This window comes from Genypterus blacodes, unplaced genomic scaffold, assembly GCF_046128005.1.
Source record: "Genypterus blacodes isolate CSIRO-AG114 ecotype Tasmania unplaced genomic scaffold, CSIRO-AGI_Gbla_v1 ptg000111l_1, whole genome shotgun sequence".
NCBI classification, from domain to species: domain Eukaryota; kingdom Metazoa; phylum Chordata; class Actinopteri; order Ophidiiformes; family Ophidiidae; genus Genypterus; species Genypterus blacodes.
Genome location: NW_027466915.1, coordinates 1,425,803 through 1,547,414, shown reverse-complemented (window position 1 = coordinate 1,547,414; position 121,612 = coordinate 1,425,803). Strand labels below are relative to the sequence as shown.

Here is a 121,612-nt window from a genome sequence, read left to right as displayed (position 1 = left end):
TTTAAAATGACTTATTTGATTTCTGCTCATTGCTATGTAGGTAGTGTTGAGCACCTGGCATTTCTGTGATATTCTGCGTGACTTCACACAAAGAAATCGTGCAGTCAACATGACGTAATATGTTGCATTCATGGAGCTGTTTGATTTTAGTTGAGTTAATTGTATGTTGTTTTCTGCCTGTGTTACAATGTCTACAGCAAACGTGCAGAGTCCAAGCTCGCGGACATTAAATGCTTTTATTGTGAAAGTAAGATCGCTTATTTTCCTGGACTGTCGTTGCTTTATCTCGGTGAAGAGACGGACCGAGAGAGGAGAGTGACAGCAAAAGGGCCGCTCCCAAATAAATCCACACAACTCCTCTCACTCTCAACAAACGAGCAGCGATGTGCCGGAAATGACCCGAGAAGCAGAGTGGGTGTCAGAAATATTCACAGTACCATAACTAGGTATGAAGACAAAACGATCATCTCTATTATACATTGTATACACTGTGGTCAGTCTTTGGAGACTTTTCTCACATACAATAAATATACTAAACTCTGAAAGTGTTGATGTTGTAATAAACAACAATAACAAAGTGCCCTCTAACATAGGTTGAAACTGAGAGAACCGAAAAGTAATTGGCATCCACCATTCTTTATTTCATATTTACTAGAACAGACACTTTGCTTTTGATTTTCCATGTAAAATGGATGTGGCCTTGACAAAACGTTTTGAGATAATTGCTGCAATCAAGCACTTTCTATCCCTCTGAATGAGACGTCTACACTTCTCAACTGGTAGTTTTGGCCCACTCCTCTTAAGCAAACTGCCCCCAGTTCTCTCTCGAGTATTCGGGTTCCTTCAACCTACAGTGAGTTTCAGTAGTTTAGATGTTCAACATGTTCAAGGGATTCAGATCAGGACTCGTACAAAGACACATCAGAATGGTCCAACGTGTTTTGGGTCATTTTCTTTTTGAAGGAGAACTTGATCGAGAGACGGAGCTTTAGATTTGTTTTCCCCACCTTTCAAACATTCCTTCAGTTCAATCTGGGCTCAATTGTCCTGGAAGGTTGGCTACAGTTCCCTAGACCTTAAATTTCCTGATGATATTATACGTACATACATATATGTATATACTGTATATCTATATACAAAAACTGAAAACCAAAACCTGGAATTACAAGATGACATGTATGTCCTTATATCATTGATTTATATCGTATCCAATACCAATACTAATCATTTCACTATGCCCACATGCACTGAACGTAAATATGCATACATACCTATACTGTACGCAAATGTTTGAACGTGTCAGTGATCACATTGAGTGTGAATCAATCAATAATGTTCCACAGCCTCAGGTCTGTTTTCATCAAATACAGTCAGCAACCACAGAGCATCCTGACCGCTGACTGTTTTCCACTTTCTTTGGCTCAAAATACCTCTTGTTATAGTGGTTGAGTTGTAAATGTAACACTGGAAAGTATTAATTAAACGTTTACTTGACTGTACACTTACAGGTCAGCATCTTAAAGCAGCAGCTTTTTCACATCAGACTCCTGGGTTTATTTCTTGTAATATTGTTGAAGTTTGTTGCTGTCCAGTAGAGGGTGCTGTAAAGACATGGAAAAGAAAACTCAGAGTTATATACTGTACTTTAATAGATCAACAACAAACAAACAAGCACTTACATCTACCACATAAAGATAAAAGGTTTGCTTCACAGCCATAAAATAGATCTGCTTGGAGCAGTAGACTTCTAATGTCTTTCACGAAAAACAGATCAACGTCAATGTGGCTTCACTAATATCACTCTGGTACAGAACACTATTATTCATCATCAACAACGCTGTTATCAACCACCTATACAACCAGACTGTATAAAACATTAGCTCCTTATGCATTTTGTCTTCATGTGTATCGCATTCCCTGGCTCCCAATCAATATTTCCTTTTTTCTCTTTCTCATTACTTTTCTTCTCTCTGTATAAAAAAACTATCTCCAAAATTTCCCACAAGTGTATGCTCAAAGTCATGTCAAATGCTTTCTTCAATAAGAAAATATCCAACATAGAAAAATAGATCAACAATATCAAGTAAGGATGATTCAATGTTCTAAATGATACCCAGTACTTTATATTGTATCATTATGGTCTACATATTCATGAAAACCCTTAAAACTCCTCAAAAATAGCCATTTAATGCTCAAATGACCAAATAATATAATAACATTTTACCTTATTTACATCACCAAATAGGTAATTATTCATATAATACAGGACTGGAAAGTGTATGTGTCTGTCTGTTCATGTCTGATTATTGCAATGATGACATCATGAGAGCTGTGGGACACCCTGAACACTGAGCCAAACATGGACCACACTCTTATCAGAGCAGTCCAGACTCAAAGTGGCAAAGATGTTTTACCACCCAAACATAAACCTGCGTGCAATCATACAGATGCTCTTAGGGTGCCACATGTATCTGACCACTTAACGCAGCGGGCACTCAAAGTATGTTTTGAAAAGATATACAGTGACGCCAGAGCCAAATTATCTCATCTCATCTAAGTGTTTCACCTTAGCAGACCAGTGCTCTCGTATATCACATGCTTGCTAAGGTTCTATCTCTTTAATTGTATTTTCTGATATATGCCGATACATTTAACTCATAACAGACGGAGGCTGAGGTGAGAGAACTCCTATGTTCACATTTTCACATGTTCACATTGTAAAGAGTAAATATACTGTATGTTTTTATTGTTTTACTACTTTTTCCATTCTTTCAGGTTTGCACTTTTGAGGAACTTGTAATACAGAACCATGCCCAAACCAAAGGACTGTGGTAAGGTATTATTCATCAATCTAAATGATTGTGCTTGGGCACTGAACACAGACGTTATAGAAGTCGTACTATTTTCAGACAAAAATGGAATTGCATTATGTAAGCAAGGATGAGAGAGCAGTCAGTCTGTGTGTTAAAATGAAGGTTGTGGAGCTGGTGGAGCTATTCTTTAGTATTTGCTTCTCAAATAAGGTATGAGGTATTACATTAGGGATTAGTTCATTAAAACTATGCTACCGGGGCTCCGTTTTTCCTTTGAAATGTATGTAGATTGTGACTTTTCGCCTTTTTCACAAAATCTTCAGACTTTATTCTTAAACATCTCTATCTTGTGGCCCAATTATTCCATCTTAAAAGACTTAAAATGCTGTTGTTATTATTTGCCTGATTATTGCAAGAGTTTAAATCTAAATTAATGCTATAATTTACATTTTATATTGTGTAGTATTTAATTTAATAGTTAAGGCTATTGCAAACTCTAATTTAAATTGATTTTCAGTGGACACCTTCCTGGGGGAATTCAGAGAGCAAATCATAGCCGGAGTGAGATCGAGTGGAGCCATTGCTTCTGCCTGGATCTCACTTCAGCACAACTCACAGGAGGAAGCAGCCTCCATTACTCAAGCACCAACACCACAAGAACAAATGAGGGCGCTGTTTCAAACTGTAGACAAAGGAACGTCACAAACTAAGGCAGACTTCTACTTGTTACTGTCACAGAGAGAACCTGAACTTATAGCTGCTTTAGGTAAGACACAGTTAACACATTTAACACATATATAATATGTCTGTACGTGAAGACTTCACTCCCTACCCTTTCTTCCTTTTTTCTTGTCCTTGTGACTTCTCTTTTGGTGAAATCCGTGTCTGATTATTTAAGATGGGTTTGTACTCTTTGCAATACTTTTTTTCCGGACCTGGGTGAACAGAATGGACTGCAGTGTAGAGAGGTGTGTGGCGGAGTATCGTACTAATATGACCCTAACCAATCCTAACACAATAAGAGGATAAGAGAGACTCGGGGGTTGTTTGCTGGTCACCTTTCCAGTTTAAGAGGTTTTTCATTGTACTTCAGTTGAACTAAAATAGAGATGGATTAAAAGAATCATCAGTTAAGGCATTCTCTGGGATCTATTTTTCAATGTAAGATCAGTAAATTAAATATTATGTTAATTTTCTTACCAACAGAGAAAAGACATCAGAACAGCAAGGTGACTCAAACAGAGCAGAGTTGGACAATGGAAAGCCTTGTGCAATCTGAAGACAAAGGAGCACACAGTGACATTATCACAAAGAGGGAAATGATTCAAAGACAAAGACAACTCACAAAAGAAACAATGGAGGAGATTGAACAACTTTGGAAGGAGACACAAAAAGAAAAAAATGAAATAGAAGATCTGAAGGCAACAGTAGAGCAGCAAGAGGAGGACATTAACAGGCTGAGGACAGAAAAATACAAGCAATGGTTACTGATGGAAGAATTGAGATTAGGGACTGAGAACGTGATCGTAAAACTTAAGAAACATAAAGAAAAAGCTTATCAAGAAAGAATGCAGTTTCAGGAATTGTGGGCTGAAATGTCCAAAGAGAGGGACATTTTGGAGAACAGACAAAATGAGGTCTTCAATGAACGTCACAATTTGAAGGTGATTTTGTATGATAGGGGGAAATCACAAGAAAAGCAGAACCAAGAGAGAATAGTTCTATTGATGAGTGAGATTCAAAGCCTACTTCAAGAAAATAAGAAAATGACGAGTGAAGCAAAGAAGGCCAAAGACCAAATGGAAAAAAACATGACAGACATAAAAAAGGAGTTGGTGAAAGAAAAAGAGAATATTTCACAACAGAAAGTGGAAATTGCGCAGTTGAAAGACATTTTACACACAAAGGTCAAGAAGATGGAGGAAAAAAGGTGGACGGACATTAAGACAGATGATCAAATGCACAAAGCCAGGGGGGAAGATGGAAGTGGAAGTCTGCATGAGATGCAGAGAACTACAGAGAGAGTCCACGTTGGCAGGACAGAGGCAAAGAAAGGCGAAGAAAGGCGGAAAGAAGTAACAGACAACACATCGACAAATATTAGAGATTCTTATGAAAAGGTGAAGATTAAAATAAACACACTTCAGGGAGAGATGGAAAGATTTTGGGATGTCTTGGAAGAAGGGGAAGAAGGAAGACTGAAGGAAAAAAAGGAAGGTTTTAAAACGGAGACGGATCAAATAGAAAACACCAAAAGTGATTCTGAAAATCAAAGAGAAATGAAGAAGGAATTGAGGGCTGATATGCAGAGACAAAAAGTCAACATGGAGAGAAAGATGGCAAAGGCGAAATCTGAAAGGGATGAGTTTGAGCAAATGAAAATGAAAATACTGACAGACAGAGAAGAAATAGAAAGAGAGAGACAGTTGGCAAAATCAGAGATGGAGGAAATGAAAAGCATGAAGGAGAGTATTGAAAGGCAGAAACAGGAGCTTGATGACAAGTTACGTGTAACAAAGAAAGAGATTAGAGAGATGGAAGTCATAAATGCGGAGATCGAACTAAGGAAAAGGGATTTGGCAAGAAGGACAAGAATGAACAGAAGGGCAAAGGAAGAACTTGACAAGATGAAGGCAGACATTGAACACGATAAACAAGAGAAGATTAACATGCAACAACAAAGTGAGGAGCTTCAGCGCATAATGGAAGAGACAAGGACCGAGATTCAGAATATAAGTAAGATGAAAATGGACACAGAAAAAGCATGTGCAGAGGTAAACCAGACCCACAAGGCCATGCAACATGCCAAGAGGAAGATAGAGGAGGACAAGAAGCAAGTAAAACAACACATGGTAAGAACAATATTTATACATTTCAGTTATCTTTAATCTGAGGAAATGGATATGTAACATCAATATCAAACAATGAAAAAATAATGTATTTGACTTGTTTGATTGTCTTGTTTATCTGTCACTGAACTCTCATCTAACCTTGACTGTTAATTATTGTTTAATAATGTCAATAGGAAGACAGCAACAAGCATTTGATTGTCAACTTTACGTCTAGCATCCAGCCCTTTCCTCAACACTGTTCAACCTCATTTCCACAGCACAAATACAGTATACATACTGTGCAGAACAAGTTTGTTTGCAACAACACAACTTGCGTAATTTATCCTAACATTTTTGAAGCCCTTTTGTTTATTGTGCATTCAAGGTAAAATCAGTCAAACTGACTTTTACCAGCGTTACGCAGTAGTGGGCACGTTTATTGTATGATGTGAAGTTTTTTTGTGCGTTTGTCGTTCCCAGCAATAACTCAGTGGTAATCTGAGTTTTTCGTCAGATTGAGATCAAACTTGGTAGGTTGGTTGGGGTTAGAGCAACGACCTTCACTCTCAATTTTTTGTTCGGATCATTCACATTACCGAGTAAAACATAGAAAACAAAAAGTCTAGGGAATTCTTGAGATGGAAATGTAATTATTGTTGACATTGCTAAGTTTAATGACCTCACATGCACATGATAACCAACCTAAATTAAAATTACTGTAATTTATTGTCATTTAGTATAATATATACAGTGTATATATAAAGCGTATATACTGCATTCATTCAATATTCAACAATTTTTCTTCTTTGAAAAGGATCAACTAAAAGCAAGGATCCAAAGATGGACACTGGCAGGAACTACAATCAAAAACACAATTTCAGAGGTTGAAATGACAAAAGAAGCCATTTCTGTGCAAGAAACTATCATGGACAATGAAGCACTAAAGATCAGTTTAAGAGAAATGGAAAAACTGGAAAATGAAATTTTCAGACTCAAGGACGCAGAGGACAATATGAAGGAACAAATACACAAATCCATTCACAACATGAAAGAAATCAATCAAGAGATTAAAACAATTGTTATGGAAATAAATCACTTACAGAGCCAGAGACAAGAGTCAAACAATGAACCTGGATATCCAGCGGGAGGAAACATTCACCCAGAACAAAGAGAAATGATGAGGGAAAATTTGATTGTTAGAGATGAGGAGAAGATATTTAAATATGAACAACAAAAGGAGAGAGAGGAGAATGCCAGCAGAGGGAAACAGACAGAAACGTGTTCAATGGGATTGGATGGATTGGATGTGAAGAACAAAAAACAACAGCCCGCAGGAAAAGAGCTTAGATCTGATGTGCCAAAGACAACAAAGGCAAATGAGCAGACAGGGGAAAAGAAGATGACAAGCTCTGAAGAAACAAACCCAATATATGTACAGACTGCAAATTCTGAAATAATTGAGAAGTCAGACAGCAAGAGGTATACAAAAATGAACAGACAGGAATTAAGAAAACCAAGACAAGCCCTACATATGAATATTAAGGAGTCTGATGGAAATTCAGATCAGGAAGAGACCAGGACTGCTGATATGCAAAAACTTAGCGAAGGCATTTACAGAAGCCATGGACTCGTAAGATCAATAAAATCAGAGATTGAAAACCGAGCTCAAGAAAGTAACGATCATAACTTTGGAGGAAGTACTGACATTCAAGGATTGATTGAAGAGGTGGAACAAATCCATGAGATTTTAAAATGGATAAAAGCTGAAATGAGACCAAGTGAAATACATCTGAATGAAGAAAGAAATAATCTAAAATGGATGAAGACTGCTGCAAAAAAGCAGAGGAGAGACTTGGACCAGAGGTTAGAGAGAACATTAAGACAAAGAGATGAATTAGAGATCTTTACAATAAAATTGCAGAGGCAAAAGGAGGAGATTGAACAGGCATTACTGAACATGGGAGAAGTAAAAAGCAACATAGAGAAAATGGCTAGTGAGACCAAAAACAAAACCAAAGACACAGAGATTGTCATAAAGCAAATGAAAGTAAAACTGAGACAGCTAGAAGATCTGAACTATAAGATTGAAGCCAAAACACAAAATGTGAAAAACTGCCAAGAATTAATTTCTCAAGAAAGGGCAAAGCTTGAAGTTTTGCGGAATCAAATCAAGCAGCAACATGAAAAGGAATTGTCCATGGAAAACGTTGTCAAAAGAGATATTGAGAGAAATAAAACAGCTAGAGAAAGAGTGGGAATGGAAAAAGAAATCGTCCAACTGAAATTAGAAAAGCAGAAATTTGCAGATGATGTTAAACTGCTAAGGGATCATTTGGATCAGAAAAACTGTGAAATTGAAAAAATGAACATGGCAATAGGTGCCCAACAGAAACAACTATCTGAGACAGGTGAGATGCAGACAAAAGGAGACACGAGAAATTCTCAAGAAACTGGATCGCAAATACAAAGAGAGGCCACCAAATCACTGAGAGTTTCCACAAAGGCTGAGATAATGAAACACTCCATTCAAAAAGAGAAAGAAAACATCACATTAACAGGACAGCAAACTATTGCAGAAATAACTGAGCTGAAAAGTATCAAAGGTAAAAAACAGGAGCTTGACGATCAAATGGAGAAGATGAAAAGACAAATGAAAGAAATGGAGATACTGAAGTCAGAGTTGGAAATGGAGAGGAGAGAATGCAAAGCGGTGGTAAGGAAAAGCGCAAGGAAAAAAGAGGAGATGGAAAGGATGTATGACAAGCTACAAAGAGAAAGACAATTGCTGAGGAGAGAGACAAATAAAAGGACAGTAGAATTAGATCAAAGACTGGAAAGGACCAGGAGAGAGAGGGATGAGATAGAAATCCTAAAGATAAAACTGCAACATCAGAAGGTGGAGCTGGTTACAGAGATGGAGCTGATCCAAAGAGAGAAGGAGAGCTTAAATGAGAAGAATCTAATCCAAAAACAGACGGAAGAATTTAAAATACCTGAAAAGTCAGAAAAAGAAACACAAACAAGTAAAGTGGAGTACTGGAATGAAAACAGGGTCAGAGGTAATGAGTGGCAGAGGAGAGATTCAAAATCTGTCATGAGGAGTGTTCAAGAAACACAATATTGGCACCGATGGATGATAGATGTTGACAAAGACAAAGCAATGATGGATGTTGACATAGATTGGGATGGACAAACTGTTGACCTTAGTGACCTTGAAAGCACGAGACAAAAGACTCAAACATGCTTGGAAATAATAAAGAGGGAAATGGAGACTCTGGAAAATGCAATGGTTCATTTGGGGAAGCAGAGCAAAGGGCTCGACAACATGAACACAATAAAATCTCAGTTGGAAGTAGTCAAGGTGTGTATGCAAAAAATGATAACGCAAGCAAAAGGCAAATTAGACAAGATGAATCACATGAGCGAGAACATCAGAAAACAAAGGAAGGAGCTAGATATCTGCTTTGAGAAGATCAAACGAGGACTAACAGAGAAAGAAGTGTTGAACTCGGAGCTGGAGGTGAAGAGAAAAGAAAAAGCACGGATGATAAGAAGAGAGCAGCAAGTCAAACAGATGTGGACTGAACTTGAAGACGAAAAAGAAGCCCTCAAGAAGCAGACACAAAGGCATAAGAAAGAGCTAGACCGAAGGCTTGAGAGGATCATTAGAGAGAGGGATGAATTAGAAATCATGAAACTAAAGCTACAACGAGAAAAAGAGAGCAACAGAGAAGAGGGAACAGAAGAAATTAAGGTGTCAGCGTCCGGCACAGTGTCCTATCAAATTAAAAAACAATTGGAAAAAATCAGGGCTTGTATGGGGAAGGATGAACTTAAGACAAAAGAAATTCAAGATTTAAATGGGGCACTTGAGAATGAAAAGAAAGACATAATGGAAAGTCAGAAAATTGTAGTAGGAGCAAGAGTTGAAGTAGAACATATGAAGACAGAGGACTTGGTGAAAGTGAAACAAGACCAAAGATCATTAGATGAGAAAAAGTCAGAAGAGTTGCCCGTGAAAGAAAAAGAAGTAGATGATGAAAAAGAGATGCTACAACTTGAACAACTGAAACGAGAAGATCAAAGACACAGACAAAAAGAGGATAAAAAACTAAAAACGGAAATGAAAAATGCAACAACGCAAACTCAGCAAAAAGAGCATGGGGGTGTCATGCTGATGAATAAAATGAAATTAATGGAAACTCTAAGAACAAAATTACAGCAACTGAATGAAAACAGTCAAGCTGACATCAAGAACAAATTGGACAGACTGGACCAAAACAAGGAAGACCAAATACAACTCTTCACCTCATTGGAGCACAAGCTTGCAGAACTTGACAAAGTGAAAGAAAATGTGACTTCTTATGCTGAGCAATTCGAGACAGAAAAAGAACATCTGATGAGTACACTGTCAGCCATGGATACCCAGAGAGAAGACATGGAAAATGAGATCATGCAAAAGCTTATGGTGGAAAAGCAAGATCTTGAAAAAGACAAGGAACAAGTCAAGCAACAAAGACAAGATCTTGAAAAAGACAAGGCACAAGTCAAGCAACAAAGGAAAGACTTTGACAGTCTGACAGAGAAGGATGAGGAGATCCGGCAACAATCACAGGAACTGCAACATATTCGAAGCCTTGTAGACAAAGAAAGACAACAACTGGGACGTATGAGGAACGACCTCAACAATGAGAAGCAAGACCTGGAAGCCTCTGTGAGCAGCATCATAAGTGAGAAAGAACAACTTCAACAACTGAAAATGGGCATTGAAAGGGAAAAAGAAAGCAGTTTCATTGAAAAGCAGGAAATGGAACAAAACCTCTCTCAACTGAACATGACAAAGGATGAGCTGATGAAGAAAATGAAATTAATGGAAACTCTAAGAACAAAATTACAACAACTGAATGAAAGCAATCAAGTGGGCATCACAAACAAATTGGAGAGACTGGACCAAAACAAGGAAGACCAAATACAACTCTTCACCTCATTGGAGCACAAGCTTGCAGAACTTGACAAAGTGAAAGAAAATGTGACTTCTTATGCTGAGCAATTCGAGACAGAAAAAGAACATCTGATGAGTACACTGTCAGCCATCGATACCCAGAGAGAAGACATGGAAAATGAGATCATGCAAAAGCTTATGGTGGAAAAGCAAGATCTTGAAAAAGACAAGGAACAAGTCAAGCAACAAAGACAAGATCTTGAAAAAGACAAGGCACAAGTCAAGCAACAAAGGAAAGACTTTGACAGTCTGACAGAGATGATGATGAGAGAAAATCTGGATTTGGAGATGAAGAGGTCTGACATACAGCAACAGATACAACTGTTACAAGATAATGAACAAGACATAAAAGAGGAAAAAGGCAGATTGGAAAAATACAAAACTGAAATACAAAACAAGAAGGAGAGCATTGACAGCCTTCTCAAGGAGATAACAAGTGAGAAAATCAAGGTGGGTAACATGGCCATTCAAGTTCAAACACAAAGAGAGCATGTACAGAATATCATGAACATGATTGTCTTGAGGGAAAAAGATCAGCAACTCAAGGATGAGGAGATCCGGCAACAATCACAGGAACTGCAACATATTCGAAGCCTTGTAGACGAAGAAAGACAACAACTGGGACGCATGAGGAACGACCTCAACAATGAGAAGCAAGACCTGGAAGCCTCCATGAGCAGCATCACAAGTGAGAAAGAACAACTTCAACAACTGAAAATGGGCATTGAAAGGGAAAAAGAAAGCAGTTTCATTGAAAAGCAGGAAATGGAACAAAACCTCTCTCAACTGAACATGACAAAGGATGAGCTGATGAAGAAAATGAAATTAATGGAAACTCTAAGAACAAAATTACAGCAACTGAATGAAAACAATCAAGCGGACATCAAGAACAAATTGGACCGACTGGACCAAAACAAGGAAGACCAAATACAACTCTTCACCTCATTGGAGCACAAGCTTGCAGAACTTGACAAAGTGAAAGAAAATGTGACTTCTTATGCTGAGCAATTCGAGACAGAAAAAGAACATCTGATGAGTACACTGTCAGCCATGGATACCCAGAGAGAAGACATGGAAAATGAGATCATGCAAAAGCTTATGGTGGAAAAGCAAGATCTTGAAAAAGACAAGGAACAAGTCAAGCAACAAAGACAAGATCTTGAAAAAGACAAGGCACAAGTCAAGCAACAAAGGAAAGACTTTGACAGTCTGACAGAGAAGGATGAGGAGATCCGGCAACAATCACAGGAACTGCAACATATTCGAAGCCTTGTAGACAAAGAAAGACAACAACTGGGACGTATGAGGAACGACCTCAACAGTGAGAAGCAAGACCTGGAAGCCTCCGTGAGCAGCATCATAAGTGAGAAAGAACAACTTCAACAACTGAAAATGGGCATTGAAAGGGAAAAAGAAATCCTTTTAATTGGACAACAGGAAGTGGAACAAAAACTCTTCCAACAGAACATGACAAAGGATGAGCTGATGAAGAAAATGAAATTAATGGAAACTCTAAGAACAAAATTACAACAACTGAATGAAAGCAATCAAGTGGGCATCACAAACAAATTGGAGAGACTGGACCAAAACAAGGAAGACCAAATACAACTCTTCACCTCATTGGAGCACAAGCTTGCAGAACTTGACAAAGTGAAAGAAAATGTGACTTCTTATGCTGAGCAATTCGAGACAGAAAAAGAACATCTGATGAGTACACTGTCAGCCATCGATACCCAGAGAGAAGACATGGAAAATGAGATCATGCAAAAGCTTATGGTGGAAAAGCAAGATCTTGAAAAAGACAAGGAACAAGTCAAGCAACAAAGACAAGATCTTGAAAAAGACAAGGCACAAGTCAAGCAACAAAGGAAAGACTTTGACAGTCTGACAGAGATGATGATGAGAGAAAATCTGGATTTGGAGATGAAGAGGTCTGACATACAGCAACAGATACAACTGTTACAAGACAATGAACAAGACATAAAAGAGGAAAAAGGCAGATTGGAAAAATACAAAACTGAAATACAAAACAAGAAGGAGAGCATTGACAGCCTTCTCAAGGAGATTACAAGTGAGAAAATCAAGGTGGGTAACATGGCCATTCAAGTTCAAACACAAAGAGAGCATGTACAGAATATCATGAACATGATTGTCTTGAGGGAAAAAGATCAGCAACTCAAGGATGAGGAGATCCGGCAACAATCACAGGAACTGCAACATATTCGAAGCCTTGTAGACGAAGAAAGACAACAACTGGGACGTATGAGGAACGACCTCAACAATGAGAAGCAAGACCTGGAAGCCTCCATGAGCAGCATCACAAGTGAGAAAGAACAACTTCAACAACTGAAAATGGGCATTGAAAGGGAAAAAGAAAGCAGTTTCATTGAAAAGCAGGAAATGGAACAAAACCTCTCTCAACTGAACATGACAAAGGATGAGCTGATGAAGAAAATGAAATTAATGGAAACTCTAAGAACAAAATTACAGCAACTGAATGAAAACAATCAAGCGGACATCAAGAACAAATTGGACAGACTGGACCAAAACAAGGAAGACCAAATACAACTCTTCACCTCATTGGAGCACAAGCTTGCAGAACTTGACAAAGTGAAAGAAAATGTGACTTCTTATGCTGAGCAATTCGAGACAGAAAAAGAACATCTGATGAGTACACTGTCAGCCATGGATACCCAGAGAGAAGACATGGAAAATGAGATCATGCAAAAGCTTATGGTGGAAAAGCAAGATCTTGAAAAAGACAAGGAACAAGTCAAGCAACAAAGACAAGATCTTGAAAAAGACAAGGCACAAGTCAAGCAACAAAGGAAAGACTTTGACAGTCTGACAGAGAAGGATGAGGAGATCCGGCAACAATCACAGGAACTGCAACATATTCGAAGCCTTGTAGACAAAGAAAGACAACAACTGGGACGTATGAGGAACGACCTCAACAATGAGAAGCAAGACCTGGAAGCCTCCGTGAGCAGCATCATAAGTGAGAAAGAACAACTTCAACAACTGAAAATGGGCATTGAAAGGGAAAAAGAAATCCTTTTAATTGGACAACAGGAAGTGGAACAAAAACTCTTCCAACAGAACATGACAAAGGATGAGCTGATGAAGAAAATGAAATTAATGGAAACTCTAAGAACAAAATTACAACAACTGAATGAAAGCAATCAAGTGGGCATCACAAACAAATTGGAGAGACTGGACCAAAACAAGGAAGACCAAATACAACTCTTCACCTCATTGGAGCACAAGCTTGCAGAACTTGACAAAGTGAAAGAAAATGTGACTTCTTATGCTGAGCAATTCGAGACAGAAAAAGAACATCTGATGAGTACACTGTCAGCCATGGATACCCAGAGAGAAGACATGGAAAATGAGATCATGCAAAAGCTTATGGTGGAAAAGCAAGATCTTGAAAAAGACAAGGAACAAGTCAAGCAACAAAGACAAGATCTTGAAAAAGACAAGGCACAAGTCAAGCAACAAAGGAAAGACTTTGACAGTCTGACAGAGAAGGATGAGGAGATCCGGCAACAATCACAGGAACTGCAACATATTCGAAGCCTTGTAGACGAAGAAAGACAACAACTGGGACGTATGAGGAACGACCTCAACAATGAGAAGCAAGACCTGGAAGCCTCCGTGAGCAGCATACTAAGTGAGAAAGAACAACTTCAACAACTGAAAATGGGCATTGAAAGGGAAAAAGAAATCCTTTTAATTGGACAACAGGAAGTGGAACAAAAACTCTTCCAACAGAACATGACAAAGGATGAGCTGATGAAGAAAATGAAATTAATGGAAACTCTAAGAACAAAATTACAACAACTGAATGAAAGCAATCAAGTGGGCATCAAGAACAAATTGGACAGACTGGACCAAAACAAGGAAGACCAAATACAACTCTTCACCTCATTGGAGCACAAGCTTGCAGAACTTGACAAAGTGAAAGAAAATGTGACTTCTTATGCTGAGCAATTCGAGACAGAAAAAGAACATCTGATGAGTACACTGTCAGCCATGGATACCCAGAGAGAAGACATGGAAAATGAGATCATGATAAAGCTTATGGTGGAAAAGCAAGATCTTGAAAAAGACAAGGAACAAGTCAAGCAACAAAGACAAGATCTTGAAAAAGACAAGGCACAAGTCAAGCAACAAAGGAAAGACTTTGACAGTCTGACAGAGAAGGATGAGGAGATCCGGCAACAATCACAGGAACTGCAACATATTCGAAGCCTTGTAGACAAAGAAAGACAACAACTGGGACGTATGAGGAACGACCTCAACAGTGAGAAGCAAGACCTGGAAGCCTCCGTGAGCAGCATCATAAGTGAGAAAGAACAACTTCAACAACTGAAAATGGGCATTGAAAGGGAAAAAGAAATCCTTTTAATTGGACAACAGGAAGTGGAACAAAAACTCTTCCAACAGAACATGACAAAGGATGAGCTGATGAAGAAAATGAAATTAATGGAAACTCTAAGAACAAAATTACAAACACTGAATGAAAGCAATCAAGTGGGCATCACAAACAAATTGGAGAGACTGGACCAAAACAAGGAAGACCAAATACAACTCTTCACCTCATTGGAGCACAAGCTTGCAGAACTTGAGAAAGTGAAAGAAAATGTGACTTCTTATGCTGAGCAATTCGAGACAGAAAAAGAACATCTGATGAGTACACTGTCAGCCATCGATACCCAGAGAGAAGACATGGAAAATGAGATCATGCAAAAGCTTATGGTGGAAAAGCAAGATCTTGAAAAAGACAAGGAACAAGTCAAGCAACAAAGACAAGATCTTGAAAAAGACAAGGCACAAGTCAAGCAACAAAGGAAAGACTTTGACAGTCTGACAGAGATGATGATGAGAGAAAATCTGGATTTGGAGATGAAGAGGTCTGACATACAGCAACAGATACAACTGTTACAAGATAATGAACAAGACATAAAAGAGGAAAAAGGCAGATTGGAAAAATACAAAACTGAAATACAAAACAAGAAGGAGAGCATTGACAGCCTTCTCAAGGAGATAACAAGTGAGAAAATCAAGGTGGGTAACATGGCCATTCAAGTTCAAACACAAAGAGAGCATGTACAGAATATCATGAACATGATTGTCTTGAGGGAAAAAGATCAGCAACTCAAGGATGAGGAGATCCGGCAACAATCACAGGAACTGCAACATATTCGAAGCCTTGTAGACGAAGAAAGACAACAACTGGGACGTATGAGGAACGACCTCAACAATGAGAAGCAAGACCTGGAAGCCTCCGTGAGCAGCATCATAAGTGAGAAAGAACAACTTCAACAACTGAAAATGGGCATTGAAAGGGAAAAAGAAAGCAGTTTCATTGAAAAGCAGGAAATGGAACAAAACCTCTCTCAACTGAACATGACAAAGGATGAGCTGATGAAGAAAATGAAATTAATGGAAACTCTAAGAACAAAATTACAGCAACTGAATGAAAACAATCAAGCGGACATCAAGAACAAATTGGACAGACTGGACCAAAACAAGGAAGACCAAATACAACTCTTCACCTCATTGGAGCACAAGCTTGCAGAACTTGACAAAGTGAAAGAAAATGTGACTTCTTATGCTGAGCAATTCGAGACAGAAAAAGAACATCTGATGAGTACACTGTCAGCCATGGATACCCAGAGAGAAGACATGGAAAATGAGATCATGCAAAAGCTTATGGTGGAAAAGCAAGATCTTGAAAAAGACAAGGAACAAGTCAAGCAACAAAGACAAGATCTTGAAAAAGACAAGGCACAAGTCAAGCAACAAAGGAAAGACTTTGACAGTCTGACAGAGAAGGATGAGGAGATCCGGCAACAATCACAGGAACTGCAACATATTCGAAGCCTTGTAGACGAAGAAAGACAACAACTGGGACGTATGAGGAACGACCTCAACAATGAGAAGCAAGACCTGGAAGCCTCCGTGAGCAGCATACTAAGTGAGAAAGAACAACTTCAACAACTGAAAATGGGCATTGAAAGGGAAAAAGAAATCCTTTTAATTGGACAACAGGAAGTGGAACAAAAACTCTTCCAACAGAACATGACAAAGGATGAGCTGATGAAGAAAATGAAATTAATGGAAACTCTAAGAACAAAATTACAACAACTGAATGAAAGCAATCAAGTGGGCATCACAAACAAATTGGAGAGACTGGACCAAAACAAGGAAGACCAAATACAACTCTTCACCTCATTGGAGCACAAGCTTGCAGAACTTGACAAAGTGAAAGAAAATGTGACTTCTTATGCTGAGCAATTCGAGACAGAAAAAGAACATCTGATGAGTACACTGTCAGCCATGGATACCCAGAGAGAAGACATGGAAAATGAGATCATGCAAAAGCTTATGGTGGAAAAGCAAGATCTTGAAAAAGACAAGGAACAAGTCAAGCAACAAAGACAAGATCTTGAAAAAGACAAGGCACAAGTCAAGCAACAAAGGAAAGACTTTGACAGTCTGACAGAGAAGGATGAGGAGATCCGGCAACAATCACAGGAACTGCAACATATTCGAAGCCTTGTAGACAAAGAAAGACAACAACTGGGACGTATGAGGAACGACCTCAACAGTGAGAAGCAAGACCTGGAAGCCTCCGTGAGCAGCATCATAAGTGAGAAAGAACAACTTCAACAACTGAAAATGGGCATTGAAAGGGAAAAAGAAATCCTTTTAATTGGACAACAGGAAGTGGAACAAAAACTCTTCCAACAGAACATGACAAAGGATGAGCTGATGAAGAAAATGAAATTAATGGAAACTCTAAGAACAAAATTACAACAACTGAATGAAAGCAATCAAGTGGGCATCACAAACAAATTGGAGAGACTGGACCAAAACAAGGAAGACCAAATACAACTCTTCACCTCATTGGAGCACAAGCTTGCAGAACTTGACAAAGTGAAAGAAAATGTGACTTCTTATGCTGAGCAATTCGAGACAGAAAAAGAACATCTGATGAGTACACTGTCAGCCATCGATACCCAGAGAGAAGACATGGAAAATGAGATCATGCAAAAGCTTATGGTGGAAAAGCAAGATCTTGAAAAAGACAAGGAACAAGTCAAGCAACAAAGACAAGATCTTGAAAAAGACAAGGCACAAGTCAAGCAACAAAGGAAAGACTTTGACAGTCTCACAGAGATGATGATGAGAGAAAATCTGGATTTGGAGATGAAGAGGTCTGACATACAGCAACAGATACAACTGTTACAAGATAATGAACAAGACATAAAAGAGGAAAAAGGCAGATTGGAAAAATACAAAACTGAAATACAAAACAAGAAGGAGAGCATTGACGGCCTTCTCAAGAAGATAAAAAGTGAGAAAATCAATGTGGGTAACATGGCCATTCAAGTTCAAACACAAAGAGAGCATGTACAGAATATCATGAACATGATTGTCTTGAGGGAAAAAGATCAGCAACTCAAGGATGAGGAGATCCGGCAACAATCACAGGAACTGCAACATATTCGAAGCCTTGTAGACGAAGAAAGACAACAACTGGGACGTATGAGGAACGACCTCAACAATGAGAAGCAAGACCTGGAAGCCTCCGTGAGCAGCATCATAAGTGAGAAAGAACAACTTCAACAACTGAAAATGGGCATTGAAAGGGAAAAAGAAAGCAGTTTCATTGAAAAGCAGGAAATGGAACAAAACCTCTCTCAACTGAACATGACAAAGGATGAGCTGATGAAGAAAATGAAATTAATGGAAACTCTAAGAACAAAATTACAGCAACTGAATGAAAACAATCAAGCGGACATCAAGAACAAATTGGACAGACTGGACCAAAACAAGGAAGACCAAATACAACTCTTCACCTCATTGGAGCACAAGCTTGCAGAACTTGACAAAGTGAAAGAAAATGTGACTTCTTATGCTGAGCAATTCGAGACAGAAAAAGAACATCTGATGAGTACACTGTCAGCCATCAATACCCAGAGAGAAGACATGGAAAATGAGATCATGCAAAAGCTTATGGTGGAAAAGCAAGATCTTGAAAAAGACAAGGAACAAGTCAAGCAACAAAGACAAGATCTTGAAAAAGACAAGGCACAAGTCAAGCAACAAAGGAAAGACTTTGACAGTCTGACAGAGATGATGATGAGAGAAAATCTGGATTTGGAGATGAAGAGGTCTGACATACAGCAACAGATACAACTGTTACAAGATAATGAACAAGACATAAAAGAGGAAAAAGGCAGATTGGAAAAATACAAAACTGAAATACAAAACAAGAAGGAGAGCATTGACAGCCTTCTCAAGGAGATAACAAGTGAGAAAATCAAGGTGGGTAACATGGCCATTCAAGTTCAAACACAAAGAGAGCATGTACAGAATATCATGAACATGATTGTCTTGAGGGAAAAAGATCAGCAACTCAAGGATGAGGAGATCCGGCAACAATCACAGGAACTGCAACATATTCGAAGCCTTGTAGACGAAGAAAGACAACAACTGGGACGTATGAGGAACGACCTCAACAATGAGAAGCAAGACCTGGAAGCCTCCATGAGCAGCATCACAAGTGAGAAAGAACAACTTCAACAACTGAAAATGGGCATTGAAAGGGAAAAAGAAAGCAGTTTCATTGAAAAGCAGGAAATGGAACAAAACCTCTCTCAACTGAACATGACAAAGGATGAGCTGATGAAGAAAATGAAATTAATGGAAACTCTAAGAACAAAATTACAGCAACTGAATGAAAACAATCAAGCGGACATCAAGAACAAATTGGACAGACTGGACCAAAACAAGGAAGACCAAATACAACTCTTCACCTCATTGGAGCACAAGCTTGCAGAACTTGACAAAGTGAAAGAAAATGTGACTTCTTATGCTGAGCAATTCGAGACAGAAAAAGAACATCTGATGAGTACACTGTCAGCCATGGATACCCAGAGAGAAGACATGGAAAATGAGATCATGCAAAAGCTTATGGTGGAAAAGCAAGATCTTGAAAAAGACAAGGAACAAGTCAAGCAACAAAGACAAGATCTTGAAAAAGACAAGGCACAAGTCAAGCAACAAAGGACAGACTTTGACAGTCTGACAGAGAAGGATGAGGAAATCCAGCAACAATCACAGGAACTGCAACATATTCGAAGCCTTGTAGACGAAGAAAGACAACAACTGGGACGTATGAGGAACGACCTCAACAATGAGAAGCAAGACCTGGAAGCCTCCGTGAGCAGCATACTAAGTGAGAAAGAACAACTTCAACAACTGAAAATGGGCATTGAAAGGGAAAAAGAAATCCTTTTAATTGGACAACAGGAAGTGGAACAAAAACTCTTCCAACAGAACATGACAAAGGATGAGCTGATGAAGAAAATGAAATTAATGGAAACTCTAAGAACAAAATTACAACAACTGAATGAAAGCAATCAAATGGGCATCACAAACAAATTGGAGAGACTGGACCAAAACAAGGAAGACCAAATACAACTCTTCACCTCATTGGAGCACAAGCTTGCAGAACTTGACAAAGTGAAAGAAAATGTGACTTCTTATGCTGAGCAATTCGAGACAGAAAAAGAACATCTGATGAGTACACTGTCAGCCATGGATACCCAGAGAGAAGACATGGAAAATGAGATCATGCAAAAGCTTATGGTGGAAAAGCAAGATCTTGAAAAAGACAAGGAACAAGTCAAGCAACAAAGACAAGATCTTGAAAAAGACAAGGCACAAGTCAAGCAACAAAGGAAAGACTTTGACAGTCTGACAGAGAAGGATGAGGAGATCCGGCAACAATCACAGGAACTGCAACATATTCGAAGCCTTGTAGACAAAGAAAGACAACAACTGGGACGTATGAGGAACGACCTCAACAATGAGAAGCAAGACCTGGAAGCCTCCGTGAGCAGCATCATAAGTGAGAAAGAACAACTTCAACAACTGAAAATGGGCATTGAAAGGGAAAAAGAAATCCTTTTAATTGGACAACAGGAAGTGGAACAAAAACTCTTCCAACAGAACATGACAAAGGATGAGCTGATGAAGAAAATGAAATTAATGGAAACTCTAAGAACAAAATTACAAACACTGAATGAAAGCAATCAAGTGGGCATCACAAACAAATTGGAGAGACTGGACCAAAACAAGGAAGACCAAATACAACTCTTCACCTCATTGGAGCACAAGCTTGCAGAACTTGACAAAGTGAAAGAAAATGTGACTTCTTATGCTGAGCAATTCGAGACAGAAAAAGAACATCTGATGAGTACACTGTCAGCCATCGATACCCAGAGAGAAGACATGGAAAATGAGATCATGCAAAAGCTTATGGTGGAAAAGCAAGATCTTGAAAAAGACAAGGAACAAGTCAAGCAACAAAGACAAGATCTTGAAAAAGACAAGGCACAAGTCAAGCAACAAAGGAAAGACTTTGACAGTCTGACAGAGATGATGATGAGAGAAAATCTGGATTTGGAGATGAAGAGGTCTGACATACAGCAACAGATACAACTGTTACAAGATAATGAACAAGACATAAAAGAGGAAAAAGGCAGATTGGAAAAATACAAAACTGAAATACAAAACAAGAAGGAGAGCATTGACGGCCTTCTCAAGGAGATAACAAGTGAGAAAATCAATGTGGGTAACATGGCCATTCAAGTTCAAACACAAAGAGAGCATGTACAGAATATCATGAACATGATTGTCTTGAGGGAAAAAGATCAGCAACTCAAGGATGAGGAGATCCGGCAACAATCACAGGAACTGCAACATATTCGAAGCCTTGTAGACGAAGAAAGACAACAACTGGGACGTATGAGGAACGACCTCAACAATGAGAAGCAAGACCTGGAAGCCTCCGTGAGCAGCATCATAAGTGAGAAAGAACAACTTCAACAACTGAAAATGGGCATTGAAAGGGAAAAAGAAAGCAGTTTCATTGAAAAGCAGGAAATGGAACAAAACCTCTCTCAACTGAACATGACAAAGGATGAGCTGATGAAGAAAATGAAATTAATGGAAACTCTAAGAACAAAATTACAGCAACTGAATGAAAACAATCAAGCGGACATCAAGAACAAATTGGACAGACTGGACCAAAACAAGGAAGACCAAATACAACTCTTCACCTCATTGGAGCACAAGCTTGCAGAACTTGACAAAGTGAAAGAAAATGTGACTTCTTATGCTGAGCAATTCGAGACAGAAAAAGAACATCTGATGAGTACACTGTCAGCCATGGATACCCAGAGAGAAGACATGGAAAATGAGATCATGCAAAAGCTTATGGTGGAAAAGCAAGATCTTGAAAAAGACAAGGAACAAGTCAAGCAACAAAGACAAGATCTTGAAAAAGACAAGGCACAAGTCAAGCAACAAAGGAAAGACTTTGACAGTCTGACAGAGAAGGATGAGGAGATCCGGCAACAATCACAGGAACTGCAACATATTCGAAGCCTTGTAGACGAAGAAAGACAACAACTGGGACGTATGAGGAACGACCTCAACAATGAGAAGCAAGACCTGGAAGCCTCCGTGAGCAGCATACTAAGTGAGAAAGAACAACTTCAACAACTGAAAATGGGCATTGAAAGGGAAAAAGAAATCCTTTTAATTGGACAACAGGAAGTGGAACAAAAACTCTTCCAACAGAACATGACAAAGGATGAGCTGATGAAGAAAATGAAATTAATGGAAACTCTAAGAACAAAATTACAACAACTGAATGAAAGCAATCAAGTGGGCATCACAAACAAATTGGAGAGACTGGACCAAAACAAGGAAGACCAAATACAACTCTTCACCTCATTGGAGCACAAGCTTGCAGAACTTGACAAAGTGAAAGAAAATGTGACTTATTATGCTGAGCAATTCGAGACAGAAAAAGAACATCTGATGAGTACACTGTCAGCCATCGATACCCAGAGAGAAGACATGGAAAATGAGATCATGCAAAAGCTTATGGTGGAAAAGCAAGATCTTGAAAAAGACAAGGAACAAGTCAAGCAACAAAGACAAGATCTTGAAAAAGACAAGGCACAAGTCAAGCAACAAAGGAAAGACTTTGACAGTCTGACAGAGAAGGATGAGGAGATCCGGCAACAATCACAGGAACTGCAACATATTCGAAGCCTTGTAGACAAAGAAAGACAACAACTGGGACGTATGAGGAACGACCTCAACAGTGAGAAGCAAGACCTGGAAGCCTCCGTGAGCAGCATCATAAGTGAGAAAGAACAACTTCAACAACTGAAAATGGGCATTGAAAGGGAAAAAGAAATCCTTTTAATTGGACAACAGGAAGTGGAACAAAAACTCTTCCAACAGAACATGACAAAGGATGAGCTGATGAAGAAAATGAAATTAATGGAAACTCTAAGAACAAAATTACAACAACTGAATGAAAGCAATCAAGTGGGCATCACAAACAAATTGGAGAGACTGGACCAAAACAAGGAAGACCAAATACAACTCTTCACCTCATTGGAGCACAAGCTTGCAGAACTTGACAAAGTGAAAGAAAATGTGACTTCTTATGCTGAGCAATTCGAGACAGAAAAAGAACATCTGATGAGTACACTGTCAGCCATCGATACCCAGAGAGAAGACATGGAAAATGAGATCATGCAAAAGCTTATGGTGGAAAAGCAAGATCTTGAAAAAGACAAGGAACAAGTCAAGCAACAAAGACAAGATCTTGAAAAAGACAAGGCACAAGTCAAGCAACAAAGGAAAGACTTTGACAGTCTGACAGAGATGATGATGAGAGAAAATCTGGATTTGGAGATGAAGAGGTCTGACATACAGCAACAGATACAACTGTTACAAGATAATGAACAAGACATAAAAGAGGAAAAAGGCAGATTGGAAAAATACAAAACTGAAATACAAAACAAGAAGGAGAGCATTGACGGCCTTCTCAAGGAGATAACAAGTGAGAAAATCAATGTGGGTAACATGGCCATTCAAGTTCAAACACAAAGAGAGCATGTACAGAATATCATGAACATGATTGTCTTGAGGGAAAAAGATCAGCAACTCAAGGATGAGGGGATCCGGCAACAATCACAGGAACTGCAACATATTCGAAGCCTTGTAGACGAAGAAAGACAACAACTGGGACGTATGAGGAACGACCTCAACAATGAGAAGCAAGACCTGGAAGCCTCCATGAGCAGCATCACAAGTGAGAAAGAACAACTTCAACAACTGAAAATGGGCATTGAAAGGGAAAAAGAAAGCAGTTTCATTGAAAAGCAGGAAATGGAACAAAACCTCTCTCAACTGAACATGACAAAGGATGAGCTGATGAAGAAAATGAAATTAATGGAAACTCTAAGAACAAAATTACAGCAACTGAATGAAAACAATCAAGCGGACATCAAGAACAAATTGGACGGACTGGACCAAAACAAGGAAGACCAAATACAACTCTTCACCTCATTGGAGCACAAGCTTGCAGAACTTGACAAAGTGAAAGAAAATGTGACTTCTTATGCTGAGCAATTCGAGACAGAAAAAGAACATCTGATGAGTACACTGTCAGCCATGGATACCCAGAGAGAAGACATGGAAAATGAGATCATGCAAAAGCTTATGGTGGAAAAGCAAGATCTTGAAAAAGACAAGGAACAAGTCAAGCAACAAAGACAAGATCTTGAAAAAGACAAGGCACAAGTCAAGCAACAAAGGAAAGACTTTGACAGTCTGACAGAGAAGGATGAGGAGATCCGGCAACAATCACAGGAACTGCAACATATTCGAAGCCTTGTAGACAAAGAAAGACAACAACTGGGACGTATGAGGAACGACCTCAACAATGAGAAGCAAGACCTGGAAGCCTCCGTGAGCAGCATCATAAGTGAGAAAGAACAACTTCAACAACTGAAAATGGGCATTGAAAGGGAAAAAGAAATCCTTTTAATTGGACAACAGGAAGTGGAACAAAAACTCTTCCAACAGAACGTGACAAAGGATGAGCTGATGAAGAAAATGAAATTAATGGAAACTCTAAGAACAAAATTACAACAACTGAATGAAAGCAATCAAGTGGGCATCACAAACAAATTGGAGAGACTGGACCAAAACAAGGAAGACCAAATACAACTCTTCACCTCATTGGAGCACAAGCTTGCAGAACTTGACAAAGTGAAAGAAAATGTGACTTCTTATGCTGAGCAATTCGAGACAGAAAAAGAACATCTGATGAGTACACTGTCAGCCATGGATACCCAGAGAGAAGACATGGAAAATGAGATCATGCAAAAGCTTATGGTGGAAAAGCAAGATCTTGAAAAAGACAAGGAACAAGTCAAGCAACAAAGACAAGATCTTGAAAAAGACAAGGCACAAGTCAAGCAACAAAGGAAAGACTTTGACAGTCTGACAGAGAAGGATGAGGAGATCCGGCAACAATCACAGGAACTGCAACATATTCGAAGCCTTGTAGACAAAGAAAGACAACAACTGGGACGTATGAGGAACGACCTCAACAATGAGAAGCAAGACCTGGAAGCCTCCGTGAGCAGCATCATAAGTGAGAAAGAACAACTTCAACAACTGAAAATGGGCATTGAAAGGGAAAAAGAAATCCTTTTAATTGGACAACAGGAAGTGGAACAAAAACTCTTCCAACAGAACATGACAAAGGATGAGCTGATGAAGAAAATGAAATTAATGGAAACTCTAAGAACAAAATTACAAACACTGAATGAAAGCAATCAAGTGGGCATCACAAACAAATTGGAGAGACTGGACCAAAACAAGGAAGACCAAATACAACTCTTCACCTCATTGGAGCACAAGCTTGCAGAACTTGACAAAGTGAAAGAAAATGTGACTTCTTATGCTGAGCAATTCGAGACAGAAAAAGAACATCTGATGAGTACACTGTCAGCCATGGATACCCAGAGAGAAGACATGGAAAATGAGATCATGCAAAAGCTTATGGTGGAAAAGCAAGATCTTGAAAAAGACAAGGAACAAGTCAAGCAACAAAGACAAGATCTTGAAAAAGACAAGGCACAAGTCAAGCAACAAAGGAAAGACTTTGACAGTCTGACAGAGATGATGATGAGAGAAAATCTGGATTTGGAGATGAAGAGGTCTGACATACAGCAACAGATACAACTGTTACAAGATAATGAACAAGACATAAAAGAGGAAAAAGGCAGATTGGAAAAATACAAAACTGAAATACAAAACAAGAAGGAGAGCATTGACGGCCTTCTCAAGGAGATAACAAGTGAGAAAATCAATGTGGGTAACATGGCCATTCAAGTTCAAACAGAAAGAGAGCATGTACAGAATATCATGAACATGATTGTCTTGAGGGAAAAAGATCAGCAACTCAAGGATGAGGAGATCCGGCAACAATCACAGGAACTGCAACATATTCGAAGCCTTGTAGACGAAGAAAGACAACAACTGGGACGTATGAGGAACGACCTCAACAATGAGAAGCAAGACCTGGAAGCCTCCGTGAGCAGCATCATAAGTGAGAAAGAACAACTTCAACAACTGAAAATGGGCATTGAAAGGGAAAAAGAAAGCAGTTTCATTGAAAAAGAGGAAATGGAACAAAACCTCTCTCAACTGAACATGACAAAGGATGAGCTGATGAAGAAAATGAAATTAATGGAAACTCTAAGAACAAAATTACAGCAACTGAATGAAAACAATCAAGCGGACATCAAGAACAAATTGGACAGACTGGACCAAAACAAGGAAGACCAAATACAACTCTTCACCTCATTGGAGCACAAGCTTGCAGAACTTGACAAAGTGAAAGAAAATGTGACTTCTTATGCTGAGCAATTCGAGACAGAAAAAGAACATCTGATGAGTACACTGTCAGCCATGGATACCCAGAGAGAAGACATGGAAAATGAGATCATGCAAAAGCTTATGGTGGAAAAGCAAGATCTTGAAAAAGACAAGGAACAAGTCAAGCAACAAAGACAAGATCTTGAAAAAGACAAGGCACAAGTCAAGCAACAAAGGAAAGACTTTGACAGTCTGACAGAGAAGGATGAGGAGATCCGGCAACAATCACAGGAACTGCAACATATTCGAAGCCTTGTAGACAAAGAAAGACAACAACTGGGACGTATGAGGAACGACCTCAACAATGAGAAGCAAGACCTGGAAGCCTCCGTGAGCAGCATCATAAATGAGAAAGAACAACTTCAACAACTGAAAATGGGCATTGAAAGGGAAAAAGAAATCCTTTTAATTGGACAACAGGAAGTGGAACAAAAACTCTTCCAACAGAACATGACAAAGGATGAGCTGATGAAGAAAATGAAATTAATGGAAACTCTAAGAACAAAATTACAAACACTGAATGAAAGCAATCAAGTGGGCATCACAAACAAATTGGAGAGACTGGACCAAAACAAGGAAGACCAAATACAACTCTTCACCTCATTGGAGCACAAGCTTGCAGAACTTGACAAAGTGAAAGAAAATGTGACTTCTTATGCTGAGCAATTCGAGACAGAAAAAGAACATCTGATGAGTACACTGTCAGCCATGGATACCCAGAGAGAAGACATGGAAAATGAGATCATGCAAAAGCTTATGGTGGAAAAGCAAGATCTTGAAAAAGACAAGGAACAAGTCAAGCAACAAAGACAAGATCTTGAAAAAGACAAGGCACAAGTCAAGCAACAAAGGAAAGACTTTGACAGTCTGACAGAGATGATGATGAGAGAAAATCTGGATTTGGAGATGAAGAGGTCTGACATACAGCAACAGATACAACTGTTACAAGATAATGAACAAGACATAAAAGAGGAAAAAGGCAGATTGGAAAAATACAAAACTGAAATACAAAACAAGAAGGAGAGCATTGACGGCCTTCTCAAGGAGATAACAAGTGAGAAAATCAATGTGGGTAACATGGCCATTCAAGTTCAAACACAAAGAGAGCATGTACAGAATATCATGAACATGATTGTCTTGAGGGAAAAAGATCAGCAACTCAAGGATGAGGAGATCCGGCAACAATCACAGGAACTGCAACATATTCGAAGCCTTGTAGACGAAGAAAGACAACAACTGGGACGTATGAGGAACGACCTCAACAATGAGAAGCAAGACCTGGAAGCCTCCGTGAGCAGCATCATAAGTGAGAAAGAACAACTTCAACAACTGAAAATGGGCATTGAAAGGGAAAAAGAAAGCAGTTTCATTGAAAAGCAGGAAATGGAACAAAACCTCTCTCAACTGAACATGACAAAGGATGAGCTGATGAAGAAAATGAAATTAATGGAAACTCTAAGAACAAAATTACAGCAACTGAATGAAAACAATCAAGCGGACATCAAGAACAAATTGGACAGACTGGACCAAAACAAGGAAGACCAAATACAACTCTTCACCTCATTGGAGCACAAGCTTGCAGAACTTGACAAAGTGAAAGAAAATGTGACTTCTTATGCTGAGCAATTCGAGACAGAAAAAGAACATCTGATGAGTACACTGTCAGCCATGGATACCCAGAGAGAAGACATGGAAAATGAGATCATGCAAAAGCTTATGGTGGAAAAGCAAGATCTTGAAAAAGACAAGGAACAAGTCAAGCAACAAAGACAAGATCTTGAAAAAGACAAGGCACAAGTCAAGCAACAAAGGAAAGACTTTGACAGTCTGACAGAGAAGGATGAGGAGATCCGGCAACAATCACAGGAACTGCAACATATTCGAAGCCTTGTAGACAAAGAAAGACAACAACTGGGACGTATGAGGAACGACCTCAACAATGAGAAGCAAGACCTGGAAGCCTCCGTGAGCAGCATCATAAGTGAGAAAGAACAACTTCAACAACTGAAAATGGGCATTGAAAGGGAAAAAGAAATCCTTTTAATTGGACAACAGGAAGTGGAACAAAAACTCTTCCAACAGAACATGACAAAGGATGAGCTGATGAAGAAAATGAAATTAATGGAAACTCTAAGAACAAAATTACAAACACTGAATGAAAGCAATCAAGTGGGCATCACAAACAAATTGGAGAGACTGGACCAAAACAAGGAAGACCAAATACAACTCTTCACCTCATTGGAGCACAAGCTTGCAGAACTTGACAAAGTGAAAGAAAATGTGACTTCTTATGCTGAGCAATTCGAGACAGAAAAAGAACATCTGATGAGTACACTGTCAGCCATTGATACCCAGAGAGAAGACATGGAAAATGAGATCATGCAAAAGCTTATGGTGGAAAAGCAAGATCTTGAAAAAGACAAGGAACAAGTCAAGCAACAAAGACAAGATCTTGAAAAAGACAAGGCACAAGTCAAGCAACAAAGGAAAGACTTTGACAGTCTGACAGAGATGATGATGAGAGAAAATCTGGATTTGGAGATGAAGAGGTCTGACATACAGCAACAGATACAACTGTTACAAGATAATGAACAAGACATAAAAGAGGAAAAAGGCAGATTGGAAAAATACAAAACTGAAATACAAAACAAGAAGGAGAGCATTGACGGCCTTCTCAAGGAGATAACAAGTGAGAAAATCAATGTGGGTAACATGGCCATTCAAGTTCAAACACAAAGAGAGCATGTACAGAATATCATGAACATGATTGTCTTGAGGGAAAAAGATCAGCAACTCAAGGATGAGGAGATCCGGCAACAATCACAGGAACTGCAACATATTCGAAGCCTTGTAGACGAAGAAAGACAACAACTGGGACGTATGAGGAACGACCTCAACAATGAGAAGCAAGACCTGGAAGCCTCCGTGAGCAGCATCATAAGTGAGAAAGAACAACTTCAACAACTGAAAATGGGCATTGAAAGGGAAAAAGAAAGCAGTTTCATTGAAAAGCAGGAAATGGAACAAAACCTCTCTCAACTGAACATGACAAAGGATGAGCTGATGAAGAAAATGAAATTAATGGAAACTCTAAGAACAAAATTACAGCAACTGAATGAAAACAATCAAGCGGACATCAAGAACAAATTGGACAGACTGGACCAAAACAAGGAAGACCAAATACAACTCTTCACCTCATTGGAGCACAAGCTTGCAGAACTTGACAAAGTGAAAGAAAATGTGACTTCTTATGCTGAGCAATTCGAGACAGAAAAAGAACATCTGATGAGTACACTGTCAGCCATGGATACCCAGAGAGAAGACATGGAAAATGAGATCATGCAAAAGCTTATGGTGGAAAAGCAAGATCTTGAAAAAGACAAGGAACAAGTCAAGCAACAAAGACAAGATCTTGAAAAAGACAAGGCACAAGTCAAGCAACAAAGGAAAGACTTTGACAGTCTGACAGAGAAGGATGAGGAGATCCGGCAACAATCACAGGAACTGCAACATATTCGAAGCCTTGTAGACAAAGAAAGACAACAACTGGGACGTATGAGGAACGACCTCAACAATGAGAAGCAAGACCTGGAAGCCTCCGTGAGCAGCATCATAAGTGAGAAAGAACAACTTCAACAACTGAAAATGGGCATTGAAAGGGAAAAAGAAATCCTTTTAATTGGACAACAGGAAGTGGAACAAAAACTCTTCCAACAGAACATGACAAAGGATGAGCTGATGAAGAAAATGAAATTAATGGAAACTCTAAGAACAAAATTACAAACACTGAATGAAAGCAATCAAGTGGGCATCACAAACAAATTGGAGAGACTGGACCAAAACAAGGAAGACCAAATACAACTCTTCACCTCATTGGAGCACAAGCTTGCAGAACTTGACAAAGTGAAAGAAAATGTGACTTCTTATGCTGAGCAATTCGAGACAGAAAAAGAACATCTGATGAGTACACTGTCAGCCATTGATACCCAGAGAGAAGACATGGAAAATGAGATCATGCAAAAGCTTATGGTGGAAAAGCAAGATCTTGAAAAAGACAAGGAACAAGTCAAGCAACAAAGACAAGATCTTGAAAAAGACAAGGCACAAGTCAAGCAACAAAGGAAAGACTTTGACAGTCTGACAGAGATGATGATGAGAGAAAATCTGGATTTGGAGATGAAGAGGTCTGACATACAGCAACAGATACAACTGTTACAAGATAATGAACAAGACATAAAAGAGGAAAAAGGCAGATTGGAAAAATACAAAACTGAAATACAAAACAAGAAGGAGAGCATTGACGGCCTTCTCAAGGAGATAACAAGTGAGAAAATCAATGTGGGTAACATGGCCATTCAAGTTCAAACACAAAGAGAGCATGTACAGAATATCATGAACATGATTGTCTTGAGGGAAAAAGATCAGCAACTCAAGGATGAGGAGATCCGGCAACAATCACAGGAACTGCAACATATTCGAAGCCTTGTAGACGAAGAAAGACAACAACTGGGACGTATGAGGAACGACCTCAACAATGAGAAGCAAGACCTGGAAGCCTCCGTGAGCAGCATCATAAGTGAGAAAGAACAACTTCAACAACTGAAAATGGGCATTGAAAGGGAAAAAGAAAGCAGTTTCATTGAAAAGCAGGAAATGGAACAAAACCTCTCTCAACTGAACATGACAAAGGATGAGCTGATGAAGAAAATGAAATTAATGGAAACTCTAAGAACAAAATTACAGCAACTGAATGAAAACAATCAAGCGGACATCAAGAACAAATTGGACAGACTGGACCAAAACAAGGAAGACCAAATACAACTCTTCACCTCATTGGAGCACAAGCTTGCAGAACTTGACAAAGTGAAAGAAAATGTGACTTCTTATGCTGAGCAATTCGAGACAGAAAAAGAACATCTGATGAGTACACTGTCAGCCATCGATACCCAGAGAGAAGACATGGAAAATGAGATCATGCAAAAGCTTATGGTGGAAAAGCAAGATCTTGAAAAAGACAAGGAACAAGTCAAGCAACAAAGACAAGATCTTGAAAAAGACAAGGCACAAGTCAAGCAACAAAGGAAAGACTTTGACAGTCTGACAGAGAAGGATGAGGAGATCCGGCAACAATCACAGGAACTGCAACATATTCGAAGCCTTGTAGACAAAGAAAGACAACAACTGGGACGTATGAGGAACGACCTCAACAATGAGAAGCAAGACCTGGAAGCCTCCGTGAGCAGCATCATAAGTGAGAAAGAACAACTTCAACAACTGAAAATGGGCATTGAAAGGGAAAAAGGAATCCTTTTAATTGGACAACAGGAAGTGGAACAAAAACTCTTCCAACAGAACATGACAAAGGATGAGCTGATGAAGAAAATGAAATTAATGGAAACTCTAAGAACAAACTTACAACAACTGAATGAAAGCAATCAAGTGGGCATCACAAACAAATTGGAGAGACTGGACCAAAACAAGGAAGACCAAATACAACTCTTCACCTCATTGGAGCACAAGCTTGCAGAACTTGACAAAGTGAAAGAAAATGTGACTTCTTATGCTGAGCAGTTCGAGACAGAAAAAGAACATCTGATGAGTACACTGTCAGCCATCGACACCCAGAGAGAAGACATGGAAAATGAGATCATGCAAAAGCTTATGGTGGAAAAGCAAGATCTTGAAAAAGACAAGGAACAAGTCAAGCAACAAAGACAAGATCTTGAAAAAGACAAGGCACAAGTCAAGCAACAAAGGAAAGACTTTGACAGTCTGACAGAGATGATGATGAGAGAAAATCTGGATTTGGAGATGAAGAGGTCTGACATACAGCAACAGATACAACTGTTACAAGATAATGAACAAGACATAAAAGAGGAAAAAGGCAGATTGGAAAAATACAAAACTGAAATACAAAACAAGAAGGAGAGCATTGACAGCCTTCTCAAGGAGATAACAAGTGAGAAAATCAAGGTGGGTAACATGGCCATTCAAGTTCAAACACAAAGAGAGCATGTACAGAATATCATGAACATGATTGTCTTGAGGGAAAAAGATCAGCAACTCAAGGATGAGGAGATCCGGCAACAATCACAGGAACTGCAACATATTCGAAGCCTTGTAGACGAAGAAAGACAACAACTGGGACGTATGAGGAACGACCTCAACAATGAGAAGCAAGACCTGGAAGCCTCCGTGAGCAGCATCATAAGTGAGAAAGAACAACTTCAACAACTGAAAATGGGCATTGAAAGGGAAAAAGAAAGCAGTTTCATTGAAAAGCAGGAAATGGAACAAAACCTCTCTCAACTGAACATGACAAAGGATGAGCTGATGAAGAAAATGAAATTAATGGAAACTCTAAGAACAAAATTACAGCAACTGAATGAAAACAATCAAGCGGACATCAAGAACAAATTGGACAGACTGGACCAAAACAAGGAAGACCAAATACAACTCTTCACCTCATTGGAGCACAAGCTTGCAGAACTTGACAAAGTGAAAGAAAATGTGACTTCTTATGCTGAGCAATTCGAGACAGAAAAAGAACATCTGATGAGTACACTGTCAGCCATCGACACCCAGAGAGAAGACATGGAAAATGAGATCATGCAAAAGCTTATGGTGGAAAAACAAGATCTTGAAAAAGACAAGGAACAAGTCAAGCAACAAAGACAAGATCTTGAAAAAGACAAGGCACAAGTCAAGCAACAAAGGAAAGACTTTGACAGTCTGACAGAGATGATGATGAGAGAAAATCTGGATTTGGAGATGAAGAGGTCTGACATACAGCAACAGATACAACTGTTACAAGATAATGAACAAGACATAAAAGAGGAAAAAGGCAGATTGGAAAAATACAAAACTGAAATACAAAACAAGAAGGAGAGCATTGACGGCCTTCTCAAGGAGATAACAAGTGAGAAAATCAATGTGGGTAACATGGCCATTCAAGTTCAAACAGAAAGAGAGCATGTACAGAATATCATGAACATGATTGTCTTGAGGGAAAAAGATCAGCAACTCAAGGATGAGGAGATCCGGCAACAATCACAGGAACTGCAACATATTCGAAGCCTTGTAGACGAAGAAAGACAACAACTGGGACGTATGAGGAACGACCTCAACAATGAGAAGCTAGACCTGGAAGCCTCCATGAGCAGCATCACAAGTGAGAAAGAACAACTTCAACAACTGAAAATGGGCATTGAAAGGGAAAAAGAAAGCAGTTTCATTGAAAAACAGGAAATGGAACAAAACCTCTCTCAACTGAACATGACAAAGGATGAGCTGATGAAGAAAATGAAATTAATGGAAACTCTAAGAACAAAATTACAGCAACTGAATGAAAACAATCAAGCGGACATCAAGAACAAATTGGACAGACTGGACCAAAACAAGGAAGACCAAATACAACTCTTCACCTCATTGGAGCACAAGCTTGCAGAACTTGACAAAGTGAAAGAAAATGTGACTTCTTATGCTGAGCAATTCGAGACAGAAAAAGAACATCTGATGAGTACACTGTCAGCCATGGATACCCAGAGAGAAGACATGGAAAATGAGATCATGCAAAAGCTTATGGTGGAAAAGCAAGATCTTGAAAAAGACAAGGAACAAGTCAAGCAACAAAGACAAGATCTTGAAAAAGACAAGGCACAAGTCAAGCAACAAAGGAAAGACTTTGACAGTCTGACAGAGAAGGATGAGGAGATCCGGCAACAATCACAGGAACTGCAACATATTCGAAGCCTTGTAGACAAAGAAAGACAACAACTGGGACGTATGAGGAACGACCTCAACAATGAGAAGCAAGACCTGGAAGCCTCCGTGAGCAGCATCATAAGTGAGAAAGAACAACTTCAACAACTGAAAATGGGCATTGAAAGGGAAAAAGAAATCCTTTTAATTGGACAACAGGAAGTGGAACAAAAACTCTTCCAACAGAACATGACAAAGGATGAGCTGATGAAGAAAATGAAATTAATGGAAACTCTAAGAACAAAATTACAACAACTGAATGAAAGCAATCAAGTGGGCATCACAAACAAATTGGAGAGACTGGACCAAAACAAGGAAGACCAAATACAACTCTTCACCTCATTGGAGCACAAGCTTGCAGAACTTGACAAAGTGAAAGAAAATGTGACTTCTTATGCTGAGCAATTCGAGACAGAAAAAGAACATCTGATGAGTACACTGTCAGCCATCGATACCCAGAGAGAAGACATGGAAAATGAGATCATGCAAAAGCTTATGGTGGAAAAGCAAGATCTTGAAAAAGACAAGGAACAAGTCAAGCAACAAAGACAAGATCTTGAAAAAGACAAGGCACAAGTCAAGCAACAAAGGAAAGACTTTGACAGTCTGACAGAGATGATGATGAGAGAAAATCTGGATTTGGAGATGAAGAGGTCTGACATACAGCAACAGATACAACTGTTACAAGATAATGAACAAGACATAAAAGAGGAAAAAGGCAGATTGGAAAAATACAAAACTGAAATACAAAACAAGAAGGAGAGCATTGACGGCCTTCTCAAGGAGATAACAAGTGAGAAAATCAATGTGGGTAACATGGCCATTCAAGTTCAAACAGAAAGAGAGCATGTACAGAATATCATGAACATGATTGTCTTGAGGGAAAAAGATCAGCAACTCAAGGATGAGGAGATCCGGCAACAATCACAGGAACTGCAACATATTCGAAGCCTTGTAGACGAAGAAAGACAACAACTGGGACGTATGAGGAACGACCTCAACAATGAGAAGCTAGACCTGGAAGCCTCCATGAGCAGCATCACAAGTGAGAAAGAACAACTTCAACAACTGAAAATGGGCATTGAAAGGGAAAAAGAAAGCAGTTTCATTGAAAAACAGGAAATGGAACAAAACCTCTCTCAACTGAACATGACAAAGGATGAGCTGATGAAGAAAATGAAATTAATGGAAACTCTAAGAACAAAATTACAGCAACTGAATGAAAACAATCAAGCGGACATCAAGAACAAATTGGACAGACTGGACCAAAACAAGGAAGACCAAATACAACTCTTCACCTCATTGGAGCACAAGCTTGCAGAACTTGACAAAGTGAAAGAAAATGTGACTTCTTATGCTGAGCAATTCGAGACAGAAAAAGAACATCTGATGAGTACACTGTCAGCCATGGATACCCAGAGAGAAGACATGGAAAATGAGATCATGCAAAAGCTTATGGTGGAAAAGCAAGATCTTGAAAAAGACAAGGAACAAGTCAAGCAACAAAGACAAGATCTTGAAAAAGACAAGGCACAAGTCAAGCAACAAAGGAAAGACTTTGACAGTCTGACAGAGAAGGATGAGGAGATCCGGCAACAATCACAGGAACTGCAACATATTCGAAGCCTTGTAGACGAAGAAAGACAACAACTGGGACGTATGAGGAACGACCTCAACAATGAGAAGCAAGACCTGGAAGCCTCCGTGAGCAGCATCATAAGTGAGAAAGAACAACTTCAACAACTGAAAATGGGCATTGAAAGGGAAAAAGAAATCCTTTTAATTGGACAACAGGAAGTGGAACAAAAACTCTTCCAACAGAACATGACAAAGGATGAGCTGATGAAGAAAATGAAATTAATGGAAACTCTAAGAACAAAATTACAACAACTGAATGAAAGCAATCAAGTGGGCATCACAAACAAATTGGAGAGACTGGACCAAAACAAGGAAGACCAAATACAACTCTTCACCTCATTGGAGCACAAGCTTGCAGAACTTGACAAAGTGAAAGAAAATGTGACTTCTTATGCTGAGCAATTCGAGACAGAAAAAGAACATCTGATGAGTACACTGTCAGCCATCGACACCCAGAGAGAAGACATGGAAAATGAGATCATGCAAAAGCTTATGGTGGAAAAGCAAGATCTTGAAAAAGACAAGGAACAAGTCAAGCAACAAAGACAAGATCTTGAAAAAGACAAGGCACAAGTCAAGCAACAAAGGAAAGACTTTGACAGTCTGACAGAGATGATGATGAGAGAAAATCTGGATTTGGAGATGAAGAGGTCTGACATACAGCAACAGATACAACTGTTACAAGATAATGAACAAGACATAAAAGAGGAAAAAGGCAGATTGGAAAAATACAAAACTGAAATACAAAACAAGAAGGAGAGCATTGACGGCCTTCTCAAGGAGATAACAAGTGAGAAAATCAATGTGGGTAACATGGCCATTCAAGTTCAAACACAAAGAGAGCATGTACAGAATATCATGAACATGATTGTCTTGAGGGAAAAAGATCAGCAACTCAAGGATGAGGAGATCCGGCAACAATCACAGGAACTGCAACATATTCGAAGCCTTGTAGACGAAGAAAGACAACAACTGGGACGTATGAGGAACGACCTCAACAATGAGAAGCTAGACCTGGAAGCCTCCATGAGCAGCATCACAAGTGAGAAAGAACAACTTCAACAACTGAAAATGGGCATTGAAAGGGAAAAAGAAAGCAGTTTCATTGAAAAACAGGAAATGGAACAAAACCTCTCTCAACTGAACATGACAAAGGATGAGCTGATGAAGAAAATGAAATTAATGGAAACTCTAAGAACAAAATTACAGCAACTGAATGAAAACAATCAAGCGGACATCAAGAACAAATTGGACAGACTGGACCAAAACAAGGAAGACCAAATACAACTCTTCACCTCATTGGAGCACAAGCTTGCAGAACTTGACAAAGTGAAAGAAAATGTGACTTCTTATGCTGAGCAATTCGAGACAGAAAAAGAACATCTGATGAGTACACTGTCAGCCATGGATACCCAGAGAGAAGACATGGAAAATGAGATCATGCAAAAGCTTATGGTGGAAAAGCAAGATCTTGAAAAAGACAAGGAACAAGTCAAGCAACAAAGACAAGATCTTGAGAAAGACAAGGCACAAGTCAAGCAACAAAGGAAAGACTTTGACAGTCTGACAGAGAAGGATGAGGAGATCCGGCAACAATCACAGGAACTGCAACATATTCGAAGCCTTGTAGACAAAGAAAGACAACAACTGGGACGTATGAGGAACGACCTCAACAATGAGAAGCAAGACCTGGAAGCCTCCGTGAGCAGCATCATAAGTGAGAAAGAACAACTTCAACAACTGAAAATCGGCATTGAAAGGGAAAAAGAAAGCAGTTTCATTGAAAAGCAGGAAATGGAACAAAACCTCTCTCAACTGAACATGACAAAGGATGAGCTGATGAAGAAAATGAAATTAATGGAAACTCTAAGAACAAAATTACAGCAACTGAATGAAAACAATCAAGCGGACATCAAGAACAAATTGGACAGACTGGACCAAAACAAGGAAGACCAAATACAACTCTTCACCTCATTGGAGCACAAGCTTGCAGAACTTGACAAAGTGAAAGAAAATGTGACTTCTTATGCTGAGCAATTCGAGACAGAAAAAGAACATCTGATGAGTACACTGTCAGCCATGGATACCCAGAGAGAAGACATGGAAAATGAGATCATGCAAAAGCTTATGGTGGAAAAGCAAGATCTTGAAAAAGACAAGGAACAAGTCAAGCAACAAAGACAAGATCTTGAAAAAGACAAGGCACAAGTCAAGCAACAAAGGAAAGACTTTGACAGTCTGACAGAGAAGGATGAGGAGATCCGGCAACAATCACAGGAACTGCAACATATTCGAAGCCTTGTAGACGAAGAAAGACAACAACTGGGACGTATGAGGAACGACCTCAACAATGAGAAGCAAGACCTGGAAGCCTCCGTGAGCAGCATCATAAGTGAGAAAGAACAACTTCAACAACTGAAAATGGGCATTGAAAGGGAAAAAGAAAGCAGTTTCATTGAAAAGCAGGAAATGGAACAAAACCTCTCTCAACTGAACATGACAAAGGATGAGCTGATGAAGAAAATGAAATTAATGGAAACTCTAAGAACAAAATTACAACAACTGAATGAAAGCAATCAAGTGGGCATCACAAACAAATTGGAGAGACTGGACCAAAACAAGGAAGACCAAATACAACTCTTCACCTCATTGGAGCACAAGCTTGCAGAACTTGACAAAGTGAAAGAAAATGTGACTACTTATGCTGAGCAATTCGAGACAGAAAAAGAACATCTGATGAGTACACTGTCAGCCATCGATACCCAGAGAGAAGACATGGAAAATGAGATCATGCAAAAGCTTATGGTGGAAAAGCAAGATCTTGAAAAAGACAAGGAACAAGTCAAGCAACAAAGACAAGATCTTGAAAAAGACAAGGCACAAGTCAAGCAACAAAGGAAAGACTTTGACAGTCTGACAGAGATGATGATGAGAGAAAATCTGGATTTGGAGATGAAGAGGTCTGACATACAGCAACAGATACAACTGTTACAAGATAATGAAGGAGACATAAAAGACGAAAAAGGCAGATTGGAAAAATACAAAACTGAAATACAAAACAAGAAGGAGAGCATTGACGGCCTTCTCAAGGAGATAAAAAGTGAGAAAATCAATGTGGGTAACATGGCCATTCAAGTTCAAACACAAAGAGAGCATGTACAGAATATCATGAACATGATTGTCTTGAGGGAAAAAGATCAGCAACTCAAGGATGAGGAGATCCGGCAACAATCACAGGAACTGCAACATATTCGAAGCCTTGTAGACGAAGAAAGACAACAACTGGGACGTATGAGGAACGACCTCAACAATGAGAAGCAAGACCTGGAAGCCTCCGTGAGCAGCATCATAAGTGAGAAAGAACAACTTCAACAACTGAAAATGGGCATTGAAAGGGAAAAAGAAAGCAGCTTCATTGAAAAGCAGGAAATGGAACAAAACCTCTCTCAACTGAACATGACAAAGGATGAGCTGATGAAGAAAATGAAATTAATGGAAACTCTAAGAACAAAATTACAGCAACTGAATGAAAACAATCAAGCGGACATCAAGAACAAATTGGACAGACTGGACCAAAACCAGGAAGACCAAATACAACTCTTCACCTCATTGGAGCACAAGCTTGCAGAACTTGACAAAGTGAAAGAAAATGTGACTTCTTATGCTGAGCAATTCGAGACAGAAAAAGAACGTCTGATGAGTACACTGTCAGCGATGGATACCCAGAGAGAAGACATGGAAAATGAGATCATGCAAAAGCTTATGGTGGAAAAGCAAGATCTTGAAAAAGACAAGGAACAAGTCAAGCAACAAAGACAAGATCTTGAAAAAGACAAGGCACAAGTCAAGCAACAAAGGAAAGACTTTGACAGTCTGACAGAGAAGGATGAGGAGATCCGGCAACAATCACAGGAACTGCAACATATTCGAAGCCTTGTAGACAAAGAAAGACAACAACTGGGACATATGAGGAACGACCTCAACAATGAGAAGCAAGACCTGGAAGCCTCCATGAGCAGCATCATAAGTGAGAAAGAACAACTTCAACAACTGAAAATGGGCATTGAAAGGGAAAAAGAAATCCTTTTAATTGGACAACAGGAAGTGGAACAAAAACTCTTCCAACAGAACATGACAAAGGATGAGCTGATGAAGAAAATGAAATTAATGGAAACTCTAAGAACAAAATTACAACAACTGAATGAAAGCAATCAAGTGGACATCACAAACAAATTGGAGAGACTGGACCAAAACCAGGAAGACCAAATACAACTCTTCACCTCATTGGAGCACAAGCTTTCAGAACTTGACAAAGTGAAAGAAAATGTGACTTCTTATGCTGAGCAATTTGAGAGAGAAAAAGAAAATCTTATGAATACACTGTCAGCCATGGATACCCAGAGAGAAGACGTGGAGAACCAGATCAAGCAAAAGCTCATGCTCCAAAATCAAGATCTTGATAAAGACAAGGCACAAGTCAAGCAACAAAAACAAGAGCTTGATAAAGACATGGCACAAGTGAAGCAACAAAAGATAGATCTTGAAAAAGACATTGCACAAGTGAAACAACAAAGGCAAGAGCTTGATAATGACAAGGCACAAGTGGAGCAACAAAGGAAAGAATTTGATAGATTGACTGAGATGATGATGAAGGAAAACCTGGATTTGGAGATGAAGAGGTCTGACATACAGCAACAGATACAACTGTTACAAGATAATGAACAAGACATAAAAGAGGAAAAAGGCAGATTGGAAAAATACAAAACTGAAATACAAAACAAGAAGAAGAGCATTGATGGCCTTCTCAAGGAGATAACAAGTGAGAAAATCAATGTGGGTAACATGGCCATTCAAGTTCAAACACAAAGAGAGCATGTACAGAATATCATGAACATGATTGTCTTGAGGGAAAAAGATCAGCAACTCAAGGATGAGGAGATCCGTCGACAATCACAGGAACTGCAACATATTCGAAGCCTTGTAGACGAAGAAAGACAACAACTGGAATATCTGAAGAATGATCTCAACAAACAGAAAGAAGATATCGGCACAGCTTTAGACAGCATCATTATACAGAGAAAACAACTTAAGGAAAGGGAAATGCTACTTGATGAAAGGGTTCAAATGAAAGAACTATCTGAACTGAACATGAGAGATGATCAGGTTCTAAGTCAAATTAAATGTAATGTCAAAATGCTGACTGAAAGGAAGCTGGAGAACATCAAAAACAAAATGGTCAAGTTAGAACAAACCAAGGGAAACCAAATAAACATTTTGGAGAAAACAGTTTCAGAACTTGACAAAAACAAAGAAGAACTGAAAAACTTTATGAACTCTGTAGAGTCAGAAATACAACAACTGGAACGCTTGAGGAAGGTTTTCCATAAGCAGAAAGAACACGTTCAAGCTGGTGTGGAGAGGATCAGAAGAGAGAAAGATCTCCATCAAGCAACAACCAGCAACCCCTGGGAAAGAGAAATGCTTTTGGATAAAAAGCCTAAAATGGAAGCCGAACTATCTGAATTGAACACAAGAGAAGATCTGCTCAACAGAAGAATGGAAGCCATTGAAACTATAGGAGCCAAACTGAAACAGCTGACTGAGAGAACTACCGAGGACATTAGAAACAAAATTGACCAAGTAGACCAGGAAAGCAGAAACACACACCAATTACACAAAATACTGAAACAGAAATGCACTGAACTTGTGAAACTTGAAACAAAAATCTATGTTTATCATGAACTAATTCGAAGAGAGAAATATTGTGTTAAGGTAATTAAGTGTGACAAGTTTGTACAAACAGAAGTAAACATTGAATCATCACAAGACCCTGCAGTCAAACATTTTGAATATGAGAAAGAACTTCTGCCTGCATTCAAGTCAAATAGGGCAACACAGACAGAAGAATTTGAAAATCTGTGGCAGCAACAAAAATTTGATCATGATCTTGACGAAAGAAACAAGGAAAAAATTTCCAAGACAAAATATTGGCGAAAGATATGGAAAGATACAAGAGGCGAAAGGAAGGAGATTGATCAAATGAAGCGTAGAGGTCATGAGCTGAGAAACAACATGGAGGAAAGACTAAAGGTGATCAATCAGTTTGTTAAGAGTCCTTGGTCACAGAGAGCAAAAGCGCCATTAGGGAAGGTGAAGATGGAAAAAGGACACCTAATGTCTCACAGTGAGTGTGAGAGAGATGAAAAAACACTCTTTGACAAATATAAAGAGCTCGACCTACTTAAAGCTCAGATGATTAGTGAGATTGAAAAACTTGATGTCAAAGGAAAACAGGCCAAGAAACTCAAAACTAGTGACAAAGCTATGCAAACAGTTCCAGTCGATACAACAAATCAGGATGTTGCAGTGCGGGTAACTAATGAATCTGAGTCCACAACTACCAAAATAAGTCAAATTCAGCAAAGGGTCAAAGAAAGTGAAGCAACTTCAGACAGATCTGATGGACTACTGTGGCAGCTTCAGCGTTACTGTTACCGCTGTTGCAACCCTTGCTGTAACTGCTACAGGCAAGAAGAGTCATAGATCCCAAGAAATGTTGTGTTGAACGTCAATATCTCAAAATTAACTATAAATAAATAATAAACAACAACTACATAAAATGTTTTGGAAGTTAAGTATTGTCTACAACATAATATTGTGTACTTGTCCTACCACTCTTGCTTGGCAGCCCAGAAGGTTGAAGTACAAACAAATGCCAGTGAACGCTGTAGAATGTTTTGAATTGTGTTTGAATGTGTAGATAACATAAGATAAGGTTTGTGTTTAAGGAATAATTTTGTTTTGTACAGTAATTACAATTACTATTAAATACATTATTCAGAATGTGTTTTACATGTAGTTCTCATACACAATGCACTGAAATGTTTTGTGGCAAATAAATTTAAAGTTTATATACCACATGAAGATTTTGTCTACTCCCTTTTCTCCCAAGAGCTACACAGGATACCTCTGACAACGTCGTAAAGTCACCTGGTCTTCGGTTCAACCAGTAGAGCCATAATGGACCTCAGGTTACAGCCTGGCATACAGCATGTTGGATTAGTAGTTCAGTGAAGTAGCCAGGTGCCAGAACATGAAGAGCTTTAAAAGATAACAATACAAGCTTAAATCATTTATTAATTTAACTGACAACCAGTGAAGTGCAGCTAAGACCTGAGAGATGTGCTCAAATCTCCTCGTGCCATTAATACGGTTTGCACCTGCTTTCTGTGTGTGTGATATTACTAAGCAAGCGAAGCTCAAAAACTGGAATTGTGTGTTCTCCTTATAACAATGGATTTGGTTGTTATGGTTATGAATGACATGACGTAGGGGAAGCATATGAATTGAAAACCATAAAGGGATGAGGACAGATCCTTGGGAATAGGCAGTGAGCTGGGCTGATGAAGAGGAGGCACTACCAACAACAACAACAGATTGCTCTCCTGTCAGCTGAAGCTGTATGTGGCTTTGTTTTGAAGGCTAATATCAATGTGCTTCTATGTACCAAGTACATCTTTAAGGGGCCTTACTGACTCAAGTGGCTCTACTAATTTGCAATTTGCAAACTTCTCAGCATTACAGTGATGAAATGATTGCATTTGATTCCTTATCCACTCTCTTTTTTAATTTACTGTTTACTTTTCAATTTTTTTTCTTTTCCGCCCTCCTTCTCTTCCTATCCTCTGCTTTCACTCTCCTGTCTACTAAAGCCACTGAGCGCCTCCTGGATAAATGGAGGTGCTCAGTGGTGAGGGGCTTCGCTTGTCTGCCTTAGGGGGGGCTGGTATGTGTCCCCTCCATACTACAACTAATTGTGTGACTTGAAGAAAGAAGGGACACCACCCTGAGCAGGCTCCACCCTAAAGAGTCTGGGAGCTGTGCTGGGTGTTTGAAATAGACAACAGTATCAGGACTATCAATGTGAGGCATGTGTGTCATATAGTCACACACTCCATCATCCAGTCTGCCTGACAACCAAACAGTATCGTCCACTTATATTTATGCTATTGACATTTTCTGTCATTCAAATCCTCTGTTATTCCCCTCATGTTCGCCTCGTGTATCATGTAGATTCTGTGACATGAAACACCAATATTGTTCTTATATATATTATTATCACACAAACATGCATGTGCACATGCATTGACATGTACTCATCCACAGACATACACACGCGCACACAGAGTCCCATCAATGTGACTGTTAGCTACTGTATTGCACAGCCCAGTGCATGCTGGGACAGGGTATGACTACCTCAAGCAAGTTCTTGCTCCCAGCTCCCAGCTCCCAAGTCAGCTCAGCCACTCTTGCAGCTGATCCTGCACACCAGCAGAACTGTTCCCAAGATTTGAAAAATATATCAAAATCATAAACATCAATGTTCTCATACAAATGGTTTTCAGTTAACAGCATTGAGAATGCTTTGTTCTGTTTTTCTGAAAAAGGAAAAGAAAAGCAACAGAGCAGCCACTGCAGCTTACCAGTGCTTTCACAACACAACACAAAAGAAAATAAGATCATAGGAGCCTTACGTCAATAAAACTCATGGATACTAGATTAAACAACAGCTTTCGTTTGCTATTGCCGATTGGCAAGTTCTCCTTTGGCAACATTGCCACCCACTGGGAGAAAGTGTGAACTGTAACAATGTTGTTTGTGTGCACGATGAATAAATATGGAAAATGAATGTCATAAGACACAGGACGGCGAAAATAACAGCATGGTATTTGTCATATCCTTAACGATGCAATAGTTCAAACTGCAATAGTTCAAATGCAAGCAAAAATGTTTCTTACAATTATTCTTTTTCTCCCCCCTTATTCGGCTTATTTTCTCTTTTGAAGCAGTTGTGTCTCTTGTCATTTACTCCCCAACTTTTCTATTTTACTTAAAATTGAATTGAGTTGCATGTCTTTATGAAGAGTTGTTCAAACAGTGTAGTGTAATCAGATTGGTCAATCTATTAGTTTGTTTTTGAAAATAATGGACGTCGCGCTGTCAGCAACAAAGAGGATTGAATGAGGGGACCATCGCGATTGTAGTTGAAGTTCAACAGCCAGCGTTTGTTGTGGTGTGGGAGTGTGTTGCAGTTCATTATCTTGTATTTGTATTCTTTCCAATTTATTGTAGTAAGGGCAAGAAAGAGATCATTTTCAAATCTGTTTTTATTTACATTTTACAGTCTCTTTTTTTTTTTTTTTGTTATTTGGGTTTGTATCTAGATGTATACAATAGTTGTTAAGGTTGCAAGTAAAACTGAATGAAAAAATAGATGGCTGTGGGTAAGTCAACTCTTTTTGTCTCATACTCACCTGGCATTAAGGCAAAATTGGTTGAGTTTGTTGAGTGACTACACGTCACCTCCCAGACATCTAAAGCTGCACAGACGGACTACCCAGAGTTCCTTCCTTTAGTTGATGGGGTGTTGAGTTAGTTTCCATGTGGTTTTAAAGGTCCGAGAAGTCTTGGTTCTTGTACACCCTGGGTCTGTCTCTGCTCCATCCAATAGCAATCAATTATGAATGGAACAGAGTAAAGCAGTGGTTCCCAACTTCCCGCAGTGGGGGGCGCGGCACGGGACCGGAAGAGGAGCGATATGAATAAGTACCGCCTCAGGTAAATGAATGAGGCGATACTTCTTCGTCTCGCTGCAGGAGAATGAGCGTCCAGAGCTAATCGGTCGGTCGGATGGCTGGGTGGGGCGTGAAAAACTTCTGATCTACAGAAGGGGGGACAAAAGTTTGGGAACCACTGGAGTAGCGTATCTCTTATTTGGGGTGGCAGAAACTTCAGTGTTAGCCTTAACTGCTGTTGTTGATGTTTTACCATATTAACCATGACACGTGTCATCATTGGTCTTGATTTGAGCTCTGCCCATCCTAATATTGCCATTGTGGATTAATTGACTTTGCTTCAGTGATGGCAGGTTAATCTTTTACTAGCTTGGTCCGCACAAGATTAATCATAGTATCATGAGTATAAATTGGGAAGCAAATACAAATTTTGAAATAGAATACAATCTTCTTATACTATAACATATTGGGCTATTGTGCCCTTAAATTCACAGGATAGGCTTTACAACTCAACAATGAATAACAAGCATTGGTTTAACTTGTATATTGTCTGTCCATTATTCTGTCTAAAGGCCTTATGATATACTTGAATCAGAAGTGAATTAATCTTTTATCAAATTAAATAAATGAATTGTGGGGGGGAAAGCCACCATGTACAGGGTCATACAGAGGAGGAAGAAGCGCAGTGAAGTGCATTTCAATAAAAAAAATTTTTTTTATAAAAGCATAATAAATTATCACAATTTCGGTGTAGTGAGTAAAAAGTCCTCAAATAATATATACAGTTCTTGACAGACAGGTTTTCCTTTCAGCATATTACTGGGAACTACACTATATTGTTAAATTGCTTAAATGTTTAAATGGATGACACAGCGTCACTAAGAGATTTGTTCTACAACCAGAGTGGATTTATTGTTCAGGTTGCGTTTAACAGCACGTGGAAATGTCCATTTATGTGTGATTACACCCAGTTAGACTGTAATGACAACCAGCGGCCCATATTTACAATCTACATAGAATTATATGTATATGATTAAATCTATGAAAGCAAATGCATGTTTACAAGCTCTGTACACACTATATGTGTGCATACACACACATAAACACGCACACTTTAGACTTCTCACACATGGCTAAAGGAGAAAAACCAAAATAAAACAAAATAAGTCGCAATAATAGCACACAGCATACAACTATTTGATTATTTAGCTGATTCATTCAGTTCTCTGTTGAGCAAATTACAATTCTGTGTGCACACCAAGATGTTGTAAATGAAAATATAAAGATCATCTGTAGTTGAGCGAGACAAACATTTCTACAAGCCAAGAGATAAGAGACAAAGATCCAATGCACAGGTCTAATAGGAGATTGGTTGTGTGCGTGTCATGTCTATATAACACACCAGCACACATACTGTTCAATTTTGCAAAGCCAGCTCACATCTACAGTATCTGTTATTGGTATCTAATAGTTAATGATCATATTGAAACTTGTAAATTTGTATGTTAGGTCAGAGTGTAAAAAAGCAATAACATTTAGAGCAAAAGAGAGTTGTTGGATGCTGGGAATCTACACAATTGACCTGAATGGGGATGGCAACAGTGGGAAACTCTGTATGGTCACTATAGAAATGATAGGCCTTCCCACTGTAACACAAAATGTAGAGGAAATGGAAACCTGAAAGTAGGAAATCCCTGCTTAAAACATAGTGAATCTGTCAAAAAATAGATGAAAATCAGTCTTATTTAGTGTTATATTAATAGTTTCCACAATTCCACTCGATTCCAGTATCACTAGGTCCATGAGTTACCCTGCCAGTCATTTCACATCCAACTAGAGTAGATAGTTATTATGTGTGAAGCTCTCTGGCAACATATTGAGATCATGTAGCTCCTTATACATGTCTGCCTGTCTTTGTCCTTCCTCAGAGACAGAACAGGGAAAAGAAATAGAGATGGAGGAGGACAGGAAGTCCAACAGGCCGTGCTCTGCTCCTTCTGTCTCTGGTGAGGGGGCAAACAGTGGAGAGGGCGGCAATGTTCCATCATCAATATTACATATAGAGACCAGGTTGGTTGTTGCTATGCTGTTATCCTTTTCTTTGTCCTCCTCACTTCTGTTCTTGTTCTGTTGGTGGTTGCTGCTGAGGGTTTTTAGATGATTTGAGTCGAGGTTGGGGTAGGAGCCTGATTTGTTCATGGCCTGGAGGAGTTTGTCCAGGTTGTCGGAGCCTACATTGCACCCCTGCTGGTTGGCCTGAGCTACCTGACACAGGAGATGGGTGTGCTGACGGAGCTGAGCTATCTCCCTCTCTGTGGCGGCGTTCTGCTCTTGCAGCTCCTTGGTGCGTAGAGTGATGGCAAGCAGGCCTGACTGGTTCAGGATATCTGCAGTATTGAGGAAACGGCGTTGCCTCTCCGACTGGGAGTCAGACAGTGAACTGTCCAATGATGTCTCAGGGGCCGGGTGGTAGGGACTGTGTGCCACGGAGGAGGAGGGAGAGGATGAGGTGGGAGATGAGGATGAGAGTGAGTCAGAGGATGATAGTGGCGATGGTGTCTGGGAGCTGGAGACAGAGGGTGAGCTCACACTATCAGCGCGGGAGCTTTGTTGACAATGGCGGGATTTTGATTGGGTGCCAGACGAGGCGTGGTCGGGTGTCAGGCAGTGATACGGGTTGGTGAATGAGCTGATGCCACCTCTGCCTATATACTGGGAATGGGAATAGACTCTAACATCTTTTTGGTGTTGTTGCTGGGGCTTGGTGGTGGATACAGCCTCCCTTTTCTCTTGTTCAGTGCACACTCTCTTGCTCTGACTCTGGCCCTCACTGCCACTCTCCTTGACCCCTTCCATCCATGTGCCACCTGTACTCACATGGCTCTCCTTCCTCGGGTGAGGAGCAATGCGCGGGAAAGAGTTCAGGATGGGTAGATATGAGTTCTTGCTGCTGTGATTCTTGTTGCTGCGACCGCCTCCTTTCTTAGTTTCTCCTTGTGCTTGGGCGAGGCTGGAGGAAGAGGCCGGGGCTGAAGATGAAGGGGCAGGTATGGCTGGCTGTTGGATCAGTAGGAGCTGGGTGGGTGCCTTGGTTCCAGTAAGGCTGTGCCAACCACCTCCCCATGCCAGCGGGCCATTGAAGAGCTGCTCTGTTCTGGACTGTACCACCAGGAGGTTGTGAGCAGGGGTTTTATGTAAAAAAAAAAAAAAAAACGGATGAGAGAAAGAGCAACAGATGGAGAGGAGGTTAAAGTCACAAAGAGATAAGTAGCAAGAAACATGAAAATGAAAACACATTTTTAATCCATCTTGATATTGATTTATCCTTACTACCCATAAGAATGAAAGGTTGTCGGTTCACAATAATCCTACATTCTCTTCATAGTTGCTCTGCAGCATTAGCAAACTTGAGTATTAGCATTATAAGAAATGGTGGAGTATAATCCTGATGGAAAAACAATTCCAACATCGGGTTGAAGATGAGGTTGGTTACAATCAAACGGTTTTTCTAGTATGAAATTCCCCCTTTGCCTCTGGTGGGAGGATGTTTGTCTGGCATCTTTTCATGTGTTATTGTAATTTTGTATAATCCTACTGGAAGTTCCCCCTCCAACAATGGGTGTTCGTGTAGGAGGGAATCTCTCTTGGAATTGCCTCTACTGAGGTTTCTTTAGTTTTTCCTCATCTTTCTCAAGCTTTGGGTGGGGACGGGTATTTTCCTAATGTTGTGGGCCACTAAAACCTACTTTCGTGGTTGGAGTAACTAATTACTACTATAACTAATGAAAGAATGTTTCATGGGGTCCTCTAATAATCATTTAATTACTAATGAAAGCGTATCTTTTTAAGAGTCAATTTCTTATTCATGGTACAAAGCCTGACAGAGCAGGTAATTCTCGGTAACTGAGTATCTCACCGGCTTCACCACCACGTTTTTGATGACGTAGAGGGGTGTGAGCTTCTCATAGGCAGGGTTGTTGTGACCAGTGGAATTCACGTTCTTGGAGTTTGAGCTTCTGTTGCTCCCCCTGTGAGGTTCGCTCACACTGCTACGCTGGTCATCTACGTCAGTGTGCACAGACTCCGAGCCAGCCTCTGTGGAAGAGGAGGGTGAAGAGGATAAGAAAGAAGTATGATGGATAAGAAGTGAATGGGAAATATTAAGATTCAATATCTTGTTATTGTCATTCTGATCGTTTTCTTGTAGCACAATGGAGCAACTATGCAGGGTAAAGAATGGTTAGCTGGTGATTATTATTATGATTATTACATGATAGGTGGATACTTGCTCACCTGAGTATCCTGAGTCCTTCTCTGAGTCACAGCGCGACATTCGGTCTCTCATGTTACCCATTCCCGACATCTCCCTGTGAGCGCCACCCTGGGATGCTCGCAGGGTGGCACTGTTACTCTTATCTTTGGCATTCTTTGAAGTGCTTCGGGAAACCCGCTCCCCGAAATGCCCGTGTTCCTTTGGCATCCCAGACCTTTGAAAAAGAGAGCAACAACTGAAAAGTCTTGGCTTCCTGAACCACAGATCTCAAACGAGACATGTATCAAAGGTCCAAACCTGCATCAAACTGCCAGTGATACAGGTTTTTTCGGTTGAAAGTTGAACTGAAATATACAGAACGTGTGCACACTGACCTGGAGTGTGCAGAGTATGCATTTACTGACGGATGAAGCACACCCATAGTCCCTGAAGCCGGTGCAAGCTGAACTCTAACCACTTCACCCCAGACGGAAAAACAGTACTGTTACATGTCTGTGTATTTCTACGGAGCATAGGCAGTGTTGAATATAATACATTTATCAGGAGACCTGCAGTAAGAATTATGGGACATTCAAAGAGAGTGAGACTGAACGCTTTCATATCAATATTTGTACAGACCTGACATCTGTTCTTGTTTCTAGCAGCCTCATCCAGAATATCAGGCTGTAAAGCTCTATATATGGCTAAGGGGGTGCTTGCTACTCTGCTAAAGGCTTTATGCACTGGTAAGAAGCTAACTTCATGCCAGTGGGGAAGCTCTTCTTCTGGATAAGGAAAGTAACTCCCCACCTTTTCCCAGTGCTACAGCACCACTCAGTGGGCAGTCTAGGTTATGGTCTGTATTTCAGGGAATGTTTGGCCTGTACTGCGGAATGAAGCTCAACAGACCTCAGCCTTGTCTCCGTGAACTGGCTACACAAAATCAAAACCCCGAAATCAGGCTCAATTCGTATCACAACACTGCTAATCAACACAAAATATGGACGCTTACTTTCTTAATGTGGCAACATGCACACTCCCATTAAAGGGGGAATCTCTGCAAAGATTAGTCTATGGGAAGAAGATAGAACGGTCGCATGCGGCATTTGTAGTTCACGTCAGAGGTGCTTGTGTTTGTGTGTGTGTATTGTCCTATTTTTGCATGTTTTTTACGAGTAATGAGCCATTCACGTCAAATGCACTTTAAATAAAGCTAGATTTGATTTGACTGATGGCGAGACCCCTAAATATGTGTCATAGGGATGCTGCACGAAAGGTGATGCCATTTTCCAAACGAGGTGATTTAGTCAAGAGGTGATACGATATACATCAGCCAGACGAAGCTCCAAACATATGCTGCTCTGGACCACATGTGCAATGGAGCTAGTTACTGTCAACAACACATCAATTAACTGTATGTCAACATAATCCTCATTTGGGTGTCAAATTCATACAGGGATGTTGGATGTAAGATGTGAGGATGTGGATGTTAGTAAGATGTTGATTCATATCAACTAATGCTTTGCGCTTCAAATGCCAAAACATCTCAAATTAAATGTGCCTCACAATGGACCAAACACGATCTGACTGATTGCCAAGCTGCTCCCCCCCTGCAACATCACAGGCTTACCTTCTTACCTCAACTGCTCCCCTAACTACTCGCATGACCTGCTGCTCCAGGAGAGAGACTCACACTAATATGACTGCACTGTAATGTGCTTTTATCATTCTCTCTGTCCGTCTCTTCCTCGTCTCTTTCCTACATTAATCCATGACAGTGTTTACTGCTTTTCATGCTTTTTGTACTTAAATATTTACATAAAACATGAACTTTAAGGACTGTAACCAGCTGATAAGGTTGTTACTATATCCAGTAAGTGACACCACTAGTAATGATTGCCAATTACAAAGTTGGGCCATTTCTATTGTTATGCCATGACAGGTTGCCAAGCATTAACGTTACTCTGTAATGATGGTACTGTCACCATTATGAAAATCAATAGCGGCTGATTGATGTCTGACATATACATTGAATATAGTACTCAGTATATAAATGACTGGCCTACTCTTCCAGCTGTCAGTGAGGACTGCGGTGATAAACTGCAAAGGTTCCTCATATTCAGAGCCCATTTAGGCATTCAAAGTGTATTTTCTGAATGTAAGAGTAAAAAAATGGAGCATCTTTAGTAAATCAGAGCACCACAGCACGTATTTAAGTTATTATTTAACATTAGCTTGCTGTATATATTGTATATTGAAAGTCATGTCACTGATACAGTAAATGTAACAGTTCTAGTGACTTTATCAGATTATACTGTGCTTTACATAGCTTCTAAAACATGAATAATTCTTACCTGGCTGTTTGAGGTAGAATAGGTTATTATATACGATACAAATATCAATCAGAGCTTGGGTTTATGTAGATGTCTTGACTTGAACTGAAAACTAGACAAAGAAAGTTTTGAAATAATCAAAAAATGTAAGTTGCATGTTGCTACAGTTTAGTTTATATAGATATAAATGTATTTTGCTGATGTATATATACACTCAATGATATGATTGTTCCCAAACTCAAGTAGGAAGATGAAGGCTGTCTTATTTTCAAGGAAATCCTAAAAAAAATAATCTGAAGGAGAGACATTGAGAATCTGATACTTTAATCCTTTGTGTTATGGAGTTGTAATAAACAAAGGAAGCTGATAGGAGGTCACCAAGACTCCAACTCATCAGACTGTCATGTGTTCTGTCTAAACCTCCCGTGTAAACAGCACACAGCCTGCACATGCGGATGAGACTGACGAAACTGATAACGAGACCGTCTGTGGCAGGACTGTCGAGTTCCACCCCCAGCACTGTTATGTAATACGCTCCTGCCCCTGATCCATGGAAATAATACGCCTGATGTAAATGCACATGGCAGCTCCCCTGTAAAACACTGCTAACTCTCACAACACAAGACACTGATGTGCGTTAAATAGTGAGATTGTACATAATTATGATTCTTCCTGTAGGGTCGTTGGGGTATATAACATCTTAAGGGTATAATTACAGTCGAAAATAACAGCTGATCATGGCATATTACTTAGATGCCTGTAAAGCAGGCACATGACTGTACTATAAGACAGAAGTTTAGACACTTTGAAAGTAAATGTAATAGCAGTTTCCTCACCTGTCAGTGTTTCACCCAAAGGACCGGGGAATTAAGCTCACTTTTGGCAGCAGCAAAACACAGCATCTCCACTTGTGGGGAGGCAAATAGCCTTTCTCCTGCCCTGACTTCTAGAGAACCATCCTAGACTGAATAAAGCTGTTATGTCGCTTTGATTGGAAAAAAATCTACAAAATAATGACAATTAAAAATAAGCGTGAGTTGCCTTATTACATAGTGAAGCTGTTGTTCACCTCACAGTCATAGAAGCGCGTCCAGTCCGATCATACACTGAAAGCGTCCATGATGTTCATTTACTTAGCCGCGCCTCCAAAAATACATATTAATGACCGTCTCAGACGCCGTGAACAGATCGGCTCTGACGTAACAGCACTGGGCTGGCCAATCGCTTATCGAGACACGTGTGTGGGCGGTGACGTCCTGTAGTACACGTGAGGGGTACAGTTGGTACTACTGTGGTGCTTTTAGCTGCTGTCGAAAATGTTAGAACTTCAAGTTGCGTCGTTTACATGGACAGCAGCAAGGTGATGAAGTTGACAGGGTGCGTTAGTATCTTCGGCCCAAACAGGAGGCACAGGAGAAAAGATAGATCTTCTGGTTGTATCGTCTCCTCACAGAAAGAGGGTTTGTAGTTCGAAGTGTCTTTGTGGGTTTCTCCTCAAATGCATGCCCAGTGGGCGATGGAATATGCGCTGGATGGATGGATATTTGACTTCACAAATTGAAATTTGAAATACACCAATGCAAATTCAAAGTAAAACTGCTTAATTTCAAAAGGGAAGAATAAATCAGAACATTCACGTGCAAACGTGTACAGTATATTATATCTATTAAATCCATATATTTGTTTCCAGTTATAATTTGAACATCACAATAATAGTTAACTTTACTGCGCGTTTCCTCAGCAAACCCCAAACTCTCCATCACCGACAAGTAAGAATACGAGAAGTACATGAAGGCACCACAGCCGCTTCTCTGATAAACAGTGAACAGGAGTGTGTGACAGAAGACGGAGGCGATTCAGGCGAATCACATTTAGCCGTGTTTGTGTTTTAATTACGACGATGTGACGCACAGCGGCAGAAGATAGATGTGATAGAGACTGCTCATTTAGAAAACACCGTTTTAGCACTAGCGGATCTGGATTGCATGAGTCACGGTACGTCATTAGTGAAGAATGTTGTCTACACCAGTCAAATCAGGGAGGTCGACACCGCACACCTGATACATAGTGATAACGCACACAGCATCTACAAACAATTGCTATGTAGAAAACTGGACTGATTTGTCTACACACTACTAAATACGTGTATTATTTAAAAAATACAAATCGAAAAAACATCAGAAAAAGTCATTTTTTTATTTTGTCTAGACTTCGATTCTAGATTCTTGGGTTAAATTTATGTAAACTGGTTAACGTTTTGGTATGTCCTTCAGAATAAACTCACCAGAGCTATCATATCCGCAAGTAATTGACATATTACCTCTTCGTTCCAATACTAAAAATGTTTTTATGGCTTACTAGAAGATGTAATATAACCCCTGTCCGATATTTACGACATAAAATGTTTACAAGTGTCACTGTTATCAGGACACAAACTTTTTTCTGTATATATCACTTGTGCTGACATTCGATTATATTTTCCTGTAAAATGTTATCGCCTCAATCACAAATTTGCACGAGTGTCAATTCGAGTAACAGCTGATCAAGATCGAGGGAGTGAACTCGGAGCGAACTACTCCTGAGACTCTCTCTCTTTGTTCTGTCGCGCCGTGTTCCCACGGGACGTGAACGCTGTGTCACACAGTGTCAATATAATGTGTGCGGCAACATGTGAGGCAGCCGGAGGGGGGCGGGGTCGCTCCCAGCCGGCACATGTTCACTGCCGGGGCGAGGCAACGGGGCAGCCGGGCAGGGCGGAGTGGCACCGTGAGGCTCCTCCCGTGTTGTGTGTGTGTGTGTACAGCTCCACTGGTTGTGACTAATACAAGCCAGAGAATCACGTACCATCAGCTGATTACATAATTCTACGATTCTTTCCTACGCTCAACATGTGTGAAACTTTCTCTCCTTGTATGAGCACTTATACACGTGTATACAACGATAGAGCTTTGTCCTGTTTAGCTGCTAAGAGGACAATGGAAAGGTCTGGTGCAAGAGTTATGAAATGTAAAAGTCGAAATAGTACAGATGATGAATATATCATGTATCTGCGGAAAAATATAAAAAACAATAATGACATCACTGTAATCCATGGCTTTGCTTCTGAAGCTCCAAGACAAAATAAATGTATCTCAGCAGGGCAAGATTAATCAAATCCGCATACAACCTCCTCAATATAAACACTTACACTCTCTATCTCTGTGTACTTGTGAACTCCGTCTACATTGAATATGTTTTGCTTAAATTGTGTTTCAAACCGTTTGCTGTTACTGCAGCTTAACCACATCTTTCGCCAAAGGTTTGCTTAAGTCATCAGCCTCCCCTACAATGCAACAAACTTACTGTCACACTAAGCTGCGCAATCTATGTAAGAGTTCATTTCTGCTTCTCCTGCACAAGCAGACAAAAGGCCCACAGGGCAGCACACACACCAGCCATGTGTTTAATTACAACCAGAGGAAGGTGTCTGAAGTAGAGAAGACCACATTTCTCTATGGGAGCCCTGCATAAAAAAATAAAGGAGGAGCCTGAATAACCTCCCAAGATATATAGACTAACCCTAACCCTTTGCCCTAAACTTTCTCCTTATGAAGTAGGCAGAGGAGTTCGTACATGAGAGGGAGGCTCAGGAACTAGTGGAACTGCTGTTAAATCACATTGAAAGGAATCACTTGAGGTGTTTTGGGCATTCAGTTAGGATGCCTCCAGGGAGGTACTGAGTTTCACCATGAGGCAGAGCCAGAACATGATTTGTGACGAGACGTAGAGGGAACTTGCATGAACGTCCGTCCTCGCTGTCTGGATGTCATCTAAATAATGAGGTCACGCGTTAATGAAATCCAGCCAAGAGTTGGAAACATCAGCCTTCTTCCCTTCTCAGCTCAGCTGTAATTTATGAAGTTATTAGAGTGGGAGTTGTGAATCACTGAATAGGGACCTGTTGCTGGAACATGGACAGCACAAGCTTCACAGTTATGGGTTATTTTATGAATGAATGATGATAGCAATACAGCAAAGAGGATGGAAAGAAGAGCACAATTGCCCACAAAGGGAAATTAAATCCCAATGCAGAAAGCATCCACATGACCAGGACACTTGGTGATGCAAGGCGTTTATGCAAGTCCTGTGATTGGATATCGGTGTATGGATAACATATCTAACATGCATAACATGCCGACATTTGGCTTGTGACCCTGAATATGAGAAGAGAAAAGTACAGAATTTGCAAATGTTCATGATGCCAATCCGTCTTTGAATTTATTCTCCCAAGGGTTTTTCCCTTATGAAGGTTTTGGGTCATTTTTCCCTCATCTTCCTTGAGGATGGTCAGGGACAGTCTGCTGGTGTGGGTCTGTAAAAGCCCTTTGAGACACCGTATGCGATATTGGGCTATACAAATACATTTGGTTTTATTTGATTTGACATTACCATACACAAACCCTTATTGCTAAAAAGCAAATTTGATGAAAATAGAAATGAGCTGGAGGGAGCCAAAATATATTTTTTCATGCATTTTCATTTGTCATCAACAAAAAAGTGCAAAAAGGTAGATAGAAACCTGGCTATTGTGGCTTTACGATAAGTTTCATCCATAGAATTTAGTGTTGAAAAAACCAATCATGTGGCGATATGTAGAATCGATACAAACAGACACACACTGCCATGTATTAAGACAGTTAAAAACATGTATTGGATCATTGTCTTTCAGAATTACATTCATAGACAAATAGAAATGGATCGAGTAGAATAATGTAATTGAATAACACATACATTTCTTTTAACCATTATGAATTTCCTCAATTTGAGAGCATCTCTGGAGCAGAGATGGAGGTAAGAGGGGGGATGGGGGGAGGGGTGGTGTACATGAAGGACGAGGGAGAACAGCAAGTCGAAAAACAGTAAAACCAGAGGAAGGATACAAGACGAAAAACAAAAATAACGGAAATTATTTCAAAACAGCACATAGGTAGAAGGCTCTGTGAGCAACAGGAAGTTGAGCAGGTCGGCTACATCGGCCCTTAATTTATTACCAGTGACTAACAGCATAGCACCAATGCAATGCAATGGTGGGTGCATTTTCCATTTCCACTCCCCAGCATTGCAAACAAAAAACGGTGTAAGCTTCTGAAGATGTTCCAATTGTTCAGCAATTTGTGAAAGTTGGGGAAAAATTTATAGAAATCAAATCAATAAAGAACCCAACATCATATATGCAAGTCACAATTGCACTGAAACAACAAAGGGGGTAATTCATAATACACAGCGGCAGATTTCAGAGGATGATGAGGGCAAATAGTGACACACAGCCACGTTCCCTCATTCACTAACAATGCAAAAATCCTGTTTCAATCTGATGATCAATATCAGCGGCAAGAGATCTGGGTGGTTATTTCTTTTTAAACTACATTAGCTCATGTGTTAGTGATCACAAATTGTGACCTAGGAGCCCACTCAGTTGATTAGTCAGTTTATTTAAATGAGCAAGTTTTGTTCATTCTGCCGCCTTCTCCTTGCACATCAACCTCTGCGTTCTGTCTCTCTCTCTCTCTCAAATAAAAAAATAGTTAATGTTTTTTTTTTTTTTTTTTTTTTTTATGAATTACCCCCATTGTCTTTGGCTACTTTGAAATTCTTAGATAACATGTCATCAGTTTGTGAAAAGGCTATGACGAAATATCCCAGAGTGCCCTCAGAAAGGGTTACTTACACTCAGAATACCAACAGCTCCCCTCAAAGTGCTATTCATTTACAAAAGCTTCAGTTTGGTGACAGAGTGGATTGGGGTGTTTGGTACTTCACTTTCTGAATGAAACCAACTGTAGAACATTTTGCGAAGAAAAGGCACAGACAACCATCCGGAAAGCTTTTTAGCTTCAACATGGACATTGTTCATCTGAGGATAAATGAGGTCTGTAACAAACTGCTTATTGACCCTTTTCATTAAATCACATTGGTGGTGCGCATTTTGGTGATCGAAATGTGTTCGAAAAAATTAAAAACCAGGTTGTTGTTTTTTTTAAATAACATATACACCTTGGGCATTTAGCTATTCCCAATACCCATCCATTGCTGTGTCACACATGAGATAGATCTACAGTATGAACCAAAAAAAAAAAAAAATCACATTCTAAGTTGAGAGCAAACTAATATACTGTACAAGAGAATTGTTTGATTGCATACAGTTGATAAAGGAAACCCCCTCTCTCTCCAACACTTCTCATGATTTGCACTGTAATAGGTGTTTTCACCCAAGACGCACAGTGTTTTGCAGTATTGCCAATTCATCTGATGTTTCCGAAAGCGTACTGGGCGAGCGTTCTACAAAAACACACGCACACACAAAACCTCATGCTCTCACACATTCTCTGCTGACATTCAGTTTGGATTTGATGCCCAAGTAAAAAAAAAAAAATCAGCCCATAAACTGCCACACTGCCGACATCCTCCCTCATTTTGAGAACCAGTTTGTTACTACCGGTAACAACTAGTTCTAGAGAAGAGCACTTGATGAAGAAACTGAATGGCTTATAAGACCATAAGAAAGACAGCAATTGATGGTTTTACAGTCTAAAAAAAGTAGCAGCAGTTATTTATAGGCCATCTGGAGGTGCTATAGACGGAATCCTGATTATGTTGTTGATTTGTGCTGGTGAGTATATGAGGTACTGGAGTCCAGTTTGATACAGTACAGCCAGTGCGGCCCGGCTCTGTCCGTAGTGTGGATGAAGGGGGTTTATAGAGAACAATATGGCTGCCAGCCTAGGCACTTAAATCCTGGAGATGCTGGTCATTAATAGCTGTAAGGGAACCGTCTGTGTTCACGCCTCGTGTGTTGGTGTTTGTGTGTGTGTGAATTTACGTGTGTGGTGGAGATGCAATCAGTCTCTTATGCTAGCAGAATAGGAGAACTGGGGGAAATGTGCTTGCTGGGTGACATCCTCAAAATCCATACTGTTATCTGGAAAAACCAACAAGACAAAGAAAAGTCAGTTTGCATGCTCCGGGTGAAATGTGAAAAGTGATGGTTTGAAATTGTACACATGCACTTTGATTTGCTGCATCCTGTGAGTGTAACCGATCCTCCAGGTTTGACCCATCAGCGGTTTCTCTGTTGCGAAAACGGATGCCATAATCAGTGCGTTGCGCCAAAGTGAAAGCAAGTAGGTATAAAAAGAGAAGTTCTGCCATTTAGTGAGCCAGAGGGGGGCAATTGCCGATAAACAACCAAATGTTACAAATGTGTGTTGTTGTACAACCATCTAAACATTATTTGTAGGTGTGGTCGTTGCTCAAATTGTGTTGGTCAGGGGAATGTGTTGACTTGCATTCATTTTAGAGCAGCACACTCCCAGGATAGTGTTCTCGCCACAATGAGGGAGGGTTGAGTCAAACCGGGCGGATCGATTACACTGATAAGATGCAGCAAATATGTAAAACTCTTTACTGTCGCTGTAAATCATCAGTGGAGGCCACGTCAGCGTACAAGGGAGAGCAGCGCTGCCTGGGCCTGCCTGCTCCACTCTAACTATACTTACACTTGTCTGGAGGTGTGAGTGTGATAGTCTGCGCTGTGAACTCCTCATCAAAGTACCGGGTGTCCGTCTCTGATGTTACTTGTGGTTTGAAGAGAGGGGTGAGCTGATGGGGGAACAAGCAACGTTTAATAACAGGGCCTAGGCTGCATTTGTCTTTTTATTCAACAAAAAACTATGTTTCACATCTAGGTGACAGGGAAGTCCTACAGAATGAATTGAGCTCCATAGCAGAAACAGTGCAACTTTTTTTTATTGCTCTTTCCAATTTCTATCTGTTTTTTCCAAATCCTCTCTGACATGCGCCAGAGGGACAGAGATAAGTTTGTAATAAAGGTTTTAACCAATCAAGGGCAGTGTATACTGTATGTGTGCATATACTCTTTTAATATAAAATCAAATAGAAGGGTGAAAATGAAACACTCTTTTGTTTGTTTGTTTGTTTGATACTGAATTTTAGAGTTTCCCCTCATCTTCCTTGAGAGCTTTGGGCTGGGTTGGGAATTTTTCCTGATGTTGTGGGTCTGTAAAGCCCTTTGAGACATTGTATGTGATATTTCGGCTCTACAAATAACCCCCGACTTGAATTGACAATTTAGCAGTTCATTTGTCATTGTTCATTTGGTGTGCAAAACAACATAATAGTAGAAATAAGATACGTATAAAATAGCCTTATACTGTGTGTTTACACTGACTTCTCAGCTGGCATCATGTGGACTGGCTGGTACACATGATGTCAGCTGAAAACCATCAAAGTGGCACATACAAAGACTGAGCAGTATGTCAGTCTGGCTTCCTCTGACTTACCTTCTTCTGTACCACATCCTGCCAGTTAATGGTGATGAAGAACTTGTGACTCATTACTTCTTTGGCATCATTGGGACTTCCACCTAACCTGTAAATGTAAACCAGACTTTGTGAGAATCTAGTAGAGATTTCCATTTCCAAACAAACACAGTAGCCATTCAGCATAAGCACCTCTGCTTGGGGTCCTTCTTGAGCAAGCCGGCCAGCAGGGACTTGGCTTCAGGTGACAGGTTCCTGGGGAAGCGGATCTCCTCCATGAGGATGAGCTCAAACAAACGCTCATGGTCCTGGTTGTAGAAGGGGAGGCGGCCGCACATCATCTCATACATGACCACACCCAGACCCCACCAGTCCACTGCCCGGCCGTAGTCATTGTCCTCTAGCACCTGTAAGAGAACAGAGGCATAGTTTATTTAATTAATTTTTAATTGTACAACAGTATTTCAGACCAACTAGTCTATTCAGTCAAAGGGACACGTCACTGAGTACTGTTTACATAGGGCACAATGAAATAAGGGGTATTCTTTCAATTCAATTCAATTCTCATGATAAAACGTGTGTGTAGTAAATCAAATGAATTTACAAAAGATACACAGCTTGATGACATTTGAATTGAAGTAAATGGCTTCACAGCATGAATGAAAAATACACATGCTACATGAATTCACAACAATGTAAGTGGCTACTTCCCCATAAAGCAAAAGTAGGTTCCTCTTTTTTTTTTACAGAATGGGATGTTGGACTGAACGCAGCTACAAAGTCCTCAACAAACTCACAACATGTACCTGATGATTTACTTGTAGTTTGATTAGGACCTTGGACTGGCAAACTCAAAGGACAGAACTTGTCCTTGTTACGCAGCCCCACACACAGGATTAATAATCGTCTACATCATGTTCACTGACTGCACATTTGAACCTTACATGTTCTGCATGGGCAAAGCTTTCTCTATCTCTTGACACGTGTATGCAAGCTCAACAAGTAAACCTGCTCTCCAAAGACTCTGTATACATTCTGTTCGCTGCCACATGACAATGATAATAGTGTCTGCCTGAAAAAGCAGGCCGCGGTATCTTGCACTGACGTGAGGAAATCAGACAGTTGAACTGCGTACACCCTGAACTTTCAGGCCCCCTAAATTGGTTTGAAACCGAGGTTTAACTCAAAATCATAATGAGGAAAGCTGTCTGTGCTTGTTGCTTTAATATCACACACGATGAAACACAAAAGACATTTACACTAACATAAACATGTTTTCATGTAACTCCAAAATCTCCCAAATTCAGCCTAATGCCACATTTAACGCTTGTATTTTTATGACTGGATTCAATGATTAAATTATAGTTGCTGCAATGGACATTAAAGCCTTACCTCCCACTTCAGCCATTCAATCAACTAACCCCCATTTACTCTCTATCTTGCAGTGAGCGCAACTTGAGACAACGCTTCTGCTTATAGAAACACAGTTACGCCACTACAAAAATTTGTTGACTTGCACTGAAGATGGTATTATTATATAAAGTTCCTTCACATCTGATTTTCAATCACGTTTCAGTAAAAACACAAACATATGGATTTTTAAAGTTAAAAACGGTCTGGTCTAAAACAAGCAAATACACAGATGCCTTACCTCAGGTGCCAGGTACTCAGGAGTTCCACAGAAGGTTTTCATGGTGGCATCAGGAGTGATGCCTTCCTTACAAAGGCCAAAGTCTGTGATTTTAATATGGCCGTCTTTGTCCAGCATCAGGTTCTCCAGCTAAGAGGACATAATGACATACAAAGCAGATGTGAGTCTGATGATAAATCATATGTACTTGAAGCAAATAACAACGATGGATCCGCTGAAGTTTGATAGGAATCTTGGTGGAGAATGTTACACTCATAAACATAAGAGAACCCTGACTGGCTTCAACAAAAAGCATCATCTTCATCATCCTCATAATAATGAGTAACGTGGTGGATAAAAGACAAAAGGTACCATATTTCAAAGACCAAAGACTTTCAAGTGACACATGGAGAGAATCCATTTCTAAATTCATAGTTTCTACTGGGCAACTGGAAATAAAGGAATCTAGAAAGCAGTGATGGTGGATGAGGCACAGACACTCAGTGCTGTTTAGGCTTAGTGCAGAGAGAGAAAGTGCACTGGAAATCGTCGAAGCAAACAAAAACACAGGAGTATACGCTCCAGTTTAATGAATATCAATCATATTGAAGGTTCTAAGTAACAGAACACATCAGCAAAAGAAAATGTTGCTTCCTTTATAAATCACTGCCTTGAAGCCATGGTCAGTGCGACCTTGGTGGAGAAGTATTACAAGCTTGACCTAAACGCTGTCTGAATACCAGAACATTCAATTGATATCACATACTCTGCAGTAAGTAACATTATCACAAGGTTTAAACTTTGGACAAATAGAAGAAAAAGGAAAGCTCATGAGATGTGATTCACTCTTTGTTGTCAACAGCCCACAGAGTATAAACTGGCTTAGTCTGTTTATGACAATAACATTGCAACCTGATTAGTGGTCACTTATTGGGGTCACTGATTACATAGATCACCTTGAAGAACCGCAAACTAACTTAAGCATGCTAATGTTTAAACATTGTTATTTGAACACTTATTATAGGTTACTTGGCCTGGGTTGTTTTTCAACTAAACATGACGCAACAAAGGCGCTTCAACTTTAGGTTGCCGCTCATTGTCGAGGCCATATAAGGAAAGTGCCAATTCCAGCCATACAATGTGCAAGTGGCGCATTTTCAGACTTAAATTCAATGGAGCATATCCTTTTAAAGCACAGCCAGATACTGACGAAGTAGGAGGTATAGTAGATTTAGAAGTGGCATTACCCTCATAACAAGCTCCATCTTTCAACTTGTACACACAAAACAAACTAATTTTCACCAATCAGCCCATTTTACAAAGAGAAAGATGACAGAACTTCTCTTATGGCCACTTAACTTGTGTTTGGATGATTTTATTTGGTCCAAAAATGACTTTTAATTCATTTAAAACTGAATGAAAGTCACTGGTCATTTCAACTTCGACCCTCAAGACTGTCAAGGGATTTCAGTTGTGTATAAGTGGATAAATGCTTATTCTTTCCAAATGAGTAAAGTCTTATCATGAATGTTGGTCTATCAAAATAACCTGGTGAAATCCAAAAATGGTTCTTTGTTATTCATGGGGTCAGAATCGGGCTTTGATTTCATGTGGCGAACACTGATTTTGTATTGAATTCACCTTCAGATCCCGGTAAACAACCTCGCGTGAATGGAGGTACTCGAGAGCCGACACAATCTCAGCTCCGTAGAAGCGAGCCCGGTCCTCTGTGAACACTCGCTCCCGTGACAGGTGGAAGAAGAGCTGAAGAGGGAGGGAGAGCAGATGGAGACAAAGCATAGCAGTTGGAGACGATCTAATTGAGTGTGCACGGCAAGCTGTTGACACCAAGTGACATTTGTGGATCTACATGTGACCGGGATGCGTGTATGTGATGTCTCACCTCGCCTCCGTTGGCATATTCCATTACAAAACACAGCCGATCGTTGGTTTGGAAAGCATATTTCAGCGTCTGTAAGGCAACGTTGATCAAGTAAGAAAGGCTACAAACTAACAGAAAATGATTTCATTGGCTCGCACAAAAACTGGTTTGATATCATGACGGATGTGTAGGCCACACCCCCTTTCCAACCTAAATAAATGCCATCCATTAACAGATCATTGTGATATTTTGGAAAGGTTTAAAATACTTTGTTCCAAAAACTCAGTGTGGCTACATTTAGACAAAATGAGATCACAGATAAGAACTTAAAACAAACAAAACAACGCACCCGAACTGTAAGTAGCTGCTGAAGAACACACAACACATGCTGAGAAGTGTTGTCAGTACTGTCGGACACTTTCCAGGCTGACAAGAGAACCACTTGGCTCATGGAGATGAAAATCTCAAGCAAGCTCTGTCTGTCTGTCTGTTACTGTCTGTATTTACTAGCATCTTCACTCTAGAGCCCCTCTGCCTATTAGCATCCATTCAAGTGTGGACAGGACAATGTACTCACTGTGAGGAAGGGGTGTCTTGTATTTTGTAACACTCTGCTTTCTGTAACTGTGTGGGCCACCTCATCCTGCAAATACAAACATTATTACACATTAGTGTCAGAAATATTCACATTGTATAAAATCTTATACAATCTTTACTTTGATGTTGTTATATGTGATGTTTTAACTCCATAATGAAATTTAAATTCACTTCAACTTTGTTTTGTTATTGCCCAGGTAGTTATGTAGTGCAATTGTAGAATTGCAGGTGGCAAGTCTGTGTGTGCACAGGTTTATTTGGATCAAATGTTTATCACACATGCATTCCTTCTGTACCCAACATTATATGGCTGGGATGAATTGGGCGCATACACACAAACAAAGGCTATTCTTATTTACCTTCGCAATGATGACCTCTTTGCGCAGTATTTTCATGGCATAATGTACTCCAGTGGACTTCTCTTTGACAAGGATCACCTTTCCAAACGTCCCCTTCCCAAGAAGCTTCAGGTACTCAAAGTCACTCATTGTCTAGAAAGAGCACAAGTGGATATATTGATTCATTTCCAATTAATTTGATCAAGATATGGTGACAGAAATGCAGTACATAAATGCCATTAATGTTCTTTATATCTGACCATAACTTTTTCAAATAGAAAGAAAATATGCAATAATCATAAATTTGCATTTTCTGTTACAGCAATTCAGCATTAACTTTCATTGTTCAATTTCAAAATGGTTTGCCTCAGTACATTTTCAGAGCCAAGTTTACGAGAAACATATTATCAGCTTCACACATACGGAGTATCACACTACAGAGTGTTAGTTCCTATCTTGAACATGTATTTTCATGCATTGCATGTGCAACTGGACTGGTAAGGGACTTTTCTCATATAGTATATTACCATTATTAATATATATCATAAATATATATGATATACCTCTACTCCTTTTGGAACCCCTACCCCCCATTTAGACCAAGTCACACGCGTGCTCCGTGCTTCTATGTGCCAAATGGATGTTCTTACCACTTTGGTGTGGCTTTTGGACATTGCCACCTCCATCTCTTCCAGGCTGCTTTCAGTGGGTGAGCCAAACATATCCATAGGTTCCTCCTCCTCCTCACGGCCTTTCCGACCGTTAGCCACGGCCTGGATCGCTCGCATCCACTCCTCTCTGAGAAGCAAAAATACAATGCACAGTCACACACCGTGCCGCACTCTGTTCTGGAAGTTTGAGACTCTGCTACAGAGAGAAGATGGGACGTGGATGGGATCAGGGACATCCACACTTGCATCTACAAGCTATGTAGTTCTCAAATATATATCTCATTCAACAAGTTTAATGCATTTGCAAGCTTATTTTCATAATGTACTACTATTAACCAACATGGGAGCTACTAACTTGCTTTAGAAAATGGTCCAATAGAGACAGTGTGTAAATAAAAAAGGGAAAATGTTCCATCTCTTTCCATTTACTTGTATTGTACAGCAGTGCCTCCTTGTCACATTGCTCAGGTAGTTAACAATAAAAAGTTGTTGTGCTGTGGGCTAACATATGTAGGAAACTGTGGGATCCTGTCGCTCGGTAACTCATGGATGTGCAGCAGGCATTTTGCTACACTTACGAAACACAAGTTACCCTCAGGATAACTGGGTTGCTGTAAATGACACTAACGCATGCAGATTGTTTTCACTTCCTATAGTATTCCCAGTTGTCACTTTTGCATTTCAGTGGGATAATGTCTTCAAGAGGTGGTGGAAGGCAGGGGAGATATTGAGGGAGCCGAAAAATTCTCAGCCTCTCCAGGTCTGTTCCTCACAGGGTAGCAAAGTCCTTCCAAATCTCTTTCTACAGGCATTTAGTTTAGTTGATCCATTGTTTGGTCACAATGATTCACGCTGGGTATAATCCTGTCCGTTGGGCGTGGATTTCAGAATATGATGTGATGCGCTCTCTCCATATATGACATCAAATGGTATCATCTAACACATCAAAAGACTGAGATACGGTTCTTTAAAGGCAGACCGTCACATTTGTAAGGTTTCCTCACCAGTTACCACATTGAAAATCTCATTGTTGGAGTTGTAATGCTCAAAAAAAAAAATTGAATTGTTACTTTTACAGTACAAAGCAGTGGATGTTGTTAGTTGAATGCTAGTTGAACTGATATGCATTCCTGGTTGTGAAAGGCGAATAATAAAGCTGAAAATCCCTTTGAGAAAATTGACAACAGCTCTATGGCAAAACCCAAGTGAAACGATTAATCCTGCACATTTTAGCTTCGAAAAAACACATTTTTTAACCTCTCTTCATTGGTGTCCACATGGAAGGTGCGTTCAATAACGGAGGTCCACTGCAGGCAACGGATGACAAATGTATTGGGCCGGGGTCTTTCTGTCTTCATTAACTGGCATTCTGTGAAAATAACAAATAATACTGAAGACTGCAGGCTGATAACCATTTAACCTTTCAGTGCCTGAGGAATTTACAGCCTGAAATGGAAGGAAAATCAGACAACTGAACTGACAATTGATAATTCTAAAAGTAAAAACAAAGAAAATGTTTGGTGTAGTGTTGATTTAGTATGGGGAACACTGACGTGCCACTGAGAAGTTGTTGAGTGGCGGCGAAGTCTGGTCGTTTAGACCGGGCTTGTCCTTGTAGCCGATGAAAGAACCGTCACTTTTCAAGATGAAGTACCTGGCTCTCCATGTCTTGATATATTCACCTGGATGAGACACAAGAGATGCCATTTGGATGCACTGCATGAATTACAAAACATTTTGCCCTCTCTTCCTGCTATTTACCTCTTTTTTGGAGCCAGCCCTCTCTGACTACACTGACTTCATTCATGGTGAGAGATGAGCTTCAGAGAGGGTCAGGAAAAGGAGATTGGGGAAGGGGACAGTGGATTTCTCTGTTGACCTGTTCAAGTCTCAATCGCAGTCAGAGAGAGAACAGCCCCTGCTGAACGGCTGAAAAATAAAGAACAGAAATTAAGACCGAGTCATCTTCAAACACAATCTGACTAGTTCACTAAAGTTAGAAAATGTTAAGATTAAACTGGTGAGTGATATTTAACTCCTTCTACTGCCAAATCAATGCATTGGGATTTTATGAAGGTCGGATTCCTCATCAAAATGACAGTTTTCATATTTTTTTAACTATTTTTATGTTATCCAAAGACACTAGTGTTAAGGTATTATACTATTACTATTATTATTATTATTACTATTAATTTTTATTATTATAAACTATCATTATTACACTGTCACTAAATGTATTGTGAAAATCCCAGTTGTTCTCATTATGTGAAGGGGAAGAATGTTGTTATTGTGATCTAAACTAAACTGTAAATGTTAACAGTTAACTGTCAGCTAACTTCAGCAAGGAAATCATTGGATTAGATGATGTGTGTTGCAATGCTATGGGAATAAGCCCCAACACAACAGATCAGTAATATTCACGATGAAAATAGGCGTTAAATTTTCACTGGATGCATAACAAAGAAGCTAAAACAGGGACAATCGCAAAATTAATATGAGATGGAAAATACTGAAGAAAAACACATTCAATCAAATGAAATATATTTTAATGTAACAAAAATGTTTTCCCACAACTTTGACGAGGTTGCAGTGACAACACTTGTGTTAAAAAGACGAAAACAAATGAGTAGGAAAAGCAGAGTCTATAACTAAAATGTTGTAAGCAAATATAATTTGCACAGATATGACAAAAAGGTACACTATTTTAATAAAATCTAAACTTTAGAGCATTGACTTAATTATTCGTGCCTTTATCAACTCAAGAACACACAACAGGAAGTAGAAGCCGACATTTAGTTGTAAACAATGTTGTTGTGGCAGAACTGCTACATGCCGAACATATCTATACAAAACGTTTTAATATTTCTCACACATTAACCGAAAAGCAATAAGAAATATAAAGAAAGTTTATATTTTTAGTTTCAAAGGAAATGTGTCGTGTGCTATCCGGTGAACAGCACCTGGGCTAAAATTGAAGATAAAGCTAAATTTAAAGGGTAACGTTATATTAACACTCACCGCAAAGTGTGTGGATAATTTCCCTAATAAGCTCATTTATTTGCAAGTATAAACTTACTACTCCGACTGGGAAGTACAACCTGAGCAGCGTTATTCGGCTGTAACCTTGTTGTTGGCGTTAGCTCGGCTGCCATTTAACGTTAGCCTGCATTTGACTTAAACATTGACAGCAGTTAGCCACACGCTAGCGAATAAGTTAACTTTCAACGAAGGAGTTTAACAAGATACGATTTCTGCATCTGAATGGAGAACCAGCGCATATCTGAAAGTATATTTCCAATACCATCTACCAATACTGTTACAGCGATAAACGAACGGCAGCTTTTCGAATAAACGTCACTTAAGTTTTAAGTAGCGGGTAGCGAGTAACTAAAGCTTACTTGCTGTTAGTTCTTAGACAAACACAATATGGCTCACTGATGTTTTACAGGTAGAAGTCCGACTTCTCTCCTATGCTCGGTACTTTTCAGGCCGCGTACTAGTGCAAAGTAGGAACGAGAGACACTTGATCCTACTGAAATCACTAAATTGTTTGTTTATTATTAGTAAACACAGGCTTAAAGTGGCGATCAAATGCCTTTTTCTGCTCCGGCACATGTAGCTGTGCTAGTTGCGAGTCATGCCAGTCAAATAGACATCCGATCAGTCCCGAGATAAAAAAGCAACTCCAACGAGTCTAACACAGAGATCGGATTTATATTAAAAGAAATAAGTTTAGCACCTAAACACACAATTGTCGAGTCTTTACCACACGTTGCTCTCGTCTTCGGGCAGTTTTGACAGGCTGGATCCAGAGCAGAGCAGGCCATCCACCCAGAAAAACACCGAGCACTTTCTTCTTCTTCTTCCACTCACACGCTGCTCCTCTCTGTAACCACACTGCCATCTACAGGCCATGGGACGCAAAGCACTCTGAAGTCTGGTTGGCATTTTGCAAAGGTTTGCTGTTCAGGACAGTATAAGCGGAAGTGTATATTTAATTACAAAAAGTAGTCTGAGATACGATATACGCTATTATTTTTCATAGCAATTTTAGAAGAAAAGGTACTTCTCTATGTGCAATTTAAGGTTCAAACTCACAGGCTTTAGCTGCCATTTTCTATGAAATACATTTGTAATACCTAAAATGACCGACTTCACACGAAAAGATGCATACACAAGACTATCCGAAAATGTCTTTTTAACGTTCATGGCTTATTTATTCATTTTGTGGTATCATTTAAGTGCAAAACACATTGCCAGTTAAAGCTTTCACCATGCTACCGATGTTTCGACGAAAAAATACCCACAGTCCACACACTTCTTCTTTGTAATTACATGGAAACATTTATATCTTAAAGCAGAAGTATGTGAGATTGTGGCGTCATACAGAAATAAACAATGGAGGTTGCAGTTCCCCTTGTTCACTCGATTGTTCTCCCCCTTAATCAGATTCAAATATTTAACACATATCTAAACTACTGATGATTCGTAAACCCAATGCAACACAAAAATGTTCCAATTACTGCTGTTGAAGAATCTGCACTCATTGTGCTCACAATCCTCACATCTCATTCTGTTTCCATCCTAGTCCTGTGAGTCTTTGCACTCTTGTCCCACACAATCCTGCCAAACAGAGGAGGGAATCCTGGGGGTTGAGTGGTCTTTTGTCGGTGTATTCTAATCTAAGGTGATTATCGTAGTTTGAGGTTCATAATATGTTTTTCTTATCTTGAGTTTGAAAAGGTGATAATGAATGTTCACTATACAGGACGGATGACAGGAGAAGAGATTGTGTTCAATACTCAGTTAGACTAAACAAAGGGCACACACTGAAATGAAGAACAAACCCAGGTTGATAGAACACAGGCTTTTACTGAATTGCCTCAGATGATGGTTGCATGGTGATGGTTGCCTTAGGCACTCGGTAAATTACCCATAAGTTCATTATACCTCCGCTTTTTTAACTACAGTAACACATTTCACACTTTGTGTATACTGTCACTGTTACTTTCCAGGTACAGTCAATTGCATTCAAGTCACATTCAACCAACATTATGATTGAGAATGAGTCGGGCTGCTCCTAATATTTATTGTTTTCCCTGTGATCGAGACACTTTTCAGTCAGGATTTTAAGTGATTATCAGCACATAAACATGATGTAAAAGAGCTAGACCTAAGATGTTTTATGATAAAGCACCATCCTCATTTTTTTTTGCATACAATTGTAGCAGTTTCTTTCAATAAAATGTTAACTCTTTAAATGACACTGCTCACTGCTGCCCTATATGGAGCAGAGGAAATCAAATATGGAGAAATAAGAAAGAAACTATTAAAAGCAAGTAAATGCCATATTCCATTCTGTGAAATATCCAAATTGCTCATGAAATAGAAAAAGGAGAGTCAAGTATCAATGCTTGCCTTTGCATGAACCAAATGGAAATTATGATAAAGACAGTATGAAACGTTGAGACAGATTTTGAAATATCATGTTTTGCAACAGAAACATTATTACGCAAAAAGCCTGAGCCTTCCCTGTTAGAGCCTCCGCACTCCTCCGGTCCTATTACTCTGTCTTTCTTCAGCCTTTCAGGAGTCTTCATTCATGAGCTGTGCACTTTGTAGCTGCTGGATCAATGCTGGAAAAATGACAATAAATATAAATAATGGGCAACTTAAATCCTTCTTCAAATATTATCATCAAAATGCTTTAAAATGCTTCATACTTAACTCACCTGTGATAATCTCATCCTTCACTTTATGAAGTTCTTTTTTCACTTCGTCAAGAATATCCTTTAAACACAGAGACACGTGCAACATGAACCAAGAAGCCCATTAACTGACAAGATTTGCATTCTGCCTTTGTATCATTAACCAGTTTCAATCTAATCAGTAATGTTGTGGGATATTGAGAGCTACAAATGAAGCAACCAACCTGCTTGATTTGCTCCATATCAATTCTCTCACTTCCTGCACCATCAGAGTTCTTTTTCACCGCTTTCATCCTAAATTGAAGAGTAAAAGACAAGGACAAACATTTAAGCTTTTGTCAACCAAGGTTTCTATTTCTTCTACAAAGTAAGAGAGCGCTGGCCAAGAGAGAAGCAGCAAACTTAGACAGCAAAAGTCCATTGGTGAAAAAAAAAAAAAAAAAAGTCCATTGGTGTCAAGAACAAAGCTGCTCATAAGCGGCCCACAGGTATGTACATGAGCCATAAAATGGAAAATGCACATGTCAGCTGAACAAGAGAGAGAGTGAGAGAAAGAGAGAGAGAGAGAGTGGGTCTAAGGTAGTAAAGCGCATTTCTCTGTGTCTTTCTGTCTTATTGTGTGTGTGACACAAAACAGGGCAGCAACAAAATGAAACAGCGGACATTTTCGATTCTCACCTCATTCATATATAACCATTTTCCATAAGCAGCTGAATGGTATTGACTGTAATGACTCATTGGCAGCCACACCACTGAAGTGGCTGCAGTGTTACAGGCGATACCAATGCACTGCTCATGTCATTGTGGCACAGGTAGCGTAGAAAACAGAGAATAGGGAAATAAAGCATCTCGGGGCATTGGCAGAAGTTGTAGCAGGGAGGAGTGGGGGGAGTCTGGTACCTGGATGCTGGGGAAGTAGTGGAGTTAATTGGGGCCGGAGTGGCAGTGGAGGGTTTAATCCTGTTTCAAAATATGCATATCCTTAAAGGCCTGTGATATTTTGGCATTTTAATGTGAATGTTTTCATCGAGAGCGTTATTCAGCATCAGATGTTAAATGTTAGTTATTTCAGTGAGTAGTTGTGAGGATGGTGGATGAGAGGTTGAGCTTCTCACCTTGGCATGGTGGCAGCTCTGTCCTTGAACTTTTCGTTGATTTCTGGTGAAATATTATTATGTATCATTAATAGAGGACACTGACAACAAATGTCGTATTTGAATTTTACAGTGAAAATGTACAGATTACCCTGGCTCTAATGTTACAATTTTTTTTTTACTTTCAAATATATGTATTGATAGTTTGTTAGTGTGATGGATGTTTGTTTATATCTGCTTTTTTCCAGCTCTGTATGCGGACAGAAAGTGACATTACACACCTCCTGGTCCTGACGACTTTGATAATTGGGAGTCAGAATCCTCCTGTACATAGGTAACACATACAAATCAAACTTTGCTGCTCATGCCACACACACATGCTGTGTATTGAAAGAAAGTTCACAATTAAAATTGTCAATCAAAATTATAATCAGGCTACTTACATTATGAGGTTCGTCACTTTTCGGAGCTGGATTGTCTGCAGCTTTTCTCCTATTTAAAAAAAGATAGTAAACACTTGCTTTGCCACACACACACACACACACACACACACACAAGGAATAATATAAGAGCTATACAGAGTCCAATAATAACTATTACCGTCTAGCAAGGATGGCACTCATTTCTCCCATTAGACCCCCTCCACCTCCTCCTCCACCAGATGAGGATGCAGGTTTGGGTGCCGGGGCTGCACCATCATCCTAGACACAACGGCAGCACCTTCAATCACTATGTTTATTGAAAATGTGTCTAATTTGGTCCCTTAAGTGATGAGAAACTGGTCAACATTATCACATAATGTGATAATGGAGTGTCCCATGCTCTGATAAAAACTTCACTCCAAGAAGGCTGGGTACAAAGCCGTTTAGGAATAAAACAATAAAATAATTTAGCAACTAAGTGACTGACAATGACAGACCAAATATGCATCACTGGGTATTAAATAAAAAAATGTAGATATTTGTGTTACCCTGGGAGTTTTACGCAGTTTGGCCCCAGCCAGTGCGGCAGCTAGACTGTCGCCTCCGCCTCCACCTCCTCCTCCACCTGGGGGCGGGGGTGGTCCAGGAGGTGGTGGTACCGATGAAGGTGGCGGGGGTGGCCCTGGGGGTGGTGGTGGCCCTGGGGGCGGTGGTGGCCCTGGGGGTGGCGGTGGGCCTGGTGCAGCAGGTGAGCATGGTGCAGCAGGTGGAGCAGCAGGTGGAGCAGCTGGTGGGGCAGGAGGAGCTGGTGAGGCAGGGGCTGATGCCTGCCTCTCTCTTTCCAGACGTTCCCTCTCCTGTTGCTCCTGCCTCTGAAGCTCAAGTCTGCAGGGAGATAGCAAGGAAACAAGAAAGAGAAGAAACTGTGTGACAGCTGCAGGCTTCCATTAAGCTTATATGCAAAATGTCACTGGCTTGTTTTATCAGCTGTAATCAATTAATGTTACGGTGGCCCAAAAAAATGATGGTGCTGTGTGAGCAATGCACTCATTGCATGGCTGTAATTTCAAAATGACTTATTCCAAGAGAAAGAAACACCATTTTGATGTTTCTGGGTCATATGAGAAGAAATCTGACACAAAGGGTGAAATCATTGAGATGCACGGACTTCAGAGCAGTTTGACCTCAAAAACATCACTGTGTGCAGCTTTATATGTCAGCACACACTGTGCTTATAGAATGTCACTTTGTTTAACTTCCCTTATTTTACTTCCTCTTGTAGGATTTCTCATCTCTTTGAATTGTTTTGTGTCGTCATAAAATGTTACAGTCTTCATACATGTTCCACAGATAATATGTAATAATCAGCAAAACTGGAATAGACGTGCTGAATGTGTCCCACATGTAGAGTATAAGGACTTTTACACTCAATAAATAACATACATACATCTCACATACATACATCTCTTTTCTGACACATCTCTCAGAAAACTGAATGTTGCAGTCATAAGATGCAGGAATCTCTCAAAGCCAATTAGAAAACACTTGCATTTGTTTATTTTTAGGTGTTTTCTGTTGTTTACGAAGTTACCTAAAGTCTACAACAGATAAAAGCTCCGTACCTTCTTTGGTGCTCTATCTCCTCTGCGGTGGGTCCATTCTGAACAGGACCTGAGAAAAACATATTGAAAAAAGTTGGTAGCTGTTTTACTTTGAATTTCTATCTAAAAATTACCCACACCATAGAATCCCATACAGTATGCTCTCACAGTTTTACCATCATAAGATGAATACAACCTGCCTCATCTGTCCTATGGCTTTGTTCTTTTTACCTGCTTCAGGTGGAGCATTGAGAGTCTCTAATGCATACGTCATGGAGGTGGCAAACATTGTAGCATCTTCCTTACTGCCGAAGTTCAATCCCCACACCTGCTTGGAGTCTCGCCACTGGTGGAAGCTTGGTGTGGCTTGGTTGTACTTCATCCCTTTGACAATCAGACAATTGATCACTACCTAGCAGATAAAGCATGTGAAGCGGGCAAAAACAGAAATATTGGAAAAAATGAAATTTAACACAAATGTAACAAGTACATTTTGAGATAGAATAATAATTAGTCTTTGTTATGTGTTAATGAAACCAATTTCATTTGTAAATAATTTGCCACAGCACAGATTTCTACAGTCAGCTGGCATACAAACAGCGGGCACTTCAAGTATCACCTATGGTACACATACCACAGTTTGAGAACCAAAAAACTGATGCAATCAATACTAAAGTCCGTGAGGTGAGAGATGACTTCAACACAGGTCCACTGTAATACTGATCAGATAAGATTTGAAATCTCCTATATGTTGGAGGAGCTGTCAAACAGAAGATAGATCTTAACAATCAGAGTAGGCACCACTGGGATTTGAACCCAGGATCGCCTCTTTACCAGACAGGCACTTTAACCAACTAAGCCACAGCGCCTTATACAACATGCAAAGGGATGGTTTTCAGATCTGCGCATGCATCACAATTTAGGCCTGATAGTTGTGAGAGCTTTGCCAGGAACATTGTCATTCTCTTGGATCCTCAATATATAAAAGGCTATAAAAGAGCTAAACAATTGAGATGAGGAAGTAGATGAGACGAGAAGTGGTGATCAAAGTAGGAGATACTAGGCTTCAACAATAATACATAGTAAAACTTTAAAGAGAACTTACGCAGAAGCCATGTGTTAAGCAAAATGTAAAATCTTTTTTTCTCTCAATACACTAAAATGTGAAATCATGAGATGTTTCGGACTTATGTACTTGAAACATGAGAAGGATTGCAGATGCATTTTTATTAACCTCCCCTCTCCAAGCAGTGAGAACGGATTTCTCCTGATTTGCTGCACATTTTTATGCTGCACTTTGTTGATATGGATTTGTTGTTAGACAAAGACACCGTCTAAAAAAGATGTGATTGAAAGCATTGAAATGTCTGTGAAGGTTCTCGGTCATCCATGTCATGGTATCTAAGGGAAGTTAATATTAGGCAACTGGACTTGCTGATAAAGACTTCAAGACATTTCCCCAACTGAATATATACAAACCTTAATGCTGGTTGGCTTTAAAAGTCAACCAAGCATTAAGGTTTGCAAAAGGTTTGCAGTAAGGCTGTATGCATAATAACCTAAAATCAGTACAGGGTTTGTGTGTGTGTACATAGACTTTGTATTGTACCTGCTGGTCGGCCTGCAGCTTGCGGCCCACAACTCTGAAGGTGCTGGCTGCAGGGCTGTGATAGATATGGACACGGCTGAAGGCTGGACTGTCGGAGCCCGCCGGCACCCAGCGTTTGCTGGTCTCATCATACAGCATAACTGTTGCCCTCACCTGGCAGATACTGGACTCACTGGTGGAGGGAAGGTGAGACAGAAGGAGTGTAGAGAGTATAAAGGAGGTGTATAGATTTGTGTTGCATGACTTTGACTCAAATTGGACTTAAGCCTCTTGACTCAGAAGACTTGATACCCGCCCCAAACCAAGATTAAACATCATACAATGGTCAGTTATCCGATACTTAAATAAATAAATTCAAATTAGATCAGTATCCATGATTTGAGTGAATCAATTATACAAATTATTACCCTGGCATTAAAATTGACATAGAGATGTCTTATCAGTTATTTGAGACATCAGAGTTTAGGATTTGTGACCAGCCTGTTATGACTTTGGGACTTGGTCACAGCTGTGATTACTCTATGTATCTTTGCAAGGCTTCCATTTTATATGTCATGTTAGATAAAGTGCCTAGGTGAATAGAACACAGTAACAACAAAACTGCTCATGATAATTTCAACAAGTTATTGTCAGCTTAGGTGTTGCATATAAAGCCTGTGGGAAATCTCTACTTCCTGCCCCAACGTTTTTAGACGTTGACCACTTCCTGTGCTCAGTGCTACACCGCCAAATATGGAGTGCTGTTGCTCACTTGACAAAACCTCAAAGAGGTTAGGTCAGTAACATTCTCTGTGCAAAGAAAATGAGCAGTAATCAACATCATCCAGGGCTTCAGACTATAGTGTGTTGAGTAGGAGAGAGCACCTGTTGTGAGCTGCAGATACAAACAGGAAGTGTATTCATGACACACATGTAAGACAATGTCAAAGCTAAAACGGCATGATATTATTTTTAGTTATCAATGCATTCGCCATTGCAAATGCAGAGGAAGAGAACAATAGCTCATACTTTCTTACTCTTGGTGGAATACAAAGCAACAGCGACTGTGTGAGCCCTTTGTCAATAGAAAACGACTCACCCCATGTTTCAGCTCTCTATCCAGAATCGCACTCGTTTTTTAAGATTCAGCCTTTTTTCATCACGTTGCTTCCTTCTCTCTCACACGTTCACATTTGTTGCCTGAGTCGACTGTGACTGTTTCCTCCACACCTCTGTCTCTCTCTGTCTCGACACTTCTGCCTTTGTGTTTTCATTTCCTAGACAGTTTTTTTTACTCTTCCTGTTCTTGACATCTTCACTTGCTCTTTCTATTTCTAAATTTTCACACCTCCCCTTTTCTTTCACCCTAATAGGTAATGTGATTTTTTAATTTCTTATTTGCTTAAGTAGCGGTTGCAAATTGTGCACAATTGTTTACAATAGAATAATTAGTTCATGAGCTCTTGCACGTTTTGGAAAATTGGTCATGCCCACTCGAATTTGGCAGCAAGTAGTGGCAAAATGGTAAGAAATGTCAAAAAATGGGTAGATTATAATATCTGACATTCTACATGTAGAGGTTTGTGAGAACTGAGGTAAAACTGTGGCTAAAAAATTCAAAATGGCATAAAATGTAGTTTGACGACAATGCATAGAAGTTGGAATAAATCCCAAATGGATCTCTGTGGATTTGAAGGATGTGGTTGTTGACCTGCACCACTCCAATGTTGAGTCAGGGGCCACACAAAGGTAGTTACTTTCTTCTAGAGCGACATTAACGAGGACCAGGCCTGATTATGGGAGATGTTCACTCTGCCTCACAGATCAACCTTCCATTAGGGTCATTTTCACTAATCAAAAATTCCACACAACCTCATCCAGCCAGTGTTTGCATCTGAATGTGACTTTGTCAGCTCTGATATGAGCTGAATACTCAACACAAACCACCAAGAAGTATATTCCAAGAAGAATTTAGCTAATATGGTGTTTCTTTTTTTAGATATCAGGACAGTGCAACACGTGTTTTCCCCTTGTGGGTGATGTTGTGGTTTTGTCTCTAGGTCAGAGGTGGTCTTGTTGTGTTTGTCTGACACAGCAGAGATCAGTGCTATATTATTAACTCGGGCCTGACTAGGTGATGGTGGCTGCTCTGGTGCGTTGGGTGGGATGAGAGGGAAGTGAAGAGGATCCCAATGGGGAAGAAGAAGAAACGGATGATAAAGCTTATCACAAAGCTGAAAACAGGGGCAGAAGAGAAAGGATGATGACAGAATGAGAATGTGGAGGAGCAAAAGAGCAGAATAAGATGAGTTCAAGACCCTCTACTGGAACCAGAAGCAAACCAATGACAGCACAGAGAAAGATGTGGAACTTCAATCCAAAGAGGTTTCAACACAGCCTATTCCCATTATTAGGCACTGTCCCCCTAATGCTGCACTGAAGAAACTTGAACTTCACGTATTACGTTTGCTTGGGACCTGTTGCTATGATGTTCTGTGGGATCCCTAGGTTGCTACAGTATAGGGTTGTTGCTAAACATTTCCTAGGTGGTTGTTAAGGCAGTTGTTAGGGTATTATGAGATGTAGCTAGGGGAGATAGTTTGGTGTTTGGGGCTGTGGCTTGGTTGGTCCTCTGGGTGTTCTGGGTGGTTACTAGTGTTTGGGCTTAAACACAGACACTTTCAGACATTTCATTTAGATAAGCAATCCAAACTTTTTGCATTTACACACTGCATTACGATGCATCCCTGTTATCCAGATTCTGCCTCCAAAACTCAGGAGGACCGCCATTATGCTATTAAAGGCCACCATAACATTAACTGAACACAGTGACAGAGAAGGAACACAGATATGAACGAGAGAGTTCAGGTTAGTAGGTGCTGTGCTTCTTTGTAGACAGTCATCAAGCCTGATTGAGCTTGATGTCAGCAGCAACAGGAAGCCAGCGGCGAGGAGTGCGGTGACATGCACCCTATTTTGTTGGTTGAAGACCAGACATAACATTGCATTCTGGGTCATCTTAAGAGGTTACAGTGTTCTGTACATGCTGGCAGACCTGCTAGTATTGCTGCAGCTCTGACGTTACATAGCAAATTGACATCTGATGTAATGTGTATTAGCTGAAGAGATAAGCATTTATTTACATGTTTGTAAACTTAACTTTGCCATAAGTAAATGCTATAGGTAATATGAAGAGGAAGAGTAGATGCGGACAAACAAAAAATTAGGAAACAGGTAAAATATGTGCTAATTTGATCCAGTTTTGGTTCACCAAAGTGCTAGATATCTTGAATCAACATGTTCTTCAATGGGAACTCATTCATTATTTGTGGTCATGTATTACTGGATGCCAATCCTCTAACAGTATATGTAGATATAGACTCTCAGTCAAAGCATTATCAAACAGAGCGTCAAAGTGTGAATTTCCCCATTGTGGGACGAATAAAGGATTATCTTATCTTAAAGCTAAGAAAGGTCCTGTTCTACTAATGCCGTGGCCAGAGTAAAACCAGAAGTGTGAACGAGGAACAATATTCTGTAAATCCTGCCTCTCATGTTGATAGCCATTGTATTGGAAAAGCATTTTCAGCTCACATAACAAAAGAATATAATAACAATACAATTATGCACTGGATGCAAACTAACTGTACCGTACATGCAGATTAAAATGGAGAGAGGTTGTGTTGTCTTTATGGTGTTGCAAAGTGCTCTTGTTTTAAAGCCTCACTTTTCTCAAGAAATCTTCCATGTGTTACTGATGTATGATGTGTGTATGTGTATCTGATGCATGTGATATAGTACACAATTTCACATTTTGTGTTTATTTTTTTAATTATTTCATTAATGTATATGCGTTTGGTCTCTAATCTGTATTTGTAGGCTTGTATGAGCTACTGGATACCTGAGAGCTACTGGGTACCTGAATTTCCCAACAAAGTATCTATCTATCTGTCAAGAATGAGAACATTTTTTTATTTTTCACCCCGTATACGGGTTTCCAGTGGGAATATCTTGTTTTATCATCATAATCATAAAGAAAATGAAGCATAACAATGTTGGTATGTGATCAAATCACATTTGCTAAGACCAGATGTCAAACTTTAATATATGATGATTTTTTTGTATTTCATGTCACTGTAAATTAAAGGAGTTGGGAACTTGTGACAGCCAATGTTTGTACACTTTTTAGGTTAAATATATTATAGACATTTTGAAATCTTGACAAATTGAAATAAAGTGTATTCAAATAATGGTTATGATTAAGCTCACAAATATCCAAGCGGTTAGCCTTTATTGTATATCAAGTATTGATATATATATAAAGATTGACATGCTGTATGAGAAAGGTGTATGTGCATGATAACACGCAACCTTCATGATGTGCGTGTGTATTTGTGTGTGTGTGTGTGTGGGAGTGAGACTGACGCCTTAGCTCCAAAGTGACTCACCACAGCCATGTCTCCGGTCACGGCTTTGTTTACTTCCTCCTTTCTGTCTCTATTTCTCTATTTTAGGCCGAACAAAAAGTAGACTTGAGCATAGTGTTTTTAAAGATACAGTACATTTCACACCATGCACTTCCAATCAGCACAGTGTTTGTCACAGCCTTTATTAAATACTAGGAAGTAAAATAAATAATCTAAGTTTCTAACCATCGACATCTTATTTGTTAAGACAGTTTGACAGATGTAAGTGTTACACAAGTGTAATGTTTTGAGAGTAATTTTCTATTTCATTGTGGAATTATTCAATCATAGATCTTTCTCCCTTTGAATGGCTTTGCATACACGTTCATTGTTCACAAATGCATGTTGCATGTTAATTTTGTTCAGACTAATTCATGCCTGCTGCCTCTTTCCATCCACAACCCACTTTGGTGCAATACCATACTACCTTACCATTACCATTCAGTGGTAAATTCCATTGTAAATGATATGTAGTAATGTATTGGAAATCAGTTTAAAATTGTTTTTTGATATTTGACACACAAACAAGATCAATAGTTGCCCAAATAAGGATATGCGATACTGAGCTGAATGTATAATCCAAGTTTAGACATACACACTAGCTATCTCTCTTCAGAAGTGTGGCTGTTTGAATCCAGAGCCAAAAATGTTTTACAAGTTTTAAAGTCGCTTTGTCTGAATCACAAATATTTTTGAAACTATCAATGTTATCAATTCCACTGCTTTCAGCTTTTTCACTAATTGAAAGACCATCAATTTATAGAGTACCGCCATACAGTAATTCTACAAGACCATCAGACACACAGGTTTGGTTTGACATGTCAGATGATATTCTGATATGGACCCTCAATATAAAGGTCAAGGACCAAATCAGGTCAGGTCCAAATTGGGTCGGGTCCAGCAACCATGTTTGTTATATGGATAGTGTCTATTACACACATATTATTGTACAATCAAATTTCAGCACTTATCAGTGTGTCAATTTAATTTCCCAGGTCTCGACCTCATAAGACGAAGCCTCATGTGCATTGTCCGATGTAACTGCATCCCTTTAAACACAAGGGAAGTATGAATAAACTTCCATGGCCTTTGGACAGAATTTTGGAGGCCATCCATCCATCCATCCATCCATCCATCTATCCATCCATCCAGCCATTCATCCATCCATCCATCCATCCATCCATCCATCCATCCATCCATCCATCCATGTAATCACAGTGTTTAAGTATTCTCATGAGCCTATATTAGATGCTACACATTCTTCTCCTGATGTGGAAATGGGATCTTGGTCGAATGATGTAATCACATCATTGTTGGGATGAGTGTTCATGAAATTTGACTCCAGTGGGCCACTTTGGGTGAGTCAACCGTTAATGTAAGGCGGTGCCTGCTTCCCTGTGAGAGGTGAGGGTCTCTGGTGGTCACTTTTTAGCTGCTCCACATGCACTTCAGTGCATCTTCAGTCTCACCAAAGGTTATTGTTATGAATTCAGTTAAGGATATAAGGTGCTACAACTACTTTTTTATAAATCGAAACAAAACAAAAACGACATACTCAATTTAGAGCTAAAATTCCAAAAGAAATCTATTCAATATATTCAAACAGCATAGTTTTAGTGCTGCAAACATGCAAACATGCAAACTATATTTGGGTGAGGAAAACGTATGTCACAGTTCTCTAATTAGCTGAAATGTTGATTCAGATGTCTAGAAAATGAGGAAAAATGCACTTTGGCTGCACAAAGGACAAAACACTGAACTTACTGTGGTACCTATAAAACTGTGCAAGAACCTGGAACGTCAGTTTATCTAAATGAGGAACTGTGTACGTCACAGCGAGACTGCAAAAGAAGTGAGCACAGTTTCAAAGCAGCCTGTGGTTTGTAAAGCTATGAATAATCGAACAAACCTTGGTCTATGTTTTGCATGAGAAGTCACAGTTTTGCTTGTGGGTACACGCATGACACAGAAGGGAAACTGTGACCGTCCTCGCAGAAAGGCACTACAGCAGATCCACATGCAAACAATTATAATGTGTGCAAAACTGTAACATGTGCATATGCCAGCAATTCTATTATGGACAGTGAAACTGACAAAAACCCGTGGCTCTGATATGAAAATTACAATAATTCTATCAACTGACATAATAATGAAATATCACAATATTTACCTCATCTTTGGTGTAGGTGACCTCCTTTTCCCCCAGAGATATCCGATGATAGCTACAGGCTTGAATAGCAAGTCATGAGGAAAGCATACATGAGATGATAATACATCATCACACACACTTTCTCTATCAAATCTGGCAGCAGAGTCAGGCCCCTCACAGAGTAGGACTGACCACAGAGGCTCGATTTCACTGTTGGAGGGGAGGGGAGGTGAAATATAAGGGCGTGGCTTCTCACTGCTTCTAATGCCCCTTACTCAGGTCCAATTCTGTCAATCTGTCTGAAACCTGTTTATATCATCTTGTAATCTATTGTTGCTTGAGGGGTTTTGTCTTCATCAGTTTGGTGACACCCTGTGGCGAGAAGTGGTGATGACGGTATCAACTCTTTTTCCTACTGAAGATACTGGAGTTTCATTTTAACTGTATTATGTTTCCAGACAAGGCAACATAAAATACAGCCATCATCTGCAGCAACCAATACAATCAAGAGCAGAGCAGCATGGTCCTGCAGCAGTGCAGCACTTAGACCAGCCTAACCTGCCCAAACCAGGCCAAGCCAGCATGGAAACGCTGTGCCCGCTGAGTCCACCCTTGTCACCTGGACCCATTAGCCTATAGGTCACCTGCCTGTCCCTCCAAGTGTGCCAAGAACACTGAGAGCATGGGAGAGTGTGCTTTATTCAGATGGGAATTAGCCTGCACAGGAATACACACCCTATCTTAGCTTCTGTACCTTAGCTTCAGGTACCAGATGGTCTTTGAAAGGTTGTTGGCAGGACTCCAGGACAAACCAGTTGTGTAAGGACATAGCCACGGAGCTTTTGACCAACCTGTAAGGCATTACTATTCTGAATATGAAAAAGAAAAGAGGGAAATAAGGATGAAAATCAACATTAATTGTCTTGCACATGCTGATCAATCATAGATAACAACCAGTGCTCAATAAAATCCTTGAAATTATCTCTCCAGTCACAGATTGTCACACAAGGTACACGAGTTGGTCCTGTGTTTTAATTAAAAGTGAGCTTCAGTCAAATAGAAATGGTCAGATAGAAATAGACAGTTTTCAAGAACAAGGCAACGTGTCTCTAATTATAGAAGTCAACATGGAATATCATACTTTCTCTATTGTTTTCCTGATATAATGAGATAATAATCTACTGTCAGGAATAAAACGACTCATTTAACAATTTTGTGATTCTAGTTGTGGGCCTAAGAAGTGATTGAGGTGATAAAGGATAAGTATATTTTCACAATGAGTGCTGCTTTGCATTGATCTTTTGTTGCTGTTGCATTATGGGTTAGGGTTAGGGTTATATCAATCAGAGGTTTGATGTTCTCTTTTTTTATAGTTCTAATAGACTAAGTTCTGATATATTTATATCGTTTGTAATGGGGGGAATTTGTTGATTATTTGTAAATAAAATGGGTAGTGATCAAATTACACAAATGTTGTGTGCCTGCACAAAAAGTACTTTATCATTTTTCATGTAGATTTCACATGAATGTGGAATATCCATATTAAGTGTTGGTGAGAAATCTCAGTTTTAAGGACAAAACCAATAAATCATCTTCAGATAACCAGATCCATTTCTTGTTATGTTGAGAAAACATCTTTTGCTTTGTTGTTATGTTGGAAAAGCAATAAAACATGGTAATTGCAGGAACCAAAGGAAGACTAATCTGTGGTCAAAATGCAAAAATATTTGTATATACACCTGCACATTTAACCCTGCTGTAAAAAGGTTATATTTCTGACTTGGTCTTTCCCTATATATATGGTCACATCACTGTACTGGTCACTGATCCACCATTACCACCAATTTCCTATGTTCATAAAGCCTACAAACACAACATTTTAAATATAATATGTCCTGATCTTCCAAATGAAATTAGAGAGAATTTGGTCAGTTTTTTCAGTATTTACACTCAAGGTGTAAAGCTAGCGGTTCCATTGAAGTCTTGCATCCTGGTTCCTCCTTAATCATACATTCAGTCCTTTTACATAGTTTCCATAGGCAGCAATGCTGTTGGATGATGTTAGCCGCACAGTAAACCAATGTCACCAGCAGGTGTCTCCGATCAGTCATGTTTATCAGAGCAGGGAGTTTGCTCTGGCTCTGGGTAGCTGCTGGAGTTACAAAACAATGCACTGGGTGAACAAACAGTGTATCTCCTTCATGGCATAACAGTTTGTTTCTTTTGGATATATAATGGATCAGACATTGATTTTTCATTAGTTCAGAGTATGTGTGATCCTCCGGAGTTTTTCTTCATAGTTTCCCAGACAGTTCTATTGTAATATGTGTGTGTATGAAGATGCCAAATATGTCACAAGGGCACAGGAAACTATTCCTTGAGATTTGAGCGTTTCCTGGTCAAATACTGCACACAATGTCATCAACACCTATGCAATCAGAAACAAAATTGGACGCCATGTTTACTTTCGTTCTGTAATCCACAGGTTCCTCTAGTTATTCTTCACATCTGAGCCAGGTGTGGTATAGGTGTGATATAAGGTCATATAGGATCTGAAGGAATGAGTGCATTTATTTTTTTCGAATAAAATGAAACAAGCAAACAAGAATAACAATGTTCAAAAGGAGTAGGAAGAAGCGTACAAGCTCCGATGCCTTTCTCACTATTCCTCCATTCCAATAACTTTATGAACAAAAGAAAAGCAGAGCTGGGTAGAGGAAACAGAGTGGTGATCACAACTTGTGGGAGGATTTCATGAATGCATGTGTCCCCACTGCATGCATAACGTGTTATAATCACAATATTGGATGTTTTTTTTATTAATAGTTTTGTGAATATCTATCCCCTTAATGGATAAATTCAATCCAATGTATCATCAATAGCTAAAGAGCTCCATTCTGTACAGTTCCACCCTCATCAAATCATAAATTTCCATTAAAGCTAACATGACTGATAAAGATAGAGATATCATTGAAGTTGCATTAGGTAGCTAGCTAGGTCAATGAATACAATGATTAATGATTTGCTAACTGCCACTTTTGTGTTTGTACTTGTACCCAACATATACTTAAACCTATATTTTCACATAAACCTATATAAGGCTTTACATGGAGTCAGATTAAAGCAGTCAAATGTATATACAAATGCACGTTTGGTGCTATGGTAAATTAGGGAGAAATGCTAAGCCCTGTTTGTTTTGTTTAAGTCGCTCTGCTGCTTTTGGTTCCTACAGCCTCAACATCCTTTTTTGAGTTTTGTTAAGCCCTCCAACGCAGTAGCGGATTCATCTGTAAGTGTGAGTTTATCTTCCATAAATGCTGCTTTGGTTAACCCTGTTCCTTTGAGTCTTAATACTGCATACTTTATGCAAACTGCGATAGGGTTATCGCAACCGGCTCAGCTTTACAGGTACTCGCCCTTGCGCCACCTGTGAGCCAGTGCCATTGCCATCTCCTTTTCCTCCCTCAAGGCACCTCCCTTCAAACTGGGAGTTGAGTGGCTCCAGCAGGATTTCAAATGGGCACCTCCCTTCTTAGATGCTTTGTCAATTTAAGCCCATGACATCTTGCGTTTGCTCGACGGCAGCACCGGCGTCCGAGCACTACCCCGACTGTCCACCACTCAAGTCTGTCACCAGGATGGCTCTGCCGCCTCTCTTCCTGCTCTAACATTCCACCATGGCAGACTCAGGATCAGCCAGTAACTTAACACACAGGCAGCGTAAATACTACTCTGTGTCACTGAAATAAAGCGGCCTAATAACTTTCTATGCAGACTCTAAAAAACTAAAACTGTTCTATAGGAACAGGAACCCCATCACTCAACACTGTGATGTTGTTAGCCCTTCAACAGGTTAGCTCCAGGCTGCCTCTATCCGGATCCTCCTAACATCACATCCTCTGATATGCTCGGTAATGTTGGCTAAAAGCAAGCCTTGAGTCCCAAACAGGCTCCAGAGCGACCTAATTCAATTAAATTCAACTTTATTTATATAGCACCAAATCACCACAAACATTTTCTCTCTTATACAATTAAAGAAGCCCAACATTCCCTCATGAGCAAGCACTTGGCAACAGTGGCAAGGAAAACTCCTCTTTAACAGGATGAAACCTCAGGTGGAACCGGGCTCTAGGTGGGAGGAAAAGAGAGAGAAAGTTAGAGAAAGTAGAGAGAGACACAGCAACAACAACGATAGCACGCAAGTGTAAATGACCTGCAAAGCTCCTGCAGCTGACTTCAACAGGCCGGTTCCAGGTCATCCAAGCTTTCTGTTGGCTCTGGAAGATGAGGGCCTGATATTTCTTTAGCTTGCACTCATGAGCCTCCTCCATCCTCTCTTCCCAGGATACTGTAAGCTTGATAAGAACCACCTGTTTGGTGCCTTTAGACCACAGAACAATGAGGCTACTGTGAGTTATCTACCACCCGCAGTTTTAGCTTTTGGTGAAAATGTTTGAATTCTCTATAGATGTACTAATGTGTAGTGTGTTGCTGGGCTGTTGTTTTGTTTTCTACACGAACAGCCATCATTTAAATCACAGTAGTTGTTATCCAGTTGATTATAGGATAGAGCATGGGAATGGTGAGGTACATATTTGTTATTTCTATGCCTTAAGAAAGACCACACACACAGACAGAGAGAGAGAGAGAGAGAGAGAAAGAGAGAGAGAGAGAGAGAGAGATAACACACACAAAGTATCTCTGTAACTGAAGAGCAGCAAGGGTGTGGCTGAAGCAACAGAAACAACAGTTAAACATGGCCTCTTGTTTGTTCATGTTCAGACTGGCCATTTACCTGAATTATAAAGACGTGCGAGCGGGTCGGCTATTCAGTCTGTCGTCACTCCCGGGCTGGTGTACAGGCCTCAGGCAAAATCAGTTTCAGTGTAAACATACACTTTATTTACAGAGTATACACGAAAAAAGACAAACCATTCTTTATAACCAAAGTAAGCCATTAAACTTGACTTTTCACTGACATGTTTCGCTCAAGTATTACTTTTAACGGATTACTGATGAGTGAAGTAAGTAAACTCATATTTGGAAGAAAAATATGTGACCTCTATGTTGTTCATCACTTCAGTCTGACGCCACTTGATGAATCACTGCATTAAGTCATCCTCCTCTCATGAAGTACTGCTTTAATTCTTTATCCAAGATGGTTTACAATGCGAGCATCTTTGATGACTTCCAAGAGATCATTTCCGACCATCTGTGCGTGTACAAAATAACAAGGAGTTGCCTTTTTGCCATTTGATTTCCATGCTGCAGCACACAGGCTGATACTTTGCATACAGTTAGAGCGCAGCTCCGGAGGGCAGCAGCACACAGTACAGTCAACAGTCTCCTACTCGCACTTTGGGAAATGCTAACACTACAAACCCAAGCATCGCGTACAATCAACAGATTATTAATTGAAGAAATAGATGTTAAGAACAGTGAATATAACTGGATGTGTGATTTTTAACTCTTGCCACACAGTTTAGTTGAGATATCTGCAGTATAGATAAGGTACACTTGATTTATCCAAAGCAAAGACCTCATCATTTTTGATATGTTAGACAGAGTTGTAACGATTTAATATTTAACACAAGGGCTAATGCACGATTACATGAATTGCAGCGATGTTACCTCATGAGCTTTGAAAGGAGGCTTGGCTGGATTTTGTAGCAACACAGTCTCCACTATTCCCATCCCACATAGTCACAGATTCAGCTCCATTCATTTAAATCTCATGTATAAACCACTTGCTTTGTTCTAAATACACTTCTAAGCACAATCACACATAACACAATGAATGGCAAAGTGTGGTAGAAATATATTTGTGCTGTTCATGGTTCTACCGATGAGCGGTAGAGTTCTTGGAATGACCTCTATTGGTATTTGCATGATGGGATTTAGTCTCTGGCTGCATCTGTATTTGCCATGCAGAATCCAGTGAAATAAGATACACGCAGTTCATTTCCTCTCAAGCACACACACTTTAGTTCTGTCAGTGCAGACTATTACAAAACATTGTGTAGGTTAGTTAAGTGTCCATGAATGTGTGTATAATATATACTCATAAATAACCTATAACTGCTTTTTCTGTTCAGGGTCATTGTGCTCCATCCTTTCCCATGATTGACTGAGTAATGGGCAAGGCAGCAGGATAGAAAGTGCCATCACGTATGTGGATTTATGTAAACCACTCAGTCAACGGACAGCAAATTCAATTCATCTTTTCAGTGTGTTTGAATGGCCTTTGTCTTCAGTTTTAGAAGTTGTGTAATCCCTGTAAACAATTGAGACAGAATGAGGCAAAAAAAAGAGAAAGGGCTGATTTACCTAGCAGTTAAGGCTGTGGCTCCTCTGTGCTTGCTCCTGTTACTCAGACCGTGCCCTTTGTCTAGGGCCGGGGCTTGGTCCGGGACCCAGATTTGCATGCCAAGGGCCACTTGAATGCGAAGCTCTCCGGATTCTCACTGCCTGACATGCAAAACCAGCGGGGGACCAGTTAAAATGGCGCACGCGCACATTCAACACAGGTGTACACCAGTCAAAACACCCCCCATCTACCCACCCCAACTATAAACCTTCACTACTCTTCCCACAGAGAGTTATGGAAATGAGAGCAGTGATTGTGCTGCGATACCAGTAGACTGTCGTAGGATTTAGGCTGGGATGTTGAGGTAAGGCGACTTCTAGATTACTCATTGCCTGATTTGAGTGCAGCCATTGGAGTGCGAGGATCAGATAAACGCCACAACAGCAGAAGGAGAAGCAAAAATAAATACAAGTTAGGGAAGAATTCAAGGATGCCGAGGTCTTTCCTTATTAAGAAGAAACATGGAGCATGTGGTGCATGGAGATGGAAAGAGCCGGAAGAGATTGACTGGAAAGAAAATGATATAGCAGGTAAGACGTTCCAGAATTCTCTTTACATTCATTGTCATTGTGAGAACTGAGAGGAAAGTAAAACTAAATACAATGTGCAGGTTGGATAATTCTTATTTGCAGTGTGAAGATTTTATTTGTTATTGAAAAGAATCATAGTTAATAGTACAACATTGAAGATGTTCCCTTTTGTGCTTTTTAGTGATTGAGAATGTTGAGGAGGAGGAGGAGGACGAGGAAGAAGAGGAGGAGGACGAGGAGGAGGAAGAGGAAGAGGAAGAGGAGGAGGAAGAGGAAGCCTGCAGCCCTGATGATCCACAACCTTCCACTGTGGATCCGCCAGCAAGTGTTTCAGGAACCGGGGCAGCAACCCCAGATGTAAGAGTGCCAGGAACACTGCCGAGATCGGGAATGTCAGGGGCTGAAACAGGCAAGGACTGGTCAACTTTGATGTTCCAGGGATCCTTCTATCATCCCAACGCACTCGCACTGGTCAGCAGAGCGAAGGTAAGGGCTGAGTTCATATTTCCAAGTATGGATGTAAGCAAATATGCGATTTGATTGAACATTTCCGAGTGACTTTTATTTCTATGTATTCCTCACATATTTATTCATCGGTGTTGTGACCATATCTCTCATTGTACCAGGCCCGTCCCCGTATGTCTCCAAGCTCAGGTGACTTTGTGTGCTCAGTTTGCCACAAAATCTTCCCCCTGCAGCGCATGCTGACCCGTCACCTCAAATGCCACAGCATGGTGAAGAGACACCCTTGCCGATTCTGTGGTAAAGGATTCAATGACACCTTTGACCTCAAGAGGCATATGCGAACACATACAGGTGAGAGATGGACACACAAACAAAGGATTGATAAAGGATTTGTGTCTGCTGTGTTGAAAAATGCATCAAATCCATAAATCCATAAATATCACTAAAACTATAAACATAGAGATATCATTCAAAGTGCTATGGGATTTTCAAGGTCAAGGAATAATATATATTTTTGATTACTGATATGCCTTTTGTGTGTGTACCCTATGTATTTTTTGAAAATCTTGTCATCGGGCTGCGTACACGGTTTTTATGTTCATGGTCAAGGAGTCGGAATCTAAAGGTCAAATGTACATAGAATTGCATGTTATATATAGGAACAAAGCAAGTTATTATTCTTAGTTTAGAGTTTATATCAAGTGACCAAATTTGTGTTGACGGTAAATATTTTTGTTTTGGGAAGTTATTACAGTAAAGTAAAGTTAGACCACCAAACTAGATAGTCCAGGCTAATTTCTTTGCAGTGTAAAACAGAGGAATGTTTCAGCAAAAAGAAAAACATCAACAGACAGTTTGACTATTAAACAACGATGCCTCCAATGTGCCACAGAGGGACCGCAACTATCAATGACAATGACATTAACATAATGACAATCCTATCCAAATCTATAATCCCAAGATTCACTACTCCACATTAAAGTGTGGATAGCAGTTTATACGTCCTACAGCTCTGGGATTTAAAATACGAGTGGCTCAATAAAACTCCTTATGTTAACTGACTGGATTGAATTTGTCCATGTCTTTTTCTATTGTTTGGCTCCAGTAATATTTATTATACAACCATCATTTGGTTACTTGTCCTTGCTGTCTTGTACATTCATTTGAATTTTTCATTAGATATCACAGTAGATGCTTTCCCAAAGTCAAACATCAGAGAGGCACTGAAGCTACTGGAGCTACTGGGTGGCAGTTGTGGTTCTTTGTGGTTTGGGACAAATTTTGCTCTGTAGGCTGCTGTGAATGTGCAAAACACATCTTGTATCTACAGAAGCACACACACAGACACCTCAACCCTCCTCTATCCCCGCTGTTGCAGGTATCCGTCCCTACAAGTGTGAGCTGTGTGAGAAGGCCTTCACTCAGCGCTGCTCGCTTGAGTCTCATATGAGGAAGATTCATGGCGTCCACCAACAGTACGCATATCGCCAGAGACGCTCCAAGATATTCGTGTGTGAGGACTGCGGTTACACTTCCAGTCGCCCAGATGAGTACTTCCTCCATGTACGGCAGTGCCACCCAGGAAGTCCCGCCCTACGCCGCTACTACCGCCGCCAGGCCCACGAAAACAGCAGCTTTGCACCTGCGGACCATAAACTGAACCCGTATCTGCTGTACCCAAACACAGCGTACTACATGTAGGACTAGTCCCAGAACTGTACAGCACAAGACACCATTTAGGATTCTTTCTTTCTGTCAGGTTTTGTGACATATTTAAACATGTACAATTTGGTTTTCATCTGTTTGCTTTCATTTTTTGTACATTTTCCACATTGCCTATTTGTGGTTATTTCTGTTCATAAGAATAGTTTCCAATTCATTCATATTTCATTGGCATTAGTAACGTCTTCAATGCCTGAGTCTCTATGTAATATTTGTAATCCAGCACTTTTCCTGATGACCTCAAAGGGCAGACCTGAGAACTTTGTCCCTCTGTTAAGACAAAAATAAGGGCTCAAGTTTTTGATTGAATTTGTTGGTCAAAAAAAACTGTTCTGTAATTTGTTTAATGGGTTGTGAAAGCTCGCAGCTACTGTCCGATACAAACAAGAGGAAGAAGTGTTGTGAGGAGTCATGGATAAAGTCTATTCAGATTATATGTCACTGGATGTTGGTGTATCATTGTTAAGTTGGCATGACTTCATGTCACATGTCAACGAAATGTTGTTTCAGTGCAGGAAATGACTGTTCAAGTGCGAAATGTTGGGGATTTCCTCCAAACGGCAGAGCTGCTCTCTTATTTGCATAGGTCGACTTTCAACCTCTTACATTTTAAGAAACACCTTTCCGTAGCACATGAGGGACGACTCAAAATGCCGTGTTAAATATGTTTATACAGTGCACGCATACATTTCTCATTGGTCCTTTCTTGTGAATATTACTGCAGTATAATAATGTCTCCACCCTCACTTGAAGCTCATTTCCACATGTAATGTCGCTGCTGTTTGCTTTGATTCAGGAACATTCTTATTTGCAATAATATTATTATTGGAAAATAATAATAATAATAATGATGATAACAACAACAACAACAATACTAATAATAATACTACTACTACTACTACTACTACTAATAATAATACTACTACTACTACTACTACTACTACTACTACTACTAATAATAATAATAATAATAAGGTTGTGGGTACAAGACTGGGGCCCTTCTGTGTGGAGTTTGCATGTTGTCCCCGTGTCTGTGTGGGTTCTCTCCGGGTACCCCTGCTTCAACCCACAGTCCAAACACATTCAGGTTAATTCGGTGACTCCAAATTGTCCGTAGGTGTGAGTTTGTGTGTCTATGTCTGCCCTGGGCTGGACTGGCGACCTGTCCAGGGTGTACCTCGCCTGTTGACAGCTGGGATTGGCTCCAGCGACCCCGCGACCCACCAGTGGATAAGCTGTGATAGATAATGGATGGATGGATAATAAAGGTAATAGGTTGTAATAAGGCCTCCTGGAACCTCTTAAAAATATAAAAGTGGGCTCTCCCACTTATATTTGACTGGAAAGTTTGACATTTTTTTCACATTTTCTCTTTTTACAGTGTTTTATATAATGACTCATACTTCCAATCATTTTTAGAGCAACTCTAAAAAGACAGTTGTTAAAATAATCTAATAATAATCTTATAATATTTCCTTATCAAATTTTCTGAAGTTCTGTCCTATGCTGTTGCTTAGTGACTGTGAGTTCTATAGCTATGGTGTAAACACAGATCTATCTCTGTCCCTAGATTTAGACAATTGATGGTTGAGCTGTATTTTTGTATGTACACCAATATGGTCTCAAATTACAGCAAACTGGAACTTTATTGAAGTACTACTCTGAAGACCTGTTTCTATCTATTTATAGCCTACTGTATATCAGCATTGGGAGTAAGGGGGAGATGCATGAAACACCCTGGACAAGTCAGCACCCTATAACAGGGCTAACACACTCTTTGTATTTTAATCAGTAAGAGCAGGGAGTCCCAACTTAAGACTCATTTATTTAGCACGTTATAGTAATAACCGTATATTCCATGAGCCATTCCTAATTTCTTTATTTCCTTCCATTCAGTCTTTCATTCATAATATGTATGCATTAAAAGCATATCTAAGCAAATTTTCAATGAACTTTATCCTCTTTGCTTCAAGTGTGAAGCTGAGACCTGTTGAGTAAATACAAAGCAAGAGGATTGTCATACAGCATACAGCAACAGCAAGTGCATCGGCATTGTCCCCTTAAGATCAGAACATTTGTTTCCTTTACTTTTCATTACATTTCCAGAATGTGCCACCAAAATCAATACAAAACCAGAACTGTGCAGATGAGCTGTTTGAAAGGGACTCTACCAATTTATCATGTCAAATTCACTTTATTGGTCATAGGGTGATGTAATTAGAAAAATGCATTTAAGTGATTTGTGACATTAGAAGGCACTGTGCCAGGGAATGTGACAATTAATTCCTCTTGGTACTGAAAACGGCCTAAATCACAAAAAACCCACGAAAGTCACTCATGGGACCTCTGAGGGAATTTAACCGTTTCGAGTTAGTTGGTTTTAATATTGTTCCTAACACCCACGGGAAGTAAACATTGGAGTCCCCACAAAATGAACGACAATCTCACATTTAAATATCTCCTGTTTTTCATTTCATTTTACTTATTTCTGTCTTACATTAAGAATAGTGTTATTAACTATAACACTATTCACAACGTAAGAAAGGAGAACATCACATGTACCAGTAAACTCACTTGATGCTTTATATTGACTACATCTAAACTTGAGGTCCTCTTTTTGAATAAGGAGTCACGTATTGTATTTATTTTAATTCATGTATTATTTCATCTCTTCTTCTTCCTATTGCACATCTTGCTGTTCGAGTAAAGGCAATCTCTCTTTGGATTTCCTCTCTCAAGGTTACTGCCTTTTGACTGTTTGTTGTTATGGGCCTGTAGAGCCCTTTCAGACAGTGAATGTGATATTGGGTTATACAAATAAACGTAGGTCACTTGACTTGAACCATTATAAAATTCCAAAACCATCACCAAAATACCCCCCCCCCCCCAAGGTAATATTAACCTTTGTAAAACTAAGACAGGCACAACAAAAACATGCCTATAGTAGTGCAACACGAGTACAATCCACTCCAAGGTGCAAATGAAGGATACAATAAATCATATTCACTGTAATGACTAAATGCATCGATATGGCCTGAACTGGCTGAAGATAGTATGTATCTGTTATAGGCTCCTCTCCATGTCACTCCAATCCATATCAACATTTACTGTCAAACATTAAATTAGGTAGAGTCTTTCCTCTGTAGTTCATTTTGTCTGAACTCAGTGCGTTTGTAGTGCAACATTCAGTCTGGGAAGCAGATGTAGCAATCCAGAAGATGTCCCTCATCATTTACCCCCCTTCTTCATTGCACATTAGTTTAACAAATCATTCCACAGCTCCCAGCCATCTCTCTCTCTCTCTCTCTCTCTCTCTCTCTCTCTCTCTCTCTCTCTCTCTCTCTCTCTCTCTCTCGAAATCACACCATCATAAATGTTTTAGTCCCAGTCGTCCTTCTGGCTGGGAAGCCTGGGAGGCTCAGGAGGGGGGCTGAGAGTGACTGGAGAGCAGGGGCTCAGTCTTTTGTCCTGGTTTAGAGGTCATCAGGTGCCACCCTAAGGTGCATTCAGGAGAGCTCAGTATAACATTGTCTCTCCCAGGCTTGGATCTCTCTCCCTCCAGCACACACCAGCAAGTACGCTTCATTCCTCACCTGTGGCAGGCGAACCTAGAAATGAAACAAGAGATGACATCATTATCTGAAGGATACATTTCGAGAAAGCTACAAGATCTACAGCTATTGTGTAGATTGGTTCATTCACATTTGTTATATTGAAGTCAACATGTTGCAGAACTCCCTTCTGAGGCCTATTGCACAGGTTATCAATGTGTTTTTTTTTTTTTTTTACAGAAAAGCAGATTGTCAATGTGGATACGTAGGTATTTATATGTGGACACATGAGTGATTGTCTGGTTTTTAATGACCACTGATGGACATCTTCCACAAAACAGGACAGTGTGAGTGTCTGAGGACTGTTGGAATATGAGACACCATGTTGATATCAGTTCCCAGTTGGGTGTGCATTAGTACACACCTAACTGGGGAAGTTTAGAATCTATTGCATTGTCTCACTAGAAACAATTTTACATGTGTTGACACATAGTCCAAACTGCATTACACTATACAAATTAGTGGAAATAACACAAAGCATGATAGATCCAATTTCAAGGACACAGCAAGATGTCTCATCAGGAAACAGAGTGTAAGTGTGGCATTTTTGCACTTGAGTTACTGTTCTAATAGGTTTGTTTAAGCCCTTTAATAAATCCAAATAATAGACTACAAATGTATTTCCTGAAGTAAATGCACTGTGATGTGCAATGTAGAACTATGGAACTATGGGAAATGTGTTGGAAATGGCCTCAGTGACACAAAAGACAACAATCACAGCAACAACTCTGTGTTTTCTCCTCACCCTGTGAAACAGGAGCAGGTGGCGGTGTAGAGGAATCACCAGCGGGTAATGGCAGGCTGGGGGCGCTCTCTCCCTCTGTAAAACATTTAAGTTGCACCAGTGAACAGACAGCAGCTGCGCAGAAACATAAACAGAGGAAGTTCAGCGTGGGTCTGTTGAGTAAGATGCCTCTCTAGTTTCATGATGTATACATGAACTCTTTCCCCTTAACTGCCTGGTCTTTGTTACTTTACTTATATAATAACACAGTCTCTGTAAATGCATTAGAGAATCACATTGCTTACACGCACGTGTTGTTTTCCAGAGAAAGATGATATATATGTGCATTAAAATAAGCTTACATCCCCAGGTGTGTCCACACAGTGAGCAGGCAAGGCAAGAGATGCCTGGCAGATACTCAGCTCTGTGATTGGAGGAGAAAGAGGAACATCAGAGCCCATGTCGTGCGGCGGAGCTGTTGCAGGCATTCGGCCTTCGGGTGCACTGCTGGCCAGCCATATTTGTAATACCAGAAGAAAAAGACAGAACCAAAAATAGTACACATTTGCAGTGGTAGAAGGCATGATGGCATTAGTGAGTGAGAGAGTGAGTATGAAAGGAGAGAGAATGGTGGAGAAAGCAGTGATTGAAGTAAGCCACTGACACCATCACACATGAAAGGAAGTACATGCATACTGTTCACATGCTTCTGCATTCATGGGACTTGTGGTCATTATTCAGAGCCCAACCATCCATCAACAGGGAGACCCTCATCTCTGCATCTTTAAAAGGCTCATGACAATGTATTGATTTATGGAAATGGTTATCCAAGTTCCTGCATACCAAGGCTATTCTTAGAGTGGGTATTTATCACCATGTTCTGACTGAGCTCTCCAATATAAGCAGATGCTGCTGGCGCTCTGCGGTACTGTGTTTATTCAGAGTGGCTCATATTGTCTGGAACTCATTCCACCTCACGTTTATGTTGTTCTTAAGAGACTCAAGACCATAAAGTAGTACGTGGGTTTGTGTGGATATCTGCATGATTAGGTAATGTTACAGAAATACCTTGCATTCTAAAAACAGCCTTACAAGTGCTGTATTGACAAAAGTAAACTGGGAAGCTGCATCCGACCTGTATATGGCCTCAGCCTTGTATGCTTTCATTGTTTCATGTTTCAACCTTTGCAATCTGACACAAATGCATCTTTGCATAATTGCCTTTACTAAAAAGTGAACAAAGATTGGAACAGCCCAGGATGTAGCAATTCAATCAAAATGTTGATTATGATGACGTTGACGATGACAGTGGTGATGATGATGATGGTGGTGTTGCGGTGAGGAAGCAGGGCTGTGAGTCCCTTGCCTGTCTCCTTGGGGGCTTTACAGTCCTGAATCTCCCCCTTCAGTTTCTCCATTTCTTTCTCCAGCTCGCAGTATTTCCTCTCTGCTTCTTCTAACCGTCTGGTGGATAACAGAGGAAAGAGTTTTAAATGGTGCAGTTTTAAACAGTTTTCTTGCAATTTCCTCCTCTAAAATCCTCCTCTTGCAATTTATGACAACATACCATTTACAAAATTACTTTATAACTGTGGCTTGATTTGACTTTCGAGTTCTTATCCTCACACTCTTGGCAAATTTGCATTCCTTACTTAACAAGCACTTCCTACAAGAGGGCGTGGCTAATTCTACAAAAATTGCTGTATGAATGAATTTTTCTACTATTACAAACCTTGGTGGACATGTTCATTCACTAGCAACTTATGCAACAATCAAAATGAAGATGCAATTGCTTCATTTACTCTTTGACCTTTGACCTTTTTCCTAGATTCCTTATGTCCCCATCCATCTGAATAGGCATCATAATTGAGCATCTTATGAATTCAAATTGATAACACAATGAGGGAGACTATATACAAGTAAGTGTCGGTTTGTCAAAGAAGTTAAAAATGAGGAAATAAGGGTTCACTTCAAGAGATGTCAAACGAAACAGTCTGGTGAATCTGTGCTACAACACTGCACAACTTCTATTTATGCCACTCCATGCCAGGAAGTGGTGCAGAATAGAGCAACACACCAGGTTCTCTGCAAGACCACAGGAAGAAATGAAGGGCAGGAGTGGCAAGGTGGCTCTGGTGAAAGAACAGGCTGGTGAAAACAGCCTGAAACACCACATGCTGTATAGTCCTTAAGAACTCTTGTTTTTCCAGTTTTGATGCCTGTCACTGGCTGTAATGGCTATGTAATGAGTGGTGAGGTGGCAGAACTGACCCAGCTATGTGATATTTAAGCGGGGTGCAGGTATCACAGGTATAAAAGACAACAAAATCACCTTGCAAGTCTTTTTACCGTGAGAAATATCTATATTATATAGTTCACATGGGCCTTTAAAGACTATAGCATGCACAGACCTTGTTCACCAGCATGTGCTTTTGTAGTTTCATCTCACATCTCTTGCATGGAGCACTGCATGTGGAGCAAGACATGACATTTTTGCCATCTACTACTTTGTTTAAAGCATATTGAGCCTTTAGGCTGCAGGGATAAACTCATAAACCACTTAATTATCAGATTGCTTGTGATGGTAGTGATGCAGCATACACTATATCTCTGAATAAGGCAATGAAGAGATCACTACGTTACAAAACACATCACTTCCTTTAATACCTCTGCAAGTCTTCATCAAGTCCTGATATTTGCTCAGTCTCCTCCTCCTCCTCCTCCTCCTCCTCCTCTTCCTCTTCCTCTTCCTCTTCCTCCTCCTCCTCCTCCTCCTCCTCCTCCTCGGTGGTGGTCAGGGTAGAGGCTGTAGGACCTTGTTCCAGAGTGAGAGGGAGCTCCAGGAGTGCTGGCAGTTCATCTGGCAGATTGAGCTGCCACAGTTCGCTCTGAACAACCAATTACAGCAAAAACATGATTCAGGATCCATCAGTACATAGCTGTGTGCATCTGTATCATTGGCCTTTATTTCTTGAGAAGCAATGCCAATAAGATATTCCTCAAATGTGGTATAAGGTTAGTATGATGATGATGATACTTTTAATGGAGCCAATAACAGCTCCTTACCAGTTTCTCTGAGGAATAAAGGCTCTCACACTGCCTCAGCCCCCTGTGGTCAATCTGCATCATGATGTCGTGACTGCGATCCATGGCACCTGTCTGGCTACAAAATAAAGACCATTTTAATTATGCCAGTGATGACTCCGCTACATCTGATGCACAAAAGACATTTAGAACTTATGGCAACTAACCAAGTAGCTGTGTAAGAGTATCCAACAAAAGCCAAGTGTACTCCAATTGGAGCTCTGTCCATTACATCAGACATGGTCTCCTGCAAGACACAACATAGAGTTAGAGATTTCCATTTGACTGGCCTAGTTTGTTTACATTTACCATGCAGTCACACTGTGAGCAGAACATTCATTAACTTAAAGCGTATCTGTGCCCCGCCCTGTAATATACTACATATGGATTTTCTGGCTTTTACTGCATAAACAGTAAGGTAGTGAATGGATTTGTTAAACACAAACTCACTGTTGAACTGCTTAATGCTTCAGCACCTCAAGAGAAATTGCAAATACTCTGTTCTATCTATTTCATCATTGTGAGCACTGATGACAGCGCTGACCACGGAAGTCTAGAACCCCAACGTGAGCGGGGAAAGAACCAAGAAAAGTGCCATGAATGATTAAAACAATATGCAAAGATATACACTGATATACACTATCAAAGCACCAAATTGTAGCATTTGAATCAATACATTATTGCCTTTTCCTTTCCCACACAGCTTCAGCATATACTGTAGCTACGCTTTTCATATCTGCTGTCTAAAGGTAATACCATATCACTCAGGCAGTCGTCCAGAATGTCAAAGTTGGACGTGTCCGTTGCATTTGAGACTTCAGGCAGAAAGGGTGCAGGGAGTTTGTGCAGGGAGACCCAGTCTAGTCCACAGAAAAAAGGATGGCTCCTGAAATCACTGAAGCCTTTCCTCCCCAGGCGAGCGTCCCTCTCACAGATGAGCCCAGTGATGAAGGACTGAGCCTTCTCTGAAATCTCAGTGCCAGATGGAGGAAACTCAAAGTAATCCTGTGGATTGTGAGACAAAAAAGATTTAATTTAATCTGTGTCATTAGCTTTATTTGTTTTGTTTTTAAATATTCTATAGACCATTGAGGTCAAAATAGTTTACTGTGTGCATTCAATACTAGTCATTACTGCTACTAGTACTGAGTATGAGTGCTATGAACGCTTCTAGTGCTCTTTCTACTTGTCTTCTACTACTGCTAATAATAAGATATGATAAGATATACTTTATTTATGCTTACCTACTATTACTCATTTATACATACTTTATTTTTAATGCTCCTACTACTGCTACTTTGACTATTATGGTTTGTACCACTACTACTTCTTAATATTTGACATGGCTCAATAATGAAATATAAATGTACACACACACATTTTGTAGAAGAAGAAGAAGAAGAAGAAGAAGAATACGCTTTATCAATATCAACCCTTGAGATATTCTGCTTCAAATACATGCAACCACACTACATGCAGTTTTTCACACTATGCAAATCTTACACACAGACATGAACCGGAGGGGGCACCACAGGGAGACAACAGCACTGAACTTGAAACCTGCTCAAGGTGCAGCTTGTTCGGGGACTCGAACAACTGGCTGTCCTCCGTTTGCCAAGCGAGTCCCCTATGGACTTAACTGCTACTACTAAAAGCAGCTTCTCCCCGTCGGGGAATCAAACCCCGGTCTTCCGCGTGACAGGTGGAGATACTGTCCACTATACTAACGAGGAAGAGATGTAAGCGAGAGGAGTAGATTTTTGGAGTCTTCGCTACTACAAGTCCAACCTTCACTGATTCATATTGTTCTACTCGTGCCTCCAGCTACATGCATGTACATTTCCCTTACATCACTGTAAGGCACTGTAATGCCTCCCCCCGCCTTGTTTCTGCTGTGCTGTCCCCTCTTCCCAGTATTGTGTATGGGCACTGCATCTTTTAGCGATACAGGATATGGAACTGTACCAGCCTACTCTCATCCCTGGATATATGCAGTATGTAACTTGAACCCAATAACCCAAGATCATAAAAATCTATTTGTCAGCTTAATCGGTCTGTTCAGTCTGTTGTTTGCAGGCGCTCCGTCAGAGTGAGTACAGACCTGAAATTTGATGATCTTGGCGTAGGTTGCAGTGATGGACTCTGCGTAAAAGGGTGTGGTCCCACATAGCATCTCATGGGCACAGATACCGAGAGCCCACCAGTCACATTCAGTACCGTAGCCTCCGCCTCCCTCTACAGCCTTTAGTATCTCTGGAGACAAGTAGTCAGGGGTGCCCACTGCTAGAGATGAATGAACCTGTGAGGAAATCAATAGGCTGATGGATTTTCATGGATTTTCAAAGAATCCTACAGAGAATTAAGTTCCCATCAGACAGACAGGTCAATATGGCAGCTCTTGATTGATTGATCAGGATTTCTGAATAGCTGATTGCCCACACCAACAGTATGATTTGGTTAAGTATTTTCTCGTATATCTACTAATACATAGAGGTTACAACACAAATTCATAATTGTTTGTAGGATACCACGACCTAAATAGGCTCAGCTGTGTGTTACACGGAACAAAATGTATATAACTCAGCGATGGACTGTGATGATTACATTCTCTCCCAGTTCTGGGTGTGAAGTCCATGAAACATCTGTGCTGAATATGAAAAGAGTTATTAAAAATCTTTTGAGAACTTGTTTGGTGGTTCAGATAAAGACTGGGCCTTGAATTAAAAAAAAGGTCTCTCTTGGCTTAAATTTCAATTTTCATGAAAGGTGGCAGCTCTCACCATGCCATCCTCCAGGAGCCTCAGACAGGAGCCAAAGTCCCCCAGTCTGATATGTCCGTCAGCGGTCAGCAGGATGTTGTCAGGTTTGATGTCTCTGTGGAAGAGAAGATACATGAGTTCATATGTCAGTTCATAAGTGCATTTATCCATTATAGATTCTTTAAGAATGGTAAGTGGCTACTGAGTAAAAGGAACACAACCGTTGAATATTTACAAATGAGCACGGTTGAAGAAGAGAAATGTTAACCTGTGCACATAACCCAGTCTGTGGACAGAATCAATGGCCATGACCATCTCAGCCAGGTAGAACTGAGCCATGTCCTCAGGGATCCGATCACCAAATTTACTAAGCAGTGTCAGCAGGTCACCCCCAACATAGTAGTCCATCACCAGGTACTGGAGGAGAGGAGGATGGATGGGTGAGGATTATGTAGTATGTGCTGTCAACCTACTGGACATTTTTCATCTAACTTTATTGATACTTTGTGTTCATATATACCAGATAGTTGTCATCCTGGAAGGCGTAGTGCAGCTCAGTGATCCATCGTCTGTCACCCTTCAGCAAAACTTCCCTTTCCTCCTGGTAACATGCTGTCTGTACAACACAAACGTCATGAGAAATGCAGAAGCGCTACGTGTAGAAACACAGATGCCAGGATAAATACTAACCATGTTAAAGTAAACGTAAATATGTGCTTCAACATCACGTTTCTTCCTCCTCATCTCATATTCACAACTCAGCCACACGCTTCACCAAGTGAATGTCATAGTAAGTTGAGTTATATATTGGAGTGTGTGTGTTTACCTCTCCTCGCCTCAGCATGTCCCACTTGTTCATGATCTTCAGGGCGTACACCTGTTGTGTGCTTTGCATCCTCGCAACAGCCACCTGCAAATACCACACACAACACACACACACACAATGTGAACAAAAATCATTTCACACATCATGAGCATGCATGCCAGCACGGTGATGTCACACCCAAAACCTTTAATGTAAAGACATATACACATATACACATATAATGTATATAAAGGAATTTATGTAAGGAAAGCAAAGAATGTTGAAAAAGAGGAAGAATTATGTCAAATGATGTCATTAATAAATCCAAGAAAATATGTCCCACAGAAAACTTAACATTGAACAGTCAAAGAAATAAAGTGCTAAGCTACAGACAATTCATTGATTAATTATTTTTCCAAATGACACTTTTCTCTTCTGTAAAAATTAATACATAAATAAAATATCACTGACAGATGTTGAGTGAGTTAACCCAGACGTTCCTCTCACCTCACTGAATGTGCCTCGACCAATCACCTTCAGGATGTGGAAGTCGTCTCTGTTGATGCGGGTCTTCATCACTTGCCTCACCAGTGGCTCAGCTGGAGGAGAGCAAAAAAACAAACGATTGAGACAATTCTGTCCACAGAGGGCGCTGTACTCTCGCTCTATTTCCAAATTTGGGCTATGGTAGATATGGAACAATTGCTTCTTATTGAAGACGACTTTCAATTTCTATAGTTGCTTTTAGTATTCAGTGTTCATAACCATGATAGCTGTTAGTGGTGCTAAAAGGTATGTACTGTATATTCAATATGCTCATCCTAGTACTAATTAATACATAACTAAACAGATATTCTAAGTTCCAAAGTAAAATGTACCTGTACTTCCTTTTTCAAATATGGTTCCTCCATTTTATTTTAGCTGTCAAATAACATTACAGGTTTCCAGTAACTCAAGCTGAGAGCATATATGGTCATCTGTGTGTGTGTGTGTGTGTGTGTGTGTGTGTGTGTGTGTGTGTGTGTGTATGCTTGCAGCTGAACAGAAGATCCTTTTTGTTAAGAGGAGTTCCTCTTAAACAGAACAACTGTCTCAACTGGAGCTGCTTTGTGCATCTAAAAATAGAAGCTATCATTTATGAATTGAGGCAAGTTTTCCAGTCCTTTATTTTTATTTTCATTCCTCGCCTCCTCTCACACCGACAAGAATGTGAGTGAGACAGACACACACTGTAAACTATTTTTAGATTGGGAGAGAGGGCAACTTCCAGACACAAACCCCAAAGCCCACGCTTTGTCTCCTGGACCACAAAGTCTTCTTCAAGCAACAAGACAGTCCTGTGATTGTCCCAAAAGAAGCACACAACACAACACAAAGACAAACTGTGACCCGCCCAAAAAGACTGAGGTCATATCCCACATCTCTGTCTGAAAACTACTCAGTCTCACATGCAGACTTTGACAGACTAAACACTAAAAATAGAAAATAGACAAAACACTAAAATCTAGTTGGGAAAACATCAATTTAAGTCAATAAAGATAATTAACACATAAAGTCCATACATTTTCAACCAACCTCACAAAAACACATATATTAGTCAGATTCTCTTGGGTCCAGTTTGAATCCTCAGATTTTTGCTTCACCCCATGATGCTTAGTCAAATAAAACTGGTTTGCAAACGATGAAGGATGGAATTAAAGCTCAAGTGTGACATCTGCATCACATTCACTAGAGCAGCTGCCTCCAGGGATCTGTGATGTCTTCAGTGTCTCTAATGAACCATCTTCATGAGTCAGGTTCAATTAGAAATACCAGTTGAGTTTGCCAGTCAGCGGCATATGACCATTCAGAGTTGAAACGCTTTGTTTCTGTGCAGGAAAGAGGACATTGCTGCCCATCCTGTTGCCTGTGCTTCCTACAGCTGTCACCACCCCACCCCACCCCTTAAAAAAAAGGTCTGTGGAACACTATGTGCATTTGTGTGTGTATATACTGCACTGTATATGTTATCTGTGTGGGTCGGGACTATCCTGTGCCTGTGTCGGCTTGTGTTTATTCGGGATTATCAGCATTAGTGCCCTGGCAGCGTTACCCCCTGCCAGCCTCCTGTCCTCATGAGCTTCAACACCATGAAGAATCAAACAGGTGCATTTATTTTTATCACTTTGATGCATCAGTAAAAGTAAAAAAGTGTAAAAAAACATTTTGGGTATATCTTTTAAACCAATTTCCGTGTGCGTGACATCCCATCCACATGTTAATTGTCTGTTATTCAGTTAGGGGAGGAAACATTTCTAAACGGGTCATAACAGGCTGATGAACGGAAGTGTCTTGTGATAATATCTCATGACTGCACAGCAAACACATGCTGGTGAATCAACACCATTCATAAACTCTTTTCCCATTTCTGGCCAACTAATGTGTTTGATGCACAGAAAAATACAAAACTCCCTGCAGGTCAGAGTTGCAGATTTACCGCCCCAACAAAATCAATTCAAAAATGTTCTGTTTGTGAGCATTTTCAGCTTTTGCAAAGATACCTTTCCATTTAGGTTAGATTGTTTTTTATTATTTGAGCTAGACTGCTAGATTGGTGACCCTCTTATGTTTCCGTTGAATGATGCCACAGTCATAGGCTCAATCTAACATTGCCATAAGCCTGAAAAAGTTCCACCCAGGTTCATAGCAGTAGCAGCATATGAATTAGTTGAAATCACGCAACTCTCTGCATTTTCCCTTTGGGTATATTAATCCAGGCAAGCCTATTTCTATGTAAAAAGTACATTTATCGAGCATGCACTTCCTCCAATTTCCACATCAGAGTCTGACCAATGGCGACACACACATGCTCAGTTCTATTTGCACTTCATATTAATGATATTTTTGAGGCCAGAACATGGCAATGAAGGAAAACAGTGATAGTGGGATTGCCAGTTCCTGTGAATGTTGACTCTGGCTTCCATGACCTGTCCTGTTAGCAAAGCCATGTAGGGAGTAACCAGACCATAAGCAGTCCAGACAGAGAGAGGAAGGGTAGGCTGAGGGCTTAAGCAAGAGGGGAAGGTGGATATAAACTGAAGAGTGGTAAAAGCTGGTGAAAGGAAAGAAGGAAGAGGTACTGCAATGCTGCTTAGATGTTAAGATGATTCGATTTCTTGACTTTCGGTGCAACGTCACCCATGACATGCTCCTTTCCTTAAAGTCGACAATTTAGGTGATTTCATCCTTTCTCTCATCCTTAATACTGAACTGGATTAAAATGTGAGAAGCTTTAATCAGCCCTATGTACTCAAGTAACAATGGATATACTGTATATGTTATATATCAGCAGTCCCTCCTTTCTCTAATCACATGCAGAAAACTGCTTCATCACTGCTCACCCAGCCAGCTTTCACTTTGAATTCTTGCTCCTGGACACATGCTCTGCTTAAATCTGGAAAATCTCGTCAGTGCGGACACATGATACCCCCCCCCCCCCCCCGCTACTGGACACACAGTCACGGTCACATGCATTGGCTGATATTGCCAATGACAGATAGAGAGAGAGGGGTGTGGAGGGAAGGAGGGAAGGAGTGAAAGTTGTGTGGTTGATGACATGGCAGCAGTGGTACACACAACGTGATGGCAGATAGCCAGTTAGCTACAATGGGCTCCATTTACGATTATTGTGTTTATGTTTGTGTGTAGTTGCCAGGAATTGATTGAAATGTGAAGTATGGAGGTAGGGGTGACTCATTTTGAAGTACTTTTAATAGATGTTTTTTCCATTTGTGCCTACATCTGCTGCTTATGCTTGTATGTCCTGCACAAATGGATGTAGGCGAGTCATGGGGGTCTTTGTGCGATGACACCAGTTGGTAAGGCAGGGTGGGGGTCAAGCAGGGGGGGTGTTGGCTTACATGACCTTGTTCTCTAATGTATTCTAGGCGGTGTGGCTGACGTCACAGAGGAAGACCTGCCCATCATCCTCTACCCAAGACTATGAGACCTCATTTAGAGCTGTGGTGGATCTATGGCGCATTAATCCTTGAGAAATGTTGCGCAGGTCTGTTGGTCAGCCTCTCCGTTTATACAGCTCCACATCAATGCAAAGGATTGGTCATTATTTTAGGCTAAAAGCAAATCCATTTATTTAAATACATTTAGTTGCCATAGTCTCAAATTTAAAAACAATTACTGTAAATGAACAAACCTACATACAGCACATTTTAATGATTGCAGTACATAGTTACGTATTTTATATCCTGTGTCTTACTCATCTTTATTACAGCCATGTTACTTCATTTCATTCATGTTCGCTGATAGAGTAAAGCTACAAGATCGCTACAAAAGTTGTCAGATATAAAAGTACTGTGTTTGCAACATGATTGTTCATTCTGGATGACATCACTCTACATTCAACACTAATAATAAATTAAGTAATAAAGCGCTGTTTAGGTGAACAACGTTTCTTTCAAAGAGATTTAAATTTCTCCGTGGTAGGAAAGATAGAAGTATGACTTTGCTTGCAGTTTGTCCTCCATGAACCTTGTTGTTCCAGTTTTCATTTCATTTCAGCCTATTGGGTATAATGTTTCTATCAAATAAATACGGGTGCTATTTTGTACTCCATTCATTCATAAAAAGCTGTACAGTTGCTTGTTCTGTAACAAAATATAGTAGCAGAATGACCGCTCTCTTCAGCGGTTCTTTATAGCTTCAAAATGATTGCTTCAGTTACTGCTGAAGCTACTGTTTTTGGAGTGCTTGCAAATTTCATTGCATTCGCACTACATGTAATAAATAATATATAAATCAGGAAAATAGCCAACACAACACAATTCTGTTCAGGAAGGAGAAGCAAAAAGCATTGAGACTCCTCCCCAACAATAATCATCTTCAATTTCAATTCAGTCCATAACATAACATTACAATCAAATTGTCCTTCATGTACCATAGATTAGACTGATGTACCACCTCCAGATATAAATTCATAATGATGCACCTCGGTATCGAAATGAAGAGCGGACCACGTCATTACAGTAAAATGAAAGATGAAGCTGTAGACTTCTGCGTTGCTACAAAAGACATCAGTAAAAACTTAAGGCATCTGAGATTTCAACACAATGTTATTGAAGAAAAAGGGGGCTGACGGTTCCAGACTGGTTAAGTAGCTGATCTGACAAATTTCTTCTGCACTAAGTAGTCCACTAAGATGTGTAGTATATGTGCTTGATGATAGAATACAGTATTACAATAAATCAAATGTGGATAAAGTAAACTGTAATATAAGACTGTAAGAGAGGACGGATAGACAAAGTGACAATGTGCCTCTTCCAGGATAAGCTATCATCTATGAATACTCCTAGAAATGACGTCAAACTGACTTTATCAATTCTATTTATATCAATATACAATTGTAACAAGGAGTCCTCAACACATTTGTGACCCTTAAAATAGCATCAACTTAGATTTTTTGACATTTAATCATGAGTCACCATGAACCAGTCTGCATATTTATATTTAAGGACAGGTAGTAGCACTTTTGAAACCTCAGGCAGATCATTAAAATAGATGAATTACATTACATTACGATCATTTGACAGACTCTTTTATCCAAAGCGACTTACATTACCACCCTTCGCAGAGGGGGGAGCAATTTAGGGTTCGGTGCCTTGCTCAGGGGCACCTCGGCAGGGGCTCAAACCGGCGACCCTCCGGTTCCCAAGCGGAAGCACTACCCACTGAGCCACTGCCTCAATTAGATGAATAGATTGTTCCTATGGTTGTCATGGTCCTCTGGGTGGTTACTGGGATGTTGGCAGGTGGATTTGGGTTCATAATAATAAAGATTGGGTGATAAAAATGTGTTGATGTGGTTTCATGAGTGTGTTTTGAGTTGTGTGATTGGAATATTCAGAGTTGAAACGGTGTCTCTTGGTGATTTCTATTACGTTCCTGTGTGGATTCTAGACGCTTGCTCGTATAATTTGTAAGAAATGTAAATCTCAAAGTAATAGAAACTTTGATTATGACTGAGGTTAGAGAATTAAACTCACACCAGTTCCTTTTTGTCTCAATTCTCTGTGCTTGGACAGTCACATGCCTTTAATTCACAATTTCCTCAAATTTCACTTCCATCTTAACCCAGACCCAAAACCGCAAGCCAAAGCAAACACACAATGCCAATTTTGCACATCATGTTCCATCGGAAATACAAATGTTCTTGCACTTCACATCAGTTTTGTGATGAATTCAGCCCCAAACATTCATCAGTCTTCCTGAACACCCAGATCGTTTCTATCCTCTTACGGGAACATGGCAACTCTTTCAGACTGTATTCTCCATGTTTTAAATGTTGTATTTGTATGAAACAGATCGATTCACAACAATGTCAGTTCAGTTCTCTTTACAAAGTATTGTACAAAGAAGTGCTTGTAAAACTCCAGGCAGAAATGTCAACAGCTAAACGTGCAGTGGATCTTAAAGCTTAAAGTTTCACAGACCATAAATAGGCAATATATTAGTATCATGTGAACTCTCTAAGAAAGAATCAGTCAACAATAACAATAGATCCGAGTAACCATATTTAATTGTTCCACTGACAACATTTTAAACAAATCTTTGCTTTGTTTAGCAAGCTGTGGTTTGCCTATTTAAATGAAGATGGCTGTGACACATCAAGAGTCACAACTGTGCTGAGAACTACTTTTACACTGTCTGCTGTAAATGTCAGCTGATGAGTTGAAACAGCTTAAAACTCAAACTTGACCCAATGTTTGTCCAAAATCACCATAAAATTCACGCTGCGGAGGCAACACATGGATACACTTGGATTTTATATCAAAGACTCTAGCCGTAGTTTGCAAAATCACACATTTTGGCGCGAGTAGTGTTTCTTGGTTAATGCAAGACAATGTGATTAATAATTAAGAGAAGTTGGAAGTTGGAATGGAGCTCTTGAATAGTATTCTCTGCTTCTCTGTCATAGGTGGTGGTACGTGTGGTGTGTCCAGGTGTAATGCATTAGTTAAGTGTTCATGAACAAAACCAAAATGGTTGTGAAGCAAAACATCTTTACAGTAGTTAGTAGGGATTGGATTGTTCGTTAGGTACTTCCAAGGGGCTTCAACTGTGCTCAGCCAATCAGAACATGGAGCTAATGTAGACCTGGCACATAGCAACTAGCTGGCACGTCAACACAAAAACACACTTAGAATTGAAAGGAAAACACTCACCCCACTGCAGGAACCCAGACACATACTTCTCCCTGGCAAACGGTGAGGAGCAGAACTCCTGGTAGACTCCCACCAGCAGGTCCAACAGGGTCTGGAGTCCGACCGGTCCTGCAGCCTTGGGGCCCTTAGGCAGGCCCGGTTCACAGAGACCGGGGCCTGTCGACATGACACCTGGTGTGTGAGTGGCCTCTGTTTGGCTCTAGTGATCCAGTGAAACCCCCATGTCCATGGTGAGGAAGTTGGATCTTCTTCTGCTTTTGGCTGTACAGTTGCTCTGGGTGGTCTCTCACACTCTGTCACAGTTACAGTAACAGCCCTCCCTCCCTGTCCTCTGCACCCTCCACCCTGACGACACACACACACACACACACACACACACACACACACACACACACACACACACACACACACACACACACACACACACACTCTCTGGATGGCCACACACTCCCCACCCCCCTGTCCCCACCTGCCTTGTCTTTTCTTTCTACCTTGTCTGCTCAATTACTGTACAGTGTGTGAGTGTGTGTGTTCTCTATGAAGACATCCTCTTTAAACACTCCATGTTCCCCTTTGTTCATTTTCTCTTTGTTTCCCTTCCACTGTCACTCACATGTTCAAATCATCTCACTCCTGTTTGTCCCTGTATGTCTCTTCCTTCTCTCTCTCTCTCTCTTTCTGTCCCTCTCTCTCTCTGTCTCCTTATTCTTCTCTCTCCATGACTGTATAGCATCTGTCAAGCCTGCAGTTTCTCCTGCTCTGACTCCAGACCTTTTTTGGTGTTTCAGCCTCCCTCTTTCTCTCTCTCTCTCTCTCTCTCACACACACTCTCTCTCTCTCTCTCTCTCTCTCTCTCTCTCTCTCTCTCTCTCTCTCTCTCTCTCTCTCTCTCTCGTCCCACTCGCTTGATTCAAAGTGCTCCAAACTTTCTACTACAACTCATGCCGCATATACATTCTTCAAAACAGTCACTTGTTCATTATTTAGCAATACCTGGTCCTTCTCAAAAAGAGGAACCACTGACCTGAATCAGTGAAGGAAATGGACTAATCTCTTATTTTGTCAACTGTTTGATGATTACCCCCAGTGTCTCATCCCTCTCACCATTTACAGTCCTCCCCACGCTGTGTTTCCCTCTTCCTCCATCACTCACTCAGGCATACAGCAGGGAGTCTCTTTTGTCATGCAGCTCAGTGGTTATGAAAGGTCCTCACCCGCCGCGTGTCTGTCCATCCATTTATTCTGTCTGTCCCTCTCTTCTCCTCGGCTGTACTCCTGCGTCCGTCCCTCACTGTCTGCACTCCCTCCCTCTCTCCCCCCTCTCTCTCTCTCACTCTGTTTGTCTCTGTCTGCCTCTCCTCCCCAACTTTTCTGTTTTGAACTTCCTCCTTCCTCTTCTCTCTTTATAAATATTCCACAGCTGCCACAGAGCGACGTCGTAGAGTTTTCATCTCTAAACGAAACCGCAGTTTGAACAACTCTGCACACATACTTTCTACTTGGGTGTGGAGTGTGAAGGTGTATCTAAAAAAGCTGCAACACTTTCACATACGGTAGAAATACAGACATGGGTGTTGATAAGCATGGCTGTGCTAGTTTGAAGATCTAAAATACACAAGTAAAAATAGAAAAAACTACCCATGTGATCATGATATAATAAACACAACTATCAGGACTTATAAAGGGGACATGGTTCTCTAATCATTGCATGGAGTGACTAAATGTACATTACATACCAACTTCGAGTAAGCAATAATAGAACTATGATGTATTCTTAATTGAGCTACATATGCGTGTAAGCGATTCTATAAATACATGCGTCAGTACTGCACGAATACTGACTCAAACCACAGTTTGTGTGGTCCAGACAATGTTTGCTGTGAAAGTGGTGGCCAGACTAAAGCATTCAACTCCGCACACTTTCCCCTGCCAACTGCTGAGACTTGCCAGGAGAATCATTGGGGCAAATAATGGAAGAATAAGAATAACATGATATATTAAAATCAATCTCAATTGTGACAGAAAAGCTCTGCCATAGTTGGATAGAAAACATTAACAATGTCCTCTGATATGCGTCAACTTTAATCTAATACTTTATTGCTACAGTTTGAGCATATTGTTGCTGATTTTAGGGACTATTTTATTGTTATAATGTCCTATTTGTTTTCTTTAGAATGTATAATCAGCTGTATGTGGAGCACACTATAAAAAAATCCATTCACACTCTCAAATGGAAGATATTTTTCTTTCCCCTGATCTTTTATAGTGTAACATATGTGGCACATGTTGATTTTACACACAGTGCCGTGTAGTGGATCTATGCGGTATTCACGTTGTCACATTGCAAAGATTTCAGATAGACCCTGAGATGAACTGTCTAGCCACGTTCTTACATCAAGATATCAACACCATCCGTCACACATCATTGATTAACAGTTTCATCCAAACTTCCAAATCTTCCAACTACTCCCCCCCCCCATAGGAGCAGTTAGTACAATGCTCCATGATTGATTCTAAACACACTGTCTGTACAGGCCAGCAGGGAATGATCCACCACACCCACTAATCCAGCCTGAAAAAAAGGGAAGATTGGTTTTCTTTTTCAATCTGGACCTCATGATTTCATTTCTGTTGGTTATGAAAGCATTCTATTCTGGTGTAGCCTGGCAAACCCTCTGTGGTGGAACAAAAGGCGGTAAGAACAGGCTGCTGCTTGGCCATCCTGAACTTACAACACCTCTGAGACCTGGAACATATTAAGAGTTCAGCTTTAGACAAGAATAAAACTCATTGTTGTTGGTTTTTGCGATTTTTTCCAAAATATAAAACTCAAGGAAGAAATCACGTCAACTGATTTTATTACTCCAGGCACACAAAGGGTTCACCTTGCCCCACCTTGGTCAGAGAAAGAACCTGTTACTGAAGCCAACGCCAAAACAAATAGCTAAATCTAGCAGTAAGGACCATTTACTGAGAGCTGCCAGTAATAGAAAATAAAAAGGAAAATGTAGAGAAAATGTAAAGCAGCTTGTATTTACATCAGCCAATCTGTAATATGTTCTTCTCCTCTTCTTCTTCTTCTGTCTGCACTGCACAATTTTATATACATGCTTTTTCTAGTAAGGGTTTCTCCAAAAGACACAAATTAAAATGATTTCTTGAATTGTCAGGTTTGCCAAAACATTAGAGTCTGAAACTTACATGTCAACAATACTTTGTCTTGCAAAATTCTATCACATGTGCATTTTGAACAGGCTGTCTAGGAAACCTGATATTCATATTAGTTTTGATCAATTGGAGCCTTTGCTCTGGTAATTTTGCAACAGATCATTTCATTATATCTTTTTCTGGTCTTCTTTGCCCTTTTTTTCTCTCTCATTAGAACAGTTTCTATGTCATTCTTCTTTAAAAAGACTTAAAGGGAACTGCAAGGGATGGAAATGATTTGATGGTTTAATCTGCAGAGTACATACTATATATATATACTATCTATGTGTGTTGTAATGTATAAGTAACAGTAGTGGTGTAAAGAGTGTAAACATGACGTTGTTATGGAAACTTAAAAGTAAAATCAGTAATATGAATGAAGTAATATGAACTTATTACTTCTGGATGAGATCAAAGTCATGTGACATACATGACGAAATCACTTGTTCTTGTTCATGTGTATCATCCAGCATTGGATTGAGAATCTCAGTGCACTTCAATACTCCACAAGACTGCCCTAAATGAGTTAGCACCTCCCACTGGTTAGAATAGGAAATGACTCTTTGGGGCTGCAGCCTAGCAGAATCCTAAATAACCAGCTGAAATCATAATTAGAGGTAAATGCACATGGATTCATCTCTTCTCATTGTTGGAAATTGGAAAGAAAAAGAAATACATTTTTGTCACCACCAGAAAATATGCTTTCAATCCACTTTAATTCCTAATTTTCTGGAAATGCCATAATCTCCTGTGGCCTCGGCATCTCAGCTAAATGACAGATGTTTGAAATATTTCTACGAAAGCCTCTGGGATTATGAAACATAATGTGAGATATAATGCAATCCATGCAACCAAGGCAGCTCACCTGCTAATCTGTATGCACGAGGGCGCATGTTTCTGCACACTCACATGTCACGTTAAAGCTTTGCTACTAACTGAAGGTGACACTAAGCAGGTTTGCGCGTCTGTCTGAATGTGCTGTTGTGTGCGTCACTGTGAGAGATACTGTGGGAAAAAAGGAGGGGAGAGGGGCTGGGTGATGATTAAGAGAAAGCTCAACCTGTGTGACATAGTGGCAAGACAAAAGGAAAGTGACAGAACAGTGTGACAGCGTTGATAAGGAATATTACATTTTCTCGGCCTGTTTGTGAAAGAAGACAACTTGAGTTCCGTCTCGTTCTTGCCCCTCTGCATTCTGGTTCTACGTCTAAGTGAGGATGAGCTGTATTCCTGCATCACACAGGTAAGATTTCTGATTGATATTGTCTTAGAAAATGCTCATCTAATGTTTGTTACAACAACGGAACTAGCTGCTCAGACTGAAACAAGGTGAGAAGCTGTGCAGTGTGACATGCTGTTAGACAACAATATTAAATATTAGGTTTATTTTTATCTCAAACAAATTCAATCAAAACCTCAAATGGGATTACAAACCAACACCACAACATACAAATAAATGGCTGAGATTTAGTACTTCAATATAGAACTCAACCCACTCGCACATTTAACCCAATAATCGATTTTTAATAGATTTTTTAAGGCAAAACTAGCAACAGTGAGGCTTTAGATATTTAGCTTCAGGTGGTCCATGTTAATATGTTAGTGTGCATGTAGGGAATTGTTTCCTAGTCTTTTACTTTAAGTGTTTAAGTGTATAGGGTAATATCCTGCATACACACAGCCAATTTTGGTGTTTAACAGTTTTCCTTATGGGCACCTAATATTCTGTTAGGCATGTCTTCATAATCATTATCCCCTCTACCGTCTTCTTTTCCACTGACTCGCTCCCCTCCCCCATCCTCCGAGTTGAAGAGTCACTTATTGTTCAATCCTGTTATGCCATTAAGCGCTTACTTGCAGATTAAGCTGAAAGAACGACACACTCACTCTCAGGTGGCTGATAGGAGGCACCAAGTCTCAACTGAGCTAGGCAGCAATAATAAGGATGCAAATCATATTGTTTTGTTATTGTCTGAGCCCTCAAACAAGTGCCAAAGCAAACATTTTCAAATAAGTGTAATAAACACAGGAACCCTTGAAATCATAGTAAGAAGCTGTTGAATTTGGGTTTATGTTTGTGTTATATATTTGTGTGTTCTTGATTGTTTGGGCTAATTGTGTGTGTGTGTGTGTGTGTGTGTGTGTGTGTGTGTGTGTGTGTGTGTGTGTGTGTGTGTGTGTGTGTGTGCCCAGTATGAATACCCAGCTCAACGAGGTAGATTCAGCCATGGAGGAGAAGAATGCTGGCGAAAGAAGAGGGAGCAGAGCCTATCAGGTACAACAAACTCTCTCTCTCTCTCTCTCTCTCTCTCTCTCTCTGAGAATATGGGATGGAAATCTGTCAATTCCGCATGAAAACCTGAGAATATTGAATGAAAATCAAAGAATATTGAATGAAATTTGAAAATATAGAATAAACATCTGAGCATATTGACTAATATATGTCACCATGTAACTGCAGGGACTGAATCAAAGGTAGTGCCACAACAGCAGTTTTTCAGTCCACTTAATGTCTTTCCCGCTGTCTCTGGCTTTCCCCCTCTAGATCTTCCCTGAAGTTACAATGGATGACGACTCTGATTCCAACACCTATCCTGAGGGTTTCCTATACCAGAGGAAACGTCTCCCCTCCATTGTGGTGGAGCCCACGGAGAACGCCGAGCAGGAGAGCGGTGAGCTGCGTTGGCCTCCGGGATACCGCCTGAGCAGTAATGAAGAGGAGGAGGAAGACAGCAGCAGCATAGCAGAACACACAGAAGCCTCTGTGGATGGAGAGCAGCAGGAGGACACAGGGATGGAAGAACGGTAAGAATCATTATTATCACACTAGAACCAGGATATAATAAGACACCACTAAGACTCCTCTACCCCGGAAACAAACACCCCAAACCTGTTCGTTCCTAATTACATAATATCTTACTCGTATAACATCCTTCTGCTCACTCTCCTGCAGCGAGACGAAGAAGTATCGCCTCATTCATTTACCTGAGGCGGTACTTATTCATATCGCTCCACTTCCGGTCCTGCGCCGCACCCCCCCCTGGAGTAGCTCTGCGCGCCCCCCACTTTAGGAACCACTGACTTAACTGTATCCTTCTATTTTGCAGACTCAGTCCTATTGTCAGGAAGGCTTCTATTGGACCATCTCAAAGCCTGTTGTCCTTGTCTCGGCTGACTCCGCCCCCTTCCCCTACCCACCCTGAAGCTGCACCACCCTGCCTGAGGAGCTGAACCAGAGAAACTTGGGACTCCACCGCTGCAGTCCACCTGAACTGTGTGGAACAGGTGGAATAGGTGTCACCGTTGCAATCAATCCCAATACAAGGGACACTTGTGTATGTAAATATGATGACTAAATAAGATGAATATTGAAATAACTACACTTTCTTTAACCCCAGTTTAAACCCCTTGTTTGAAATAAATCAGGATTATGCTGCTGCCTCTGTGTGGACGGAGGGAAACCAGCAAATACAGCTGCAACTTCCAGAACCTGACGCTAATGAATCGGGGCCAGTTTAGTAGACACTAGCACCAAAGCCTGGCTCTGTCTCAACATATCAGCACTTTGTGTTACTGCATTATTTCCATAAGACTTTTAGCGGCCTACATTAAAGGAATACAGCTTGCTTTTGGATTGTTGATAGATCACATTTTGTGCCAAAATATATCACAGCATATATACCTGTACATTGCTTGGTCCCCATGAAAAACAACAATTTCATTTCAAAATACCTCCACTAATGAGTTTGTGTTTTCATGAGCATTTGTCTGTCTCAGCAGGATGCAGGTATGCAAGTATAGACCCATGCCTGGAGATGGAAAATCAGATTGAGAAGTGTAACACTCTCAGGTAAATACTTTAGAGGGGGTTTATTTCTAACAACATCCAAATCAGTTTTTTAATGATTAACATATCATGGGGAACCTAAACTGTGCATGCTGCTCCTTATGGAGAGCTGTGTCATATAGATTACCACCCAGGCCATAGGTCTTGGAGCTCAAGAGCTCAGGGGGCCTGATGCAGAATAATGCTGTCACTGAATTCACTTGTATTATAAAAGTTTGGATGGAGAGATAGGGGCAGATGTTAAGTTAACATCTGTGCCTTGTCCCATTATCTGCCCATTTCGTAAACCAATCATTGTTTTCTTGGTGACATTGTGCAGGTAGATGGGACTTGGGACAATAAAGAGTCGATTAGATTTTTGAGCTGGGAATCCAGACACAGGATTTGTTTCCCACTTTAAATACATTATAAATGTAATTCATGTTAACAAGATAGGAGATTGGTCAACATTTTTCTCTCTGAAAAAAAATGAAGACCAATTAAATGAAAGAGAGTCCAGCCATGTGTATCCTATGAAGGACTTTGCACAGGTGCAGTGTAACCCAGATATTGACCCAGATCTGCTGGATTAAATTATAATCTCAGACAGAGGTCACGTTTATGTCATCAGTGCACATTCACAAGTAGGTCCAGGAACATTCAACTGTTACCAGTGTCTAGCTAAGATAAAGCTGATTCAGCAGGATGAAAGACAATGTTTGTAATACCTCTGTGCAATGAATTTAAATGATACAACTTTTTACACATCTGGCTTCAATGTTATCATTGTAAAAGTTTGAATATCAGTGTTTATATTGGAAATAAAAACTAAAATGATTGGAGTGTTCGTTTTTGGAGGTCTTTGTGTGTGTGTGTGTGTGTGTGTGTGTGTGTGTGTCACGGTGAAAGAGTAATGGGAGTGTCATTTGGTCCATACCGAACTGAGACTCTACTAAAGGCTGTTACAAGGTAAGTTTGCCTATGATGCGGCCTTGTAACTGTAGTAACGTAGGCGAACATGCTTTGTAACATAGTTAAACAGAGCAGATTGATTAATTGTATAATATGCATTGTCAGCTGCCCGAGCGGTCAAAGGAGGAAATAAGGCGAAACAAAAGTCCGGAGTGACGATTCAGCAATCAATATTTATTTTCTTAAGGATAATGATCACAGATCTGTTCCACACCTTCCATCATTCATCGACTGCAAACACACACACACACATTGACAGCCTTATATAAGGGTGTCTGTCAGCCAAATGGCTGGCACTCACCACATACCTCCCCACATGCATAGAAACATACTGCAGAAACACCCCAGCATAGATAGACCAATGGTTGATAGTATTCATATTTTACTGATGATTTGACAGATCTGCTGTATCACCATTTATTTGCATTATGTTTAATTATTATGCACACCTTTGTTGACAGACAGATTTTTGTATCAATTCCTTGATTTGTTTCGTTTTTGAAACAGTCATACAGTGAGTACAGTCCCAGTATGTACGAGTTCTTAACCTACGCACAATTTACACTTTCAAATCAGTATGGATAGCTGTTGTGTATGAATTAAGCTAAAAACTAAAGCTTGACTGATGCCAAATTCTTATCTATGGTATGTTTAGCCATTCATAAATGAAGGGATAATACAAATACAATGCAATTAAAATAGAAACAAAGACAAATCCACATGTGTACACCAGTATAATCCATTAATACATCATTTTCTACATTTTAGTTATTAAATATTAGATATAACAATATTTACGGCATTTAAAGTTTATGTATTTATTGATTTATTTCCTCTTTCTTAATTTTATTTTAAGTTCATAAAACTGATTGATTCAGTTTTTTTTTACTGACTTTATTAGTTTTACAATGAAATCATCACAAACATTGCACTCACATCCAGACAGGCCTTTTTGGACTCACTCAGCTTGTTTGCCATGATTGATGGCTTGACAACTTAAATGGGCCACCCTGGCGTTAACTTTAGTGGCCATAAAACCCCTAAAATGAGAAGGCCTATTAAGTTACACCACTGTCCATGTGATTACTGCAGGGAACCTCTAGGGGGAAGCAGCATGACACCATTGGTATGAAGGCCAGTTCTTATGGTGAAGAGAGCTGCCTTCTTTATTTGGAGGAGTTTTGGTTTTTGCAGTTTTTGCAGTTATGTGATTTATAAATCAGGCTGTGTGTATCCTTAATTATTTAAAATTGAAGCAGAAAAACGTAGACCTCTGTTTTGGCTTTGTGCGTCAGTAGACTCAGACTGACTCCACAGGTCAAATCCTTGATCGACCTGTCATGTGGTTGATGACAGGCAGCTCTGTGTTATGCTGACTGAGTGCAGGTTTTTCCATCGTAATGACAACGTCTTTCACCAGAAGCTGTACGAGCAGGTGTGAGGAAAGACAGTTTAAGATTAGGAAAACAAATCAGCATTAGGTATGAAACTGCTTTTTAAATTTAAATTCTTTGAGTTTATTTCAGTCATGAGCTGCTTATGGTTCAAAACCTCAACATGGTTTACACTTCGACATTTCATGGTTTAATTCTCCCTACTGAATTGAAAAGCTTGACATACAGAATGTCTGATCAGCAGGAATCACACACTGATATATAAACATATATGGCAGGCAGGCTAGACTGCGCGGAAATGAAAATAGCTGCAACCGAAAGAGATATAGATGCTGATATGATAAAATACAAGCTTAAATCCCTTTCCTCAGCAAGATTAAAGTCGAAGCAATTTCTCTAAACTGTTACACTGTGCAGTTGCTATGTGTGATCTATATGAACTCTCTCTCTCTCTCTCTCTCTCTCTCCGTCTCATTCCACAATTTGACTTGAATGTGAAGGTAGTTGGTGGTGTGGGTTGGGGGTGGGGTGGGCGTCCCTGGGGAGAAGCTGTCAGAGATTGGGTGACATTTCCCAGGGATTTGGAGAAACAACGCTGTCACAAGGACACATTCACAGCTTTTCCAAAACTTTCACTCAACTCAGTCTCTCAGGACTTTTATTGTGTTTATATTAAGCCTAGATTAAACATCACGCCCAAATACAGCCAGCTCATTATAAAGCAATTCAATCAGAAGACTGTTAGCAAATGCAAAAAGCTAAAAAGCCAAGAGGGTAATTGTGTATTTTTAGGAACGACTTCAGATTTTGTGTCATGTCTAATGATCTTGCCTGCAAGGTCACTGTGGCAGAGGCCGCAGCCACATGAACCCCGGCTGGATTTTTATGTAAATCTCAGACAGGACATGTACTCACTCGTAATGAATGGAAACTTAAGGTCTGAATCTAAAAACATCTCAGACTCAGCAACACAAGTGTGCTGTGTCTGATTAAAGTTGGACTCAGCAGCGACTGATCCGCCCACAGACTCAGCAAACATTTGGATTTCTTTTTTTCTTTTAAACTGCAAACTGCAAACTGCAGCATCAACAAAGAGAGCACTTTTACCTTCCAGTCAGGTGGAGAAAAAGTTGTAAGATAGCTTTGCAAACTTCACAGGTTTGTTTATTTGCTTTATTTTAAGAATGTGGTGGTAACAAATTGATCCAAAGTGTCTCAGCTTCTCAATCTACACTGAAGATGGAAGTGAAGTCTCATGGCACTATGAAAAAAGAAGATATGTGATATATGAAAGTTAAATCAGATTTGTCTCATATATCTGTCAGTGTGTCTCCATCTAAGCACAGATCAAAACACCATCATTCCAACTAGTGTCAGAAAATGCAACATAATTCAACTTTGTCCAAATACCAGTGACGTACTGCAGATGCCACAAACTGTTTTAATCTTTCAACTCTGCATGAAAATAGATGTCATTGTGCCTCATTGTGTATTCAAGCTGTTTCAGGTCCAAACTATGTAAACACGATTATCAGATGGGGTGTATAAAGTGTATACAGGTAAAAACAAGTTATATGTACATGTGAGTGAGAACAAAGAGAGAGAAAAATGTTTCAAAAATATGTACCACGCCTAAAACTGCCTGCCTGCCACAGATGCTGCAGTGCAAAAAGAATTGTTTCCAAGTTTCAAGATGTGGATAAGATGGGTAAGAAGTAAGGAAAAGTCACAGAGGATGAAGGAAAAATAGGTCAATCATGCTGTATCCCCAAAAGTGCCAAAAATAAAAGCCCCTCTGTCTCCTCTTTCTCACCATCAGCCTCTCTGTTGTGCTAATCAAAACCAGATGTATATGCCTTCATTCAAACTCCTTTTTCCTCCCTCCCTCCTTCCCTCTCTATCACTCTGTTGCTCTGTTTCTTTTTCTCAGTGTGGGTTTCCTCCATGGCTCAGTCAGTACCTCTCTGTTCTCCTCCTCCTCCTCCTCCTTCCTCCTCTCCTCTGCACTCTCTCTCCCCCTCTCTGTCTCTGGCAGAGCAGGAAATACTCCAGGTTCCTGGCCCTGAAGGGAGCATGTTTCTTCTAACCACTACCAGATGGAGGGATGAAGGAGGGAAGGATATGAGGGTGAAAGGATGCCGGCTGGGAAAATGACTGCAATATTAACAAAGGTTCCAAACTGATAAAGAGATTCAAATGTTCCAGAAGTGTTTTTGTTCTTTGCCTTGGATCTTTGGTGTCTCACATGATCCTTTCATTCTCTTCTTCGTGTCCTCATTTTCTGTTTTTTCCTTTTCTGTCCTTCTTTTCCAGTTTTAATGAACTGAGACAGCTGGAACTGAATACTAATGTTTTAAAGCTGCCCAGCCCATAGAAATCCCCTGTGCTTTCTTTATTTTGGCACACGTGTATGCATGCATGTG

At 40.1% G+C, this 121,612-nt stretch overlaps 7 protein-coding genes and 1 non-coding gene across 16 annotated transcripts; 3 read left to right on the top strand and 5 right to left on the bottom strand.

Moving 5' to 3' along the window:
• Positions 1–2,500: 2,500 nt before the first annotated feature.
• Positions 2,501–18,084, top strand: LOC143009179 (uncharacterized). The gene is made up of 8 exons (XM_076161192.1): positions 2,501–2,676; positions 2,776–2,831; positions 3,331–3,579; positions 4,020–5,665; positions 6,459–10,013; positions 12,672–12,731; positions 17,283–17,492; positions 18,049–18,084. The coding sequence occupies exons 2-8, from the start codon at positions 2,810–2,812 to the stop codon at positions 18,082–18,084; spliced, it is 5,778 nt and encodes a 1,925-aa protein (XP_076017307.1). The 5' UTR covers positions 2,501–2,676; positions 2,776–2,809.
• A 14,060-nt stretch (positions 18,085–32,144) lies between these two features.
• LOC143009178 (uncharacterized) lies at positions 32,145–45,488 on the top strand. The gene is made up of 5 exons (XM_076161191.1): positions 32,145–32,630; positions 33,117–33,878; positions 38,772–39,218; positions 40,284–40,561; positions 45,338–45,488. Exons 1-5 carry the CDS (start codon positions 32,145–32,147, stop codon positions 45,486–45,488), a joined length of 2,124 nt encoding a protein of 707 aa, XP_076017306.1.
• A 676-nt stretch (positions 45,489–46,164) lies between these two features.
• LOC143009260 (CLOCK-interacting pacemaker-like) lies at positions 46,165–53,192 on the bottom strand. Of its 3 annotated transcripts, XM_076161332.1 has the most exons (6): positions 53,092–53,175; positions 52,879–53,006; positions 50,105–50,186; positions 49,751–49,944; positions 49,374–49,552; positions 46,165–48,616 (listed from the first exon to the last, which is right to left on the bottom strand). In XM_076161332.1, exons 3-6 carry the CDS (start codon positions 50,149–50,151, stop codon positions 47,291–47,293), a joined length of 1,746 nt encoding a protein of 581 aa, XP_076017447.1. In that variant the 5' UTR covers positions 50,152–50,186; positions 52,879–53,006; positions 53,092–53,175; the 3' UTR covers positions 46,165–47,290. The 3 variants fall into 3 exon arrangements, with proteins under 3 accessions (XP_076017447.1, XP_076017446.1, XP_076017448.1); XM_076161331.1 differs by having other exon boundaries at positions 52,879–53,192; XM_076161333.1 differs by lacking the exon at positions 50,105–50,186 and having other exon boundaries at positions 52,879–53,190.
• Positions 53,193–56,426: 3,234 nt separating this feature from the next.
• LOC143009212 (RAC-beta serine/threonine-protein kinase-like) lies at positions 56,427–69,369 on the bottom strand. Of its 3 annotated transcripts, none has more exons than XM_076161243.1 (14): positions 69,245–69,369; positions 67,240–67,407; positions 67,032–67,160; positions 66,736–66,847; positions 65,458–65,605; positions 64,829–64,960; positions 64,450–64,515; positions 63,894–63,962; positions 63,632–63,754; positions 62,012–62,140; positions 60,553–60,767; positions 60,382–60,469; positions 59,578–59,680; positions 56,427–59,000 (listed from the first exon to the last, which is right to left on the bottom strand). In XM_076161243.1, the coding sequence occupies exons 2-14, from the start codon at positions 67,283–67,285 to the stop codon at positions 58,921–58,923; spliced, it is 1,440 nt and encodes a 479-aa protein (XP_076017358.1). In that variant the 5' UTR covers positions 67,286–67,407; positions 69,245–69,369; the 3' UTR covers positions 56,427–58,920. The 3 variants fall into 3 exon arrangements, with proteins under 3 accessions (XP_076017358.1, XP_076017355.1, XP_076017356.1); XM_076161240.1 differs by having other exon boundaries at positions 69,218–69,368; XM_076161241.1 differs by having other exon boundaries at positions 69,228–69,368.
• Positions 69,370–70,462: 1,093 nt separating this feature from the next.
• On the bottom strand, positions 70,463–82,718 carry LOC143009227 (uncharacterized). 4 transcript variants are annotated; one of them, XM_076161274.1, is made up of 14 exons: positions 76,991–77,174; positions 75,913–76,084; positions 74,535–74,715; positions 74,325–74,373; positions 73,481–73,587; positions 73,251–73,450; positions 72,881–72,981; positions 72,724–72,772; positions 72,562–72,604; positions 72,302–72,344; positions 72,087–72,146; positions 71,411–71,480; positions 71,211–71,268; positions 70,463–71,114 (listed from the first exon to the last, which is right to left on the bottom strand). In XM_076161274.1, the coding sequence occupies exons 1-14, from the start codon at positions 76,993–76,995 to the stop codon at positions 71,065–71,067; spliced, it is 1,188 nt and encodes a 395-aa protein (XP_076017389.1). In that variant the 5' UTR covers positions 76,996–77,174; the 3' UTR covers positions 70,463–71,064. The 4 variants fall into 4 exon arrangements, with proteins under 4 accessions (XP_076017389.1, XP_076017388.1, XP_076017387.1 ...); XM_076161273.1 differs by lacking the exon at positions 76,991–77,174 and adding an exon at positions 82,528–82,718 and having other exon boundaries at positions 73,251–73,587; XM_076161272.1 differs by having other exon boundaries at positions 73,251–73,587.
• Positions 75,099–75,172, bottom strand: trnat-ggu (transfer RNA threonine (anticodon GGU)). The gene has a single exon. It is a non-coding gene; the product is annotated as a tRNA-Thr (tRNA).
• A 6,585-nt stretch (positions 82,719–89,303) lies between the features above and the next one.
• On the top strand, positions 89,304–91,569 carry LOC143009358 (putative transcription factor Ovo-like 1). Its single transcript, XM_076161460.1, has 4 exons — positions 89,304–89,403; positions 89,657–89,889; positions 90,030–90,219; positions 91,247–91,569. The coding sequence occupies exons 1-4, from the start codon at positions 89,304–89,306 to the stop codon at positions 91,567–91,569; spliced, it is 846 nt and encodes a 281-aa protein (XP_076017575.1).
• Positions 91,570–94,347: 2,778 nt separating this feature from the next.
• Positions 94,348–111,121, bottom strand: dmpk (DM1 protein kinase). 2 transcript variants are annotated; one of them, XM_076161345.1, is made up of 15 exons: positions 109,791–111,121; positions 103,081–103,172; positions 102,595–102,678; positions 102,289–102,384; positions 102,037–102,185; positions 101,790–101,883; positions 101,111–101,308; positions 99,766–100,014; positions 99,177–99,256; positions 98,992–99,088; positions 98,593–98,813; positions 97,292–97,389; positions 96,288–96,349; positions 95,947–96,060; positions 94,348–95,198 (listed from the first exon to the last, which is right to left on the bottom strand). In XM_076161345.1, exons 1-15 carry the CDS (start codon positions 109,954–109,956, stop codon positions 95,097–95,099), a joined length of 1,902 nt encoding a protein of 633 aa, XP_076017460.1. In that variant the 5' UTR covers positions 109,957–111,121; the 3' UTR covers positions 94,348–95,096. The 2 variants fall into 2 exon arrangements, with proteins under 2 accessions (XP_076017460.1, XP_076017461.1); XM_076161346.1 differs by having other exon boundaries at positions 95,947–96,021.
• Positions 111,122–121,612: the final 10,491 nt, after the last annotated feature.

Bases quoted from the DNA above. Each gene is read 5' to 3' on its own strand.
- dmpk (XM_076161345.1), bottom strand. From the start codon at position 109,956: ATGTCGACAGGCCCCGGTCTCTGTGAACCGGGCCTGCCTAAGGGCCCC. The intron at 99,257-99,765 runs GTATTACCTTTA...TGTGTCTTGCAG, and splicing joins ACGACTGCCTGAGTGATATG to GAGACCATGTCTGATGTAAT. The intron at 96,350-97,291 runs GCAAGGGACTCA...CTCCAATCACAG, and splicing joins TAAAGCCCCCAAGGAGACAG to AGCTGAGTATCTGCCAGGCA.
- LOC143009212 (XM_076161243.1), bottom strand. From the start codon at position 67,285: ATGAATGAAGTCAGTGTAGTCAGAGAGGGCTGGCTCCAAAAAAGAG. The intron at 63,963-64,449 runs GTGAGTACATTG...GTTGCCTTACAG, and splicing joins CAAGACACCCCTTCCTCACA to ACGCTGAAATATGCTTTCCA. The intron at 63,755-63,893 runs GTGAGACATCAC...CTCCCTCTTCAG, and splicing joins AATATGCCAACGGAGGCGAG to CTCTTCTTCCACCTGTCACG.
- LOC143009227 (XM_076161273.1), bottom strand. The intron at 74,716-75,912 runs GTACAATACAAA...TTTATCTGCTAG, and splicing joins AGCTGCAGGCCGACCAGCAG to GTAGTGATCAATTGTCTGAT. The intron at 71,115-71,210 runs GTGAGTTAAGTA...TCATTTTTCCAG, and splicing joins GAAGGATGAGATTATCACAG to CATTGATCCAGCAGCTACAA.
- LOC143009178 (XM_076161191.1), top strand. From the start codon at position 32,145: ATGGTGGAAAAGCAAGATCTTGAAAAAGACAAGGAACAAGTCAAGCAA. The intron at 32,631-33,116 runs CGTATGAGGAAC...ATGGTGGAAAAA, and splicing joins AAGAAAGACAACAACTGGGA to CAAGATCTTGAAAAAGACAA. The intron at 39,219-40,283 runs GTGAGCAGCATC...ATGGATACCCAG, and splicing joins AGCAAGACCTGGAAGCCTCC to AGAGAAGACGTGGAGAACCA.
- LOC143009260 (XM_076161331.1), bottom strand. From the start codon at position 50,151: ATGGGTGTGCTTCATCCGTCAGTAAATGCATACTCTGCACACTCCAG. The intron at 49,945-50,104 runs GTCAGTGTGCAC...TCTTTTTCAAAG, and splicing joins GCATACTCTGCACACTCCAG to GTCTGGGATGCCAAAGGAAC. The intron at 49,553-49,750 runs GTGAGCAAGTAT...CCTCTTCCACAG, and splicing joins GAAGGACTCAGGATACTCAG to AGGCTGGCTCGGAGTCTGTG.
- LOC143009358 (XM_076161460.1), top strand. From the start codon at position 89,304: ATGCCGAGGTCTTTCCTTATTAAGAAGAAACATGGAGCATGTGGTGCA. The intron at 89,890-90,029 runs GTAAGGGCTGAG...TCATTGTACCAG, and splicing joins CACTGGTCAGCAGAGCGAAG to GCCCGTCCCCGTATGTCTCC. The intron at 90,220-91,246 runs GTGAGAGATGGA...CCGCTGTTGCAG, and splicing joins GCATATGCGAACACATACAG to GTATCCGTCCCTACAAGTGT.
- LOC143009179 (XM_076161192.1), top strand. From the start codon at position 2,810: ATGCCCAAACCAAAGGACTGTG. The intron at 5,666-6,458 runs GTAAGAACAATA...TTCTTTGAAAAG, and splicing joins AGCAAGTAAAACAACACATG to GATCAACTAAAAGCAAGGAT. The intron at 10,014-12,671 runs GAGCAATTCGAG...AAAACTGAAATA, and splicing joins AAAATGTGACTTCTTATGCT to CAAAACAAGAAGGAGAGCAT.